This window comes from Halictus rubicundus, unplaced genomic scaffold, assembly GCF_050948215.1.
Source record: "Halictus rubicundus isolate RS-2024b unplaced genomic scaffold, iyHalRubi1_principal scaffold0084, whole genome shotgun sequence".
Lineage (NCBI taxonomy): Eukaryota > Metazoa > Arthropoda > Insecta > Hymenoptera > Halictidae > Halictus > Halictus rubicundus.
Window position 1 is genome coordinate 724,303 of NW_027488625.1, and position 144,179 is coordinate 868,481.

The 144,179-nt window shown below is 40.3% G+C and overlaps 1 protein-coding gene, 1 long non-coding RNA gene and 1 other non-coding gene across 3 annotated transcripts; 1 reads left to right on the forward strand and 2 right to left on the reverse strand.

The window, feature by feature from the left end:
- Positions 1-41,315: 41,315 nt before the first annotated feature.
- Positions 41,316-103,827, reverse strand: LOC143363657 (uncharacterized). The gene is made up of 3 exons (XR_013083863.1): positions 103,806-103,827; positions 94,267-94,382; positions 41,316-41,404 (listed from the first exon to the last, which is right to left on the reverse strand). It is a non-coding gene; the product is annotated as an uncharacterized LOC143363657 (long non-coding RNA).
- Positions 97,897-102,841, forward strand: LOC143363653 (uncharacterized). The gene is made up of 2 exons (XM_076804216.1): positions 97,897-98,982; positions 102,564-102,841. Exons 1-2 carry the CDS (start codon positions 97,947-97,949, stop codon positions 102,572-102,574), a joined length of 1,047 nt encoding a protein of 348 aa, XP_076660331.1. The 5' UTR covers positions 97,897-97,946; the 3' UTR covers positions 102,575-102,841.
- A 15,777-nt stretch (positions 103,828-119,604) lies between the features above and the next one.
- LOC143363661 (U6 spliceosomal RNA) lies at positions 119,605-119,707 on the reverse strand. Its single transcript, XR_013083866.1, has one exon. It is a non-coding gene; the product is annotated as a U6 spliceosomal RNA (small nuclear RNA).
- Between the last annotated feature and the right edge of the window lie 24,472 nt (positions 119,708-144,179).

Consider the following 144,179-nt stretch of genomic DNA (forward strand, 5'->3'; position numbering starts at 1 on the left):
ATTGCAAGGGGCCCTTCTTCTCTCGCGTCTCATGGAATTTGTCCAGTCGACCCTCGGCACGCGAAATCTCTCCTGCGTGTGCTGGACCGATTCGACCGTGGTCCTGAATTGGGTCCAACAGCATCCCTCGCGCTGGAAGACGTTTGTGGCCAACCGGGTTTCCAAGATTCAAGCCCGGCTCCCGCTCGCGGAATGGCGACACGTCTGTACAGAAGACAATCCTGCCGATTGCGCCTCTCGCGGTCTCCTAAGCGACGACCTTCTTCGGTCATCCCTCTGGTGGCAAGGTCCCGCCTGGTTGACCCGCGATCGCTCCGAATGGCCACCGCTTCAGATTCGGATCGACGACACCAATCCGTTAGAGGCAAAGGTCATACCGGCTCATTCCGCCGTCCTATCTCAACCTTGGGAACTGGAAACAAGGTTCTCTTCATGGCCAAAACTCATTCGCGTCACAGCGTACCTCTTCCGTTTCGTGTACGCGTGTCGACGCAGTAACCCGGAGACAGGTCGAGCTCCGTCTCGCGGTTATGGTCTCGCGCTTTCGGCTGACGAATGCAGTAACGCGAAGTTCTGGTGGATCCGCCGGATCCAATCCACTCTATTTACGTCGGAACGCAAGACTCTCCTACAGAACCAACCGCTGCCGTCGAAGAACCCTCTGAGTGCTCTTAATCCTTTCCTCGATAACCAAGGGATCCTACGCGTGGGAGGTCGGCTACACCGTGCTCCCTTACCGTATCATTCGAAACATCCGATCATTCTCGCGTCGCATCCCCTCGTTCGACTAATCATCGAACACGCGCATCTTCGTTCGCTGCACGGTGGGCTCCAGCTCACCTTGAGCACCCTCCGCCAGAATTTCTGGATTTTACGAGCGCGAACTCTTGCGAAATCGGTGATTCACACCTGCGTCACCTGCGTTCGAGAGCGAGCTGCAATTCCCGCACAAATCATGGGCCAGCTTCCGGAACCTCGGGTCTCTCCTCCCGCGAAATGCTTTGCTCACTGCGGTCTTGATTACGCTGGCCCCGTCCAGATTCGAGCATCCGCAGGTCGGGGCATCACCTCTCGCAAAGCTTACATCGCGTTGTTCATATGCCTAGCAACCAAGGCGATCCATCTCGAGCTGGTTGCGGATTATTCAACACCCGCGTTTCTCAACGCCTACTGTCGATTTTGCTCTCGCCGAGGAATTCCAGAAGCAATGTATTCAGATAACGGTACCACGTTCATCGGAGCTAATCGCGAACTCCATCTCGCGCATCGCGCAACTCTTAACGATCCCGAGTTTTTAAATAAAACTGCCACCGACGGTGTTTCATGGCACTTCATACCCCCTTCGGCCCCGCACTTCGGAGGCCTATGGGAGGCCGGCGTGAAAAGCATGAAGCATCATATGCGTCGTGTTTTAAAAGATCGCACTCTCACATTTGAAGAGTTTACCACCCTTCTCTGTGCAATCGAAGCCTGTCTCAATTCTCGTCCGATATCTCCGCTATCCGACTCCTACGATGATTTCGAGTCATTGACTCCCGGCCACCTTTTAATCGGTTCGGCGCTCACGGTGCCCCCTCAGCCATCGACGCTAACCCTTGCCGAAAATCGCCTCTCGCGCTGGCAACTTATTCGGCACATGACCGAGCGATTCTGGAAACTCTGGAGAGACGATTACGTCAACACTCTCCAGCAGCGCAGTAAATGGCGTCGCGAACGACCTTCACTAGCGATCGGGCAGCTCGTCCTTCTGCGCCTTCCGAATCTTCCTCCCTGTAAGTGGGAGCTCGGTCGAGTAACGCAACTACATCCGGGCGAAGACGGATCTACGCGCGTGGTGACCGTTAAAACAAGCACCGCCGAGCTCAAGCGGCCCATCGTTAAACTGTGCCCGCTGCCGGTTTCTTGTCAAAACCCAGCGGAATAATAAGGTACTTCCTCCGTGCGTTATAGATGGAAGTCGCGCTCCCTAGATGTAAGTTGCGTGCGTTAGATTAATTATGCGATCGTTAGACTAAGCTTTCTCTTGTTTAAAATTAAGGTTGCGTGTGCTTGCGTTAAATTCATTCCCCCGTCTCATCATGGCGGGCGGCTCGAGATTCTCGCGTCTTCCGATTCGGCATCTTCCGTCCACAGAGCAGTGTGCGTGCGTTTCGAAACTATCGTTTCAAGGCGGGCGGTATGTTCAGGATTAGCCTAAAATTGTGAGATTCAAACGAAGGGGGTTTCGACCGTTGGTGGCCGGTTCGTACTTGTTTTCGTGTTGTGAGCGCGAAACCGAGCAGCCGTTGTCTCGGTCGCGTAAACAGCCGTGTCACCGGCGACAAACACCTTTGTTTGAATTTCACCTCACGATCAAAGGTGAACCGAATTCACCTATGGAAAACCCTACGATCAACGGTTCTCCCGACGTCTCGTGCGTTACCGTGCGCGAACGCACGATCAGACGTCGTTCTAACTTCGCAGCGCTCGCTTGCTTTCTCTCTTCACTTAATATCAAATTATTAGTTGTCTATCTCGTGACTTCGTCACATACTCGAAACTCATAGTGTTTTATCGCGGCGTCGTCGCTTATCTCTTTATACATTTTCGACGGTTTGGCCTCGTGTGCCAAATAAAGTGTGTTGAAACAACAATCGGAGTTCCCGTTTATCGCCTCCTGTCTACACCACCTTCCTCAGCGTTCAATTCTGAGCGGTCCCGGCCTCAGGCAGCTCGAAGTCTCGTGCATGCCGAAACAGAGTCAATAAGTCCTACAAAAGATTTGTGTGAAGCTTGTGTATTAGGAAAACAAGCACGACTGCCTTTCTCAAAGGAAAGGGACAGGAGTCATATTATGAGACCTTTGTTCATCATACACTCTGATGTATGCGGTCCAATTAAGCCTCCGACTATTGACAATAAAAATTATTTTGTTACATTTATCGATGAGTTTACCCACTATACGACAGTTTATCTCATTACATATAAGTCTGACGTATTTAAAATGTTTCAAGACTTTGTCGCTAAAAGTGAAACCCACTTTAATTTAAAAATCGCAAATTTAAATTGTGATAATGGGAATGAGTATTTGTCAAATGAATTCAAAGCATTTTGTGTACAAAAGGGTATCCAATATAATTTAACAGTTCCATACACGCCACAGCAAAATTCCATAGCGGAGCGAATGAATAGAACACTGTTAGAAAAAGCTCGCGCTATGATTCACGGAGCTGAACTCAAAAAGGAATTTTGGGGTGAAGCTATTCTAACGGCTAATTATCTAGTTAATATAACCCCAAGTAAAGCCATTATAGAAAACAAAACTCCTTTTGAACTTTGGCACAATAGAAAACCAAAATTAAATCGTTTGAAAGTTTTCGGTAGCACCGTGTATATTCATGACAAAAATAGACAAAGTAAATTCGATAAAAAGTCTATTAAAGGGATTTTAGTTGGCTATGGAAAGAATGGATACAAAGTATTAAACGTGGAAACAAATCAATTTATTATAGCACGTGATGTGGTTGTTGACGAGATTAATTTTAAAAACTCGAGACCAACTTATGTAGGATCGATTTTATCGAGGGTGACGGAAATGAAGAGACGGTTAGGTTATAACAACTAACGATTAAATAAATAACATACGAAATACAACAAACGACGTGACAACGTGCTGCATTCGACCGTTACAACGTATATCCTAAAAAACAATCGCCACGCCACGCCGCGCCGCGCCTCCGCGATCGCTCATTCCCGCGTGAAACAAAACATCACGCCACCTTTCTCCCGCATTCGTTAAATTGCGAGCGGAACCACCGTGACGCCATCTTTCCCTTGATCTGGGAAATCACATTCGCGCCCGACCGTAGTCGCAGACTCCCGACTAACCTATCCCTCATTCGGCCATTCCTGCTTCATCCTCTTCGTTCCCCGAAGAGGTCCTTCCATACGGCTTCATGAAATCTGCTGACGTAGAAGTGAGACGAGGACCTTCTCCGTCTCCCATGCGAACAACTTCGTACCTGTCATTCCGCTTCGTTTTCGTTACTTTATAGGGCCCCAAGAATTTCGCCTTTATTTTAAGACCGGGCCCAAACTGTGTCCTTTTAATGGCAACCAAATCGCCCTCTCTGTACATTGTCGCTGCCTTGCTGTTTTTTCTGTGACTCCTTCGATTCTCCTCTTGTATTTTAGTTATATTTTCCTTCGCCATCTCCCGTAACTTGTCCCGCTCTTCATTGTATAGCTCTGTTGCTTCCTGTTGAATCAGCTCAAGAATTTTGAAGTCTTCCTGCTGTTTCATTTTTACTCCAAACATTACTTCGAACGGGGACATCCCTACGCTACGTTGGTAAGTGCTGTTAATACTGCGCTGCACCTTGTCTACATACCGATACCATCTGTCCGGATTATCCAATGACAATTTAGTCAATACCGGTATTATAATTCGGTTCATTCTCTCGACCTGTCCGTTTCCTCGCGGCACTCCTGCGGTGATGAGTATGTGCTCGATATTTTCCCCGGTGCAATACTCACGGAATTCATTCGATGTAAATGCAGTCCCTCTATCTGAAATTATCCGAGTTGGGTTTCCAAAGGTCTTCTGCTGCAGACCCAACTTGTCCAGTACTTCCGTTGTTCTTACCGTCTTGGTGGGATATATCCATACAAACTTGGAGAATGCATCTACGACTACGAAAATGTACTTATACGATTTACCTGTAGTCGTCATTGGTCCCATATGATCTACGTGGTACGTTGACAATGGTACATCTCCTTTAGGTATTGGTTTTAATTCTCCCTCTACCTTTCCTTTCTTCTTTTCTGCTAATATACAGGGTATGCAACACTTCACGTACCTCTCCAGTTTCTCCGTCAATTTCGGTATATAAAATTCTTCGATAATTTTCTCAGCCATCTTCTTTACTCCGAAATGCCCATTCTCGTGCTCCCTCCTGATGACCTCATTGTACATAGAAGCTGGTAGGACCATAACTCTCTTATCTCCAACTTGTTTCATGACGAGATTATTTTCCAGGACGTAGTCTTCATAGGGTTCGCTTTGTAGCACCTGCTTTATCGCTCGGATTCGGTCATCTTCCTCTTGCCTCGCACGCAACGTATTCATTAATCTGTCCTCGATCACGCGAACGGGGTACCTACTTAACGCATCGACGTGACGCAACTGAGATCCCGATCGGTGCTCGACTTCGTAATCGAACTCCTGTAATGTCAACGCCCATCTCGCGACCTTAGGTGCTATATCCTGTTTATACAACGTTTTTTTCAACGCCTCACAATCGGTAACTAATTTAAATTTTACTCCTAACAAATACACCCTAAACTTTTGCACCGCTCTTACAACCGCCAATAATTCGAGTTCGTACGAATGATAATTCTTTTCGGCATCGGAAGTTTTCCTACTCATGTAATGCACTGGATGCAACATTTTTTCTCCTACATCTTTCTGCAGCAGCACCGCGCCATATCCCTCTTTACTCGCGTCTGTATGCAATTCGGTCTCCGCCGTCGGACTGTAAATACGCAACACCGGCCCGCTCGATAACGCACTCTTTAACGTATCGAATGATCTTTGTTGATCCGTCCCAAACCGAAATTTTGCTTCATTCTTTAATAGTTCCGATAGCGGACGGGCCAGTTTAGCATAATCACGAATAAATTTTCTAAAATAACCCGTTAAGCCTAAGAAACTCTGCACTTGTTTTCTATTTCTCGGCGTCGGAAAATGTTGTACCGCTTTCGTCTTCAGAGGCGAGGGATATACGCATCCGCCCTCAAGTTCATGACCTAGGTATTCTACACGCGTCTGCATAAACTTAGATTTCGACCAGTTAATTTCTAACCCGTTTCTCGCCGCAATTTTTAACACTTCTACTAACTTCTCGTACGCGTCTTCTCCGGTTTTCCCTGGAATTATTATATCGTCGACGTATATAATAACGCTTTTATTCCGAATTAACTCCTTATAAATTTCGGTTATAAAACGCGTAAAACTAGCTGGGCTATTCGACAGACCAAACGGAGTCTTCGCGAACTCATACTGCCCACTCGGGGTCACAAACGCCGTGTATTTCCGACTATTTTTCTCTACCGGTACATGTAAAAACCCGCTCTTTAAATCTATCAACGAGAACACTCGCGCTTCGGCTAAGGAATCTATACTGTCTTCTATAAGAGGCATGGGAAATCTATCGCGCAGCATTTGTCTGTTTATTTTTCTATAATCTATACACACCCGGTATTCCCCATTCTTTTTCGGCACAATCACCACTGGACTCGAAAATTCGCTGGTGCTGGGGTATATTATGCCCTTCTCCAGCCACTCACCTATCTGTTTGTCTAACACCGCTTTCTCTCTTGGAGCCAGCCGCCTCGGACGATGACTAATCGGCTCCTCACTGCGCAACACGATCTTTGTCTCTACCGACGTATTCGTATTTCTCGCTGGCTGATAATTCGTAACTAACACGTTTATTCTCTCGCGGTATTTTTGAGACACGTCTAATTCACTCTCTTCCACGTAATTAATTTGCATCAGCTTCCCTACTTCGTTTCTTACGTCGTCCGATACGACATCATTCGTTCTGTCACACTCGCACGTCTCTTTCAATCCCGAAACCGCGATATTCACCGGTCTTATGGTAATCTCACCGCCGCGAATGTACACTTCTACCTGCGCTAAAAAATTTCGTCCCAAAATGACTTCGGACGTCATCGCTTCCGACGGTACTACTAAAATTTCGGTATTATATTCCGTTCCATCTACACTTAAATTCGCGTCGAACCGACCCACCGGTATTGTTTGCAAATTCCCGAAGCCCGTCAACACTCGACGCGTTGCACATAACTTCGCACTTGCAATCTTTTTAAAAACATCTTCTCGAATCAAATTTACGTCACTGCCCGTGTCTATTAACGCGTAGCACATAACGTTATTGATTGTTACGACCGCGAGTTTATCGTCCGCACTTCGCACACAATTCACTGACTTCCGCTGCTCTTCTTCACTCCTTTTCGGGCATGCCTTCGAGATATGTCCAAATTCATTGCAGCCGAAACACTTCGGGCCTTTGTCTTTATTCGGGCATTCCTTCACTGCATGTTCCGTCGATCCGCACGCGTAGCAGTGTGACTTTGTTTTGTCCTTCGACGCTGCCTTACTTGTTACCCTTCTTTCGTCTTTCTTCGACTCTTCTTTCCTCGTCACTCCCTTTTTCCGGTCGGTTCTTTCTCTCAACCGGTCATATACCTCCAGATTTTTCTTTAATGCTCGTAAACTTCTAGCACTATACAGAATTGCTTTATTTGACTCGTTGTTATCCGGTATACCGTCAACTATATGCTGTATAAGAGCATCTTCCTCGATGTCTCCTTGCTCCGCTATCTCTTGCATTTCATAAATGTATTGCCGACTGGTCTCACTGGGTAATTTCTTTCGCCGATACAGCTGGGCGTGCACTTCCGCGTTGTTTTTCCGAACATGGAATTCACGGATTAGACAACGTTTCAATTTTTCCCACGACGTGATTCCCTTTTCAAACGTCACGAATTTTTTTGCTGATCCTTGCAACATTTTTTTGCCATATATAAAACTCTGTATGCTATCCCAGCCTAATAACTCGCTTGTATCTTCGAAATCCGATATCCACTTTTTAACCTGTCGTTTATCGTCTCCAGTGAAATAGCAAAGACTACCCTCTACGTCTTTGATGGTAAATTTGCTTTCCTTTCGCTTCCGGTTCCTCTTCCTGTTCCTCTGTTCTCCGTCTTCCTCTTCCTCACTGCTTTCCTCGTCAACCTCCGTGGTCTCATCTTCATCTTCGGTTTCTTTTTTCGTATCATCTTGCATGGCTACTAACAATCGCGTACGCAATTCCCATTTCTTCCCCACCAATGACAAACCGCGGGCTTTCAATTCTCTTTTCAATTGGTCTACCTTCATTTCGTATATCGTTTCCTCGTCCAGCTTCTCACTCTGTTTTTCCTTCTTGTCAGCCTCATCTCCGCCTTTCGTATCGTTGTCTGTACTCTTTCCTGGTGTTGGATTCATGGTTCTTCCTCGTATATTGCTCGACCGTTCTTTCACGAGATTTACAACTTAAATAGGCACAACTTATCGGCACGTGGTCAACTTTCCACCGCACCGTACAACCGTAAAACCTGATCGTCTCACTCGCGAACCGAACGACCGCCGTGCGACGTTACGCCACGTTCTCTAACCCCCGTACAAACTTCGCGATCCGTCTCAATCTCTCGATCCCGGACGAGCCCCCAATTGTAGGATCGATTTTATCGAGGGTGACGGAAATGAAGAGACGGTTAGGTTATAACAACTAACGATTAAATAAATAACATACGAAATACAACAAACGACGTGACAACGTGCTGCATTCGACCGTTACAACGTATATCCTAAAAAACAATCGCCACGCCACGCCGCGCCGCGCCTCCGCGATCGCTCATTCCCGCGTGAAACAAAACATCACGCCACCTTTCTCCCGCATTCGTTAAATTGCGAGCGGAACCACCGTGACGCCATCTTTCCCTTGATCTGGGAAATCACATTCGCGCCCGACCGTAGTCGCAGACTCCCGACTAACCTATCCCTCACTTATGTACACAGAAATAATGACTTTGAAGACAATAACCTTCAAACAGAACGTTTTAAAACTGATGAAATAAAAATCAGTGAGAATCAAGAAAGCGAAGCAAACGATTCTAGTAAAAAGATCGAAGCTCGTAATGATTCTCATGAAGGTGAGTTGCGACGAAGTACAAGAATAAAGAATAAACCTCAAATAAATTATAATGAGGAATATGATTATCATATTTGTGCACTGTCGACAACTTCTGACATTCCTAGCTCGTATAATGAGATAAAATATCGTAGTGATAAATGCGAGTGGGAGAAAGCTATAAATAATGAACTTAGATCGTTGTCACAAAATAACACATGGACTTTGATTCCACGTCCTAATAATAAAAACATAGTTGATTGCAAATGGGTGTTTAATATAAAAATGGATAAAAATGGAAATTCATGTATATATAAAGCTAGACTTGTTGCAAAAGGTTTTAGTCAACAATATCTACAAGACTATAATGAAACCTTTGCACCAGTTGCACGAATAACAACCTTTAGAATGATCATTGCGTTTGCAAATCAACATAATTTATTGGTCCATCAGATGGACGTAAAAACCGCATTTTTAAACGGTTTATTGAAAGAGGAGATTTACATTCGTGTGCCGGATGGGATTTCAGCGCCTGAAGGACATGTATGTAAATTAAATAAAGCATTATACGGTCTGAAACAGTCTGCAAGATGCTGGTTTGAACTTTTCGAAGTTACACTGAAAAAGCATGGTTTCCAAAACTCCTTATCAGATCGCTGTCTATATCTTTTAAATAACAATCATATTTATAAGAATATCTATGTACTCTTGTATGTAGATGATGTTCTGATAGTAACGTATGATAGAAATACGATGCAAAATTTCAAAGAATACTTAAAGAAACAATTTTCTATGACAGATATGAACGAGATAAAGTTATTCTTGGGAATAAATGTCATACGAAAAGAAAATACAATCTCATTAGATCAAAATGTCTATTTAGAAAATATTTTGCGTAAATACAATATGATTGATTGTAAAAGTTTAGATACTCCTTTGCCTCCGAAAGTAGATTTAAATGCTCTGAATGCTGACGAGTATTATGATGCACCATGCAGAAATGTTATAGGCTGTTTAATGTATGCTATGCTATGCACACGGCCTGATTTATGCTTTGCAGTAAATCTGCTCAGCAGATATCAAAATAAAAATAACAAAGAGCTATGGCAAAACTTAAAGAAAATTTTAAAATATATAAAAGGATCGTTAAAACTTCGTTTAGTTTACAAACGAAATGATAATTATGAAAATTTATTAAATGGTTATGTAGATTCTGATTGGGCAGGTAACGAAATAGACCGGAAAAGTACAACTGGCTATATCTTTAAAATGTTTGACTGTAATACAATCTGTTGGAATACGAAAAGGCAAAATTCAGTTGCAACTTCCTCGACAGAAGCCGAATACATGGCATTATATGAAGCAACTAAAGAAGCTTGTTGGCTTAGATCTCTTTTGAAGAGCATAGAGATAAATATTAAAGAGCCGATAATTATCTTCGAAGATAATAATGGTTGCATTGCTATCGCAAGTAATCCAACAGATCATAAACGAACAAAACATATAGATGTAAAATATCATTTTACACGTGAAAAAGTGGAACAAAAGGTAATAACACTTAAATATATTCCCACAGATAAACAGTTAGCTGACTCATTCACAAAACCATCACCGAAAGTGCGGTTTTTGTACATCCGCAAGCAGATGGAACTAGTGGAACATGAATAAAAAAGGGGAAACAAAACTATTAAAATTAAATTCATGTAAAACTACAATTTCCAAATGTTTTAAATTTTTTTATTTTCATCTGTAATCGTCAGTATAGTGGTCTGATTGGGTTTTTCTGGGTTTTCCCCAATCCAGTGCAACAAATGTTGGACCATTTATGTACCACCCAGTATTAAAGCATTATTAAATAAATGAAGTGTTCTCTCTTGCGTTAATTGTTAACGAATTAATTTTTGAGTGGGAGTATAGATATATAGATATATATGTATACAAAAATCAATAATGAATGTTAGCCGACGTGACGGGCACGTCGTTTATTTGTTTATTTGTTTCCTAGGCGTTTTTGAACAGAAGCATCTCGGTGCGACGCATTTTTTTTTTCTTATAATGATTCACTCTCAGTTCGAATCCGGCAGCACACGGGAGAACACTGATAAAATAAAGTATTTGAATTTTATTCACGAGTATACCTGCTTCCCAAAACCAACAGAATATGTTAAGACCGATAAGCAGTTAGCTGACATTTTTACGAAAGCACTATGTAAACCGCGATTCATGCATTTAGTAAAGGAATTAGGACTGTTCGGTGCCGTCGCCGCAACAGACGCGGTCGTCAAGCGACACCACGACGACGATGAGCACCACTGCTCTCGCCGACTCCGCGGAACAATAGACCACGGGGACCTCCAGCGAAGACGACTGTTTAGGTCACGTTTTTTGGGAACCCCCACCAAAGGAGAATCGACGCTCGATACTCGTCGCGAGGTCGATCGCTCTCTCGCTTTCCGGATCGTGAATCGTTCACACCTTCGTTTTTCGTATCCCGAGCAATCGGTAGAGTGTCGGCCATTCGTGAAATTAACCGCTCGTTTAACAATATACCGGCGATCCTAAGATTATTGTTACGCGAGTGCTTGGTGCCCGCCAAGTCTCGCGATCAGACGATATCAAAATAAACCTGGTCATTTTTCGCACCACCCAGTGACTTTTTTCATATCCACGTGGCACCCATCTCGCTGTCTCCTCACTCAACTCCACCAGCCTTCACGAAACACATGTTAATTCGTCTTTCGAGGCCTCCCGAGAGGCCAAGGTGTTCCTACCGCAGGCGCGGAAAAACTAATAAAAAGACTACCGCAAAACCAACGGTGAGTCGTCTCATTTTCTGTTCCGACCAGGCCCAGCCCAAAACTCGGTTCACATATTCCAGTGTGAGTATTCCGGCGGTCACGTCCGGCGGTTCGCCGATAAACGCCTAAACAAAGACCATTAGTATTATCACACGGGAAAACAAAATAAAATCGAAATATACGTGACAAGCCGACGCGGTTAAAAATACGCCGACTTATCTTCCTGCAAGACACGCAGTTGAAGACCAGATTACAAATTAGACGAAAAAGAGGAAAATATCAAATTACGCCGAACCATAAGAAAAGACGACGACTTCATCTTGGCAATACACAGCTGACGAAGCAAGAAACATCGAGAAGATCGGGAAGCAGAAACGCCTAAATCAGCACTTCAAGAAAACAAAGGACCGCCCACACTATAAAAAGGAAACCAGCTCTTCAATTCGGATTCACTCAGTTCAAAATCAGTGCTACTGCTCAGTTCCGTTGACAGACCCTTGTACCGCACACGCGTCGCGCCGGCAGTAAGATAGTGTCGCCGAATTTCGAAACCCCGTTGCGTGAAGTGTCCGCGTGTGTCCCAGCGTCCAGCGGCCACAACCAGCGAGCGCCCAAAAACCCCACAACCACGACTTGCGAGCGCCTACCAACGACTCGGTAATTTAAACGTACTATTAAGCGAATTGTTTATAAGTGCTCTAGCTTATGCGCTATGAGAATTCATCCTTGTATAATCTGATTCAGAACTAGACTCTAAATAAACCAAACCTTTGCCGTTTTTATATAAAATTTAAGGTACAATTTATTTAACCAGCCCTCAATCTCCCGAACCAAAGCCGGTGAACGCAGGTAGGTTCAAAACTGCGCCTTATCCCCGGAAAACTATAAACAGCCCCATCTGGGACGTAACAATTAATTCATATTTAAAAACACGAAGGCAGAATTTGAAGTCTTCAAATAGGCTACTCTTCAAGTAGGGTAGGGAAAATGCCGTCCTAGTCTTGCGTAAGCCGTCGGAAAAAGAACTACTAATCTGCGAATTTAATTCAAAATTCAAGATTTTGGTCTACGGTCTGTAGCGGACGAAAGCGGAGCTATTCTACGCGATGAAGGTACGTAACTTTTTGGGTTTTATACAAACTTTTCATTTCGATAAGACTTTGGACCCCTCCCCTATCGGTCTTTTCGAAATGTGAGGGGTACAATTGAATTTACAGTAAAACGCCATAAAAACCATCATTTGTACCACCTTCGGAAATGCGTCTGCCGAAAAAACGGTTGGGCATTTTATGAACACGGAATAAACTTCGGGACGACCAAAATTGTTTTATTGCCGTAACCGTCAACTACCTGCGCTGACGAATCGGGCAATTCCCAGCGTTAGTCCACCCCCACAAGGAGCGTCTTCCAAAAAATATTCCGCCAATCGAATTTCGAGAAATCAACTCCCCGCCAACGCTCGGTTCACATGCCAACCAGGAAAGAAGAGACTCTCGAAAACCGGCAAAGCAACAACATCTAGCGTCTAACTCAACAACCTGTAGCATACTTTCTGACCAGTAATGCAGTAAAAATTAGCGATTTATCATCCTTATTTGATGAAATAATAGAAGCAATTTTCAGCACGGGATTAAAAGTACGTGCTGCTGTTTCCGATCAAAATGACAGTAATCGAAGTGCTATTAAATATAGAATTTCTGTAGACCGTCCATATTTCATGCCTGGAAATCAAAAAATGTACACGACCTTTGATATACCGCATATTTTTAAATCTATAAGATATCAACTTTTGAGATATGATATTATGTTTGACGATCATAAAATTGCATCGTGGAAAGACGTACGTTCGTTATGGAAATTGGAAGGTGATAAAGCAACGAGAGCTGCTTGCAAATTAACGGAGAAACACGTTTATCCAAATAACTTTGAAAAAATGAAATGTCGTTTAGCTCTGCAAGTATTTAGTCGCAGAGTTTCAGCAGCTCTTTTAACCGCGGGAACGGTGGGGGGAATTCAAAGTCAAACAGTAATGCATACTGCTGAATTTTTCAAAATTCTTAATGATAGTTTTGATTCCTTAAACAGCCGGAGTTGCAACGATTCGAATCCAGATAGATGTAAATTGTCGGAAATTCGATTAAATTCACAAAATAATTTAACTGCATTATTAGAAAGATGTCCCAAATGGTGCACCATTAAAACTAATGGTCAGAATATACCACCATGTTTCGAAGGCTTGGAAATTTCTGTGAAAGCAATTTTGCAATTATGGGAAGATCTCAAGTGCGATGGAATTAATTTTTTGTGTAACGTCTAGAGTGAATCAAGACCCATTGGAAAATTTATTTTGAATGATGCGCACTTATGGTGGAATTTATAATCAAAACCCGTCTGCAAAAGCTTTTCGCTTATCATTGCAAAAAAAAATATTGTATTAAATTTATCAAAACCGGCTCAATCTGCCAATTGTTTATATGATGAGGACGAAACATTACTTCCAAGCTCGAAATATGATGCTACATCTAATGTTGCACTAATATCGACAAATACAAGTCGTGAATGTGAAATTGATCAAGAAACGTTTATTGATGTCGAAGAAGTTGTCATTGATGCGTCATATATAATTGATAAAACATTAGAAGTCACTGCGGTTGAATATTTTGCAGGATTTGTGGCCATGAAATGGGTTACAAAATCTGGTTGCGAACAATGTTCGATCTCATTAATTAGCGAAAATCACGAATTCCTGGACGCTACAGATACATAAGGGACAACGCGCTGATCCCCACTCCAGTGCATACCAATCAGCATGCATTCTAGGTGTCCCCTTAGGCATCGAAGCTATGGTTCTGTAACAGTTATTTCTCGATTCTGTATTTTGGTTCTAGTTTCGGTTATATTTCGATTCTGTTATTTTGTTCGGCCATATATCAGAATATACAATGTATACAAGCAAATGAATCATCGACGATCGACAATCGTATTTATGTAAGTAATTGTTTAAGTAATAAATACTAATAAATAATTATTGAAATAAGACAGTTTTGTTCCGTTATAAGGCAACGGTGTTTGTTCCAAAATAAGGAAATCGTTATCCCCTCCCGCCGCTTAGTGTCGTTACACGAGGGTATGTTACATTTTATCGTTTTAAACGGAAGATACAGTCTTCCTTCCACGAGTGATAAAATTGTATCCCCACTACTATGGGGGAATTTCGATTATACTTACTTATTTAAGAAGCAACGAATGTTTAAAACGCAAAGAAGAACAGCGTGTGGAAAGAAGGAGATGCACAGAGTCGTAGCAGTCGACATAGATACAAAACTTTCTTTTTTTCCTTTTTTTTTTTTTCTAGAAATTTTAATAGCATATTTAGATGATTTTTCTGATTAAAATGTGTCTAAACACGGCATAATTTGGAATTTTTTTACTTTTGTACCAATTCATAGTAGCTCCTCTTTAATCTTTATCTCGGGGTTTTCATCGCTCAGCTGTCGTAGTGGTCGACTTCGTGTTCTTCAGTACTGATGAAAAACATGTATGATGGATTCTTGAAAAGAAGCAGAGAAGACACAAATTTCCTATTCACGAAACGAACATTGGTGCCGTTTCTCGAGACAGAATATATCAAAACATCTTTGCGGTCGATATTCTTCCGATACCGTTTACTGCCAGAAGGAGAAGGACAACTTTATGATCTTGCGCTACCTCTCCCCTCTTGCTGACTCTCCATCTTGCTCCTCTCCCGACTCACAGGAGAACAAAGTCAAGCCAAATACAAGATGTACATATGCAGCAGAATGAGAGGGCATGTTACACTTGTACCACTGCTCGGCCGACCACTTTATAGTTATAGTCGCTACATTCGAGCCTCTCGCAAAGTCAAGCCGTATAGGTAGTGTGATCCAAGAAACGGCAGAAGCCGTTCTGATCCATCTCCGTTTCTTCAACAAAACTGTATTATGTTTTTGTAAGTTTTGTTTATCAAGTAAAATATTTCCAAGGCCTCCAAATGTAATTGTAGAGAGCATGTCAACGCCCGTTCGTGTTCAAGCTGAACACGCTGTTTTTGAGTATATGTACATTTCCACTCGCACCAACATCTTTCTTCTTGATATCTTGCTGTACTGGTCTCCGCAATTCGTTAACTTCTCTCTAATCTTCATCTTAACTTCTCTGTAATCTTCATCTTCGTTTTCATTTTCCTTACAGTTGTTTTGTGACAACAGTAAAACTGTGCATTACAGGATGATCAATTAGTAATGCATCAGGTTCCATTAAACCATCAATTCAATCAATGTGATGAGGCTTCCACTGTTGCAGAAGTGGTCAATGTAAACATAATGTTTTAAAGGTCTAGTGAATGACCTACACCGCCGACAGCGGTCAAAATTCGCTACCACTATCCCGACAGTGATCACTGTTAGCATCCGAATCCCCTTCGACAATTCCAAGAGTGATCAATAAACAAGACATTGTAATTTCTTTTCAGATTTATGAGATTTATATGGTTGAAAAAAGACCAAGCTCGATAGAGTTTTAATGATATTTACTTGTATTCTAGCGAGCTATGGTCACTCATTAAATAAGTATACAACATCAAAATTATGCCGTGATTACACTCATTTTAATCAACTCCTCTTTGTAGTCACCGCGCTATCCTTCTCTATCGTCGGCAAACTTCAAATAACGTAGTAAATACCTACGACCTATACGATCATTGATACAGTTTTCTTTCGAAATAAGACGACGATGCTTTTTCGCAAGAAGAAAATGTTTATCCCCTCTCTTTCTTTTGAAGTTGTCTGCTCGACACCGGCCAGAACGAGAGGGTATGCCATATGCTATCGTTTTTGCAACGAAAGATACGACTGCTCGGCCAACCACTTTGTAGTTTGCCGCCACATTCAAACCTCTGGCACATTCTCCTTACTCACTCGCGGCCCGCTCAAGAACAAACCGAAGCGACATAGATACCGTTATTCATAATAGGTCAAAAGTCGTACCGAGCCATCGACTTATAGCAAAAGAAAACTGTACTCCAGAGCCCGGAGGTTTTATCACTTTCGGAGGGAATACTGTATTGCTACACGGCTGACAACTGTATGGTCTGCAACTACCTCTCGCCTCTCTCATTCTCCGTGTTCACTCTCGGGCGACTCCATAACAAAGTCAAGTCGCATAGGTAATCTGATCTGAAATACGGCGAAAGCAGATCCCGAGCTTTCGCCCTATATAGGAACAAAACGATAAATATACAAGTGAGTTTTTACAATTGTGTTCACGATGTTGACTTCTAGAACATATTAAAAAATCATCGAAATAGGTGAGGTGAGGTGGTACAGATATCAATAGTTGACCGATCTCGTCGAACAGTTTTGTGTTTTGTCAGCATACGCTAACCTTTCATCGTCGTATTTTAGGGTCGCACTGACGATGATTTAGTTGCTTGCACACATTGTATACTCTACGTTCTATCACAGAACCGAATTATAAATGAAACTGGAACCAAAAAATAACAGTTATAGGATCGATATAATATTGGTACTTAAGAACCATAACCGTAACCGATATAAGCCAGAACCGTTGTCCTCATAACAGATAGTATTGAAACTTCGCACACTTATAGATCTCGTTCTCCTGTTCACGAATATATACCATGTCACGTCCGGTGGTTCGACCGTCAATGAATAAACCCTCAGACAAAGAATTATTATGAACTATTATGCTGTGACGTGGCACATTTATTCACGTCCCTCCTGTAAGAGCGCGCGAGCGCACGATTTGCCACAAGGGGTAGCAGGGCAGCGACGACGTCGATGGAATTCGACGATCGCGACGCAATCTGACGATCAGCGGCCACGGTCCGCGGCGCAGTTCGCCTAGACAATCAATAACGTTAACATGTACGGGCGAGAATAAATAAAGTTTCGTTGAAATAAAGTTTCGCGATTACACTCCGATCAAAGATCGAAAGACCGGGCCGCCCTTTGACAGCACCGCCGCGATAACGGCTGTCGTGATCGCTCTCCCTGGGCACATCCGAGATCCCAGATTGGAGATTAAAGGTCAATGCATATCTGGCAGGCCCGGCCAGCCGGCTCAAAATTACAACCCTGGTTTTGGTCCTAGCGTTTACTAGCGGCAACCGTGTCAGACTTTGGAACCGAATTTCTTCTCTGGCCTCTCGGCCCTTTCCAGATGGCCTTTCGAGAGCGCGTTGACAGTTCCCTGCTGTGCGTGGCACAAAAAAAAATGTTTTTAGGGGCTCCACAGCTCCTTAGGTAAACTATCCGTATCTCTCCTTTATAACACCATGGAAATAGGTAACGTTCCTGGCATTTAGTGAAACATCATCGCACATCCTTATATGTATTTTATCATACGTAAATTATACATATAAAATTCTTCTTAAATAATTTATCATGTTATACGCAAATGTAATTTCTTAATGAAAATATATTAGAAACATCTTTGTTCTGGAAATTCTCCCACCGATTATAAAGTGTAAAAAATTTTTTTAAGATATGGTCGTATTCTACGATTCTTCCTGTTTGAAATTCCGTTTTTAAATTCGCGGAGCATCAAAAACTGCAAATATTTGGTACTTGAAACTGTTATAAAAATATATTAGATTGGAGGGAAAGTTCTGTCGTATTTTAAAGAAAACATTTGAATCAATTTATAAAAATACGTGTTTAATATTATTCAATGATATAATTTCCATTATTTGTAAGGACTTGTTGCCATCTTTCAGGTAACCTGTGCATTCTTGTTTCCCAATTGTTCCGTCGCAAGGAACAATTCAAGTGGTGCTTGCCTTCGGACAATTGTTTATGATACGCTCGTAACTAAGTGATCACCTTCAACGATTAGGCACGGCGCAACAGTGACGACCATCCAGGCTCGCATCACAGCCTGCCTTTCGTTTGTGGTCACTTCCTATGGTTGCGGGATGTCATAAATTAAGTCCTACGAAGGACCACCCAAAACAAAAGGGCACTGTTCAAAAGTGTCAAGGGTCAGCCTTGTTGAGAGACCGGCATCAGCTTATACTCTCCAGGGCAAGCCCATCCAGATTACCCAAACAGGGTGACAATCAGTCAATGATGCGCTGATTGGGTAACGCAACATTCAGCAGAACCAATCAGTGCACTCCCTCTTCCATGAGGACTACCCTTTCAATACATAAAGGAGTCTCACCTAAAAATCAAACGCTCACTAGTTTGATTCAAACGTGAAACATTCAGTTTTGCTTTGACGGGGTTCCGTCGTCGGGCTATGCGAGCCTGGCAAGCGATCAGCTTTTGTCAAAACAATTCTCGTGAGGACGAACGGTTTTTGTCAGAAACAATGCTCGTGAGGATCGCTCGATCTGAGCTCACTTCTGTTCGTGATAGCGTTGCAAGAACATCTTGCATCGCGCGTGCAACCAAGATCCGACGCGGAACGCTCTCGCGATCGAAACCAACAATCACACGAGACGAACCGACGCGTCTAAGGCAGGGCCTGCTAAGATCAGCCTTACTGACGAATCATCTAGCAGGTCTGGGATGAAACGCGCTTCCGACTAAATTCAGCAAATCAACATTTGAAACAGCTGTCCAAAATTGATTTGGCGGACAGTAAACCGCGGCGGTATCGGGAGTGACGCGTCCGCGACCACCGGGCCCAAGATTTACGACCTTGGGCGGAACAATCGTCCGCGTGTCATTTTCAAAAAATCCGCACCGAACACCAATGACTCAATAGATACTATTTTTACTAAGAAATTCCCGTGTGATTAACTCCATGATATTGGATGTAAGCTGTGTGTTGCGACGGCAACACCGAAGGTCGTACCGTACCGTTCCTCCAGGCGACAAAGGGACATACCTGAAGGGGATGTCCCATTAAAAACACGTGCGAACTAGGTATAAACGACCGAAAAAATAAGTTTACGACCACCGCAATTCGACAATCTTGACCCCGACAGATGGACAGCACATGCGACCAAACTAACGAAACGACGAACGAAACACAGTAATAAATCACGCCATTGACGAACGGAGACAAAACCAGGAATCCCTGACAGTCTCCCACTCCCATCAACTCAAAACTCCTCCCAATGCACCCACGTCCAATTACAAAACACTATATTTTCCCACCTAAATCCAAAATCATCCAATCACGAAAAAACCGAACTGACGATAGACAGGACACGACAAGACCGAGCAGATACAAATCGAACAGGCAGACGGACGAGACGAACTCTCCGAAATAAACATATATCGCGAACCACCAAGTACCATTTAAGAAATCTCGAAACGAACAGTTATAACGCGAACCATCGTACCTGTAGAGACTGGTTCGATAACACGCGGTAGGAAAGTCGCTTGGGATGTATACACGGTGTTTATTATTTCGGTGATGATACAACGTTTGACAGGAGTGGTCCTGAACGGCAGCGAGCAACCAACTGAACTCGGTAGGCTTTTTGGCGCTATTTATAACAGTCTAACCGCGCAGAGGAAGGTACCAGGTATGTCCATACCGAGGTCACGCCGGTGTCTCCCTGGAAAAACCCTGGTACCCTTCGGTATACAAGAGGGAGCGGTGTGGCGGCAGCCGGGCCGCTACATACCATAGAGGAATAAAGTTATTATACCAAACAGTGTACAACCTATTCCTCACCAAGGTGCCCAATATTATATACTACATATTGAGAGAAGGCATCGGGGAAACCATTCATCGCCGCCTTCGTATACAGTGTGGATTATAGGAGTGGACTAAGATATTAAACTGTTACCGCCCACTACTACACGATTGTAGAGGGTGTCAAGACGCCATTTCGTATGGGTTCGAAGTGATGACATTGTATTGATGCGAAGCTTAGAAGAAGGTTCCCCGGCAGGACTGCGGTGACGTATCTAGATACGAATGCGCGGCCGATTGGTTCAGAGTGGAAGAGACAGGCCTTGTTTCACACGCATTTTCGGCTGAATTCGAAATAATGGCTACAGCGGTCACACATACTGTGTAGCGTGACGGTCTTCGGCCTCAAAAATTGGGCCAACAGCCGCGGCAGAGATGGGGATAGGCATACCTACGATAGACTCGGTTTGTTTAGGTACCGTCCCCCGGCGCTGCTCTGTATGGAGCGGTTTATGACGGATTATTACTATTGAGCTGGAACGTGTAACGACTAGATGACTCAGGACCGATGACACATTGTATAACAAACAAGCAGCCACCGATCGCCCCTGTACCTTGCCCTTAGCAGATAGTACCCGATGACTGTATCCACCCACCCCCAAAAACCAGCGCATCCATAGCGATAAGAAATAGTACTTAAACCGGAGAACCCCCAATAAAGAACCAGAATATTCGTGTCAGTCTTAGACTAAATTCTGTGTCTCTTTTATTTTAAACCCCTATTCGACCGAGTATCTACGGAACGCGATCGCTAGGCGGTATCTTTGTTGAAGTTACGTTTTTCCCCGTAACATTTTGGCGATCCTGCCAGGATATACACAAGAGGACGACTGGAAAACTCGGGAGACAACCGGATCCACGGAACCTGTTGAAAGCTGAGGGACAAGTCCAGAAGGTCGTCACGATTTGTATAACGGACCAAAGAAGGGAAAAATCAGGATGTCCAATCCTCTCGAAGAAGCCATCGTGGCGTTCACGAAATCTATCCAAACCTTGACCACGCAACAGGAAAAAATTACGCAAAATATTGCGATACTGGCAACTAAAAACGACAAAAGAAGACAGGGAACACTGCCATTTCATAAAGTATTAAAACCACTGCTTGCGGACGACGAGACTACAGCTACGTATGGTGACATCGCTGCAGGCAACCCTACGGGACATCCCGCAGAGGAAAGGGAAATGGACGAAGGAGACGGATCATTTAAGAACCACTTCCGACTACCGTTAGCAACGGGTTAGCAACAATACGGAGCCCAGGTATGACGAGCATCGTTTTAAAAGGGCCAAAGACCTGGTCGACACCATAAAACCTCTCAAAGGACGGGATGACTCCGGGGTTGAGGATTTTATACGACTGGTTAAGCGCGCTAGATCTCGTTGCTACGAACCGGATGTTTTACTTGACATAATACTTACTACTAAAATCATCGATCAAGCGGAAAGAAGCATTCGGCATTTAGAAATTAATAGTTACGACAAATTATACGACGCGTTGCGAACATACGTGTTCCCAAGTGTTCCGCCAGACGCCGCGAGAGATAATTTGTATAATATAATTCAGGGAAAGACGGAAGGCGTGATGAATTATACTCTTCGCTTTAGACAGCAGTTAAATGAATATCGGTACGCGACACAAAACGAGCATTCGCAATACAACAATACCTGAGGTTCGGCCCTCTGTAGTACTAACCACGCGCACTTTCGAATCAGACATTATGAAAAGGTTTTCGTCATTTTCAAAATTAAAACGTGTCTTGGCATACATATTACGTTTTCGATATAACAGTTCACGCAAAGAAAGCAACAAAGGCACATTGTCAACAGTAGAACTTCACAGGGCAGAACAACTAATCGTTAAAATAATTCAAAGACAAGAATACTTGTTGGAGTTCCACGCGTTAGAAAAAGCTGAACCAGTAACCGGAAACCTCCGTCCTTTAAATCCATTCTGTAAGCTAAGATTTCGGTAAATCGGGACGATTTGTCGTCAGGACGGCCGAGTTGTAAGCTAAGATTTAATCCGTCACTGTATATATTGTTCATGCAAATACTCATATGTTCATATTATTGATAAAACGAACGTCGAAAAACGAAAAACGAACGAGACGATAAAAGGACGAGCAGTCTCGTCAGGTCGGACACCGGAGAAAGACGTGTTGTTAATAAATGATTTAATGCTTTCCGTCTGTTTAAATTCCTTACAATTCATAGATAGCGATGGCATATTGAGGGTCGGTGGGCGATTATCCAGATCAGAATTGCCCTATAACGCTCGACATCCAATGTTACTGCCCAAAGGGCATTCCGTTACAAGGCTAATTATCACAGACTATCACATAAAGAACTTTCATGCTGGAATTCAAAGCACACTTAATGCTCTACGACATAAATTCTGGATTCCGAACGGAAAGGGTATAATCCGAAAAATAATTCACGGATGCGTTACTTGTTTTAAGGCAAAACCCCCGGTTGTCGAGTACAAGATGGGAGACTTGCCCACCGACAGAGTCACGTTTACAAGACCGTTCAAGATATCCGGTGTTGATTTCTGCGGCCCAATTTTCATAAAAGAAAAAACACAGCGAAATCGGAATAGAGTTACGATATATTTAGCCATTTTTGTATGTTTTTGTACCAAAGCAATACACATTGAAATCGTCGGTGATTTGACCACAAACGCATTTTTAGCAACGTTACGGCGATTCTTTGCACGGCGAGGTATCAGTTCCGATATTTATTCGGATAACGCAACAAACTTCGCAGGCGCGAGCCGGGAACTCAAAGAAATATACGCATTTTTCAAATCTAAAACGACAAACGACACAATCTCGACCACGTTGGCCAACGAAGGCATAAATTGGCACTTTATTCCACCACGATCTCCGCATTTTGGCGGTTTGTGGGATGCAGCAGTTCGCCGAACAAAACATCATTTGGTAAGGACGATTGGTAATACGTTGCTTTCGTACGAGGGGTTACTAACATTCATAAACCAAATAGAAGCCATTCTGAATTCCCGTCCCATCACTCCATTGTCCACCGATCCCAACGACCTACAAGCATTGACTCCTGGCCACTTCATTGTCGGTGAACCTTTAACAAGTGTGCCAGACTACGACTTCACTGAAACACCAGTCGGCAGACTATCGTCTTGGCAGCATATTGTCAGATACTCTCACACTCCTACGATCATACCTACCCTAGCCTACGCCGTTTTAACCATAAGGGCCCCGAACCCAATAAATCACCTTCCGGAACTGAGTTTTCGTCGCCCATAGAAAAGTCAACCGTCCTCTCCGTCCTCTCACTCTTCCCCACCCTTTCCTTCTCTACTTTCTCTTCTTAGAACCAAATCGCAACAAGACTTTAGCCATCCTTGAAATAGACGAAAACCAGACATCCTCTCCAGCGACCATCCCTTGACTTGTTTCCGACTTTCACTTTTCCTCCCCCATAATTCTCCTACCCTAAAGTCATCCTTCTCCCCATTTTTCCTTGCATCACCAGCTCAGAATTCATTCGCACTTCGAACCGAACGCATCGTGACACTAATTGTATAAAATAAAGAAATCAACTAAGAACGAAAGACTTTCTCCTTCCGGTATCACGACACAAAATTTGGTGCAGTCGGTAGGACCTGTCAGTGGTGGAAGAATAATAAGACTTTATTAAAAGTGTTCTTCATCTGTGGATTTTTATCCTTTGTGACGGGAACTAATAGTGTCAACCGGAGAGTCTACGGATCTGATCAGCCCCTCAGAGAAGGAAGTCAATCGCTGTCACGCACAGGAACTACTTCGCTGGTAGACGACAGGTACATACACCTTTGAATTTTGTTGCTTGTTGATCATCTTTTGTACTCAGATCACGATGTCTTTACCATATCCAGATAATTCCCCTAATTCCTCTAATTCCCCTAATTCCTCTAATTCCTCTAATTCCTCTAATTCCTCTGATTATCCAATACAATTTCTATGTAACCTAATTCCAAAAGAATTTTCTGGTAACCGGTACGAACTCGGGCAATTTATAGCCAATTGCAATAATGCAGACGAGCTCGCTTCAGCGAGACAGAAAACGCCTCTTTTGTACTTCATTCTTTCAAAAATCTCGGGAAATGCTAAAGAACAGCTTGCCCTTCAGAATTTTAGTACTTGGACAGATTTAAAAGAACAGCTTAAAATATTATTTCAAGATAAGAAACATTATTGTCAAATAATGGAAGAACTAAACAATAGTAGACAACATCATTCCGAAAATATTACCGCTTTCTACCAAAGATTATTAACCTTGTCCTCAAGAGCACTTAGCGCAATACAACAATATTCAAATGATCCTCTAGAAATTCCAGGAAAAAAAAAATCCGTTGAAGAAACGACCTTAAATCGATTCGTTTATCATAGTTGTCCTCAGATTTCTCAAATGCTGAGATGGAAAGAATTTAGCTCCTTAAATTCCGCATATTCCGCCGCCGTCGCAGAAGAACGAGCCTTAAATATGCATAAATACGCTAGGCGAGAATCTTGTACCATTTGCGGTAGAACAAATCATGGATCATCACAATGTAGATCAAGATTACCTGGTCCTGATCGTAATAGAGTCATTAATAACGTACAAGTTTCTAAACCAAATCAAAGCTCTTATCGAAACCAACAGCAGTATCAATCTCCGAATGAATTTCGCCAACCTCAAATGCAAAATCGAATTCAACATCAAAATCCTATTCATTCAGACACGATTCAACATGCTAGCCAATTAAAGTTTTGCAATTATTGTAAAAAACAAGGTCACGTAATTATAGAATGTCGGAAAAGACAATATAATAATAATCGAAGGCAACAAATAACTAACAATACGACTCGACAGACCGAAAACGCCGCGGTACATTTAAACTCCCAGGAACCCCCAGCAACGAACACCGAGCTGGAGGGTCCGATCTCTCGCTTAACGGTGTTCGAGAATTAACCATGTCCATACCATGCGATAATTTAGATTATATTATAGTACCATCGTTACACTCGAAAAACGCAAATCAAGCCTTCACATTCTTGGTAGATACAGGCGCAAACATATCGTTAATTAAAGCGTGCAAATTAAATCCTAACACGTATTTCAATTCGAGAGATAAATTAGTACTACAAGGTCTTAGCGTGAATACCCCAGTCGAAACTGTAGGCAGTTGTTTGATTCCTGTACAAGTAGGTGATTCCACTATCGACATAAAATTCCATATCCTAAACCAAGCAACAAACGTCCCTTTCGACGGCTTATTAGGTAAAGATTTTTTACAGAAAGAATCTGCGATTATCGACTATCAATCACGCACTCTATCTCTTAAGTCATCAACGATACCAATTAACTTAAACCATCAAAAATTTGAAAACCAAAATATAAATTTAATCAAGCTTAAGGCGCGAACTGAAACCCTCATTGAAATCGAAATACAAAATCCCGAAATCCAAGAAGGTATTGTTCCGGAATTAGAATTACAAAAAGGAGTTTATTTGTCAAAAGCAATCATTAAAGTAAACGAAAATAATAGAGCTTATGCTACGATTTTAAACACGCGCATAATAGATTTACAAATAAAACCAATTTCGGTATACTTAGAGCGACTTCCGCACAGCTCCGCGATCCTTGTAACAAATAATTCAAACTGACCTATACTAAAGCGACAACAAGTATTAGAAAACAACATGCGGTTGGAACATCTAAATTCAGAGGAACGACGATCAATTTTAAATATTTGTAAAGAATATTACGATATATTTCATCTTTCCGACGATATATTAACTGTAACAAATACTATGGAACATGAAATTAACTTAACTAATCCTACTCCCATTTATACTAAATCATATAGATACCCGGAAATTCACAAACACGAAGTAAACAACCAAATAGATAAAATGTTAAAACAAGGAATAATACAACCATCTACTTCTCCATGGTCATCCCCCTTATGGATAGTACCAAAAAAATCGGATTCCTCCGGTGAACGAAAATGGAGAGTTGTAATTGACTATAGACGCCTAAACGACGTTACAATCGGTGACGCCTATCCCTTACCCAATATCGAGGATATTTTAGACCAACTAGGACATTCAAAATATTTTACAACCCTAGACCTGGCATCTGGGTTTCACCAAATTCCGATGCGAGAATCCGACAAACAGAAAACAGCCTTCACCACCCCTCTAGGACACTATGAATTCACGAGAATGCCCTTTGGGTTAAGAAACGCTCCTGCAACCTTTCAAAGGCTAATGAACTCAATCCTAACTGGTTTGCAAGGTCTCCAATGTTTCGTTTATCTTGACGATATCGTCATTTATGCATCATCGATCGAGGAACATTCAATAAAATTGAAATCCATTTTTGACCGTTTAAGAAAAAACAATTTAAAACTACAACCTGATAAATGTGAATTCATGCGACATGAAGTGGCATACTTAGGCCACATTATATCGGACAAGGGTGTCCAACCAAATCTCACTCCTCTGCCGGCAGCACTACGGCTAGCCTTGCAATCCGTCCCAGCTTCGGGATTCACTGGAAAGGAGCTTCAAAGCTGCCAATGCCCTTGGATCTGTGAGCCGGCCTGGGAGGATTCAAATATTGCCGAACCGAGTGCGAAACCAAATCTCCTATTACCCGGAATCACTCGCGTGAGCATTCAAACCAAAAAAGCAACTCAATTTTCAATTACGAACTATCGCATGAAGGACCCGAGACGACTCTCTCCTTCTGACAAGTAAATTCAACCTTTTTTCTCAACACACTCTTTCTTTGTTTTCGACCGTTTCCACAACAACGCCTGCTTGTCAATCGCGACCACCGTGAATCGCTCGCTAGACTCGCATATATATCTACATGACGCGATTATCGTCTTCCTTCGCGATGATACGATCGACATTACAAAATCGCCGCGAACACTCCGCCCGCCTTCGTCATCAGACGAACTACACACCATAATTTGAGAACATCGATCAACTCGGTTTGTTTCAACGAACTACAGTTTTATTCTACATGGTATATAATTTTAATACAATAATCAAATTAAAATGACGTACGCAATACAAATTATAACTAGCTCAACTGTCTTTTGTCCCCACAAGTCGATTCGTTCGACTTTTCGGAACTGTGTTGAATAAAAAGAGGACACAGGCGTGCGATATGTCGTCGCAAATTTGACGTAGCCGTTTTAACGGTGACGACTCTAACTAACCCGTCTGAACCGGGATGAACCTCTATCACACGTCCCAAAGGCCATTTCGAAGGCGGATAACGATCATCGCGTAATAAAACTAATTGTCCAATTGCAAAATTCTTAGTTTGACCTCGCCATTTTGAACGCTCTTGCAAATGTTGTATATATTCTGATGACCACCGCTTCCAAAAATCATTTCGAATGGCTTGAAGCAGATGAAAACGTTCTAAACAGTTTTCCGGTACATTGGAATAATCTTTATCAGGAATTAAACCAGGAATTTCGCCGATCAAAAAATGTGCAGGTGTCAAAACCCGTAAATCGTCAATATCAGAATTTAAAGGACATATTGGACGTGAGTTTAGACACAATTCTATTTCGGCGAGCACTGTAGAAAACTCTTCGAAAGTTAATATTCTATCACCGAGGACACGCTTGAGATGATACTTCACAGATCTTACTCCAGCCTCCCACCAACCTCCGTAATGAGGAGAATTCGCTGGAATAAATGTCCAAGATGTTCCATCATTCGCAAGAGACGCAGCAACGCTTTTATAAAATTCAGAACCTGATTTAAACATACTTCGCAACTCTTTATCAGCAGCTTGAAAAGTAGTTGCATTGTCAGAAAAAAGATTCGTACAAATTCCGCGTCTACTCGCAAAACGTTTATAAGCGGCGAGAAAAATCTTAGTTGTAAGATCGCTAACCGCTTCAAGATGTATCGCTCGCGACGCAAAACAGATAAAGAGCACTATATATCCCTTATAAGATTTGTGCCCTCGACCCTTAGAGCTTTTAATTTGAAAGGGACCGGCATAATCTAGACCTGACGTCGAAAATGGTCGAGCCGGAGTCACTCGTGAGACAGGCAAATTACCCATCATCTGATGAGCTAGACGTGGTTTGTTGCGTTGACAAACTATACAGTTCCTGATCGCAGTCTTAACTAAACGATTTCGACCCAAAATCCACGCATATTGCATCACAATATTAGAAGTAAGTGTTGGTCCCCCGTGAAAACATTTCCGATGCGCGTACCGTACTAATAAGCGACTAAGTGTCGAATCTCGCGGCAAAATCAGCGGATGTTTCTTTTCGTGAGGTAAACTTGAATTTCCAAGACGACCTCCTACCCGTAATAAACGATCCGTCTCATCATACATCGGATTTAAACTACATAAACCGTTGCGTTTAGGTAACGGCTTCCCATGTGATAAGAGTTCAATTTCTGATGCAAATGCGTGATTTTGAGCTAATCTAAACACAACATTTCGGGCCTCGTTCAATTCTATGGCTGTGAGATAAACAGGCAATGGAGTTAAACTACTTTTGCGTCTCTTAAGAACATTGAATGGACGTAAACAATATGCTACAACACGAATTAACAGAGAAAAGGAGGAAAATCTACAGAAAAGTTCTGGTTCGCTCACAATTTGATCAACATGTAATACTTGAGAAGACGATGCCATCTTGGGCCAATGCTCGTCAGTCTTCACTAACCAATCAGGCACGTTCCACCATAAATTACAATTGATCAAATTAGAGGGTTTACAACCTCGTGTCGCCAAATCTGCCGGATTCTCACGAGTCGGTACATGTGCCCAAATAACATTAGGTAATTCAGTCTGGATATAGGATACCCGATTCGCAACAAAGGTCTTCCAGCTACACGGATGTTTTCGAAGCCAAGTCAAAACAATTTGACTATCGGTCCACGCAAACATTGGGAAACCTTGCAAAAATTCCAAACCTTTTACATAACGCAAAAGTTTTACGAGCAACACTGCCCCGCACAACTCAAGATTCGGTATGCTCACAGTTTTGACAGGGGATACCTTGCATTTTGCAGTTAACAAAGAAACATGTACGCGATTGTTATCGTCAATCATTCGAATATAGACAACTGCAGCGAAAGCCCGCGATGAAGCGTCAGAAAATCCGTGAATCTGTGCATGTGAATTTAAAGATGCACCTAACCATCGGTTAATGGTTAACTTCGATAGCTCAGAAAGCGAACTGCAATACTGGAGCCATCGTTCTCGAAGGTCTATAGGTAACGTCTCGTCCCAATCGCATTTTACAATCCAAAGATCTTGCATTAAAATTTTAGCTGTAACCGTTATCGGCGCGAGCCACCCCAAAGGATCAAATAAACGCGCGATGTTTGATAAAACAGTTCGTTTCGTCATTGCTTTAATCAGCTCTTCGAAATTTACAGCGACAAAACTGAATTCATCAGACGTTGGATTCCAACGAATACCTAGAGCTTTCACTAATTCGTCATCTGCGATGCTTTTTTGGTCAATGTTCTCATATTGCGAAGATTTCGTAGGCAACAAATCATTATGATTCGCGGCCCACTTGTCGAGTTCAATTCCTGCTGTACGTAACATATCGACTAGTTCTTGACGCGTTTTCAACGCATCAGAGAGATCATCTGCTCCGGCAAATATATCGTCTACATACGTATTAGAATTTAGGCAAGCAGCACCGAGTGGAAATCGAGCACCCTCATCGATTGCTACTTGCTGAAGTGTGCGAATCGCAAGGTAAGGAGCACATGCTGTGCCATAAGTCACTGTTGTGAGACGATAATCAACAGGGGGATCCGAATGACTAGGAGACCATACGATTCGTTGAAAATCTCTCTGTTCCGACGCAACATAAATCTGACGAAACATCTTAACAACATCGGTCGTGAATACGAACTGGTATCGACGCCAATTCAATAAAATTAGACATAAATCGCGTTGAAGAGCAGGGCCTTTCATAAGGAAATCGTTTGGACAACGTCCTCCTTTATTCTTCCGAGATGCGTCAAAAACAACCCGGATCTTTGATCGCACCACCGCATGATGCGGAAAATACCACGCCTTCGAGTTGTTAATTTCATTAAACGAGACGCGTTCCATGTGACCAAGATCCTCATAAACGCTCATAAACTTCCGATAAGCGATTGCTAAGTCAGGATCACGATCAAAACGTCGATGAATCGAAGCTAAACATTTCAAAGCCATAAATCGAGTCTCGACTCCGACTTCTGGAGGATCTGAATTGAAAGGCAGACGTACAACATAACGTCCATTGGTATCTCGAAAGTGTGTATCCCTAAACAATCTTTCGCAAGCATCATCTTTAGAATCAAGAGTCGCAATTATTGGTGGTAACTCTTCGAGGATCCAAAAACGTTGTAACGATATATCTAAGTCGTCTTCCCAAACACTGTGATACGCCTGAAGATGCTCAGAAGTTTCCGCCCGCCGTGAAATATCCGCCGACACTGTACCGGAAATTATCCAGCCTAACGCTGTATCTTGGGCAACTAAAGATGAATCAGAAAATCTTTTCAACCCTGACTTCAATAGCTGTCCGTAAACATCTGCGCCTAAAATAATATCTACAGAATCAGGAACATAGAACAATGGATCTGCCAAAGATAAATCAGCAAACATTCCAATATCGATCTCCATTAACCTACGTGTTGGAAGCTGCGACGTTAATTTTGACAAAACAAAGGCATTGACTTCAAACTTAGTTGACGGATCGACAACAGACTGAAATATTAGCTGCGTTGCAGCCTTAGCTGTTCCTGCTGAACTGGCCAACGACATATTGACGCGACGTTTCTCTAATCCTAAAAGATTCGTGATAAAACTGGAAACATACGATCGACATTACAAAATCGCCGCGAACAATTTTCAAGGATACGAATATTACACCTATTATCTTAGATACTGAACGCGTCACTCCTAAAACAAAAGACGAAATCATACAAATCTTACAAGAAAATCATGATTCCAAGTTGGCTGGTCATTCAGGTTTCCTTAGAACATATAGAAGAATCAAGGAATTTTATAAGTGGGACTCAATGAAGAAAGACATAAAAAATTATATAAAGAAATGCCCCTCTTGCCAAATAAATAAAACCAATTTCCGACCCTCTAAGGCTCCAATGGAAATCACGTCTACGTCCAATAAACCCTTTGAGAAACTTGCAATCGATATTGTCGGACCTTTACCGCAAACCTTAAACAACAATCGTTTTATACTCACTGTTGAGATCGTCACGGGTTGGTCGATGCTCAACTGGTCAATTTCGAACTTAAACGAAAGTTGACCTCGTCGAAAGAATTAGATGCCGTTGTTCGGTAAAATGTAATTTATTAATAGAGAGCAACACAGAAATTAACAACTAACTAGACAGTGATTAAAAAAGCTCTTGAGAATATCGTGGTCGAAATATGGTTGTTCGCGTTTTCACGGTTGAGATGGTTCTGCTTGGTCAGTTTGTGCGCTGCCTCGAAGTCCACTCATTCCACCCCCGTTGACGGGGAAAACTTGCGGGGGATGCAAAAGTCTAGTGCCATTGGCTGAGGGGACTTGGAGAGATATTTTTTGGGACCGCCTCTTGTCGTGGAGGTGAGACCCCCCTCTCCAAGCCCCGGTGGGAAATTCGAATTAGTAGTTAACGGGACTTCGAGACTACGCGAGAGCAGGCCCAATTGGCCCGCATCTGTTTCGGCTTGCATGTATTGTCGCGTTGGCCTTGCTGACCATACCGTCGTTCGAACGCGGGACTGGGGCCTCGGACACGTCGTAAACGTTATTAGAGGGCCCCAAGCTGTAAAAGGCCATATTCCTCTAAAACATCCGAGGATGCGACAATTTTCGAAGGGTACGCGGGTCGGCTCGCGTGGGCCCCAGATGCCGCCGAGTTATGGCAAGGGTCCGTCTTTGTTCGCACGGTTGCCGTAGGCCTGCGAGGGATTACCGTTGAGGGTCACGCCTCAACACTCACTATGCAAGACGACTTAACAAAATTCTCATATGCTATTCCTATTCCGAATCATGAATCTGAAACCGTTGCCAGAGAATTGTCGAAATTTATAACCTTATTCGGAATTCCTAGATCTATACTCACCGACCAAGGAACTGATTTTATGTCACGTTTAATAAAAGATCTAACTAAACTATTCAGCACCAAACACATAGTATCTTCCCCTTATCACCCTCAGACTAATGGCGCTCTAGAGAGATCGCATTTAACTTTAAAAGATTACTTAAAACATTAGATTAATGACAAACAAACCGATTGGGACGAATACATAAGTTTTGCAATGCTAGCATACAATACGCATGTACATAAATCAACCGGATTTTCTCCATACGAAATACTCTTCGGAAACAAACCATATTTACCGAGTAATATAACTCAGGAACCTACACTCAACTATTCTTACGACGATTACGTAGTTAATTTGAAACAAAAATTAAATCATACACAAAAAATAGCAAGAGATAACTTAATACAGTCCAAAACAAAATCAAAAACTTATTATGATAACAGAATCATTTTACACAAATACAACATCGATGATTTAGTATATATTTTAAATAAACAAAATACCCCTGGATTAAACAAAAAACTTACGCCTAATTATAAAGGCCCCTACAAAATAACAAAGGTTAATCCTAATAATACAGTTCAAATTCTAAAGAATAGGAAACTAATCACATACCATACTAATTTACTGAAACCTTTTGTTTCAGGCAATGAGGATGATTAGGAACTATTATTCTCGATTCACGCTACCATTGCTAATACTCCTCTCACTAACTCCCACCTATCCTCGCACAATTAAACCCTATTATGAAATTTTTAAAATAAATAATAACGTAGGATTATATTACAACCATGTAGGCAGCATAAAACTATCAAACTCGCAATATACTTTATTGACTCATATCAATCTTACAATCGCAGAACGACGATACGACCAACTTTTTAGATTTTATACGAAATCTTTAAATATGTGTGCAAATAAACCCACACAAATACTTCATAATGATAATGAGTACTTTTGTCACCAATCTCTTCAAACTATACAATCGCGTATCTCAGTAATTAAGGATAAAATTGAAACTTTAAAGTACATGATAAACAACGAATCAATTAAAGGTAAAACGATAACAAAAAGAGGATTATTTGACAGCACTGCTTATATTCTACGTTGGCTATTCGGCACTCCTAGTATCGAGGACGTCGAATTTTATAAGAAAACAATAGACTCAACTACCTTTGAAAACAGAAATGTCCAGTTATTAATGAAACAACAAATCTCAATTATTAGCAACACCATCCAAAATTTCAACTCATCTATTCAAAACCTCCGTGCTGATGAGGATAAACTTAATGAAAACATCAAACTATTCAATAACTTTTCTAATTTGACCACTAATTACCTTAACGATATTTTTAAACGACATCTCATTCTCGAACAAATATTTTCTCTATCACAAATATCTTCGGAACTAGATGACTACTACAACACGATTATCTATTCTATCACATTAGGAATTCATAACATATTACACCCACAGATAATCACCCCTCAAAACCTACTCCATGAATTGAACAATATTACTCTCAGAGAAGGATTGAAATGGCCTATTGCATTAACATATTCCAACATATACAAGTACGAAAAATTGCATCAATTAAACATTGTCTGTATCAATAATATATTAATATTCAATATTAAAATTCCATTAATCGAGGAAACACATTACGAGCTCTACGAAATGTTACCGTTCCCTGCTCCTCTCAACCCTTCAAATACCTACTCATATATCCAACCGAGTTCTCCCTACATCTTACTGAGTACAAATAAGGTGTATTACACATTGCTTCAAAATCTCGAAGCATGTTTATCAGTCGATACCGGTGAACGCATTTGTTCTATCAAACACGTGACTCGAACATCTGGACAACCAACATGCGAGTCAACGCTACTCACCTCCACTGTCAAGAGAATACCATCATCGTGTCAGATTCATACAACCGAACCTGATTTCGAGATGTGGCACTACATCCAAAACAACGAATGGATCTTTACCGCCGTGCATCCTTTACAATTAACTCTGACATGCTCTCCGACACATATTGAAGACGTCGAACACTAACATCCGCCGGAATTATTCGACTTCAACCCCAATGCAAGGGTTATACAAAAACAATAGTTTTGGAACCGTCAGAAAAAGTCACTACAAATCGTAGTCATAATTCAACACCGCACAACATCGTTGAAGATGATTGCTGTCCCAAAACACACGGGAATTCCATAATTACGCCAGTACGTTTGACACCAATCAAAATCACAAATACGAGAACAGAAGAATTTAAATATCTAAATCACAAAGTTACTCAACTGGATACTCTCCTACAAGAACAACTAAAAAAAAACCGACAACCATCTACCATAACCAATGGCACACGGTTCTACTAAGTGTCACAATATCCATTGTCGGATTGATACTTATAATCAACCTTTTACGCTACTGTGGATTACTGCGGCCTACAATGAGACACCTGTGTTTCGCTAAGGAATCAAAATCAATAAAGGATACCTGCTGCTTCAAAGTAATCAACACGAACATCAACACTGCACCTGTGGCGAGGACACAGTTGTCACAAATTCTGGAAGAAGAATACAGGGCCAAGTCAGAAGAGAGGGAATTTGACCCTCGCTCAACCCATAATTTTGATGGTTACCGCCAAGCTGATCCCTCGATCCAGCCGACCTTACCACATGGACTAAGAAGATCATCATCCCGTACCCCTTCCGTAAATATGGATTAATCCCATTGCGATTCACGAATAATAATAAAAATATATATATATTATAGATAAGATTACATCATATCGCGATCCGTATTTATAGTTTAATATTGACATCATTGCGTTAATTTTATTATTCTTGCGTTATATCATCCGCATCCCTAATTTACAAACTCGTTAATAAAAAAAAAAAAAAAATTGTTTTCCGTTCTCTTTTGCTAGTATACGTAATTAAGATTAATTATAATTTTCGACCTACTAACAATATTTAGATTAGATCATTTACCTACTTAGCACATATAAACTTTTCCACGCATTAATATCTACACATTCATAATCTTTCACATGCGAACTACTTACTAATACTATCATTATGTAAACCAATATCATTAATGTAAAATTATTGCTAGATATTATTGTCATTCCGTATTACTAATTTTTACCGTACCACGTTTATAATGTCGACCGCAGCGATAGAATCTAATTAATTCACGTTTTGATATCCGTAAATTAATCTACAGGAGGGAGGTGTCAGATACTCTCACACTCCTACGATCATACCTACCCTAGCCTACGCCGTTTTAACCATAAGGGCCCCGAACCGCATTCGCACTTCGAACCGAACGCATCGTGACACTAATTGTATAAAATAAAGAAATCAACTAAGAACGAAAGACTTTCTCCTTCCGGGATCACGACAATATACAACTAATGCGGCAACATTTTTGGAAGCGGTGGGCCAAAGACTATTTGCAGGAGCAAATCACAAGGAAAAAGTGGTTTAAACAAAGAGCAACGAGTATTGCCGTGGGCGTGCTGGTAATCATAAGAGAAGACGATGCCCCCCCATTGTAGTGGCCACTCGGACGTATTACTGCAGTGCATCCTGGTCAGGACGGTGTCATTCGCGTAGTCACCGTAAAAACGATTCACGGAGAGTACAAACGTTGTGTAAAACGCGTAGCTCCACTTCCGTTATACGATCAATGTAAGATCTAATGTAATAAGACGTTTCTTTATATTCGAATAATCACTAACAAAGCGTAGATTAATACGAAGCTAACCCATAGGTTAAGAACATAAACAATATTCGCGTGTCTCCTTTTTTGGTTTTGTTTGTTCTCATAGACACTTTACATTATTCGTATCTTACTTATTCGTTTACATTTGTATAACTTTAGTTTAATCTAGTTATAACGAAATGTATCTATCGTATAGTCTTATTTTGAATCTTGTCGTAACAAATCATAACACATATCGTAGCATATCGTAAAATCACATTGTATATATTATTGAACTAAATAGTTCAAGGCGGGCGGCATGTTCGGTCCCACACAGACCGAAAGTGAGTTATAATAAACACGGTCGGCTGCGATAGCCAAAACACTTTAGGCGAAGCGACGGTCCCAAGATTTGGAGTGTCATCGGACACCACTTGGAGACCTCCGTGAACGAGCCCATTGAAGGGGCAATACACAAACATTTAATTTTCCAGACCATCTTTCCCATATCTCTCACACCTAATCCATTCAGATCATCTAAACACAATTCCACCAAATCGCATCCCCACTCCGACGACCAAATGCACCACCCATTAACCAATAGAAGAAGAGCCCGAGTTGACTTTATAGACGACACGACACCGAACCGCAGAAAGCTAAGATACCTCGAAGAAAACACAAATCGATCGCGTCTAGAAAACTCGTTGTACGCGTCATACCTCGCCAACTGACTTGTAAATGTTAAGTTAAAATATATTGAAGTGTTGTTCCAAAACGTCGAGTTTCATTTCAACTAGACGTAGCTAACCAGTAACTCCTTCAAGGCCCGAATATCGTCCGCGAGCAAGCGAAACGGGATTTACGACCCCGCGGAGTAGGACAGGCGGACTGACGACACTTTCGGACGCCTCAGTAGGAGTGTCGACACACTAGCCAGAAGACATCAAGAAGGTAAAAAGATGCAAGGTAGAGACTCCTGAGCCAGCATCTTTGAAAAACAAAGGACTGTCCATCTTATAAAAAGGGGGAACCAACTCCTCAAACTCAGTTCATTCCGTCATAAAAGTTTCATCCAGTGAGTTACGTTTTGTCAAAGTTCATTCAGTTCTCTCAAATATAAACAATAGCAGTCCAGTTCGGTTTTTAGTTTAAAGTTCCGCGAAGTGCTTGCAGTGCCCAACGACTCCTGTACTTGGCGAGTGAATACGAAGCGACTCCTAGCGACTACTATTTTTGCGAACAAATTCGAAGCGACTCCCACAGACTCGGTAATACTAATATTATTGTTATTATTGTCATAAACGAAGTACTAGTAAGCACTCTAGCATACGCGCTATACACTCGCCGAAATTTCTATAAAGTCATCGTCATTTTCATAGATATTTTTAAAATATTACAATTTCTGTTGCTTTATCGTATCTGGCCTTGTGCTTTGTTGACACTCGGATAGAAGGACCGCGCACTCAAGACCGCATTGTTTACTATTTACGTTTTTTTTAATTATTTCTGCGTGGTGCAGAACACAAGTGCGAAGTTTCTATAAAGTCACTTAGTGTTTCTCTGGATTCTGAGCAGAGAACTACGGGAAATTGCAAACATTCTAAAAGTATTAGTATTAGAACTCATAGAAATCCTGTTTTTTATAATTTGATTCGCGTGTAGTACAATGCCGAGAGGAAAAGTACTAACAATTGAAGAAAAAGCATTGATCGATGCTTATAAAAATATGGGCTGCTCTAATCGCGCAATTGCTAAGAAAATTAATCGGTCATATACTGTGATTAATAATTATATCAATTTACGTGAAAATTACGGAAAAAATCATTTTAAAGGTGGTAATAAAAAATTGTCAAAGAGACAACATTCATTATTAATGAGGTCTGCGGCTAAGGAAACGAAAAATGCAGCACAATTGCGAGCTGAATTGGAGCTCCCAGTAACAAGAAGACGTGTGCAACAACTTTTAAATTATTCTGGGCAATTTGTGTGGACAAAAATGCAACGTAAACCAGGCCTTAAAGAAACACATAAACAGGCCCGTCTTGATTTCGCACGGGCACACATGTCCTGGACGAAAGAGTGGGAGTCTGTCATTTTTTCAGATGAGAAAAAATTTAATTTGGATGGGCCTGATGGCTGTAAATATTATTGGCATGATCTGAGAAATGAGAAAAGTGTAACAATGAGTCGTAACTTTGGCGGTGGTTCCCTAATGATATGGGCTGCGTTCAATGCTGACAAAAGGACTCCAGTGTGTTTCATAAAACACAAAATGAATTCTGAAAATTATACGGGTTTGTTAGACATGGTTCTAATACCCTTTACAGAAAATATTGAAGATGACAATTTTATTTATCAGCATAATAATGCTGCAGTGCACGCGTCGAAGCACACAAAGCAGTGGCTTCTTGAAAGAAATATCAATGTTTTGCCATGGCCTGCTTGTTCTGCGGACATAAATCCTATTGAAAATGTTTGGGGTATCATTGCGCGACAAGTTTATAAAAACTGCAAACAATACAACTCCATTAGCGAACTAAGGGATGCGGTGATTGAAGCATGGGCGTCTGTTAAAACAGAAACGCTACAAAAGTTAGTTTCGTCAATGGCCAATCGCATTTTTAATGTAATTCAAAAAATGGAGGTTACACTAAATATTAAAATAGATATAATAAAAAAACAATTGTTAATTTCAACTTTATCCGTATAAAACGAAACTGACATTATAGAAATTTCGCAGTCTGTTCTGTGTAAAATTATATTTTTGTTTTCTTTTATCAATAAATGTTATACTTATGTTTTTAAATCGGCATGTATGCTTTCTTTATGTAATCCCGAAATGCTACCAAATACAAATTTTTCATTGGTAATGGTATAATTATAAGAATTCATTACAAAACACAGTGACTTTATAGAAATTTCGGCGAGTGTATAATCCCTATGTGTAAAATCAAATTTGCAATCTCTGATTCAGAACCTCACTTTGAATAAATCAATAATTTTGTTAGTTTCGAAATAAGGGTACAAATTTATTTAAACGATCCTCCATTTCCCGAACCGTAGCCAGTGTATGCAGGTAGGTTCGAAACTGCGTCCTATCCCCTAAAAATCATAATACGTCCCACTCGGGACGTAACACCATTATAGGGGCAGAAGTTTCAACGCAGTTTGAACAGGACAAAGTTTGCGTTTGTGTGCGTGTGAGGTCGTCTCCTACCGGTATGATCTTTGGGTTTCTCTGTTTAAGAACCCTCCCACGCCCTAAAGAACAAATTCGGTCATTCAAAATAGGCAGAATTTTTCATCAAAACAGACAGTTTTTTTCGAATATCTCGGAAAATAAAGAGACCGCAGCACAGTGCGGACAAATGGCCTGTTTTCGGGCACTTCTCGTAATTTGGTTATTAATGTATATATTAATATATATATAAGGCACTAAAACTCAAGGAACGTAAAGAATATATTTCGCAGAAGTTATAAGGGAATAGCAATCCCTAAGACCCCTATCCTATAAATTCCAAATTCAAGAAAACAAGATCTATTCAAATTAAAACATTGATAAAGAAATAATGAGAAAATACCTGTGAAATTTCTTCTTAACTGTTGAAAACAAAACACGAGGCCCTGGGGTGACCGAGGAACCAGTCAGTGAGGTGAACAGCGAACCCACATTGCATCCAATGGCCGGCCTCACACTTAAAACACTGAAAATAAATAATAACATGTATTCAACGGCAGAAGGTAAAGTTTTCAAGCTACTACACGCGGTAAGGAAAATAAATTGTAGGGACAACTTCAGAATAAATGAAGGGATCGTTTGCGGTGCAATTAGAAATCGTCTGTACCTGAAATACTTGCACTTGTGAAGACTTCATTTAACGTTTATGAACTCAATGGATACATATACAATAGTATATCATGAATAAATTACTTCTGTGAATTTGATTGCAAAGTTTAAGAACATTGACCCCTTCGACTCGATAATTTCATAGGGTGGATAATAAAAATCTCCTTGTGGATTTTAACCAAAGAACCCTCCCCCGCCCTAAAGATCAAATTCGGTCATTCGAAATAGGCAGAATTTTTCATCAAAATAGACAGTTTTTTGCGAATATCTCAGAAAATAAAGAGACAATTCATGTCAATTTTCATCCTAATATAAATTTTTTTGCAAAAGAAATATATTTTATATGGTGATATAGACTAACATTGAATTTTGCACAGTAAATTTTGAATCTAACTCAAGACTAACTCAAACCTACCTCGAAAACTAATCCAAATGTAGTCCAAACCAAACCCGATAATACGTACTTACACCCGGCACGTCGAGAAATGGCGTTCGTTAGTAGCGCGACCATTGCAAATGGCTGCTCTGAGGTGACTACGTGCCGGAAAGTTAAAAACGAGGTAGGTCGAAACAAAAAAACGCGAAGTCCGCGACGCGACTTTTAGGGGAAAACAACCGAAGAAATCGATCGCCGCGACGCACTTGGTTGTGACAACGGCCGCCGAAGGGCACAAACACCGTGATATATCTGTAGAAATAGTCGCGCGATCGTACCATGCTGACACATACGCACCCCTCGGACGTACACATACAGGCAAAATTCAATGTAGTAGTAACTCCAGTTTTTCGCGAATATTTCATAAATTAATGCTGAACAGCGGTTATATGTATAGGAGAAAGTTCAGAATATTGAGTTTTACAGTATATTTAAATTTTATCAAAATCGGTGCGGCGCGGGGGCATCTCCTGGGCACTCGGGTAACCGGGTAAATAAGATATATTAAATAAATAAGATGACATTTGCGCCAAAAACGACAACATTTGGTGTGCAGCATGTAAAAAAGGACTAGAATAATCTATGTCATATTTCGAAAAGAGCGGTTCGGGGTGGGGGTGTCCAAAAGTCTTATTAACCCTTAGCACTCGAATGATGACTGTAATGCACCACTAAAAATTGTTGTATCATTATTCAAAATATTTTTTACATTATCAAATTTGTTTGTATTTAATAAATTACTAAACATTCGGTATTGTACGAGTAAGTTGCACTATTTTCGTATATATAACATGAAAAAAAATATATAGGAGGGCAATATTCTAGGTCGGAAGAAATGTTTCATTTTGGAATTGAAATAGCTTCGAGTGCAAAGGGTTAAACAACATTTTTATATAAAACTTAAAAAGTTACATACCTTCATCGCGTAGATCTGGTTCGACGGTTCGACGGCTTCGGCAAGACTAACTCGCAAGCTCCGTCAGCCGGATGACCTGACTACTTCAGTGGGGGGATTTTCGTCGGGGTTTTTGCGCATGCGCGTCCGGCGCAGTAATGTATCTATATTGTGACGACAGTAGTGGGGTACTATTATTGGCAGGAAAAACCGGAAGTGTCCAGGACGAGACGACGAAACAAGCGTGTTACATATTTTTGATAAATTATTATTACCATTTGATTGGCATACACATGTTATAAATTCATTTTTCATAATCAAATCATTTTGCGAAATTATACGGGATGACTAAAGTACCCCATTTTAGCCAAAATTGTACTTTAATCATGCTACAATCGTCGCGCCTGCGCCAACAAATCCGATCAATATCCCATCACTAGACCAACAAGGAAGCGAATCTTCCACCAATATCTCCTTCTTTTTCCTGCATACGATCATGTCCCTGCGCAGACCAGGACCTTACAGAAGTGGCCCCTTACCTAGGCGGATTGCAATTTCCAGGAAGACCGTCATGGACCCAGATTTAATTGAATATTTGTGTTTTAATGTTTTGATTCGAAAGTCGATCAGCTCGAAGTCGCTGATTACGAAATTGAACGCAAAATTTAAAAAAACAAAATGGCAGATCCAATATGGCGAACGTGTACGTTACGAAATTGTTCGTTCTGTTAAAAAATTAGTATTCTAAGGTTTTCGGGATCGCCGGTTACAGATCTGCACTCAAAATTAAAAAAAATGGCGGTCGTGTATTTGCAAAAATTATTTGATTTCCGCAGAAATTTGAAATATAATGTTTTGAGGTCTCTGATTGTGGACGTAAATTTTGAAATTAAAAAATATCACTGATTCAAATTTTTTTAATCACAAGGAAAACTTTCCTTGTAAAACGAATTTCGGTATCGCACGATGCTGAAAAATTACATTAAAAAAACATAAGTCGTGTCTCTGAGAGTAAAACTGTCGCGATTTACTCTCGAGAGAAAAATTCGTCAGTGTTTTATTTTGCAAGATAGGAATAGCACTCTCCGATAGCATTGGAGATCTCAAACGGCCACGCACCCTTAAGGGGGGCGGCATGGTTTGAAATCCATATACGTATGCAAGGGTCAAAATCTAGACAAACTGCCGCTTCAATATTGCAATGAGCAGTTTAGAAGTGGTCAATTGTGTTTCCTAAAAGTCCAATCTACGTCTGTATAGAGTCCAAATTGCGAATTTCTACCTCATCGTGGAGTAATTTGTAATATTCGGCAGAAAATTCGAATTCTGAAGCAAGTATGACGTCACAAGATGGCTGCCGCTAAGAGATTCTCTTAATTTCGAGAGATTTAGTGTTCGTATCGAAAAAAAGGCTCTATACAGACGTAGCAAAGACATGTACAAACACGGTGGTATGCATTTTTAATTGATTACTTACTTATTGAAGACGTAAAATGTTTAGAAAAAAAGGCACAGCGTAACACAGCGTGACAGTCAAGGCCAAATGCCTGCCGGCCCCCGAATTAAAAATGTCTTGTAACTATGCGAATCCCCTTTCTGATGCAGCTGTGAATCCCCTGTCTCGTTCCCTTTATTGTTACCCCTATACGATACCCCTATTACCTTTGTATGAAGCAGATTATGTACAGGGTGTATAAATAGTAACGGTCATCCGTCCTAGGGATGAATCTACATCTCTGGATCGGTGGACGTTTATAAGAGAAACTTGCCGTAAAATTGTTTATAACGAAGAAACTTGTTGTTACAGTTTCTTTTTTACATTGACACCTTCTGCTGATCGAGAAGAGAAAAAGCTTGAAAGGAACAATATGTCGCAAACAAATAGTTATTGAGATAGAAGCTGTTAAAGTTTTTGCAAAATTGGATTGTGTGGAGTTTACACATATAGGAAATATGAAAGTGATTACTAGGTGACAATCTAACAAAATATCAGAATTTAAAATTACTTTGGAAATTATTGCGATATTTATAAAATAATGATTCTTAAACAAAAAATATTCTGTAATAATTATAGAATAAAAAAAAAACAGAATAAATACAATCTACAAGTACTGACAAAATTCAATCGTTCTTATGGAGATCCTTAGTAGAAAACGCTGTTTTTTTCTTCGTCAACCGATTTCGATGAAATTTTCAGTATGCGTATCAGTAACATTGATGTACTTGAATAATGATGCAGAATAAAACAATTACGCTGCACAAGAATGTGCTGTGAAAACATGGAATGGCACGGTAGGAGCCGCTTGCTTCCCCTACCAAATCTCTTTCGCGCAGCTCGCATCTTTACCGGGCTGCGGTGCCCCTTCGTCTTTTCCCTCGTACGACTCAGCTTAGCCGACCACGTTGGTGGGAAAAGCGTTTTGCCAGGGGCAGGCATCTGTTCCCATAGATGACCTACATGGCGTTGATCGAAATAAAACATCGAAGTACCTCGAAACGATCAAGTAACAAGACATACAACCCAGATATTTTCTTTGTAGAAATGTTCTAGCGAGAAATGAAAAATTCCGTCTTCAGGACAAATATTTACCAAATGCAGTTTTTAAATATTCAAGACAGGCCCGAATAAAAAACGGTAATAAAAAGTAACCCTCAAATTTTTCTCTACGATTGTGACCAATTGCAATTTTTTGAAAAAAATTCTGTTGGTTTGTGACACTAATTTTTCTAATATCTCGAAAAGATTAAAGTCTTTTGGTCCAATTATTAAAAAATTGTCTTATTACAGTTGTGGACATTACACGACGCTGTAATACTGGTATAACACTATCATCGAATAGGGGGTAGAAACGCAATTATCAGGTAGCATCCTCGTAACAGGCTCTGCTCTAAAGACAGAGGAAAATATTATTTCAGTAAATGGTTCAATTTATTCCAAATCGTTTGCATACTTGGAGAATTACGCGTTTGATTTTAGTGACTTTTTTGTTATTTCGATAAGTCCTCGTTTGCGAAAAGTCAGAGTATTTTATTTGAACAATAAAACGATTCACTCGTTCGATTCTCACTCTCCTTCAAAATACTATTTCATCGGAACTGTGTAATAACGATCGCGTTACGAACGCTGCAAACAATCTTGTTTTATCTGCATTTCGTTTTTCTTATTTGATTTTCCTCAAATGAATTCACAGAGTCGGTCGTTGAAATTGTCGCGCGTGTATGGCAATCGCGATTTCATTCGTGCAAGAAAAATCAAATTAATTTTCCCCACGTAGACATTCAATATTACATATGAAGCATAGAACGATTCAGAGAGAAACTCTTCGCGTTTTTGTAATCATATATTGTTCACATTTCGTAAGAGGATGTGTTGCGTTTGATAAAATGTTACACCTTAAAGAAATATTGCCGAAACAAACGCTGGTAGCGAACGCGTTAATTATTTCTATCGGTGTGTTGTCTCACCACTGTATTAATACGAAAATGTGTGCAAAATCGAGGGTGCGCAACAAGATCCAGCAACTCGTAACAGCGTCCCTGGCAACGGACATAGTCGCCAGATCAATACTTGTCGCCGCTCGAATTTCCTCTTCTTTTTTTTTTTAAGGGTGAGGGGGAAAATGCCGTACGCACACCCCAGAATGGGGTAGTGTGGGGCTCAGGTCGCAGACGTTCGGCGTACCCATACCCACTAAAAACCTAACCTCACTAGGGATGGTCAATAGACCGCCCCTCTACTTCCACGCTCCTAGCCCGTGGTATGAGAGAGAATGAGGCCCCACTGTCCGCATTTCTCTCCTTCACTCTTCTCACGGAACTCTTCCCCACATGTTCTTGGCTCTTTTGAATTTCCTCTTCTACAAGTCTTCTGCAAACAGAGGGTAACTTTGTCCCCTCAATTCGTGCTCTCCCTCCTCATCTAGGGACACTGAACGTGGAACGAACGAGGAGTTCATGCAATAAATGAGGTTGCAACAGGCGAGGTTATACTGTAATTATTAATATTTCCATCGATATTTTACCGATCGTATATGACACCACATTTTAAAAGAGGACGTTTTGAAGAATATCATATGATGAAGCTTGTTGCCAAAACAACCGCTAGTAGAAAACACTAGTAGCAAACGCGTTAATTATTTCTCTCTCCGTCGTCATGTTTTCTATAATCGTATCAATTGGTCACAGATTAAATCTGTGATTAAATCATCTGATTAAATCTGGATGAATTCAAAAACTGTAAGCAATTCTCCCTCTAAATTCTCCTCCCTCGGCCTGGGTTCGGCCTGAAAGAGTATGCTTCTGTTTCAACTGAAGAAAAGAGTGGTATTTGCTGAGAACACGTGGGTGGTGCCCACCGCGACACACATTTTGTGCAAAAGACTTATGTTGCGCAAAAAAATTGCCCTTTCTATGGGCGATGCTTTATTTCTAGAGAAACTGTTTGTCCCTGAGCCTCGTGGCTGGAAGAATTATGGCAGTGGAACTAACAAAAGTGAGAACACCTCTCCTCACCGGAACAATGTTTCTCTTTCCTGGCGTCGCACAGTGTGTCGTCCAATGGAAAAAAGTCCGAAAATCAAAGTGTAAGATCTGCAAATTTATGTATCCTAAAATGTTCGTAACAAAACGTAGTTTCTAAAACTGCCTTAAATTTTAACTGAATAAATCAATTTGTTATTAAAATTGAGGCTGAAACTTCACTGTCAAATTCCGCGCATTTTTTAAAACATGCGTCCCTCGCAAGCTATTTGGTTTTTTAATTTGATTTTTACAGGGTGTGTTTAGCATTATTAGACCTTCAATCTCCCAAAAAGTTTTTTTAAATTATCGCAGTTTGTCCTAATTTTTTATGTTTAACATTTATCAACTTTGATTAGAGTTTTAAAAAAAGTACATCAAAGTACACCCGTGAATTTTTTACAGTAATTGGTGGCACATTAAACTTTAATTTGGCATTGGTTTAAATCTGCTCACATTTGCTCAAGCGGAGAAAATATAAATATAATTAAATTCCAAGAAATAATTCAAGAAGCTAGAGAATTATATTTAAAACATTATAATTGGTATGTGATGCCGGTAACTACGCATAAATTACTTTTCCATGCAGTTGAAATTATTAAAAATACAATTGTTCCTATTGGCAAATTATCCGAAGAAGCTCTAGAGGCTCAACATAAAAATATAAAATATTTTCGGGAACATAATACCCGCAAGACATCAAGAGAAAATTCAAATAAAGACCTATTAAATCGTCTTCTACTGGAGTTGGATCCAATTATTGCCCATTATAAAAAAAAACGTACGAAAAAAGAAAAAAAGGATTTTGCAGATATAAGAGACTATTTATTATTAAATGAAACATCCTACTTATCAGATTCCAACTCAAACACTTGTTCTGATGATAGTGAAGCTGAAGTAGTATAGTACGTACACATATTATTTAATAACATATTATCTATGTTAATTTATTAATTAATTAATTTATTCATTTTATTTATTTCTAGGTAAAATAAAGGAATTCTCTTAAGGATTCCTAAGTTTTAATTCCTCCTTGTGAAGATTTGAATAAGTAATGTATACAGTATTGTACTTTTTTTTTAAATTTTCGTTAAAATTGTAAACTACGTTTTATGCAGTAAAAAAAACATAAGAATTTATTAAAACATAAGAGTTATCGCAATTAAAAAAGAAATTTTTTTTTAATAATTAAAAAAAAAATTTTTTTATATACCAATCGATTCGCCTTTGCATTTTATTTCAAAAAGTATTAAGATACTTTACTCGAAAATTTCATAATTTAAGAGTTATGACTTTTTTCCCGAATTCCCATATACTCGACACACTGTGCGTCGCTGAAAACGTACCAATGCAATTATTGGCCACGCCTGACACCGATTCCTACGGAAACATTAAACTCTTATTCGTTATGTTCCGTCGAAATTCCTTGATCGGGAGATTAAATATCTTCACATTCAAATTCGCGGAATTTAAAAGCTTTGCATCAGCCGAATGAGAGCATCGTATTTAACAATTATATTTTGAAGAATTATTCATCCCAGGCTAAACGAACAATAATTAACAAGACTGTTAATTAAAAATGGATGGATCAAACGCAAAACAGTATAGAAGCATTTAGAAAATCTAGAAACGCTTAAATGATTTAAAAGGGAAATAAATTTGATCTCTTTTTTGGTGTGTCTTTGGTTTATTTCGCATTAGAATTCTATCGCCCGAGCTACTCGATGACTTTTCTCTCTACTTCAACGTGCAATCTCGATAATTGATCCCGGATACTCGAAAATTGATCCCTTAGAGTCTTGAAACTCAATGCTGGAAGCGGATACCATATTTTAATTTTGCATCGAATTGAAATGTATAAATTCTATGGACGCATACAAACCCGCAGTCTACTTATACTATTTTTAATGACTCAACTATCTCTTTAACGATCGTATATAAATCTCCATGAGCTGCGAAAAGCATCGATTTCATCAAAGCTGCTGCAATGGAAAAATCGTGTCCCGCCATTGTACAACAGGATATTTTCGTACCAACCCACACGAATCTATCCGTGTTTGTATATTTCAAAAAAGTGTTGAGCATGTCGAAAAATTATTAGTTTTGCAGATATTTTAATTTACATAATGATAAACGATCCCAACAAGCTTCGCAATTGTTGATCCAACTAATTTTCCGAGAACAGGACATCAACGAATGAATTTCTTAGATTAATGGCCGTCCAGAAGGCGATTTCATACCCTTCATCCTACACGGAAGCCAAACAAGTGGCTCGGTTGTCGAAGCAGGAGATAAGCTCGTTGATGAATAATATCGCAGCTAAATGGGCACTGGAGAGAAACAATTTGTCAAACATGCGAAACCCTGGTCTGAGATATTTGATCTCGGACGGATGAATCTCTGGAGCAATTGGACGCCATTCGACAGTCGGCGATTGTGTTCCGGTAAATTGGAACATTCTGTTGGAACTACGCTCGGGGATTCCATGAATTCCAGCGAGAGAGAGAGAGAGAGAGAGAGAGAGAGAGAGAGAGAGAGAGAGAGAGAGAGAGAGTGGGATGGCGGGAGGGTGTAAGAGAAAGTGGAAGAAACCGATACACCAAATCGAACGTATCGACATGACGCGCCGGGAATCCTTGGTAGATTCTCCCGTGTAATCTTGGCACCATTGGAGCAGTCTATCTGGCGGCTTGTACCTTCTGACCGGCTTAAAGTGCTTGTATCGATAGCGAAAATTCCATTTAATCGGAGCGACATTGATCGACGAAATCAAACGAGCGAATTACAACTCGCAGGCTCGCCAGCCCTGTCTCTTGAACCTTCTCGTTTCTCTCAAATTTTCTAATTAAACAAGATAATTTATCATTCGTTTCCTTCCTTTTATTTGAGCCTTGCTACGGGCAAAACATGGGGCAAAGTATTGATATAGTCTCCGCACAGTCATAATTCAGTTTCGAACCTTACTCCTCCGTTATTGTGAAAGAGGACATTTTTGAGAATTTATTCGAGAAAAATCGATGAATCGATTTAAGGTTTGTTCTATTAGAAACGGACTACCTTGTGGTGACTGGTTAGAAAGATTCTCGTGGTTCTACGGAAATAAATATGGCTGATAAATTAATCGACTTAATTCTGGTCTTATTGCAAAGAGTACGCTTCGTCGCATATTTAAAAAAATTGTGGCAATTTTATGAAATCAAATATGCCCGAAAAACTAATTTCCGTATTACGTAGGTACATCTTTCCTCCCCTTTATTGTGAGCTCTTAAAAAATTGATTTTAACGGTACACAAATTTTAACAAAATCGTCGCAATCGTACAAAAACATATAAAGTCTAAAAATTTATTTCCGTTCTACATCCGCCGCCGGTTTGCCTATTTCTTTCTAATCGATACCTGCTTCATCAGACGTGGCGTACCTACCAGAGTTGGGCATTATTTAGATAAAAAATTATATAAATAACGATTCGAATAAAAGATACTTTATCTTTATTCGTTATTCGAAGGTTGTAACCGTACTTTCCTTTCTTTTCACTCTACCCGAATACGTTGCTACCTGTATCCCTATTTCGCTTCTCGAAATTATCTTTAATCGTTTCGCAGGGCGTGCTACTACCCTATTCTTCGAAAACCCGCGAGTTCGCGAGATAGAATGGATTCGTGCCTCCAGGCACTGGAAAGCGGCGAGGTTTGGACGAGTTAAATGAGATGTTATAGACCCAGATATGGTAACAAAGGATATCTATATTCTGGCAAGAACTGTATACAAAACAAATACCACCGCGGTGACGAGTAAAACAAAACGCGTCGGGCTCCTGCGTCGAAGGTTCGCGACGCGTAAATAAATCGTTTCAACGCGTGTCGATCGCTCGCGGTACGCTCGCTCGACTCTACGTCCGGTTTTCGGAATCAATTTAGAATAATGACCCAGCGTGGATCACGCCCCGCGAAAAGCAGTTCGTGACCCGTCTGACCACCCTTACACTCGGCCGGACAATCGTACGAGTGATCAGGATGGAGACACACACAAAATCGCCTTCACTCTACGCTTCCAATGAGCCTGCCCTTCAGCACGTAACGTGGCCTCTGAGCAGTCTGAGACAAGGCGGCGGCAGAGTGCCCGTGATCGTGCAAAGTCCGATTGCTCCAATCTGACCCGAATTCCGCGATCGAACGACATCGTACCCGTCAAACCATCCAGGCACCTGCCCGCTGTTCGTACAAGTGGCCTGGGTGGAGACGCACACTAAACCTTGGTCACTCCACGGGACGCACGAGTCTACTCTCTGGCATGATACATGGCCTCGGAGTGTTCTCGGGTACCGGTCACGGCAGAGTGCCCACGATCGTGCAAGGCTCGATCGTCTCGATTCAGTAGAGACGCACACTAGACCTCGGTTATTCCACGGGACCAATAGGTTCACCCTTTGGCACGATACGTGGCCTCGGAGTGATCTCTGACAAAGGTCAAGACGGAATACTCGGGATCGTGCGATGCTCTATCGTACGGATTCGGGGGAGACTCGCACTAAACCTCGGTCGCTCTACGGGACCCAGGAGTCTACCCTTTGTCACGATACGTGGCCTTGGAGTAATCTCTGATTAGGTCACGACAGAGTAGCCGCGATCGTACGAAGTAGGAGAGTAGGCTCGATTAAGGTCACGACAGAAAAACCGCGATTGCGTGAAAAGAAATAGTCCCGATCCGGACGAGACTCGCAGAAAACCACGGCAGTTCCTCGGGACCCAGCAGTCCACTCTTTGGCACGATTCGTGGCCTCAGAGTACGCTCTGTCGAGGTTTCGAAGGAACAACCGCGATCATGCGATGATCGACTGTCTCGCTTCGACCCGTGCGGTACACACAGTATCCCTCAAACGATACTTCTACCATAGACGAGGTATAGGAGTAGACCAATCACCCAATGTATTTTTCTGTCTCACGCTCGGGGGGCTCTAGAGCCCCCTTACCATTCCGTGTCAGATCCTACCGTATCAGCCAGAACTAGTATTGTATAAATGATGAATGAAACAAAAGAATGTTGTGTCCTTTTAATTTCGTTACGCCTGTTACGCGAGTGCATCGAAGGAGACGTTTCTACATGGGGAAGCTTATATTCAGGTAAATCATATACATACATATATATTATTTTATATTGCATGCGCTTAGGAAATATCGCATTTACTATTATAGAAAGCTAGTGTTCCGTAATCTGCTTATTTTCTCTCTAATCACTTTGCTATCCTATTTCTCGCATACAATGAAGCGGAATGAACGGAAAACTCACTATAAAAAGTGCGCCTATCCCTTTTGTGGTTTAACAAACCGTACTACAACGAACAATATTTCTTTTCATTCATTTCCAACGAGAGATAGTGATAGGTGCATAACGTGGCTGATTAACTGTGGCGTAGATGATTGGGTGGAAATGTCTGATAAAAAATTACAAAATCAATATGTGTGCAGTCAACATTTTTCTAATAATTCTTTTTACGCGTCGGGTAGACTGCGCAAAGATGCCGTACCGGAAATTTTTCATTCGTCCAATATGAATAATAATAGTTTTAGCACTGAGTCAGACACTATGTCTATACAGGATGACATGTCATCAATACAAAGTTGTAATGGTTTGGAACAGCAGCTAATGGAAACCTAGGTGCAATTAGAGGAAGAGAAGAAAAAATATAAGGCTCTTCGCTTGCAATTGCGGGCAAAGTGTAAGGCAATAAATCGGTTGCAAGATAAGCTTTCTTCAGGCAATATCGATGATACATGTTTGAAGAACGCAATTTCTAAAAGAATTTCCGGGTACTTATTGACATTTGTCATCCTCATATTGCTTAAACTCAAATCGTGGAGAATTTTTTCGAAAAAGGAGCAACAATTATGCCTTACAATGCACTACACTTCTCCCGTTTTGTACCATAAAATGCGTGAAATTTTTGGTTTTCATTTGCCAAGTCCATCCACAATTAGTCGATGGTTCGGGAAAATCGACATTTGGCCAGGAATTTGTCCAAAGGGCCTAGCCGAATAAGATGGTCAAAACTGCCCTTAGACGTTTTTCAATAATTAATGAACCATTCGAAAGCTGACCAAGAAAAACCCCTCTGAGCCAAATTTCAACCCCCTATCTTGCTCGTGAGGGTAGTTACAGGGTAAATTAGATTTTGAGCTTTTCCGTGCATTTTCCGCACTCTGATGATTCCCAAAATTCTGAAAAAAATGTGACATATTTTGGACCCTAAGGCGGATTTTTGAGAATTTTTTCAGATTTTTTGGATGCAAACTGTGGTCGTAAAAAATGAAAAACCTCAAAAAAATCGGAAAAATGCAGGTTTCTCAAAAATATGAAAACATGCTATTGAGCTGTTTAGTGCCCCAATAAAGTACCATAACAGGCAGTGTCCTCAATTTTTTTTAGATTTTTTCTTGTGGGCACTTTTTGTCCAGACAAGAAAAACCGAATTTTTTCGACGTTTCTGCTATTAGGAGGAAAGTTACACTTGTTGATTTTATCGCAAGTATATATTAAGGCATTTTTAACGTTATTACATTGAAACAAGTAAGTGTTTGACCTCAGAAATATGTTTTAAGAGAAAAATAAATTCTATTTCGTGCGATATATACCAGAATGTTCGCAACGTTTACAACATCGCCGGTTGGCCGAGCAGTCAAGGTGTCGGACTACGGAGCGTAAACGCTGGGTTCGAATCCCGTCGAGGGTAAAGTTTTTTTTTCCATACATCATCTTTATATTTTCAATTTTTTATTACATGGTTTATTCATGTGATTTTTAAAATATTTTTTTAATGTTTTAAAAATATTTAAGAAACATTTTTGAATAAAATATATGTAAATATAGTTTTAGAGTATCTATCACTTCCTTGATTCTCTAATTGTATATGATCTTCATTACGGTCCTCTCTAACATTCTTAATATTAAAATTCATTAATCTGGTTTCTAAGCCTTGCGTCTTCATAAATTAGGGAGGAAATGAGAAGAATTCTAAATAAATAACACGCAGCAAAGTATTGGTTTTTGTCCAATTGAAAGAAAAGGGCTACATACTACCACTATTTTTAAAGTGAGGTATCAGGTACAAATAAGCCTTAGCCATTCCTCTTTATTGTAACGTACATGAGGATGTATTTCCGTTTATAGTTACTTGATTGAAAACCATCATGAAGAGGGGAGACTTTTGTATTGTCGACAGAGGTTTTCGAGATGTTACATCTCATTTAACAGGTCTTGGATTCAGAGTTCTCATGCCTGCTTTAAAAGGTAATCGTTCTCAACTTTCGACGAAAGTGTCGAATTATTCCCGAAAAGTCACGAAAATTCATTGGGTTGTAGAGGCAATGTATAGTATACAAGGTCAAAAGTACCAGCTTCTACACAAACAAGTAGACAACGAAACCTTTCCAAAAATTGGACATAATTGGAACTGCAAAACGACTCCTTTTCAAACAGTATCCTCGGTAGATACTCTGGATTTTCCGGAAATGACAGAAGTAGATTTAAAAATTCTTTTCACGGAATCTTACCAATTTTCGCAAGCAATTTCTATATCTGGCGGAAGTCGTGGACGAACACAATAATATAAATATTAATTTATTGCCTAATCCAAGAAAATAATATCATTAAATTCGAAGTCAAATCGGAGTAATATAAATAAAAGTTAGTTAAAAATGTTACCTCAATATTTCTTAAAAACATTTAAAAAATATTGTTAAAATCACATGAATAAACTATATAAGAAATTGAAAAAATAAAGATGATGTATGGAAAAAAAAACTTTACCCTCGACGGGATTCGAACCCAGCGTTTACGCTCCGTAGTCCGACACCTTGACTGCTCGGCCAACCGGCGATGTTGTAAACGTTGCGAACATTCTGGTATATATCGCACGAAATAGAATTTATTTTCCTCTTAAAACATATTTCTGAGGTCAAACACTTACTTGTTTCAATGTAATAACGTTAAAAATGACTTAATATATACTTGCGATAAAATCAACAAGTGTAACTTTCCTCCTAATAGCAGAAACGTCGAAAAAATTCGGTTTTTCTTGTCGGGACAAAAAGTGCCCACAAGAAAAAATCTAAAAAAAATTGAGGACACTGCCTGTTATGGTACTTTATTGGGGCACTAAACAGCTCAATAGCATGTTTTCATATTTTTGAGAAACCTGCATTTTTCCGATTTTTTTGAGGTTTTTCATTTTTTACGACCACAGTTTGCATCCAAAAAATCTGAAAAAATTCTCAAAAATCCGCCTTAGGGTCCAAAATATGTCACATTTTTTTCAGAATTTTGGGAATCATCAGAGTGCGGAAAATGCACGGAAAAGCTCAAAATCTAATTTACCCTGTAACTACCCTCACGAGCAAGATAGGGGGTTGAAATTTGGCTCAGAGGGGTTTTTCTTGGTCAGCTTTCGAATGGTTCATTAATTATTGAAAAACGTCTAAGGGCAGTTTTGACCATCTTATTCGGCTAGGCCCTTTATTTAACGCGATAAAAGGGCCTAGCCGATTAAGATGGTCAAAACTGCCCTTAGAGGTTTTTCAATGATTAATGAACCATTCGAAAGCTGACCCAGAAAAACCCCTCTGAGCAAAATTTCAACCCCCTATCTTGCCCGTGAGGGTAGTTACAGGGTAAATTAGATTTCGCGCTTTTCCGCGCATTTCCCACACTCTGATGCTTCCTAAAATTCTGAAAAAAATGTGGCATATTTTGGATCCTAAGACAGATTTTTGAGAATTTTTTCAGATTTTTTTCTTGTAAACTGTGGTCGTAAAAAATGAAAAACCTCAAAAAAATCGGAAAAATGTACATTTCTCAAAAATATGAAAACATGCTATTTTGCTGTTTAGTGCCCCGATAAAGTACCATAACAGGCAGTGTCCTCAATTTTTTTTAGATTTTTTCTTGTGGGCACTTTTTGTCCAGACAAGAAAAACCGAATTTTTTCGCCGTTTCTGCTATTAGGAGGAAAGTTACACTTGTTGGTTTTATCGCAGGTATATATTAAGTCATTTTAAACATTATTACATTGAAACAAGTAAGTGTTTGACCTAAGAAATGTTTTAAGAGAAAAAATGGATTGTATTTTGTGCGGTATATACCAGAATGTTCGGAACGTTTACAACATCGCCGGTTGGCACAGCGGTTAGGGCGTCGGGCTACGGAGCGGATACGCTGGGGTTCGAATCCCGTCGGTGGGAAAGTTTTTTTTCCATACGTCATCTTTATTTTTTCAATTTCTTATATGGTTTATTCATCTGATTTTAACAATATTTTTTTAATGTTTTAAAAATATTGAGGTAACATTTTTAACTAACTTTTATTTATATCACTCCGATTTTACTTCGAATTTAATGATATTATTTTCTTGGATTAGGCAATAAATTAATATTTATATTATTGTGTTCGTCCACGATTTCTGCCTGATATGAAATTGCTTGTGAAAATTGGTAAGATTCCGTGAAAAGAATTTTTAAATCTACTTCTGTCATTTTCGGAAAATGAAGAGTATCTACCGAGGATACTGTTTGAAATGGAGTCTTTTTGCAGTTCCAATTGTTTCCAATTTTTGGAAAGGTTTTGTTGTCTACTCGTTTGTGTAGAAGCTGGTACTTTTGACCTAGTATACTATGAATTGCCTCTGCATCCCACCGAATATAATGAACTTCCTGATCCGTATCATAAATGTCCACAGAACAAGTCTTTCATTCAAGTAACTATAAACGGGAATTACTTCCTCATGTACCTTACAATAAAGAGGAATGGCTTAGGCTTATTTGTACCTGATACCTCACTTTCAAAATAGTGGTAGTATGTAGCCCTTTTCTCTCAATTTGACAAAAACCAATACTTTGCTGCGTGTTATTTATTCAGAGTTCTTCTTATTTCCTCCCTAATTTCTGAAGACGCTAGGCTTAGAAACTAGATTAATGAATTTTAATATTCACAATGTTAAACAGGACCGCACTGATGAACATATACAATTAGAGAATCGAGGAAATAATAGATACTGCAAAACTATTTTTGTATGTATTTTAGTTAAAAATGTTACCTCAATATTTTTAAAACATTAAAAAAATATTGTTAAAATCAGATGAATAAACCATATAAGAAATTGAAAAAATAAAGATGACGTATGGAAAAAAAACTTTCCCACCGACGGGATTCGAACCCCAGCGTATCCGCTCCGTAGCCCGACGCCCTAACCGCTGTGCCAACCGGCGATGTTGTAAACGTTCCGAACATTCTGGTATATACCGCACAAAATACAATCCATTTTTTCTCTTAAAACATTTCTTAGGTCAAACACTTACTTGTTTCAATGTAATAATGTTTAAAATGACTTAATATATACCTGCGATAAAACCAACAAGTGTAACTTTCCTCCTAATAGCAGAAACGGCGAAAAAATTCGGTTTTTCTTGTCTGGACAAAAAGTGCCCACAAGAAAAAATCTAAAAAAAATTGAGGACACTGCCTGTTATGGTACTTTATCGGGGCACTAAACAGCAAAATAGCATGTTTTCATATTTTTGAGAAATGTACATTTTTCCGATTTTTTTGAGGTTTTTCATTTTTTACGACCACAGTTTACAAGAAAAAAATCTGAAAAAATTCTCAAAAATCTGTCTTAGGATCCAAAATATGCCACATTTTTTTCAGAATTTTAGGAAGCATCAGAGTGTGGGAAATGCGCGGAAAAGCGCGAAATCTAATTTACCCTGTAACTACCCTCACGGGCAAGATAGGGGGTTGAAATTTTGCTCAGAGGGGTTTTTCTGGGTTAGCTTTCGAATGGTTCATTAATCATTGAAAAACCTCTAAGGGCAGTTTTGACCATCTTAATCGGCTAGGCCCTTTAAATCTTCTTACATGGAAATTGCAGATCGTAATTCCACCCTTGTATTTGATGAAATGGCCATCAAAAAGTGTCTCGATTTCCACCCAAAACGGCAGGTCATTGAAGGTTTCGAAGATTTAGGATTTTTGGGTAGAAATGTAGCTGTGGGTACACAGGTTCTTGTATTTATGATACGCGGGCTGTTCACTAATTGGAAACAACCTTTGGCTTTCTTTGTATCAAAAACTGGTGTTAAAAAACATGATTTATCAATTACTTTAGATGAAATATTAGATGCACTGCATGAGACAGGTTTGAAAGTCAGAGCAGTTGTTTCCGATCAGGGAAGTAGTTATCAAAGCGTAGCAGATGAACGTGTTTCTGTTGAGAAGCCATTTTTTATATGAAATGGTCAAAAAATTTATTACATTTTTGATTATTTACATTTATTCAAGAGCATTAGGAATAATTTATTAAATTATGATTTTTCTATTAATGACTGTATAGTTTCGTGGCGCGATGTAGTACTTCTCTGGAATTTGGAGAAAGATAAAAGTACGCGAGCAGCTTACAAATTATCCGATAAACATTTTTTTCCAAATTCTTTAGATAAAATGAAGTGTAAGCTTGCTCTTCAAGTTATTAGCAAAAGAGTGTCAGCTGCTATGTTTACCGCTTCACTCACTGGTAGCATTAATACAAATACTGTACAACACACAGCTAGTTTCTTTGAAACGCTTAATGATTTGTTTGGTAATTTAAACAGTCGATCTACCAGTGATCCAAATCCCATGAAGCGTGCTATTTCGTGTTTTAATAACATTGATCAACATTTAATTGCGCATGTTACCAACATGAGCAATTGGTTTGTACTTTCTTCTAACGGTCGTAAAACACATCCATGTCTTTTGGGATTACGGCAATCTATAAATGCCACCTTGCAGTTGTGGAACGATTTAAAAGAAGAAGGCAGTATGTTCCTTATAACATCACGCTTAAACAGCGATTGCATTGAAAATTTTTTTTCCGTTCTTCGAATGCACGGTGGCACCTATGATCGCAATCCTTCGGTAAAAGCGGTGCGTCTTGCAATTCAAAAAAATATATTATTGAATTTGAATCGTAGTATACATAGTGGTAACTGCATGCCTGATGACGATGCACCGTTAATGCCGGGGGATATGATAGCACAATGTGAATCAGCCACGTTGGAATCAGATGCTTCATTGTCTGCTATCCAAGAGAACACAGATGATGATAGTTTTGATGACAATATTGAAATCGATAATATTGAAGAACTGTCAACATCGGTGTGCTAGCTAGAATCGTGTGCGCTTGAATACTTTGCAGGGTATATCGCTAAAAAATGTATTGAAAAATCGGGATGTCGTAGGTGTTACGATATGTTTTTGGAGAATAATGCAACGTTCACACGAGACGAGCAACTACTGTTATCCTTTAGAGCATATATTGTACACGATAACATTGAATTTGGGCATCTTTGTGTCCCGAGTGTACATTTTTCGGCCATTTTTAAAATTATAAATAAAACTTTTGACATGGTTTACCCATCCATACGCAGCGAGGCATTCATATTAGATAAACTATCGATATTTTCGATAATTTCACGTTCTGTGGAACAGAAATATCCAAACTGCTTTAACCAAGACGAATGCGCTGAACATAAGAAAGACATTGTATATTTTACATTAACAGTAAAAATTCATAAGGATACAGTGTGGCTCGGCAAGAAATGTAGATGTATAAAAAATTCCGCGAAAACATTTTCCAAATTATCGCATTTCAGACATGTTTAAATTTTTTCATTTTTATCGATAATCCTGTTGGTATTTCAATATACTTTTTAAGTGTGTCTATAATAAATTCATTAAAATCAGTTATTAATCATATTTTCGGAATTTCATGCATAGAGATTTGCGTATACGTCGTGTATATGAAATTCTGGAAACTAGGTTAATAAACATTTTGTAAATGATTTTTTTATAGAAGCAATTAAGAAATATATACAGCTGCATTGTAATATTTGGAATACATTTGTAGTTGCTTTGGCTCGAGGAATATGGTGATTGTAGCAGTTTTGTTTTGTATGTTTTATTATCATGCAAAGACTTTGTATTATATTCTTAACGATTTTTTTGCTTGATTTATTCTTTTTTTCACGATTCGGAGTACACTCAATGTTCTTTTACTTAATAAAATGTGTAAATATATAACTTCGTATATTTTATTGTGGTGTATACGTTTGTACACGTATGCTGATGTTGGTAAACATTTAATGTACTCTGGGATGGATAAGACCTTCTTTCACGCCTTCACGTGACCCATCCTGTTAATTTTATTACTTTGACCACTGCATGTACTACATCACTGCATTGGGAAGTAATAGAAGAACTAAGATGAAAGAGTGGCATGCTATTACAATTGCATTATACGTATAATGGTATATCTGGTTTTAATAGTAACGTGGCTTGATTTTTGAAGCCCAATAACTAGTAGAATTTATTACATATGTAAAAGTATGTTTTTATGTCTAATTGTAATGTATTCTTTCTAGGAGATCATCTGCGCATATACATATATAATGTACATGTATGTATATGTAGGGAGCATCAAAAAGCACAAATTCACCCACATGCGGAGGAATTCGTATTAAAAACATTATTATGTATTTTTGCTAGTATTTAAATATATCATTATTAATGTTACTTTTTTGGTAAATATTCCGCGTAATTATGTATATTTATTTACACTTTATTCCTACACACTTCCTTAACATCCTTTTCATTCTATTTATGGCGTGTTTGGACTCATTTTTACCAGAAAAATATTTACAATTTATTGTTCATATTTTCATAACATGACAATAAATTATTGCAAAAATTAGATTTTTATTAGTAAGCAATGCTTATGAGCTTGCATTGTTGTGTCCGGTAGCTGCTTGCCTGACTGACAATGAGCCACTGAAATTCTCAAGACCACGATCGGAAGAAATTACGAAAGGAAACATTGTAACACATTGCCTATTAATAATGAACAACCAGAACCCAACTGTCTTATTATTAAAAATATCGTAATGAAAATATTATGAGCCGATTGGAGATGTTTTTCTGATAAAAACGAATCTAAATTCGCTATAAATCGGAGAATAACGAAGACTAAATTAATATTCAAAACTCTTATGGAAAACGGTTTCGGTAACGAATCTTGCCTACGCGGCCGAGCCGTCCCACGGCAGGGGAGGGGTCTATCCCCTCCGCCGACTCGTAACGTCGTCTGAGCTGCCTGCTCGACTATTCGACGCGTTCCACCGATTAGCGCAATCGATTCCCGGTTCGGCGAAGCGCACATTTTGCTACAACATTTAAACTAAAAAAAAATATCAATGCGAAATTAGGACTAATTCTTTTTAAAAATCGGGTTTAATGGTGTGTACAGAAATAAGTTCTATAATTTTTAAGTAATTTGTTTTTGTCCATTTTTAAGATATAGCCAGAAAAGATGATGAAAAGTGCTCCCAAACCAAATTTATTTTTAGTCGCACCATGCTCAACAAAAAATTATAAAAAAAATTCATCAATATTCTACCTAATATCATACACGACTAAGATTTTTTTCATAATTTTTGGTTGCAAAATCGATTTTTAAACAAATCCGAAAGCATAAAATTGACGATTTTATATCGAACTTTTCAGTTGACCACGTTTATGTTATTATGTTATTTGTGTCTCATCGTGATTATTAATATGAATTTTTTTCGAAAAATCGATTTTGCAAACCAAAAATTATGAAAAAAATCTCAGTCGTGTATGATATTAGATAGAATATTCATGAATTTTTTCGTAATTTTTTGTTGAGCATGGTGCGACTAAAAATTAATTTGGTTTGGAGGCACTTTTGACCATCTTATCCGGCTTTATCTTAAAAATCAACAAAAACAATTATTTCAGAAATATAGAACATATTTCAGTATACGACATCAAACCCGATTTAAAAAAAATTTCTAGTCCAAATATCGCATTGATATCTTTATTAGTTTAAAATTTGTAGCAAAATGTGCGTCTCGCCGAACCGGGAATCGATTGCGGTTCAGGCGCTCGATATTTTGGTAATGTGACGACGATACGTCTGAGTGGGGCCAAGCCGGCGAAAGGGTTTGCCCCCACCCCCGCCACGTGGGACGGCGCGCCGCGCCGCGGCGTCCCATGATTCTGGCATCACGACTGGACGAGTCTGATCGAGCTCGATGAATGCAGTTGTGTTCGTACGTGTCGTACAACATATTGCGTTCGTCGTTTATTTTCTCACTACAAACGTGAAAGAAAATAACACAACTACATTCTGAGTCATATAGATTGACATCTCGCAAAAAACGATCAACTACATAATTATTGATTAATTAATTCTTAACTCTTTCGAATTTCACAATTAATATTAATTGATATTTTACATGATTCTTTGAAGCTAAAATTTATGTTGTTTAAATGAAATATACATGAAAATATATAGTAAATTTCAATTTAATTTCTTTTTCAAATTCAGTTACAAAATATATTCAAAATGGATGCGCATCAATAGTGTTAAAAAATTATAGAAATGCGAATAATAATTATACGTATGGAGAAATGTATAAATAAAATGTATAAAATGAATGTATGAAAATTGTATTTCTATAATTTGAAAATGTGGTATCTATATTTATTTAATGTTATATTTGTAATAATTAATATTATATTTTTTATGACATCTAATAAAAAAATATAATTTGAACATATAGTCATCCCGTACATAACTCGTCAATCATTTGTATTTGACCAGATTTTATCATTCTTGTGGATCTAGTTCCAGCAGTTATCGTTCGTCAGCGTAGAGGGCGTAAGAAAACCAGTTGTTTACATATGAGACACGAAGCCCCATATGGTGATTGGTCTACTCCTATACCTCGTCTGTGCTTCTACGTACCCAGTAACTATGCTTTAACCTTGAATTAGGATTTGTATCGCGAGACGAATGTATTGTGTCTGTTCGACGCTTCGATCGCGACTCCTCGGTTTGAGGCGCGTACACGTTGAGAGCAGGAAGGACGGTTTGCCTTGCCCTGCTAAGTCAGTTTGACTTCTCGAACGCGTACCGGTTTTCGTCGATCAGACACAATTTACTATTAGGTGTTTCCCGGGCCGCTTCCAGACGTAGAGTGCCGGATCTACGGCTCGCATCGACCTCCTTCGTTCGTTATCGAGTGGGGATCGATGCGTGCGCAACTCGAACGGTATCGCGATATCTCGCGGTCCTTCTCTACGTTCGGACTCGCGAGCACCGTAATAGAATGTTGTGGTGGGGTCGGTATCGCTGTCGGATACACGCGATACATCGATATGTAACCGACACGGTTACAAGGTTCGAATAAAAAAAGTATCTTTATTCGACGAGTATCGGATAAATAATTTTATTCTACGAGAATTTATCCGACGAATAAAGATAATTTTTTTTATTCGAAGCGGATTTATTCGAACTTCGAATAATTTTTTCATCTTTTATCTGTATCTCTTATTCGAAGGCTTCGAATAAATCTTCGAATAACTTTTGCCGAGCGCCGAGCTTCAAAGACCCAGCGACGACAGACGATATACAATGTAAGCGGATGTAGAATCGCGCACGAATGAAAGTTTAAACTTTTAGATTTTCCAATATATCCTCATAAAATTGTGACAAGCAAATGGAGGGGATTTTCCTGATGAAAATGAGGTCAAATTCAAGTGTAATCGAACAAGTTTCACTGATACGTAATGTTACGATAAAAATTACAATCTCGTTAAAGACAGTCCAAATGATGTCGTGTTTGGGCTCATTTTGATCGGGATAAGCTCTACAACTCATTCGTATTAACAATATTGTTCTGATTAAAAACATAAAATCATAAATTGCCAATAATGCTCGATTCTCCATCTGCTTACATTGTAGGCTGTTGGTCGGTCTTTAAAAAAAAAATCTTTATTCGTCGAATAAAGTCATTACGTGTGGAATAGAGATAACATAATTATTTTTATTTGACGCGTAACAAATTATTTTTTTATCTTTTATTCGCTGTTTGAAATGACTATTTCAATAAAAATTTGCTCATCCTTGCTCCTACAATTATATTATTTTATACATATTAATTCATCCACGTGATTCTCTCTCAAAACTCTATATTATTCGGAATAGTACGTTAAATAAACGCTACTCTGGTTTTCAACATATTTCTGTTCCCACAGATCGATCCTTGGAACAATTATCTATAAAAAAGTGTAAGGAAATAATGCTTGTTCATGAAACATTTTTAAATTACAAATTAAGGTATCTCATATGAAAGAAGTAGAAATTGATTTTCCTAAAATTATGCTTTAATAATTTCTTACGTAAAATATTTTTACGAATTTTTTGTCCTTGATGTTAGTTTTACTTTCAATATTTTAAACCTTAAAAAGCAACACTAAAAAAAATATCTGTTTAATTCGAATACATTCGTCGGATATGGTTCCGTGATGATTCAACTTCTCACGGACGAGAATTTCCTTAGTGGTCTTCTGCACCGACGAGATACCGTCGTTGGCGTCGTTGGCATTCTGTTACTTACTCCAGCCAAAATTTATCCTAGAGGGCGGTAGAAAACACCGTATTTTTCGAGCGACACATTCTCCCGTAAGGCTGGCAGCACCAACGAGATATATATATATTTTTTTTATTGATAAAGCTTTAGGCCTAATATGGCCCATGACCTGGTTTGTATAAGGAACATAATAAATTCATCTTGTACTTAAACCTATATGCCTATATACTATATATATATATCTATCTATCTATAAATCTATCTATATATATATATATATATATACATATCTATAAATCTATATATATCTATATCTATCTATATCTATCTATATATATTTCCTCTCTGTCTATATGTAAGTCTATGTATATCTCTTATTTCCTATACAGTATTTGTTTACAGTTTTCTCGGGTTGGTACTTAGCTATGTGGTTTCTATCACATTTTCTTTACGAGGTCACTTCTACTTGTCTTATTGTCTATATACCTTAAGTTTACGCTCTTACATTTACTTAGTCTTTATATTCTTATATCTGGTATCTGGATACTAGATTAACCTATTTGATTTGGTTCTTGTATTGCACATATATTGCCTTATATCTATTCTTATTTGTAATGGTAATTATCGGACTTATCTTACTATTCTTATACTATTTAATACTGATTAATTGAGCAGTGTGAGGAGTGCTTGTAGATTTGGGGTGTTATAAGAATATGTTATTTGCAGCGCAGAAGGTATTGATGGGGTTTAAGACCGTAGCGTTGAGGTTCTTTAGGAAGGTGTCTATTTTAAACAGGGGTTTCCAGTTATTTTTCAGTAATTTGGAGACCATTAGATTTCTGTTCTTACGACGATGAGGACAGTACCATATTAGATGGTCTACGTCTTGGGTGGGGTGCGAACACTCACAAGTGGCATGCTGTATTATTTTGAGTTTGGCCAGGGATTCATGTGTGTTAACATGATTGGTCCTCATTCTTCCGAATCATACTATCAGTTCTCTGGGAAGGTCAAGATCTCTATACCAGGGTTTCTTATGCGGATTGAAGAATTGTTGAAAATATTTAACTCCTTTGCTATGAAACCTATCCCTGAGGAGGGATTGGAACTCGTTCCACATTTCGTTTTTGAAAAACTCTTTGTAATCTGTGTAAGGGATTTTGTGTTGTAAGGACGGTGCTTTTTTTGTGGCTTCTTTTGCAAGATTATCTGCTACTTCGTTCCCATGTATTCCACTATGGGCTGGGATCCATATATATGAAACGTGTTTGTGGTTGTTAAATTTGGTTGTTAGATTGTATGTTTTTTGTTTGATAACAATGATATGATAGTTGGTTCTAGTATTTGGGGAGGCGTTATTTAGTGAGGTAAGGGCACTGAGAGAGTCGGAGCAGATTAGCAGAGGTTTGTCAGAGTTGTTAAAGAGATCTAGGGCTATTGATATAGCTGCACATTCAGCTGTGTATACTGAAGCTGTGGGGTTAATATGGATAGGGAGTGAGAACTTTCCTTCAAGGCAGACGATACCTGCACCTGTTGAGAGTCCGCCTTGAACTTTAGAGCCGTCAGTGAAAATACAAAGATGGTTTGGATAGTGGGTTTTAATGTGGTCTATAAATTCTGTGTTTGGAAATGGGGATCCTTGTAATTGAAATCCTGTTTTGAGGTCGCAGGAAATTTGGAAATTCATGGCATTGTAAGATGCGGCTATGCAGGGGAAGTTATCGTCTTTATGGCAAGTATGGGAGATCTTTTGAATATTGCTGATGCAGTGCATGAGAACATTGGAGGCTTTATGGAGTAAACTGCCAGGGTTCGAGGAGGTTATTTGATCAAATTCTTTTATGTACCTGTTGGAAATGTGGTTTACGTTGGAAGTAATCTTGATGAGATGGGTTTTACCTAAAAAGGATGCTCTGTTTTCGAAATATGGTAACCCTGCTTCTGCCAAAACTACATTAGTAGGAGCAGATGTTCTAAGTCCGAGGGCCAGTTTGAGGGCACGCACTTGAATGGACTCGAGTTTGGTTATGAGAGATTGTTGGCTTGGAAAGTATATGTGGGAGGCATAATCCAGCCTGGATCTGATCAGGGCTTTACATAGTACAATTAATGTGTCTGGGTGGGCTCCCCACCAGACGCCTCTAAGGAATTTAATTATGTTCATGGTGCGTAAGCAGCGGTTGTGGAGAGAAAGTATGTGAGCTTTGAAGTTTAGTCTGTTGTCAAAGTGAATTCCCAGAAATTTTGCAGAGTCTAGATCCGTCTTTTCTGTAGTGCCTAATCGAAATTGGGTGCGTCCGGCTAGTAGTCTTCCGTTGTTAAAGACCACTATATTGGTCTTTTCTGATGAAAGATCGAGGCCTATTGCAGAGAGATTGGTTCGTACCTTTTCAAAAGACTTTTCAATGGTTGTTTTGGCTTCTTCCAGGCTTGAGCTTCTTGTGTATATGGCTATGTCGTCTGCGTACTGGGAGATGTGCACTTTCTTGGGAATATCTTGGAAGATGTTGGCGACGTAAAGATTGTAGAGAAGTGGGCTGAGGACTCCTCCTTGTGGCAGGCCCTTATAGATTACCCTCATGCCGTGGAAGCTGGGGGGCCAAGCGAAGCGGCAGTATGACCAGTTGGCTATAAAGTGAAAGATGTTGCGTGAGATTCCCATCTTGGCTAGAGTATTCAGCAGAATGTGGCATTGGACGTTATCAAAGGCAGCGCTGTCATCAAGAAAAGCTGCAGTTGTAAGTTGGTAAGAGCGAAGCCTGACCGTATGTAGGTTGCTAGGTTGAGGAAGTTGTCGGTAGATGAGCGGCCCTTTCTGAAGCCTGCCTGAGTTGGGGGTATGAGGTCTACGATCTCACACCACCACAGTAATCTGTTGTTTATTAATCTTTCCATGATTTTACTCATGCAAGACGTGAGTGAGATGGGTCTAAAGTTTTGATTGTCCGGTTTTTTAATGAATAGTACCTGGGTTTTGTTCCAGTCTTCTGGTGTGCGATGATTTGTGAATAATTCGTTGTAAATGTCAAGTAGATCAAGTCTAGCTTTGGTTGATAATTTTTGTATCATCCTATAATCTACTCCATCGAGTCCAGGGGATGATTTGGGGTTGGATCGGTCTATGGCATTGTTGAATTCGGTGAAGTCGAACGGGGAGTCTAGGAATGGGTTTGGAGTAACTTTTACGTTTATGATGAGATTTATTGGAACCCAAGGAGGGGAGAGTTTGTCTGAGGCTTTGTTAATATTTTCCTTGAGTAGCTCAGAGTTTGTACTTTCTTTGTTCTTCGTGGATGTCCACTTACTTTTTAAGTACCCTGATGTGGTTCCAGATGTAGGTGAGTGAAGTTTTGTGGGAGAGGTTGGCAGCAAATTGTCGGAAGTTTTCCCTTTTTTTCTTTTTTATAAGTTTTTTGGTCAGAGCTACTTGTTTTTTGTAAAAGAACCAGATGTTGATGGTTGACTGATGCTGCTGTTACGAGCCAGGACTGCGAGCAACGCGAGAGGCCGGCGAGGGGTTGTTACCCCAGGAATATGGTTTCAATTTGTTAGTTAGGTATTCGGACACACCCAATGCGAGATCGGGAAGCCGCTAGGATAGTTGACGTCGAGGACGCACCTGATGCGAAATCAGGGAACCTCTGGGAGGTTGGAGTCAAACGCAGACGCACCCAATGCGGAACCGGGGAGCTACTAGGAGGATGAAACTTCGTGAACGCACCCAATGCGTTATCGGGGAGTCACTAGGAGAGACACGCGGCGAACCCGATTTAAAAGGAAGGTGGATCACACGCAGACGCACTTGATGCGAGACCAGAGAGCTGCTAGGATACGGAAGAACCCAATACGGAATCAGGGATCTGCTAGGATGGTATAGTTTTCGTGGACGCACACAATGCGAAACCGGGGAGCCACTAGGTTGGAGAAATCTTCGTTGAATTGAATCTAAGATTAGTAAGCCTCGTAACTTATATATAATTTAATTGATACAATCCGAGCGGTAAGATTGTATCATGTGGGAACGTTCAATTATTAGATTAGGATATCAGGCAATAATTAAAGGTTGTAGATTACGCGAGTTTAACAAACAAGACAAATATATTCTGATTTCAGATAATTACAAATGTTGTTGTTTGTGTCGGGATTGGATGTAGTAAGTGTACAATTAGAGAAATTGTTACCTAATGTTGCACGGTGTTGACGCACTGGCAATGCGAGGTTAGATAGCGATTGTTGAATGCCAAATAGAATATATACAGAACTAACGGAATCTATAAGGTTACGAATTGATTCGAAAGGGACTTTAACCCAATCTCACTAGACTTGACGCGACGTGACTGCACGAGTACTGAACCGCGTCTGAATCTCGACTGAATCGCTTCTCGACTAACCGAAGAGGATGAAAATGCATGGGTTTATATACCCTAAAAATGAGAGGGGAATGTATCTGCTTTATTTTACGGTCGCATACTCGTATTTGTCGTTTCCAGTGAGTTTAAGGTTTGCAGCTGGATCTTGTATTGAGGTATTGTTTGCTGGGTTTGCTTGAGACCATGCTTTGGAAGAGGAAGAGGTCGAAGCCGAACCAGGAACCTCTTGTCCTCCAAACTCTTTGAGTTGAAGGATGCGTTGTTGGGATGGTTGGCGTAGGTGAGGAAAGTTCTCCTTGTTGTCCTGTATATTTCTGGAATTGTTCTTGAGCGAATGTCTCGTGACCAACTGCTTGGCTTCGTAGAAGCTTACGTTTAGTAGGGACATCTGTCTATTTATTTCCTTGTTGGTTTGGAGTGACGAGCAGCTTGGATGTAGAGTAGGATGTGCTTCTTTGCAGTGAGCACAGGTAGGTGTATCTATTGTAGGGCAATCAGTGATATTGTGTCCTGGATTTCCACAATTTTTGCACAGTTTTTCGCTGCGGCAGAATTTGGCAGTGTGTCCTGTTTTAAAGCAGTTATAACATATTTTTAACGGATCTATGTATAGTTCTACCGGTGTTTGGATTAGTTTGTATAGTTTAATGTAATCTGGAAGAGTCGTGCCCTCAAAGGTGATAACTATGGATTCGCTAGGAATCCACTCCCATGTGTTTGTTTGTGGGTTTCTTATTTTCCTATTGAATCTCCTGGCGTCTAGTATGGAAACTGGGGAGTCTGTGAATTCCTTTATATCTTCCAAATCGCAATCAGTGGAGAAGCCCTTGATGAGGCCTCTCCTTGTGATTCGGAATTTGGGGATATATACATTGATTCCCTGTAGGTCTTTATTGTCGGATTTCACGAAGTTGTTTGCCTAGGTGCCTGTTCTGAACTTTATATTAAATTTTCCAAATCCTTCGTTTTTGATTTGGTCTACGCCTTCATGGTTTTTACTCAAGGCTTTGGCTAACATGAGGGCGTTTTGGGAGTTCCTGGGTTTGGCATGGGTCCTACTGAATGTGGCCGAGACATATGCTGGGCCCTTGTGAGAGGCTGGGTATTGGTTGATGACATATTCGCGTCTTCTTTTGAATAAGTATTCATTCTCTATTATATTCTTTGTGTCTGTTACCTTTGTTTCCGAGTGCGCTGAGTTGGATGGTTCAAGTGATTTTCTCTTGTTATTGTTTGTTTTGGTCACTGTTTGGTTCTTGGATGACGACATGGGGTGTCCTGCCATGCCTTTGTCATTGGCGTTGTTTTTGGACGCCATTATGGCTTCACCGTTGCCTGGGACTTCTAATTCTTCTAAATCCTGGAACAGTATGAAGGGATTCAGAGATTTTGATAACAAAGATGTCTGTACAGGTAGATTGGGCAGCGTCCGTGGGAGTTGGTACACCGGTTTTCTTGTATTTTCACTTGGGTATTCTCGCGATAAAAAAAAAATTTTGTCTTGCGTCTGCGGAGCTCTCCAAGAACCACGAGATATGTATAAAGACTGCCAGCCCCCGTGTTAAACTGCGAGTCTCAAAGTGGGTGCCAGGTGGGTGCTGGGAGCGGTCGGTAACGGCCCCAATGTCGAAATACTCTCGTCGGTTGTGGAACTAAGAACGTGGAACTATCACTGATCTCAAATACCAACATCACTAAACATGCCGCGCTCGCTACCTAAATAGAACATTTGCTCGTGAATTACGGAAAAAACGTCAGTGACAGAGGCAATAAATAAACGTATAATACGTAGAATGAAAATAATTATCTTTTATTGTATAATTTCATTACACTCTTATTGCCTTCTTATTTTCCATATTGTTCACCATTGTAATCATTATTTTATAATCGATAATTTATAGGTGTAATTAATTAATTTGGAAATTATTGCGATATTTATAAAATAATGATTATTCAATAAAATATATTCTGTAATAGTTATAGAATTTAAAAAAAGAATAAATATATAAATAGAAAAGTTTTTTACTTATTTATCCGATAATACCACTTCTAATGCTCGACTGCATTGACTGCAATTATTCAAGTAGAGGTAGTAACGAAATAAAAGTGTTAAGTAATGAAACTATCTTTCGACGGCTCTTATCCATATAATGCTATTTGGAGGCAGTATTATTGCTATTTGTACAGACACACTTTTTTAAATGGAACCACCCTTTTTTAAACACCTACAATGATAGTCCCTTTCCTTAGGAATGCAGTGACTATATTATTCCTAGGTCATTCAAGCGTCAAAGACAGAAAAAACGTATGAAACAAAAATATGGAAGCAGAATACCTGTATTTTATAAATGTATAATTGGGCCATGATTAGTGAATGTTGCTTCGTCCGTAAACAAGACACTAGAAAAAAATGAATGATTTTGAAGCAATCCCCATTGACAAAAGTTAATTCTATTTTGAAAATCATTCCCGTGCAATTCTTGATGGAGCGATATGTGGAACTAATGAAATTTATGTCGGGCCAGAATTCGTATTACGCTACTTTGACTTATGCCTGCTTTCCGAGAAATTTTTCTCGTACTCACGCAAGGATCGACAGCTGTAGCTGCTGAAATATTAATTTCATTGTCTTCATTAGTCGTGGGATTCTTCCGTTTGTGCTGTCTTGCATGTACACTTCCAGTACTTCGAAACTAGCTGTACGTATTAATGAAAGTCGGTCTAGAAGGAGTGTTTCGATCGGGGTGCCTCTCTTCATACAGTAATCGGTCCTGCACTGCATTTTGTTTACATTCACAGTAAATCGTTATCATATCACACTTTTCAGTCATTGAATAAGACGGAATCGCATTTGGAAACATAATGATAGTAAATAAGAATGCTGAACAACAATAACACTGAAGGACCTTAGTATGTTTACTTTAACTACGACCATACTATGTTTACTATTTACTACAAGTCTCAACCGTGATAAACGTATTCTGCTTTCATATTTTAAATCTTATACGTTTTCTCTGTCTGTGACCTTGAATGACCTTGGACTAATTATAGTCACTGAATTCCTAATGAAAGGGACTATCATTGTAGGTGTTTAAAAAAGGGTGGTTCCATTTTAAAAAGTCAAGGTGACCTTGATATCTCAAAAAAAATGACATAAAAACAAAATTTTTTTTGCATCGTGTCAGCCCCATTGTACCATTCAACTTTGTCCTTACCATATTTTACGTATCTTTAGAAACAACAAAGATATTTGAGGTGCTAACGTTTGGTGACTCACCCCGTATAGTGTTGAGTGCATTTAAAGATGGAAAACATGAGAATGAAGGTAATTAAAAGCAGAAAGTATTCTCACAAGCACGAAAGTTCTTCAAGCACAAAGTATAAACAATTCTAAAAGAAATAGTATAGGAGTAAAAAGAGTTTCTCAAGACCATAAAAAGTTCAATAAAATAAATTCACCGAATCAACTCGAAGGAGGGCTATCGCCCCCCTCCTGCCAAAGTGAAAGCCATAGAGGATTTTCCCAAACCAGAAACCAACACTCAACTCCGGCGTTTTCTGGGAATGTTAAATTATTACAGGCATTGTATCGCGGATGCTGCCCGTATACAGGCACCGCTAAATGATCTCCTTATTGGAACCTCTAAGTCCTCCAAAAAGCTGCTGGCCGCACTCCAGCTGGTACTCCAGTTGGTCAGTGGCGATAACCATCAAGGTAATACAGGCCGAAACCGTTGCCAGGGCTTCCTTTGGATCCCCGCTCACCATCTCCACAGACCAGGGAACCCAGTTCAAGTCAGCCCTCTTCGCTGCATTGGTTAGAGTCTGCTAGGCTCGGAATGAATCCATACCACTCCTTACCATCCTCAGACCAATGGAATGGTGGAGAGGTTTCATGGCTCCCTCAAGGCTACCTTGATGTGCAGAGTCCTTGATGTGCGTGCCATCGTGGCGCTTCGAGCGCCTCGAGAAGGAGAAAGCAAATCTTGAGGCCGCAACCGCTCTTTTCCATTGGTCACACCTCAGGATGCTTTCCATTGATTGTGTCACGTCCGGTGGTTCGACCGTCAATGAATAAACCCTGAGATAAAGAATTATTACGAATTATTATAGAAATCCGATGATGTCACGCGAAGAAAAATAAAATAGGATATACGCTAAGAATTCTACGCAGTTAGGTAGCGCGGAAAAAGACCGACTTATCTTCCTGCAAGATACGCAGATGAAGATCAGTTTACACCTTGGGAACAAACAGGAGGGGTATCCAATTATGCCGAATTATAAGAAAAGACGTCGATTTCATAAGTAAAAGAATCCTGGCGACATACAGCTGACTAGTCAAGAAACATCGGGCATATTAAAAGATGCAAACTCCTGAGCCAGCACTTTTGGGAAACAAAGGACTGGCCACCTTATAAAAGGCAATCATCATAATGGGTGAATTTAAGAAATTTTTTGATGTATATACCTCAATGCAGAACGAACAAGTAACCTTTATTGGAGAAAAGACCATTAAACTTCTTATACAATTATATAGCGTTCCTGGATTCACAGACTATATCCCCACTGAACAAATACTACAAGAAAGGGCCAATGAATGGTTAAAAAGAGGGAAGGATTTTTCATCGCTTAAAAACCATGTAACATATGCAAAATTATGTTTGTTAGCTACAGGAAATCCCCAATATCTGGAAGCCAATCCTTATCTATGGTTCAGGGAACATATGACTGGCGGGGATATTTTGAAAGAAGCATGTATGATACTAACTGAGCAGCCTTACATATCTGAGGAGGATGCCATTAATACAGCAAAATTCAAGGTGACAGGGTCATCAATTGATGAACAAAACCAGGATGGGACTAAACCTCTAGTCACAAATCAAGGGGGAATTGGTGAAAGAATAAATGATGTAGAATTGCCTGATGAAATGGTGATAACACCAACATCTCTTCTCGGCAATAAATCATTCATTTATCCTGAAATGGGGAAACACCCCCTGGCACTGTCATTCGCTGAGACCACTATAATAGATATTGTGGGAAGTTTACCTTCAGGTGATTAATTTCTCACACACTACGTCCAGAGTATCTAATGCCTATTGTAACTAGCATTCCAAAAGCTAGTCTGGATGAGATTAAACGCTTACAGGACCCATAGAAGCCGTGCCACCTCGAATACTACACCACTCAAGGAACCAGCATGGCACTACGTTAACCCATCGAATCTGGCTACCAGTGGAATCTATACTCAAGGTGATCTCAATAACTTGAGAGACCATATCATGTTCCCAGCCGAAAAATCAGCCGTACTAAACTCTGTAGCTCGAGGCATAACTGGTAAAGCTATACCAGATGGATCACTTTCCATAATGAACATGATGAATGAGGAAACACTCAACAAGATAGCGGAAAACGCAGCCGAAAAATTCTGGCACGGCTTCATCGCACTTGGATCCCTCAGTGTACGAATACTAGCAGTCTTTATAATCCTCAAATTTATAAAAGCAATTGCTGACGCAATAATACACGGCTATCAGCTGCACTCGCTATACGGGTGCAGTTTCACCTTGTGTGGAGCCGCATGGAATTCGCTGACGCACCTCCTAATTCAACGAGCTGACAAGCGAAGACACACGACCCAACCACCTGACGACGCGACCTCTAAGAATCAACCTCGGACCAATGACCCGGATACGTCTGAACTCGGAAAAGTTGTTGGAAGTTTAAGACTAAGATGAAGTTACGAATCACGTGTTTTAGCAAGAGACTCGAAGATGGCCGTGTTCGTTCGTTGACGTGCCTCTGCTGCTATGCTCTCCTGGGTCTGCTCGTAAATGGATTCAACCTGCTTGTGATGCTCTGCCTGCACAAAGAGGTAAATATTAAAAGTATTCGCTAATCCGTGTAGCTAGTACAGTTACGACGTCTGTCGCAATAACAAAGTTGCCCACGCGTTAATCGGATCACCGCGAAATTCGATGGTCCTCGTGGATGATGTTAACACGTTGAGGCACCACACAGTGCGGACAAATCGCCTGTTTTCGGCACTTCTCGTAGTTCGGTTATTAATGCATATATAGAGAAAATTTTTTACAGACAATTATATTTGCCAATATAGTTCATAATTTTAACAAAAAAAAATTTTTTTAGAAAAAAAAATTTATTAAAAATTAACAAATTTATTAAAAATTAACAAATTTATTTTTAAAAACTAACAAGTTTAGAACAAAATTATTAATAAATGAACCATATGTAAAATTAACAATAATAAACTTAAACAAATTATAATACTAGTGAATAAAATGAATAAACTCAACAAAATGCTATCAGAGCATGCTGCTGCTGCTTCGCTATCCGAGTCATTCTCAGTACTTTCATTGCGACTCAAAATCATTGACTCTCGTGATCTTGCACATTTCGATCTATCCCTACATTCTTATTACTTTTTCAATAGTTATAAAACATATATTAAAAACAAATTAAAAATGCATAAAAATGATTGATACATAATTATTGCAAAATTGTATTATGCATAAATATGGTCATTATATGATTATTATTAACAATTTCCATCCTAATACGCATGTTTTGCAAAAGAAATGTATTTCATATCGTGATATACACGAATATTGAAATTTTCCAGTAAATTCCCCACTGTAACTGTGGCGAACAAATGGCAAAATTTTTTACAAAAATCCAAATTTGTTTACAAATGTATACTTATTGTTAATTGTTCACAAAAAATGAAATTTAACAATATAACTAATACATTTAAAAATAAAATAACAAATTTTCCACGATAGATCCTAAAGCAAAGGTATGGACACTTCTTAAAAAGTTTATAAAATTGAGAGTCGCAAAAAGTGGCAGACAAAACTATGAAATTCTTAAACTATAATAAGTATTGTATCCGAATATGCATGCATGTCAGGATATACTTTGCCGTTTTTGTTTTATGTTAATTTGAAGTTTTATATGCAATTAACAAATAAAACCACCGTTGAAAATTTGTACAAAAAATAAATCCACTTTATTAAATGTATAAAGAATGCATATTCCTTGGTAAGAACTTTCCATTACACAGAATTATTATTGCACACTCATTTACAGTTAATATAACATTTTTCGATTTTTGGCACTTTAGAGAGTGCCTCCATGGCCAAATTTTTTCACAAAAATCTAAATTTAGTTACTAATGCATATGCAATGGTAATTAGTCACAAAAAATTAAATTTAACAATAAAATTAATAAGTTGAAAAAAAAGAAAACAATTTTTATGCATAAAAAAATTGTTAATTGATTTTTAAATGAATAATAATATGCATTTTCTGCTAATAAGGAGTTCTGCCAAAGGAAATTTTTGTGCATCGTCAAATAAAAATGTAGTGAGATGTGCCGACTTGTCCGCACTGTGCACCGTGCGAATTACACTTATACTCGTGTCGTGTTTGATCAAGAAATTGCGTCACCTGAAAACAGTGTTCTAGTCTTTCATTTTGCGTCTCTACACACGATCCTACTTTTAAACAATTCAAACATCTTTGGATTCATTCCATTGCCCCAGTCAGGCAATTCAAGCAACCATTGACTAAACCAGGGATCTTGTACGCCACTATAACCCTCAGATCGATGAAAGGATAGACATCCACACCTAACACCACCAAATCCCCAAATCTCGAGTCAATCCGAAGACAACACGAAAATCTCCTTTTTAAAGTCCCGGACAAAGAGCCTTCAAAACACAATTACTGATCTCACAAATAAGTTTGAGCTTTTTAGCGCACAACTGAACCATATTATATCAGCACTCAGAAACGACCCTTAACCCATATGCACGAAATATAATGGTTACCTCCTGAAACACAAACTCGCTCATAAGCAATTTTAAAAAAGTAGCACTTCTAAAAAAAAACTAATAGAGGATAATAATTCCGATATCCTGCTTCTATATGAAACTCACCTTAAACGAAAGCTCACATTCTACCTTAAAGACTACCACATAATCAGAAATGACAGACGGACTGTGAAGGGCGAAGGCACAGCAATAATAATAAGAAAAAAAGTTTCAAAATAGTAGAATTTAATAAATAGTTTGAAGTAATAGAGAGAAATGCTATCCAACTAAACCTAACCCCAGTGATATGAAGGATGGACCAAGTTCCTCTCGCCTATCAAAGTTGTGATATGAAGGATGGACCAAGTTCCTCTTGCCTATAAGGGCTGTGATATCGGGAAGGACCAATTCCCAGAGGCCAATGATTGTTGCACTTACCTAATTCAAACTTTACAACCTAGGGAACTTGGCGTCGGCGCTGGCACTAGTATTTTGACTTGCATGAGAAAAATTTATATCCGGATAGATAGTATTACTAAAATAACAAATAATTTGCAAACATATAAATGCATTAGCACTTTTAAAATTAATAAAATGAATTATACACAATCTCTGTGACTGTTTTACACGTCGCCATCTTGAAATTTCAAATGTCAGTGTTGCACGATGAAACGAAAAGGTTAGAAATACATGATTATGACAGGACGTGCAGATATGCAAGTAATGAAATATGTAATTGTACGTAAATTGTACGTGAATAGACTGCCGGTCGCGCACGTGCTCATGGTTCGGCGGTCGAGAGCAGAGAGAGAGCTCGGCGATCAGGCGGCAGCGGTCAACGCGTTACAAAACAAAAAAATACCGCACGCGGTTCAGGTGTCTTACGTGCGGGCACTTTGAAAATCTTAACACGTACCTTCCGCCGAGCATTTCGCCGTCCGTTGGAACCGAAACCACACCACGACAGTCGCATTGTAATTGCGCCGACCATCCGCGCGCCGCGAAGTTCTCGTCTCGGCGAGAACATTAATCCGTGCCAATCTACCGCACGCGAGTGGGAGATTTTATCGAACGACTCCCACGCGCTGCGATCCCTCCATCGATTCGCCAATCTTGTACAAAGAGCGCGGGTGCGGCCACGTGGCCGCGTACCTTGTAACATGTGACAGGGAATAAATCTTTTAGAGCCCATTTCGTATTGCGATTCTTTCAACCTGCGCGACCTGCCCTGCCGTGAGGGCTGTCCCCGCTATTTCCGTGTCCGAACCCCAGGCAGGTGGATGGTAGATTATGCGCGTATCCGAGACTTTAATGATCGCAAAAATTAATCTGCCGGTTTTAGCTGGGCAGATGAGGTCGATGTAAGAGATCGTTATGAGGCTGCGGTCGGTGCAGGCAAAAGAGTAACTCCTAGCCGCCAGCAACATAACAAATCTCGTTCCGACCGTTGGAAGGAGGGAGATAGAACACCAGCAAATAAACAACCCTCTTCTAGAGATGCCGAGTCCGTTGTGAAGCCAATCTTATCACCTATCCGACGCATAGAGTAAACTGCTCCTTGGCTCACCGTCATCTCCTCCTAATGCATACAACAATTACTAAGATGCCCTTTGGATTTCAAGACTCATCATCGAAGATAACGTGTCCTTTCGGACCCCCAAAACTGTATATAAAGCCCACGCCAGTTCAATAAACCAGTCCAGTTGTGAATACCTTACGCCACGCACTGTTATTCTACCCCGCCGACTCCGTATCTCGTACTACGGTTCAGAATACGTAATTTCGAAGTACTAATACGCGAAATCGCGAAGTAATCATTGTCGTTTCCCGGATTACGACAATTGTCTCGTGACACCGTGGTGGACTTGAAGATGTTCCGGGCACAGAAACAAACGCCTGAAGTAGTCGAGGACTTGTACTCCGTGGGGTCAATGGTGCCACTGACGCCCATCGCCCAGCAGTAGGGTCACAATCTTGACTATTCGACATTTCCGCTCCTTGTTGAGCGGACATTTCGAGACTTACTCACCGTTGACGAACGGTTGTCACACAAGATGCCGTTTTGTGCATTCTTGCATTATTGCAACACGTTGCTTAATGCAACTATTATTGACGTCTCCCAAAACGAATATCTTGAACACGAAAACCGATATCTTGACTACATGGTACCTAGTCAGATTGGAGAATACTTCTCCCTTATATCACATGTCACCACGATTGCTGGTGACCACGTCCGAGTTAACATTCCGGACGTTGCTATTCCGCGGAGGGGGAACCATGCTGGCGCGTTTGTACCAGTGACTGCACAAAACCATAATGCATATGAGTGCTATGTCGCCCCGATGGTTACGCGAAGAAGAGTGGAAGCCATTCTTGATAGGAATAGGAACTGGCGTCCATTGCCCGAAGACCTGATGGGCTTGGAAATGGTTCCAACATCAAACTTCCTAGGATACGGACCAATTGAAGATCTTAGTCCGGAAGGAAGGAATGTTCTTACGGTATATATTCTTCTTACGGGGTATATTTTCCGCCCGCAACCGCCGACACTTTGGAGGGACGCATCCAATTCTCCCGGGAATGGATGACCCGAGTTAGCCATGTTATGAGTAACATGGAAGAAAAATATAAGATGACGTCGGCCATGACGAAAAAGAAGGTTGTACCAGGCCTTGTTGGCTAACTGGAGGTGACACAACCTACTGAGAGCACTGAAGACTTGGCGAATGTTAATGCCGCCGTACAGATAATGCAGAACCATGGAATAAAGAGGAAGCGATCAAGAGTCGCTCCTGGACCATGCGCATTGAGTGTGGAGCACACGCCTCTTGATGGTTGGATGACCACCATCAATGCTAACTTTGTTTGTAGTGGAGATTTCTCCTGCACGCGATATCGCGATGATCCAGGACTACGTTCAGCCCGATTCATCGCCATCGCACCAGATGGAAACCGGTCATACGAAATTGACCGATAGATCATTCGTAACTTCAGAAAGGCAGGTGGATGGTGTTGTAGCGCGTTTGAATCCGGGGTGGATTCTATGGGATTGGAAACATTTGGAAACACTTGGAATCATTGGAAACAAGAGTAGTAAAACTAACGTAATACTACGCATCGATAGCTCAGATTCAGAGCCAACGTGTAGTGCTTACTTCAAGGGGGTAAGAATGTAAGTAACAAAGGACATCTTTTCAATTATAATCCAGAAATCATTTAAATAAACCCTTATTATACCCCGATGGAATTTTACGAATCACTTTTTTAATATCTTTTTGTATCTTTTTTTGATTCCAGAACTCTAACGCAGCTTTCTCATACCTCCAACAAGTAGTGAGTGCACAAACAAATGTCTTTTTTATTGTAATATTTGATTAGTAATAGATGATTTTGACGAGTACAGCGACCGAGGAAACGCCAGGCGTTTCCGCGGGTAGTAATTTGTTTCCTAGCTAGGTAGGGTCTTTTTGTACGTCGCGTTGTTTTTTTGTTTTTTTTTTTTTATAAATTAAATAATTTCAATAATGTAATCACCAATTTTCGATTTTTATCATCAAGATAATTATTTATTTTTAAGAACGTGTTTTAATATTAGTTTGAATTGCTCGGAAGCAGTACATCTTACGTACAAAAAGACGATTCGCGACGGATATATCCTCGAGACAAAGCAAATACGCACATAAATTTAAACCGTATTATTTTCACGAGTACTTTACACTTAGTAGAGTACTGTTTCCATTTTTTCGAAACTTTGCTTTGTCGAAAGGATCATCCGAGGGTTTTTTAATATTTCCTTAAAGTTTCCTTAAATCAAATAAATTTAAATGTCTCAGTCAGTTTTTCAATAATTAAATATTTAATTCATACATTGAGATTATACTTTCAATTTCAAGTAGAGTCTTTTTGCAAAAAATGCATGAAAATCAGCTCGTACACAATCTAACAAATTCTTTTAGTTAGGATTTTCAGGATATTAAGATTCCTTGTTCGTTGCTCGAATCCTCTCGCGTGCCCAGGCGCTACTCGGAAGGGTGAAAGCAACGGGCACATGGAATATTGTTTCAATAATATATATATTGTGACGTTGCAAATTTTGATCCTGCCCGTTACGAGATAGCGCAGGGACCGGACCGCCGAATTTCGCGTTAAACGACTGCTCGTGAGGTTAGGAAGCGCTCCCCGAGGAGCTAATACATTTCGCGCGCCGAGCACAGCCGAGTTTTCAGGGACGTGCACGACGAACCAACCAGATTCCGGGCGACCTGAGAAGGGCGCCTCGCTTCGCGGGACTCTCCCACGACAAATCATGGCCGATTACGGGGAAACACAAGTCCTGTGCACAGGCTCAATGGAAATGGGAACGCGACACCCGGGCGTCATCGACGTTACGTCATAAACAGTTGAACGAAAACCTGGTCACGGTGTGGGGAGGGCCGTGCCGAAGTTAGTTACTCCAGAACCTTCTAGACTGTCGTATTGCGAATTAGCATTCTGTAAATCTCTGTATAACTTCATCGCAGCGATAAATCAGTTAATAAACACCACGCAATTTCAAGAGCGTTCTTTCTTCCACTACGAAGCGAAACCACGGAGCGTGCAAGATCGTTCCGACGTGTAAGAGTTCCTATACACAACATTCTATTATGTTACATGAAATGAACAAATATATGAAACGTCCCATCATTTTGTCCAACACTCTACACCACCAGGTCACCAGCAATACCTGCCCGTGCCCGTTCATGAACCCTCCCCGCCCCTACCTTTGCATTTTGCTATAAAAGCGTCGGCATTCGGGTACGATTTCCACAGTACGACTCCTACAACGCTGCTCGACAGTCCTCGAGGAACACTCAGCGAACGTAAGTATAATGCATTACAAGAATATCACATTAGGCAAAATTATTTTGTTCACTAATAACCATGTATTGTTTTTTCACAGATTTAAAAAAAATGAACCAATCGGAGGTGGCAGCGACGGCGACGGCGGCGTCGTCCAAGGCCGTTGTTGAAACCAAGGAGGCTTTGGTTAAAGCGAAAGCGGCGGAGGCGGCCGCAAAAGCGGCGCACAGTGGTCTGAGAACGCGATTTTACTGGCCAAAAATCAATTTTCGGTTCAAGATTTTGAAAAACTTTTTTCCTATACAGTAACAAAACACTTCAAACCTTAAAAATCCAAAATATTATTCATTTCAGATAATTGTGGAATCGAGGGTAACGTTTTGAATACAAAATTCTGAAATTCAAAGTGCAACTAATTATTCTAAGAACTCACTATAGAACATGATATAACAGGTTTGAATGAATGAATGGTTTGAATGGTTTGTTTGATCCCGATCAAAACGAGTCCAAAGACGACATCATTTGGACTATCTTTAATGAAATTGTAATTTTTATCGTAACATTACGTATCAGTGAAACTTGTTCGATTACACTCGAATTTGACCTCATTTTCATCAGGAAAATCCCCTCCTTTCGCTCGTCACAATTTTATGAAGATATATGGATAAATCTAAAAGTTTAAACTTTCATTCGTGCGCGATTCTCCATCCGCTTACATTGTATGTCGTCTGTCGTCGCTGGGTCTTTGAAGCTCGGCGCTCGGCAAAAGTTATTCGAAGCTTTATTCGAAGCCTTCGAATAAAAGATACAGATAAAAGATGAAAAAATTATTCGAAGTTCGAATAAATCCGCTTCGAATAAAAAGAATTATCTTTTTTCGTCGGATATGTTGCGAGCCAGGGCTGCGAGCAACGCGAGAGGCTGGCGAGGGGTTGTTACCCCAGGAATATGGTTTCCATTTGTTAGTTAGGTACGCGGACGCACCCAATGCGAAATCGGGGAACCTCTGGGAGGTTGGAGTCAAACGCAGACGCACCCGATGCAAAACCGGGGAGCTACTAGGAGGATGAAACTTCGTGAACGCACCCAATGCGTTATCGGGGAGTCACTAGGAGAGACACGCGGCGAACCCGATTTAAAGGAAGGTGGATAACACGCAGACGCACCCGATGCGAGACCAAGGAGCTGCTAGGATACGGAAGAACCCAATACGGAATCAGGGATCTGCTAGGATGGTATAGTTTTCGTGGACGCACACAATGCGAAACCGGGGAGCCACTAGATTGGAGAAATCTTCGTTGAATTGAATCTAAGATTAGTAAGCCTCGTAACTTATATATAATTTAATTGATACAATCCGAGCGGTAAGATTGTATCATGTGGGAACGTTCAATTATTAGATCAGGATATCAGGCAATAATTAAAGGTTGTAGATTACGCGAGTTTAACAAACAAGACAAATATATTCTGATTTCAGATAATTACAAATGTTGTTGTTTGTGTCGGGATTGGATGTAGTAAGTGTACAATTAGAGAAATTGTTAACCCAATCTCACTAGACTTGACGCGACGTGACTGCACGAGTACTGAACCGCGTCTGAATCTCGACTGAATCGCTTCTCGACTAACCGAAGAGGATGAAAATGCATGGGTTTATATACCCTAAAAATGAGAGGGGAATGTATCTGTTTTATTTTACGGTCGCATACTCGTATTTGTCGTTTCAAGTGAATTTAAGGTTTGCAGCTGGATCTTTTGTTTATAGGGGTAAAACGAAGGGTTAGCCAGGATGTTTCCTATCAAAGACTATCTTGACAAAACATTCCAGAAGGGGATGTTTTGAAGATTTCCATATTGGGAAATCGTACGGTGCTGTTACTGAATCATGCTTCGTGCTAGCTGCGTCCAGCCGGAGTACAATCATTAGACAAGGGGCCTGTTGGGACGCTTTTCGTTCTCAGAAAAGAGATTAGAACTTCTAATCGAAATGAACGTGGAGACACGTCTCCATACGTAACATAAGTCATTTTAAACATTATTACATTGAAACAAGTAAGTGTTTGACCTAAGAAATGTTTTAAGAGAAAAAATGGATTGTATTTTGTGCGATATATACCAGAATGTTCGGAACGTTTACAACATCGCCGGTTGGCACAGCGGTTAGGGCGTCGGGCTACGGAGCGGATACGCTGGTGTTCGAATCCCGTCGGTGGGAAAGTTTTTTTTCCATACGTCATCTTTATTTTTTCAATTTCTTATATGGTTTATTTATGTGATTTTAACAATCCGCTCCGTAGTCCGACGCCCTAACCGCTGTGCCAACCGGCGATGTTGTAAGCGTTACGAACATTCTGGTATATACCGCACAAAATACAATCCATTTTTTCTCTTAAAACATTTCTTAGGTCAAACACTTACTTGTTTCAATGTAATAATGTTTAAAATGACTTAATATATACCTGCGATAAAACCAACAAGTGTAACTTTCCTCCTAACAGCAGAAACGGCGAAAAAATTCGGTTTTTCTTGTCTGGACAAAAAGTCCCCACAAGAAAAAATCTAAAAAAATTGAGGACACTGCCTGTTATGGTACTTTATCAGGGCACTAAACAGCAAAATAGCATGTTTTCATATTTTTGAGAAATGTACATTTTTCCGATTTTTTTTTAGGTTTTTCATTTTTTACGACCACAGTTTGCAAGAAAAAAATCTGAAAAAATTCTCAAAAATCTGTCTTAGGATCCAAAATATGCCACATTTTTTTCAGAATTTTAGGAAGCATCAGAGTGTGGGAAATGCGCGGAAAAGCGCGAAATCTAATTTACACTGTAACTACCCTCACGGGCAAGATAAGGGGTTGAAATTTTGCTCAGAGGGGTTTTTCTTGGTCAGCTTTCGAATGGTTCATTAATCATTGAAAAACCTCTAAGGGCAGTTTTGACCATCTTAATCGGCTAGGCCCTTTAATTAAAGAGATAATTGTGTGCGAGATCGTAATTCTGTTACTTAACAAGAAGCTTTCCTACGCGTATCAAGCAGAGATTGGTGCGTGTCACAAGCACATTCGAAGCGAGATCACCGTCACAACGCTAAACTGGTGCGGATACCTGCACAGACTAAGCCTAATCAAGATGCATGGGGTACTAAGTATCAAAAAGTGGGATCCGATAATCTCTGGGGATTGAAATGTACAGAAGTGAATGTGTGGCGTACCCATGTTGTCGGCGCTAGTATGCATGAAATACATCCTGACATAGAAGCAAATAATAACCCCAGCGTTAGGTGTTATGGAGCGACTGATACATATTGGATGATCTCGACAACTGTTGCTGGGGCTAAGGAGCAGTTTATAATTAGGCCGAAACAGCCGTTTATATTTTTCTGCAAAGGACTTGTTAGAGTTGTTTTAGCTCATGTAATTGTTAGCAAAAACAAACTTCCTTCAGGACAGTGCATTTATGCGTTGTCACGTCCGGTGGTTCGACCGTAAATGAATAAACGCTTAGATAAAGAATTAGTATTAATTATTATAGAAAAACCCGATGATGTCGGGCGAGAGGAAATAAAATAAGATTAAAATATATGTTAGCAATTCTACGCAGTTAGGTAGCGCGGAAAAAGACTCCAACTTATCTTCCTGCAAGACACGCAGACGAAGATCAGTTTACACCTTGGAAACAAACAAGAAGAATATTATGCCGAATTACAAGAAAAGACGTCGACTTCATAAGTAAAAGAACCCTGGCAACACACAGCAGACTAATCAGGAGACATTGAGAAGATCAACTCCTCAAAATGAGTTCAGTCAGTTAGTAAAAGATCCGTACAGTAGACGCGTCGCGCAATTATTAACAGTTCCTTTTAAAATCTATGAGTTTCGGCGTATAAGTCCCGCGAAGTGCTCGTGAAAGTTCAGCAACTTCGACCTACGAGCCACTGCGGAAAACCAGCGACTACAACCTGCGAGCGCCCTTCCGAAATCAGCGACTACAAACTTGCGAGCGATCTCCACAAATCAGCGACTCGATAAATTAATATTATTATAAAGCGAAACACTTGTAAGCCCTCTAGCTTATGCGCTATACAAAATCCCTGCTTGTAAAGTAAAGTCAAACTTCGAATATCTGATTCAGCACCTAATTCTGAATAAATCGATAATTTTGTTGTTTTTTTTTTAAATACGGGTACAACATATTTAACCAATCCTCAATTTTCCGAACCGTAGCCGATGAATGCAAGTAGGTTCAAAACTGCGACTTATCCCCAAAAAATTATAATCCGCTCCAACTGGGACATAACAAAAATTGGTGACAGCGGTGGGATAAAGCGCAGTGACAAAGACCTTTGATCAACAAAATATTGGAAAGTTTTGGAAAGAACCTTCAATATATGAGTATGTATATCGGAAAATTAGTCCAGGGAAGCTGCTGTCAATCCTCAGCACATCAACTTGTATGGGTAAACCAGTGATAAATGACATCAGAAACCCTGATATCCCAGAGACCAACTATATAAAATAGATGAAGGTAATAGCGGGACAAAGGATCAATTCAGAAAGACAACAATGCCTATACCAAGGCCGAATTATCGCCCAGAGGAAGAGGTGTTACAAGAATTCTACGGGCCTATAGATGGGTTAGTACCGACCCACTATCCAGAAACATACCGGAACCTCCGGAATCTGTACTGTGTCGTCGCACCACGACAAGAGACGTCCTACATACATCACTGAAATAGGATATGTCGTGCGTGTTATGGCCGCCTGATCAGAAGGGAACAATGGTATTGTGAAGAAGGAGGCTGGCACATCTTGTGTCAGCTAGATCTAGCCCAAACCTACTCCAAATATGGACTGCCCGCCGGGAATTTTCCGGACCAAGACGTACGGAGGAGACGTATGGACTACCGCCCCGAAGAGGAGGTATTGGAGGAATTTTATGGGCCGATAGATGGGGTAATACCACCCCATTACCCTGAAACGTACCGAAATCTTCTAAATTTATACTGCGTGGGTACATCACAGCAAGAAGCATCGTACGTGTACCACCAAAATAGGATATGCCGGACATGTTATGGCCGCCTAACCCCAAGAGAGCACTGGTACTACGAGCAACGGGGCTGGCACATCATGTGTCAGCTGAACCCGGCCCAGACCTACTCCAAATGCCAAGACTGCGGTCGGCAACTAGAAAGGGTCCGTCAGGCATGGGAGTGCACGGAATGCATCGAAGAGCACTTCGAAATGAACGTGGACGAGTGGTGGCTGATCCACACTGGCTACGCCCAAGAAGTAGTGACCCGATGGTGACAAGCGCACCCACACCATGTACACAGTTTTTTTCTTCTCTTCTCATTACATTTGGATCCTTCAGTACAGGAATATTAGCAGTCCTTATAATCCTCAAATTTATAAAGGTGTCACGTCCGGTGGTTCGACCGCCAACGAATAAACCCTCAGATGAAGAATTATTATGAATTATTATGGACAGCCGATGATGTTGCGCGAGGAGAAGTAAAAATAGGATTAAGATATATGTTAAAAATTCTACGCAGTAAGTTAGCAAGACACGCAGATGAAGATCAGTTCTCACCCCGAGAACAAACAGGAAAGGTGTCTAATTATGCCAAATTATAAGAAAAGACGCCGACTTCATGGTAAAAAGATCCTGTCGGCATACAGCTGACTAGTCAGGAGACATCAAGAAGATAAAAAGATATAAGGTAGAGAATCCTGTGCCAGCATCTTTGAAAAACAAAGGACTGTCCATATTATAAAAAGGGGGACCAACTCCTCAAATTCAGTTATAAACAGTCAGTCAGTCAGTCAGGCAATCGTGAACAATCAGTTATTCAGTCATAGTCAATAGTCCAGTGGTCTCTTTCGAAGTTAAAATAGTTCATTCAGTTGTTTCGCGACAAACCGTTTCAAAGACCAGTGTCAGCAGTAGGAGTATATTGTAACCGAATCCGAACCCGTGATCACGGTAATATTAATATTATTATTATTATTATTATAATCAAACTATTTGTAAGCACTCCAGTATATGCGCTATATAAACCATATTTGTAAAATCAAATTTGTAATCTCTGATTCAGAACCACACTTTAAATAAATCAATAATTTTGTTGTTTTCAAAATAAGGGTACAAAGATATTTAAACGATCCACAATTTCCCGAACCATAGCCGGTGTATGCAGGTAGGTTTGAAACTGCGTCCTATCCTCTTAAAATCGTAATTCATACCACCTGGGACGTAACACTATCAAAGCTTGCAAAGGAGTATCTTTGTGTTATGGCAACATCTGTTCCTTCCGAAAGAGTATTCTCAAAGACTGGCGAAATAATTAGTAAAAAAAAGGGAATAGATTAAAAGACAATATAGTGAATAAAATATTGCTTCTTAATATGTACAAAATAAATCGTTTATTATGTCTATTTCGTATATTTTCATTTTATCTACGTTTTTTTCTTGCCGAAATGTTCCAGTATTTCCACTCGCGGCATTTCTATACTCATGTCAGGTCGGAACTCACAGTCAAATTTAAAGCATCGAGATATTTGAAGGAATCATTTGGCAATCGATACATATAGTATAGAAACAGCTTATAGTGATCATGAATAAATTACTTCTGTGAATTTGATTGCAAAGTTCAAGAACATTGACACCTTCGACTCGATAATTTCATAGGATGGATAATAAAAATGCCCTTGCAGGTATTAACGAAACAACCCTCCCCCTCCCTAAAGAACAAATTCGGTCATTCAAAATAGGCAGAATTTTTCATCAAAACAGACAGTTTTTTCGAATATCACGGAAAATAAGGAGACCGCCGCACAGTGCGGACAAATGGCCTGTTTTCCGGCACTTCTCGTAATTTGGTTATTAATGTACATATTAATATATACAGGGTGAGTCACCAAACGTTAGCACCTCAAATATCTTTGTTGTTTCTAAAGATACGTAAAATATGGTAAGGACAAAGTTGAATGGTACAATGGGGCTGACACGATGCAAAAAAAAATTTTGTTTTTATGTCATTTTTTTGGAGATATCAAGGTCACCTTGACTTTTTTTAAATGGAACCACCCTTTTTGAAACACCTACAATGATAGTCTCTTTCATTAGGAATTCAGTGACTATAATTAGTCCAAGGTCATTCATGGTCAAGGACAGAAAAAACGTATAAAACTAAAATATGGGAGCAGAATACGTTTATCACGGTTGAGACTTGTAGGAAATAGTAAACATACTATGGTCGTAGTTAAAGTAAACATACTAAGGTTCTTCAATGTTATTCAGCATTCTTATTTACTATCAGTATGTTTCCAAACGCGATTCCGCTATGTTATATTTGATGACTGAAAAGTGTGATATGATCACGATTTACTGTGAATGTAGAAAAAATGCAGTGCAGGCCCGACTACTTCATGAAGAAAGGTACCCCGAGCGAAACACTCCTTCTAGACATACTTTCACTAATACGTACAGGTTGTTTCGAAGTACTGGAAGTGTACATGCAAGACAGTACAAACGGAAGAAACCCACGACTAATGAAGACAATGGAATTAATATTTTAGCAGCTATAGCTGTCAATCCTTACGTGAGTACGAGAAAAATTGCCCGGGAAGCAGGCATAAGTCAAAGTAGCGTAATACGAATTCTGGCCCGACATAAATTTCATCCGTTCCACATATCGCTCCATCAAGAATTGCACGGGAATGATTTTCAAAATAGAATTAACTTTTGTCAATGGGGATTGCTTCAAAATCATTCATTTTTTTCTAATGTCTTGTTTACGGACGAAGCAACATTTACTAATCATGGCTCAATTAATCTACGGAACGCCCATTATTGGTCTGTGGATAATCCGCACTGACTGCGAGAAATTGATCATCAAAGACAATGGAGCGTAAACGTGTGGTGTGGTATTTTGAACAACAAAGTAATTGGACCATATTTCGTTAACGGAATGATGACGGGACAGAAATACGCTCAATTTTTGCAAGAAGATCTGCCAATTTTGTTAGAAGATGTCCCTTTACAAAATCGCTACGATATGTGGTACTGTAGGGATACGCACGTGTGCGATCGGCAAAGCGCGGCGGCAACGTGCGACATTGTAGTTGCCGGCCAAAACAACCGACGATCTCGGCGGAACGCGGCGGCCGCCAAAGACGCCCTTTGGTGATCTGCCGACTTCGTCATATAATGTATGTGCGATCAAGTATAAAAGGACTGCATCGACCGAGAAGAATCAATCAAAATCTCGCCGTCGAACACGCGCCGTCGACATAAATAAAGTATACGCCCCTACAAAATTCAGAAGTGGGATCTAGTGTACCAAGTGAATCGCGTGTCGAGATAGACCTCAAGTTCGAATTTTTTTCTCTTCCTCTTCTTACGGTGCGTTGTAGTGCAATATGAATTCGTATACCGTCGCCGAATTAAAAGACATGCTACGCGAAAGAGAGTTGCCGACGACCGGGACGAAAATCGAGCTAATCCGCAGATTGCGTGAAGCCGACGTTCCGGAACCAACTCCCCGAGAGTACGCAGATGCCCTCGACACTGATCTCGAGGAGCAGGAGACAATGCAGACACTGAAACAACCGGAAAACAGTGCCCTAATGTCCGAAGTGGACCTGTTACGACGAGAAAGAGTTTTAGCCGAGCGCGAAATACAGTTGTTAAGAAGGGAACTGGAAATCACACGTTTAGAAACGCCGCGAACGAGCAGTACAGTGTCAACCCGCACCCGTGAATTAAAATGGACCGAGATCAAAGACATGATCGGCGACTACGATGGAAGCAGTTATGCATTCAGAGGCTGGGATAATCAAATGCGTAAGCTGATCCGGAATTATCAATTGGACGACCAGGCGGCGAAGGCCCTAATCTGTCAGAAGCTAAAAGGAAAGGCGCTCCGATGGTTCCACTCGCGAGAAGATTGCATAGATCTGACATGGGAGGAACTGCTGCAGGAGTTATTCGCTATGTACGGTCAGCGAATTAACACCGTAGTATTGCGGAATGAATTCGAACGACGAACGTGGAAGGTCAACGAATCGTTCGCCGATTACGCCCACGAAAAAATAATTTTGGGTAACAGGGTACCTATAGCCGCCCATGAAACCATCGATTACATAGTGGACGGGATTCCAAGCGAAGCGTTACGTGCAGTGGCACGCGCACAACGGTTCAGGGAAACCAAGGACTTGATGGAAGCATTCGCGGAAATATCGCTGTCACCAGAACCACGACGAACGGGACAGACGCGGCATCGCGCAGAATGGACACCGATGGGCAGAACCGGGGAGTCACTCAGGCCGCAACACGTCAGGCAGGCCCGCTGCTACAATTGCAACGGCATGGGGCATTTTTCGGCAGAATGCAGACAGCCAAGGAGGGAACGAGACATCACTCGCAGAGACGGCAGCATTAGGAAAGCAGACGACGAGCGACGAGTATCACCACAAGGGCAGGTGAACTTCGTAAGCCGAACAGCGGAGGAGGAGGATGATTTCTACCCGACGGTACAGATGACGGTGGGGGACGAAGACAAAACAACAATCGAAGTAAGAGCGTTAATTGATACCGGTAGTCCAATCAGTTTTGTAAAACAAGGTCAGGTTCCGCGACATCTAGTTACAAAAACCGTGAAAAGTAGTAGATTTTCCGGGATAAACGATAGCACTCTGACGATTATTGGCGACATCAAAGCGAAAATAAATTTCCAGCGACGCGAACTCGATATATCACTGCGGGTTGTGACGGATGAGACAATGCGAAGTGCGTTAGTTTTAGGCCGGGATTTTATAAAATTGGCTAAGCTCTCGTTCACGGTAGACAAAGAGATCTCGGAGATAATGAATATCGAGATAGCATCGGATACCCTTAAATCAGCGTCGCGTCCCACGATCAATAGAACGTTACCGTACGAAACGAAAGAAAAATTCTACCGGCTATTCGAGGAAGAGTACGTTAATCCAACTCGCCCGAAACATCCGCAAACGGAAAACGTGCTAGAACTTAGACTGTCCGACAGCAAACCATTCCATTTCACGCCACGTAGATTGTCGTTTGTAGAAAAAGACAAATTAAGGGAAATCCTGGACGACTGGTTGGCAAAAGGCGCGATTAGAGAAAGTACATCCGAATACGCGTCACCGATTGTCTTAACGAAAAAGAAAAACGGGGAAACCCGAATGTGTATAGATTTTCGAGTACTAAACAAAGTAACGGTACGCGATAATTTTCCGTTGCCCTTAATTGAAGATCAGCTAGACCTATTACAAGGTAAAAAATACTTCTCATCGCTAGATCTGAGAGACGGATTCTTTCATATCAGAATGCACGAGGATTCGGTCAAATATACCTCGTTTGTTACGCCGTTCGGACAATATGAATGCACCAAAATGCCGTTCGGTTTAAAAGGGGGTCCCCTAAGATTCCAAAGATACGTGACAGGGATATTCAAAAATCTAATTAACAGCGGGGACGTGTCGGTATATCTAGACGATTTTTTAATTGCATCGGTAACGATCGAACACCACCTAGAAATCTTACGAAAGGTTTTCCAACTATGCGTCGCAAATAAGTTGGAACTACGCATGGACAAATGTAAATTTTTGGAAACAGAAATTGAATACTTGGGATATAGGGTAACGAACGACGGCATCAGACCCACCGAACGCGGTATCGAGAATGTACAAAAATTCCCAGTTCCGCGTAACGTACGCGAAGTGCAAAGTTTTCTAGGCCTCTCTTCGTATTTCAGAAAGTTTATAGAAGGCTTTTCAATCATTGCCAAGCCTCTATATGACCTAATCAAGGAAAAATGTAAATTTAAATTTGGTCCCAAAGAAAAGGAAGCGTTTGACGCGTTAAAAGAATGCCTAATACAGGCACCCATTCTGGGAATTTACTGTCCGCGTGACGAAACAGAATTACATTGCGATGCCAGTGCGATGGGTTTCGGTGCTATTCTGTTACAGAAGAAGGCCGACCAAAAGTTCCACCCGATTTTCTATTTCTCAAAGCGCACCACGGACACCGAATCCAAATACCATAGTTTCGAGCTAGAGACACTCGCTATAATCTACGCACTGCGCCGATTTCGCCCGTACCTATGCGGAGTGCCGTTCAAAGTAGTCACGGATTGTCAGGCGCTTAGCCTAACGCTTAAGAAAAAAGAAACAAACCCTAAAATCGCACGGTGGGCATTAGAATTACAAGACTACGATTACAAACTTGAACATAGAGCGGGTACAAGAATGAGACACGTCGATGCGTTAAGTAGGCAGGTTCTAGTACTGCAGGATAACACTTTAGACAGAAATTTAGCCTTATGCCAACAACAGGACGAGCAAATTCAGAAAATACGTCAGAAGTTAGAAAAATCGGAAGACAAACTTTTCGAAATGATAAATGGGTCGGTTTACCGCAAAATGGACGATCGCGCTTTGTTTTTTGTTCCGGCAACGTTAGAAGGCAGTATAATGCATCAATACCATAATGAGCTAGGGCATGTCGGACCAGAGAAAACAATAACAAGTATTATGAATAGCTACTGGTTCCCTAACATGAGGGAAAAAGTTATGAAGCATGTTAAGAATTGTTTAAAGTGCATAGCATTTTCACCGAAATCCGGACGGCAAGAGGGCATGTTACACGAAATACCGGAAGATAATAAACCGTTTTCTACACTGCACATTGATCACCTAGGACCTATGTCGAAGAAACAGTCTGTAAAGTACCGCTACATTCTCTTAGTAGTAGATGGCTTTACAAAATATACAAAAATATACCCCACAAAAAGTACGAGTACCGCCGAGGTAATTAAGTGCTTAAAACACCATTTCGCGACCTACAGTAGACCATTGCGCATTGTATCAGATAGAGGCAGCTGTTTTACCGCGCACGAGTTCGAACATTTCTTAAAAGATCACGATGTACAACACATTAAAATCGCAACCGCAATGCCGCAGGCAAATGGCCAAGCGGAAAGAATGAACCGTACTATCATCCCAATGATATCAAAATTAGTCGACGAACGTAACGCGCATTGGTACGAAGTACTCGAAGAAGTAGAGTTCGCCATAAATAATTCTGTCAACAAGTCGACCGGTGAAACTCCCAGCGTATTATTGTACGGAGTGCCCCAACGCGGAAAAGCGATCGACGCCGTCAGAAATATACTCGAGTCTTCCGGAGCTTTAAAAACTGAGCGAAATCTAAATAAGACACGTGAGAAGGCGGCTTTACGAATACACCAAAGTTTTAACGCCAATAAAAAGTTGTACGATAAAAAGCGTAAACCAGCCTTACAGTACCAAGTCGGGGATAAGGTAATGATAGCAAATTTTGTAAATTCCAGTGACTGCACCAAGCTGGTACCGAAATTTAAGGGGCCGTACGAGGTGGCACGCGTTTTGCGAAACGACCGATATATTGTCAAAGATATCGAGGGATTCCAGATCACCCAAGTACCGTATCAGGGGACGTGGGCTGCGTGCAATATGCGTCCCTGGCTATCCAGTTAAACATCCGTGCCAAAGATCCATCATTTTATACGATTATTGTAAGATTTATGCGTTACTAGCATTAGGTATATAGTATAAATAGCGCCGGTATTCATAAGTAGTTTAAGACGTATTAGTTTAATCGGGACGATTAAAAGGTCAGGATGGCCGAATTGTAGGGATACGCACGTGTGCGATCGGCAAAGCGCGGCGGCAACGTGCGACATTGTAGTTGCCGGCCAAAACAACCGACGATCTCGGCGGAACGCGGCGGCCGCCAAAGACGCCCTTTGGTGATCTGCCGACTTCGTCATATAATGTATGTGCGATCAAGTATAAAAGGACTGCATCGACCGAGAAGAATCAATCAAAATCTCGCCGTCGAACACGCGCCGTCGACATAAATAAAGTATACGCCCCTACAGTACCAACATGACGGTTGTCCTGCTCATTATGCACGAGTAGCAAGAGAAACGTTGGATTCTCGATATCCAAACCGATGGATTGGACGAGGCGGAACAGTTTCATGGCCGCACGTTCGCCTGGTTTACATTCACGGGATTTCTTTTTATGGGGTCTGCTAAAAGAGACCATGTACACGGATGCTCCAACAACAGTTGAAGATATGCGTCAGCGTATCATCACAGCATGTACGAATTTCAATTCGGATACACTTATCAGAGTTCAACATTCCTTCAGAGCTCGTTTACAACAATGTATCGACGCAGACGGCCATCATTTCGAACATTTATAAAATACAGGTATTCTGCTTTCATATTTTAGTTTTATACGTTTTTTCTGTCCTTGACCATGAATGACCTTGGACTAATTATAGTCACTGAATTCCTAATGAAAGAGACTATCATTGTAGGTGTTTAAAAAAGGGTGGTTCCATTTAAAAAAGTCAAGGTGACCTTGATATCTCCAAAAATATGACATAAAAACAAAATTTTTTTTGCATCGTGTCAGCCCCATTGTACCATTCAACTTTGTCCTTACCATATTTTACGTATCTTTAGAAACAACAAAGATATTTGAGGTGCTAACGTTTGGTGACTCACCCTGTATATATAAGGTACTAAAACTCGAGGAACGTAAAGAATATATTTCGCAGAAGTTATAAGGGAATAGCAATCCCTAAGACCCGTAACCTATAAATTCCAAATTCAAGAAAACAAGATCTATTCAAATTAAAACATTGATAAAGAAATAATGAGAAAATACCTGCGAAATGACTTCTTAACGACTTCGAATACATTTTAACAATGTTATAACTCCGGAAACCACTACTATGGACCACCCGTTAAATATATTTAAAGACTTTAACTATGCAGTAAATTAGCGCGGAAAACGATCAACAGATAAGGAGAATACTCCAACTTATCTTCCTGCAAGACACGCAGATGAAGATCGGTTTACACCCTGACAACCAACAGGAAAAATGTAATGTTACTTACATTGAAGATCCATTCCACATCAGATGGAAACCGAGATGGTGACCGCGGAAACAGTCCGCGAGATAAGGAGTGAATCCGCACTGCATACGTTGGCGAGCCTCACCCACTTGAAAACACTGAAAATAAATAATAACATGTATTCAACGGCAGAAGGTAAAGTTTTCAAGCTACTACACGCTGTAAGGAAAATAAATTGTAGAGACAACCTGAGAATAAATGAAGAAAACGTTTGCGGTGCAATTAGAAATTGTCTCTACCTGTAATACTTCCACTTGTGAAGACTTCATTCAACGTTTATGAACTCAATAATTACATATATAGAAACAACTTATAGTGATCATGAAAAAATTACTTCTGTGAATTTGATTGCAAAGTGAAAAAACATTGACCACTTCGACTCGATAATTTCATAGGGTGGATAATAAAAATGCCCTTGTGGATTTTAAGAAAGAACCCTCCCCTGCCCTAAAGAACAAATTCGATCATTCAAAATAGGCAGAATTTTTCATCAAAATAGAGTTTTTTGTGAATATCTCGGAAAATAAAGAGACCGCCGCACAGTGCGGACAAATGGCCTGTTTTCGGGCACTTCTCGTAATTTGGTTATTACTGTTTATATTAATGTACACTAACGAGCAAAACTGAGTCTACACTATTTGAAGCAACATAACTTTTTAAAAATTAGATCAAATGACTTGAATTTTATTGAGAAGTTAGAAGGATTAGTTTATTAGACGAGGTGTAGGAAGGAATGGGAAGGGATGGAAAGGTTGCTGGAGAGGTTTCTGAGGTGGGTCCTAGGGGTAGAGAGGTACACACCCGGGAATATGGTGAGGGAAGAGCTGCAGAGGGAGTTGTTGAGAGGGAGGGCGGGGTTGAGGGCATAGCGGTACGAGAAGAAGTTGCGGGAGGGAAAAGGGGGGTAGCTAGCTAGGTTGTGCTGGGAGCAGGTATGAGGAAGGGCACAAGGGGTGGGGTGGCAGTAGGTGGGGTGAAGGAGAGACGGCGTTTTTGGGAAGAGAGGGGCTGGACACCGGAGAAGGCGGAGGAGATTATGGAGGAGAGGATAGAGGCAGTGAGTGAGGAGATAGTGAAAAGGCAAACGAAGAAGCAACAGGGGGAGAGATGGGAAAAGATAGGAAGAGCAAGGTACAACATGCAGTACTGGAGGGTGAAGGGAGAGGGGATACCAGGGTATCTGAAGAAAGGGTGGGCAGAGAGCAGTTGGCAAAGGGTGGCCAGGTACAGGTTGGGAAACGAGATGAGAGGTGGAAAGGATTGGTTGGAGAAGGAGAAGAAAGTATGTAGGGTCTGTGGCAGAGTTGGGCAAAATATTTATCTACATAAAAATTTCGAATAACGAATAAAAGATAAAAATATTTTTATTCGTTATTCGAAGGTTCGAATAAAAAAAGTATCTTTATCCGACGAGTATCGGATAAATACTTTTATCCGACGAGAATTTATCCGACGAATAAAGATAATTTTTTTTATTCGAAGCGGATTTATTCGAACTTCGAATAATTTTTTCATCTTTTATCTGTATCTTTTATTCGAAGGCTTCGAATAAATCTTCGAATAACTTTTGCCGAGCGCCGAGCATCAAAGACCCAGCGACGACAGACGACATACAATGTAAGCGGATGGAGAATCGCGCACGAATGAAAGTTTAAACTTTCAGATTTTTCAACATATCCTCATCAAATTGTGACGAGCGAATGGAGGGAATTTTCCTGATGAAAATGAGGTCAAATTCGAGTGTAATCGAACAAGTTTCACTGATACCTAATTTTACGATAAAAATTACAGTCTCATTAAAGACAGTCCAAATGATGTCGTGTTTGGACTCATTTCGATCGGAATAAGCTCTACAACTCGAAGGCTTCGAATAAATCTACGGATAAAAATGCTAAATACAGTCCAATCTGTACCGTGTTTAGTGTCATTTTAATCAGAAGAATGCCACGAATTAGTTGGCGCAAGACCCACAAAAAAATCATGAAAAACAATGAAGTTTTGCAATTGGATTGGTAGTTGTTTGACACCGATATCGCGCGCTCTGCGAGCTCGGAACTTCAAAGACCAGCGTCCGACCAACAGTCTACAATGTAAGCAGACGGAGAATCGTGCATTATTGGCAATTTATGCTTGTATGTTTTTAATCAGAACAATATTGTTAAGACGAACGAGTTGTAGAGCTTGTTCTGATCGAAATGAGTCCAAACACGACATCATTTGGACTGCCTTTAATGAGACTGTAATTTTTATCGTAACATTACGTATCAGTGAAACTTGTTCGATTACACTCGAATTTGACCTCATTTTCATCAGGAAAATCCCCTCCATTCGCTCGTCACAATTTGATGACGATATGTTGAAAAATCTAAAAGTTTAAACTTTCATTCGTGCGCGATTCTCCATCCGCTTACATTGTATGTCGTCTGTCGTCGCTGGGTCTTTGATGCTCGGCGCTCGGCAAAAGTTATTCGAAGATTTATTCGAAGCCTTCGAATAAAAGATACAGATAAAAGATGAAAAAATTATTCGAAGTTCGAATAAATCCGCTTCGAATAAAAAAAATTATCTTTATTCGTCGGATAAATTCTCGTCGGATAAAAGTATTTATCTGATACTCGTCGGATAAAGATACTTTTTTTATTCGAACCTTCGAATAAAGATAAAGTATCTTTTATTCGAATCGTTATTTAAATAATTTTTTATCTAAATAATGCCCAACTCTGGTCTGTGGGTGGGAGGAGGAAACGTGAGAGCATGTGTTGGAAATGTGTAAGGGAGGGTTGAGGGGAGTGGTTGGCAGGGGATGGTGGGGGAAGTATTAGGGGATGAAGGAGGAGAGGCATGGATGAGGAATGTGGACGAATGGAGGAAGAGCAGGAATGGAAGAGGTATGGGAGATGAAGTAAATGGAGAGAATGCATTGGAATGGAGTGAAAGAGAGAGCAGCCGGAAGAGGAGGTCCAGGAGGCGGGGGAAGGATGTGTGAGGTTTAAGGAGGGGGGAGAGCAGAGAAGCATGTGTGTGTGGGAGAGGGAAAAATAAGAACGCGGCGGACATTAGTGTAAGATCGTTCTCTCTCGCTATGGCGTGTTTTTAGGATACGTTTAATTAAGTTAGGGTAAGTTAGGATAAGTTTAAGGTTAAGATTAGGGTAAGAGCGAGCGAAAGCGGGAGATGTAATTAAAATTTTAACCCGAGGGGAATCAATAATTGATATATATATATGTCGGGGCGTGATGGCAGCGATGCACCCCGTCGGCAACAACGCGTAACGCCTATAGGACTTAGTTTAATTGTAAAATAACGATTTACCGTACCCTGATAATTGCCCTGCGAAGGGGCAATAAAACAGTCCCTGCGTACCTGCGCTACCCCTCTTCGCGCGCGGGGCAAAGGGAGATGCGAGACAGGGTACCTGGAATGATGGGCTGGGACCCTGTTGAACGTGACCACGGGCGACAGAATAGTTTCCGGGACGGTAGAGCGAAGACTAGCTTTGAGGAAAGCGACTTCTCGAGAGTAAAAGAACAGAAAGACGTACGCGAACATTCTGTGCGGCCCGTGTGCTCGTTGACGTGTCTCTCGTTGCGCTACGCGATCCGGCATCGCGTGTACGTGTAGAGTCCATACGACGTTCGCGTAAGCGCGAAAGGAGCGAAACGATGGAGAACGACGACGGACAATCTCCGACGGGTCCGAGGACGGAAGAGTCCGCCCAGCCTCCGACATCAGAAGTGGGATTCTCGCGGGAAAACTCAGCTCCGCGAGTCTCCTCGCCCGAGAACGATGGAACAAATTGGAAGCTAATGTTCGAGATGCTATTAGGACGGATGCAAGGTCCAATAGTGAATCAACCAACACACGCCACCACCCGGATATTCCTGCCAGAGTTCGACCCGGATAAGGAGGACTACAGTGCGAAAGCTTGGTGTAGAACGGTGGATGTGTGTCTCGCAGAGCGACCGATACAGGGCAGCGAATTGGTCATGGCTCTAAGCAGGGCATTGAAAGGTGGCGCGTCCGCGTGGATGTCGCAAGTGAATTACGCTGGCATGAACTGGAGTGAGTTCAGAAAAATGTTTCTAGCCCAATATGATACGTTCGAAACCCCTGTGGGTGCAATGATGAGGATCAACGGGGGAAAACCAAGAGAAGGCGAGTCTATGCCTTCATACTCAAACCGTGTGCTGGCCTCATTTACTAATTTATACGCATCGATGTCGACGGAACAAATCGCAATAGCATCAACATTGGCACATTGCGTGCAGATAGATCCTCGACTGCAGCGCGTTGCGTTCACAACAAATATCGATACGCGGGCTTCATTACAAAAGGAGCTGATGGCCTTCGGGTTCCGTAAACGGCCAGTTACCACCGATGGAAGAGAACCGAAGTCAACGGACAGCAAGAAGCCGAAAAGTGTTGTTACGTGTTTAACATGCGGCAAGGAAGGACATAAAGCCACGGACTGTCATCGACGCCAAGGAGCTACCAGGTTGCCGGGACCCAAGCCTGGCACGAGCGGAAGCAACCGGGGACCACCGAAAAAGCCGGTTACCTGCTTCAAGTGCGGAGAGGACGGCCATATTGCTCCACAGTGCAAGAAGGAGGATGGAAGACCACATCCGAGGATACCCATGGAACGGCAGATCAACTTGTGCAGTATCGCCCCGGTAACAGCGGAACTAGCGGAATCGGGTGAGGTCTACGAATTTTGTTTTGATACGGGTGCGGAATGCTCTCTGATAAAAGAGTCGGTGGGAAATAAATTTTCCGGTAAGCGATCTAGAAATCTGACAAGGTTAATTGGTCTTGGCAACGCTAACGTGATGAGTAACTTACAGATCCTGTCCCGAGTGGTAATACACGATCACCGCGTTGAAATTCTCTTTCATGTCGTGCCGGACGAACATTTGAGTTATAGTATTTTGATTGGACGCGATTTGATAACGCAAGGGTTTTCTGTTGAAATTTCGGCGAATAGCTTCAGTCTAAGACGGGATAAGATAATAAAAATTTGCGAAGTTGGCAAAAAGATCGATAACTTTAATAGTGTTGACACAGATGTAGTTGGTCCCCATAGAGAAGAACTAATCGATCTGTTAAAAGGATTTTCTGAATCGTTTGTCCTCGGTACACCTACGGGTAGGATAAGTTCGGGAGAGTTACAAATAAAATTAATAGACCCTAATCGTACTGTTCAACGACGACCATATAGACTTAGCCCTGATGAGAAGCAAACTGTAAAGGACAAAATCAACGAACTCTTGTCTGCCGGGATAATTAGACCTAGTTGTTCCCCGTTTGCCAGTCCCGTAATCCTCGTTAACAAAAAGGACGGTTCTGACCGTTTATGCGTTGATTACCGGGAACTAAATAGTAACACAGTCCCCGATAGGTACCCCTTACCGCTCATAAACGACCAAATCCAGCGACTAAGCGACGCACAATACTTTACGACACTAGACATGGCGTCGGGTTTCCATCAAATCCCTGTCCATAAAGACTCGATAGAAAAGACTGCATTTGTTACTCCAGATGGTCAATACGAGTATTTGTCCATGCCATTCGGGCTTCGTAATGCTCCTTCGGTATTTCAGAGGGCCATAAACCAAGCCCTTTCTGGACTCGTAAACACATTTGTAGTTTGTTACCTGGACGACGTTATGATTCCGGCCAACTCTATACAAGAGTCCTTAGAGAGGCTACAAATAGTACTAGAAAAATTAAAGTCAGCGGGATTCTCACTCAATTTGAATAAATGTGCGTTTCTAAAATCACGTGTAGATTATTTGGGCTTTGAAGTGACCGTGGGGGAAATCAGGCCAAACCCGCGGAAAGTAAAAGCATTAACCGAATCTTCTCCTCCATCAACGGTGACTCAGCTTAGGCAATTCATAGGCCTTGCTTCCTATTTCAGACAGTTTATACCTAAGTTTTCTCAGATCACTTCCCCACTATACAAATTGACTACGGGAAAAGGAAAGATAGAATGGAAACAGCAACACGAAAAGATCCGACAAGACATTATTGCAAATTTAATAAACGAACCCACACTAATGCTATTCAATCCGTCATACCCAATCGAATTACATACTGACGCCAGCTCGGATGGTTACGGTGCTGTCCTAATACAAAAAGTAGATAGTAAATCTCACGCGGTCGCGTATTATAGTAAGACAACCACTGACGCCGAATCGCGATATCACTCATACGAGTTGGAGACGTTAGCGGTAGTCAATGCCATAAAACATTTCCGCCATTTCTTGCAAGGAAGACAATTCCTAGTCGTCACTGATTGCAACTCGCTTAAAGCCTCGCGTACAAAAATGGACCTTACCCCGCGAGTACACAGATGGTGGGCATTCCTACAGGCATACGATTTTGACATTGTATACCGAGAAGGAAAACGCATGAGCCACGCGGATTTCTTCTCGCGAAACCCTTTACCGATCAAAGACAGTCATAAACGGATTGAACAGAAACGGGTTAATTTGGCCGAGATATCGGAGAACTGGTTACAAACTGAGCAACTACGAGATGATGAACTGAACAAGATCATTTCCCAATTGGAAAACAATGAAATGGATCCTGATACCGCCAAAACATATTCGTTGAAATCAGGAGTTTTGCATAGAAAAATACAACGTAAAAATCGCAGTCAACAATTACCCATAGTCCCCGTACATTTTCGATGGTCCGTAATTAATAATGTTCACGAGTCTATTATGCATCTTGGTTGGAACAAAACCTTAGAGAAGGCCTATCAACATTACTGGTTTCCTAACGTGTCGAAGTACATTCGTAAATTTGTCGAAAATTGTATCACGTGCAAATTATCAAAGTCTCACTCAGGTAAAGCGCAAGCCGAACTGCATCCTATCCCAAAGGTAAGCGTACCGTGGCATACGATTCATGTTGACGCTACGGGAAAACTTAGCGGCAAAAATAACATAAAAGAATACGTGTTTGTGTTCGTCGACGCGTTCACCAAATTTGTAATTTTACGACATTCCATAAACATAGACGCGGCCAGTGCCATCACAGCACTGAATTACTGCGTGAATTTATTTGGGGCCCCCTCCAGAATTATTGCCGATCAGGGTAGATGTTTCGCAAACAGCAATTTTCGTGAATTCTGCAAGACCCATAATATTGACCTGCATCTAATCGCTACAGGTACGTGTCGTGCCAATGGTCAGGTAGAAAGAACAATGAGTACGCTTAGAAATATGCTTACCGCGGTAGAACTAAATAATAGCAAGTCCTGGCAAGAGTCCCTTGAAAATGTCCAACTAGCGTTAAATTGTACAGCGAATCGTACCACTAAGCATAGCCCTTTGGAATTGCTGATAGGCAAAGTTGCCAGACCAATATCATTGTCAGTTGCTAATGATAACGGCGAAGAACTCGACCTTTCGGACATCAGAGAACAAGCGACCCAAGCGATCGACCAAAACGCCGCGTACGACAAAACACGATTCGATAGTAACAAAGCAAAAATTGTTAGATTTTCGGTCGGAAATTACGTTCTTATAGAAAATCACGAACGAAATCAAACGAAATTAGATGCTAAATTTCGCGGTCCGTATAAGATAATAGAAGTTTTGCCCAACGACAGATATCGTTTGAAGCCTGTAAGTGGCAATAGAGTACTTAAATATGCTCACGAGCGACTGAGATTGATGCCTGATAGTTCTGTTCCCATAGAGTTTGATATCCGTAGTAATTGGAGCGACACCGAATTAACAGAATGTGCCAGTGTCGGGGATGACAACAGTGAGGAAAGAAACAAGTGAAAATCCATGCGTCGTGCTTATTAGTCGTAAGCCATTATTCCCAAACCCAGTTTAGCTGGTAAAGGAGGCGGGGCGATGTAACGGCAGACGATGGATGTATTGGGTCATGTTGATGACTGCGAAATGTGTGACCACGTGATTGGTCAGGAGTCGTATGAGTCGACTGAAAAAGGTGTGACCACGTGGTTGGTCGGGTGCCACATGGGTGGCTTTGTTCTGTTGTGTCCAGTAGTGGACTAAAAGTTCATGTTGTTGTCTTGAGCTCACGGTGTGTCAGAACCGCTTGGCCGAACTGTTTATTCCGTGGCACCGAATTATCTGAATATGTTTTTATCCAGAATTGGTTATGATTGCCCGCATGACATCGAACGCGTGTATAGTGCTTCGACATAGAGTACATGGCAAACATGGCATTCAGAGCTCAATCGATATTTTGTCAGAATGGACGAACGGGAAACATAGATGGTATTTCTTTTCCAGACGATGTATAAAGTCGTTGCAATTCCACACGAGGACGTGTGACAGTCAGGAGGGCCGTGTCGGGGCGTGATGGCAGCGATGCACCCCGTCGGCAACAACGCGTAACGCCTATAGGACTTAGTTTAATTGTAAAATAACGATTTACCGTACCCTGATAATTGCCCTGCGAAGGGGCAATAAAACAGTCCCTGCGTACCTGCGCTACCCCTCTTCGCGCGCGGGGCAAAGGGAGATGCGAGACAGGGTACCTGGAATGATGGGCTGGGACCCTGTTGAACGTGACCACGGGCGACAGAATAGTTTCCGGGACGGTAGAGCGAAGACTAGCTTTGAGGAAAGCGACTTCTCGAGAGTAAAAGAACAGAAAGACGTATGCGAACATTCTGTGCGGCCCGTGTGCTCGTTGACGTGTCTCTCGTTGCGCTACGCGATCCGGCATCGCGTGTACGTGTAGAGTCCATACGACGTTCGCGTAAGCGCGAAAGGAGCGAAACGATGGAGAACGACGACGGACAATCTCCGACGGGTCCGAGGACGGAAGAGTCCGCCCAGCCTCCGACATATATATATTAGACGAAGTGTAAAAAATTTTTTTCTTAAATTTGAATTGGTCGGAATCGCAAAAGAAATAGTAAATGTTGGTTTTTCAGCTTTTTTATCTGAGCCTGTATTGAAAATTTAAAGAATGTATTTGATTCGCTGGAATAAATTATATCCATGCTGAAAATTTCACAGATATTGGTTAATTCGTTTACGAGTTATAAACGATTAAAAGTGCGATTTTAAGTCGAAAATCGTGAAAAACGGCAATTTTCCACTTTTAAGCGTTTATAACTCGTAAACGAATAAACCAATATCGGTAAAATTTTCAGCATGGATGTAATTTATTCAAACGAATCAAACACATTTTTTAAATTTTCAATACAGGCTCAGATAAAAAAGCTAGAAAAACCAACTTTTACTATTTCTTTTGCGATTCCGACCAATTCAAACTTTTTTCAAAAATTTTTTACACCTCGTCTAATAAACTAAACCTTTTATGTTGCTTCAAATAGTGTAGACTCAGTTTTGCTCATTAGTGTATGTATATATAACGCTAAAACTCAAGGAACATAAAGAATATATTTCGCAGAAGTTATAAGGGAATAGCAATCTCTAAGACCCATATCCTATAAATTCCAAATTCAAGGTAACAAGATCTATTCAAATTAAAACATTAATAAAGAAATAATGAGAAAATACCTGTGAAATTTCTTCTTAACTGTTGAAAACAAAACGCGAGGCCCTGGGGTGACCGAGGGACCAGTCAGTGAGGTGAACAGCGAACCCACATTGCATCCAATAGCCAGCCTCACACACTTGAAAACACTGAAAATAAATAATAACATGTATTCAACGGCATAAGGTAAAGTTTTCAAGCTACTACACGCGGTAAGGAAAATAAATTATAGGGACAACCTGAGAATAAATGAAGGGATCGTTTGCGGTGCGATTAGAAATTGTCTCTACCTGAAATACTTCGACTTTTGCACTTCATTTAATGTTTATAAACTCAATGAATACATATATAGAAACAACTTATAGTGATCATGAATAAATAACTTCTGTGAATATGATTGCAAAGTGAAAAAACATTGACCACTTCGACTCGATAATTTCATACCTCGCTTCACGTAATAATGTATATATATATAAGGCGCTAAAACTCAAGGAACTTAAAGAATATATTTCACAGAAGTCATAAGAAAATACCAATCCCTACGACCCATATCCCATAAATTCCAAGTTCAAGAAAACAAAATCTATTCAAATTAAAACATTGATAAAGAAATAATGAGGAAATACCTGCAAAATTACTTCTTAAGGTCGATGCACATCTCACCGGCCCGGCCGGCCGGCTCAAAATTATAACCCTGGTTTTGGCCCTAGCGTTTACTGGCGGCAACCGTGTCAGGCTTTGGAACCGAATTTCTTCTCTGGCCTCTCGACCCTTTCCAGATGGCCTTTCGAGAGCGCGTTGACAGTTCCCTGCTGTGCGTGGCACAAAAAAAAATGTTTTTAGGGGCTCCACAGCTCCTTAGGTAATCTATCCGTACCTCTCCTTTACAACACCATGGAAATAGGAAACGTTCCTGGCACTTACAATTAGTGAAACAGCATCGCACATCCTTATACAGGGTGATCCACACAATTGTTTCAAGTCATAACTCCGTTATTATTGCATTTACGAAAAAATGATAAAGGAGAAAGATAAATGGTTCGAAGAGCACTACATCTGTAGGCCTTTAAATTTTTTTTAGATGCTGCAGTGCATGTGCAATTAACAATTGCATCATTTCTTTAAATAGAATAGATTCTTCCTTTCATTCTACGTAAAAAATGATTAGGGTACCATGGCAAAAAAATTATTAGATCTCGAGATATTTTCAAAAAATGTCTTTATTGAAGAAGATACTCAAACACTTCATAACTATGTTGTAAAGGTAAACACCCTTTCGACATTGTTATCATAACAGAAACCGATTTGTACGAGTGAGCATTTTATAATTCAGTAGCAAGTCACGTATCGTAACTCGAGTACGAAAACTAAGATTTTGAAAAAGTGTAGCTGTATTTCACTAAATACAAGAAAATGTATGACATTTTTTGAAAATATCTCGAGATCTAATAATTTTTCACATTCAACATGTGTTTTTGATTCACAAGAAAAATTACCTGCCTATTTAAAATACGACAGATGTTCCCCTCAAACCCAACAAATGGTAGCTCGAACCTATAGCTCCGAAAGGGAGTACCGTATTATTAATTATTCTGGTAGCTTTTTCCTAATAACGCTCAAATTCCTTAACAAAGTATTCCCCATCTATTACCACGAGGGACTCTGAAATGTTCTAGTTAACAGCTTTTGAAATAAATAATGACGAATTGTTTCACCGCACAGATTGTCAGATGATATTCTTTCTTTTTCGTTAGCGTGGTAATAAATTGTTATTTCGTTTGTTACAACGTTCAAATTCCTTAACAAGATCTATTACCACGAGGAACTCAGAAAAGTTCTGGTTGATAGTTTTTTAAATAAATACAGCATGTTCATTCTGTCTTCGTACTGCCACGCTACGAGCCGGCCGGCTAGCCTGCGAACATTCTCGTCGAGAATGCTAGCCGGCTAGCCGGCCGGCTCTAGCATTGGGCAGCGAACCCCTGGGGTTCTGGTAGCAGAGGACACGCTGTGCCTTTGTTCCGAGCCTCTCGAACCCTCTCTAATAGCTGTCCCGGACCCCAAAATGCTTATAAACGGGGAAAAAACGGCCGGTCGGCCGGCCGGTGAGATGTGCATCGACCTTTAACCGTTGAAAAGGAAACATGAGACCCCTGGGGTGACGGAGGAACCAGTGCGTGAGGTAAAGTGCGAACCAGCATTGCATCCGTTGGCCAACCTCACCCATTTGAAAACACTGGAAATAAATAATAACATGTATCACTCAATGAATACATATATAGAAACAACTTATAGTGATCATGAATAAATAACTTCTGTGAATTTGATTGCAAAATGGGAGAACATCGACTCGATAATTGCATAGGGTGGATAATAAAAATCTCCTTGTACATTTTAACCAAAGAACCCTCCCGCGCCCTAAAGAACAAATTCGGTCATTCAAAATAGGCAGAAGTTTACATCAAAATAGACAGTTTTTGCAAATATCTCGGAAAATAAAGAGACCGCCGTACTGTGCGGACAAATGGCCTGTTTTCGGGAAAACTAATCAAAATGTGTACTCCAAAGCTAATCGCCATAATACGTACTTACAACACACGGCACTGACACGAATGGCTGCTCTGAAGTGAATACTGGCCGACGCTCGCGAGCGAATGTTCGATGGCATTCCTTCGACCGCCTTCGGAACCGATCTTCGCTTCTTTCTCTGCAGCTTCCCGTGGACCATCGCCGCGCCGCCGCGTATACAATGTATGTTGGCGGTTCGTCGGCGTGCTCGTCGCTGCGCGATGCCCAGGCTGCCACATGTCCATTTTCATCTGTCTTTTTCGGCGGTTTATTTGACTTCGAATAATTTCCGGAGACGCGTTCGAATGCTGTAACGAGGACGAGCAGTCAAAGACTAGCGCGCGCGTTGCAATGTATGTGGTTGTATCGCCCAATGACAAAGCAAGGATCAAATAAAACTATAGTCTATATATAGACACTTATGAATCGTAGTTCTTTTTAGACCTTTGAAATTTTGAATCATTTCATTTTTGGTTTAATTTAGCTTTACACATGAATTTATTGACTCTGTTGTAAACATTTATTTCATAATAAAAAAAGAGAGACCGAGGTGTGTGCATGAATAATAGTGGTAAAGTATTTTTAAGTTATAACATTCACAAAACATCGTATCCGGACCTAATCTAATCATACATTATCATTATTAGGATCATACTCTTATGCAAATGTACGTAGACTTTTTGACAGTGATACTGAAATAAATGTAATGTAACAATTACAATTTTTATTCTGTTATAACGTCTGACACCTGATCGTTCCATACTCCGGGTAAAAAAAAAAACATGTCCACTTAGGACCCTCCTCCCTATAAATATCCAACATTTAATAAAATTGAAAGATTCCCTTTTCAGTTCCTTTCTTATTCATTATCTAACACGCCGGTGTTTCCATCTCGTATTCATCAGTCAGCTACACATCTGTAGGTAATACCATACCTCGTCTATGGCACAGAAGAGGTATAAGAGTAGACCAATCACCATATGCGGTTTCGTGTCTCACATGTAAACAACTGCTTTTCTTACGCCCTCTACGCTGACGAACGATAAATGTTGGAACTAGATCTACAAAAATTATCAAATGTGGTCAAATACAAATGATTGACGAGTTATGTACATATCTGATGTTATGATCAGAGTTATGACTATATGTTCAAATTATATTTTTTAATTTGATGTCATTATGTTATATATCTACAATTATCTTTATCAATACAATATTAATAAATATAGATACCATGTTTCCAAATTATAGAAATACAATTTTCATAAATCTTGAACGTAAATAACATTTCTCCATACGTATAATTATTCGCATTTCTACAATTTTTTAACACTATTAATACGCATTCATTTTGAATATCTTTTGTAACTGAACTTGAAAAAGAAATTAAATTGAAATTTACTATATATTTCCATGTATATTTCATTTAAACAACATAAATTTTAGCTTTAAAGAATCATGTAAAATATCAATTAATATTAATTGTGAAATTCGAAAGAGTCAAGAATTAATTAATCAATAATTATGTAGTTGATCGTTTTTTGCGAGATGTCAATCTATTTCACTATTCACTCAGAACGTAGTTGTATTATTTTTTTGCACGTTTCTAATGAGAAAATAAACGACGAACGCAACGTACGACACGTACAAACACTACCGCATTCATCGAGCTCGATCACACTTGTTCAGTCGTGATGCCAGAATCGCGTGACGCCGCACAGTGGTGCCAAATGGCCAAAAAGCGGCAAAAAATCTGTAAAATGAAACTGTCCAACGAATTTGTTTGAAAATCTGTGGAAAGATTGCCACAGTTACAACGCTTATTTGGCAAAAAATTTTTGCACAAAGTTGTTAATATTAAGTAATATGGGCTAATCGAAAATCTCTGTTTTCTGCCCATTTTTTATTTATGGAAGCATAAAACAAATCCTTTAATAGATTTTGGTCTGGAACTAATCGTTTTGGCAAGGTGTAATATTGATCTAACTTTGTGCAAAAATTCATGAGACCCTTTCGTCACAATTTAAGTTTAAATATCAACTTTCAGAATTTCCAAGGGTGAATCGTGCGGAAGCTACGATTATTTGATTTTCCAGGTGAAATTTTTTAGGAATATTTCTAATTAATAAAGAAAAATGTGAAGTGCATATGATTTATTAATTTTTCATGTATACAAAAATATTTAATAACAATTTTTTTTATCTTACATAAATTATTTTTATAGCGTTCATTGGAGCACTACCAAAAAATACCTGTTGCATTTTTGCGACAGTGGTCCAGTGAACGAAAACTTTGTTTATTTAACATAAAAAATTGTTATTAAATATTTTTTAATATGTATGAATGTAATTTTTTTTATTATCTGATATGTATCCCTTAAAAATTCCACCTGAAACGTCAAATAATCGTGACTTCCGCGCGATTCATTTTTGGAAATTCCGAAAGTTGATATTTGAACTTAAATTGCAACGAAAGCATCTCGAAGTATCTCATGATTTTTTGCACAAAGCTAGATCAATATTATAACTTGTCAAAACGATTAGTTCCAAATCGAAGCTATTCAAAGGATTTTTTGTATTCCTCCATAAATAAAAAATGAGCGTAACGCAAAGGGGCTTCAGGTTAGTCCATATTACTTAATGTTAAACAACTTTTTTTGGAAAATTTTTTTTTGCCAGTTAATAGTTGAAGCCATTTGCAATAACCCATATGATTTGTAGATCCCTAAGTATTCAATTATAGGCGGAGTAATTACATAACTATCGCACTGAAAACTGATGAATTCTCAGGAACGAGGAAATGGTTATTTACCATGCGTATATCTCCATAAAACAAATTTTTTCAAAAATCTGACTGGCACATCATGCACGTACTATTAGGCTATACAAAAATAATTTCTTTTTATAAAAATCAAAAATTTATAAAAAGGATTTTTTGCCGCCTTGGCACCACTGTGCGCCATCCCACGTGAAGGGTTGGGGGGGGGGGGGCACTCTCTCGTACCGTCGTCTCCTTAAGGCTCGTACAGACCTGAACATTTCGACGAACATTGCGCCGAACAGCGAACGAAACGCAAGATCGCGCCCTTCGGTTCGCCGAAATGAATGTTGATTTTTGAGGTTCGGCGCGCCGTTCGGCGCAATGTTCGTCGAAATGTTCAGGTCTGTACGAGCCTTTACGTTGCTTCTACTATGCACGCGCTACACACAAGCGTACCCCTATTCTGTCCGTGTGAGCTGCCTGCTCGACTGTTCGAGGCGTTCCACCGAATTCACGTTACCAAAGTTTCGAGCGCCTGAGCCGCAATCGATTCCCGGTTCGGCGAGGCGCACATTTTGCTACAACTTTTAAACTAAAAAAGATATCAATGCGAAATTTGGACTAGAAATCTTTTTTAAAGATCGGGTTTAATGGCGCATACTAAAATATGTTCTATATTTTTTACATAATTTTTTTTTGTTGATTTTTAAGACAGAGCCGGATAAGATGGTCAAAAGTGCCTCCAAACCAAATTAATTTTTAGTCGTACCATGCTCAACAAAAAATTACGAAAGTGTTCACGAGTATTCTACCTAATATCATACACGACTGAGATTTTTTCAGAATTTTTGGCTGCAAAATCAATTTTTAAACAAATCCGAATGCATAAAATTGCCGATTTTATATCGAAGTTTTCAGTTGAGCACGTTTATTGGTCTTATTTTTTATGGGTCGTATTTTTTACAGATTTTCCAGATTATGCAAACGCGTTTAAGAAAATTGGATAGTTGGATTTCCAATCATTTGGACAAAGTGCACATTTCGAATTGAAGTTTCAGAGATACCAGTTTTATAAAAATTCAGTAGTTAGATATTATTGAAACAATTTTTCCGAATTTTTTCAGAATTTTGTATAAATTGCATCGTCGTTAAAAAAAAAACAAAATCAATTATTTCGATGCCTTCTGATCGTTTTGTAGGTGTATTATGTAATATTGAACATTTTTATATTCAGGAAAACAGTGTAGAACCTGCAATATAAAATATTTTTTTTTGCGTTACATTTCAATATATGACTGTGACTCTCAACAGTTTCGGTTGGCGCTGGTCGTAACATCTCCGGCTGAGAATCTGTTGGTCCGGGATCGAATCCCGCATCGAATGAAAGTTTCAATTTTTAGATATTTTCAATACACCTTCAGAAAATTGTGGCGAATGAATTGATGAGGGACTTTTCCTGGTGAAAATGTGTCCAAACTGGAGTGTAATCGAACAATTTTTATTGATACTTAATGTTGATAGGGAATCGAGGATTATTGGCAATTTAAGCTTTTATATTTTTAATGGGAATAATAATTTTAATTCTAATAAGTTGTAGAGCTTATCCCGATGAAAACGAGTCCAAACACGACATCATTTGGACTATCTTTAATGAGATTGTAATTTTTATCGTAACATTACGTATCAGTGAAACTTGTTCGATTATACTGGAGTTTGACCTCATTTTCATCAGGAAAATCCCCTCCATTCGCTCGTCACAATTTTATGAGGATATGTTGAAAAATATAAAAGTTTAAACTTTCATTCGTGCGCGATTCTCCACCCGGTTACATTGTATGTCGTTTGTCGTCGCTGGGTCTTTGAAGCTCCGCGCTCGGCAAAAGTTATTCGAAGATTTATTCGAAGCCTTTGAATAAAAGATACAGATAAAAGATGAAAAAATTATTCGAAGTTCGAATAAATCCGCTTCGAATAAAAAAAATTATCTTTATTCGTCGGATAAATTCTCGTCGGATAAAAGTATTTATCTGATACTCGTCGGATAAAGATACTTTTTTTATTCGAACCTTCGAATAAAGATAAAGTATCTTTTATTCGAATCGTTATTTAAATAATTTTTCGGCGGAACGCGTCGAACAGTCGAGCTGGCAGCTCACACGGACAGAATAGAGGTACGCTTGTGTGTAGCGCGTGCGTAGTAGAAGCAACGTAAGGAGACGTACTGTTGCCTTCGTCGTTTATTTTCTCGATACAAACGTGAAAGAAAATAATGCAACTACGTTCTCAGTCAGTATTGAAATAGATTGACATCTTGCAAAAAAGATCAACTACATAATTATTGATTAATTAATTCTTAACTCTTTCGAATTTTACAACTAATATTAATTGATATTTTGGATGATTCTTTAAAGCTAAAGTTTATGTTTTTTAAATGAAATATACATGAAAATATATAGTAAATTTCAATTTAATTTCTTTTTCAAGTTCAGTTACAAAATATATTCAAAATGGTTTCGTATTAATAGTGTTAAAAAATTGTAGAAATGAGAATAATAATTATACGTACGGAGAATTGTTATTTACGTTCAAGGTTTATGAAAATTGTATTTCTATAATTTGGAAACGTAGTATCTATATTTATTAATATTGTATTGATAAAGATAACTGTAGATATATAACATAATGACATCAAATAAAAAAATATAATTTGAACCTATAGTCATAACATCAGATATGTACATAACCACCGACGAGATATATATAAAGACTGCCAGCCTTACGGGAGAATGTGTCGCTCGAAAAATGCGGTGTTTTCTACCGCCCTCTAGGATAGATTTTGGCTGTAGTAAGAAACAGAAGGCCAACGACGGTATTTCGTCGGTACAGAAGACCACTAAGGAAATTCTCGTCGTTGAGAAGGTGAATCATCACGGACTAGGCCTGCAGCCAAGCTCGTAAATGCGCGCCGAGCTCAGGTCGAGTCGAGCCGGGACTCGCTTTTCGAGTCGAGTCGAGTACTCGCACGATGCGAGCTGCTCGCAACGAAGCGAACGGCTCGAAATAAAATCAGGCGTAAAATGACATGATGCGAGTTACAGCGGGAAGATCAGCACATCGATATTATCAAGCATTTTAGTATATTGACAATGCTAAATGTTTGCGATGTTTTATTATGTATTTTGATAGTGAAATGTAGATTCAGAATTTGTATAACCCTTATTGAAAATAATTATGCAATAACAACTATTTCCTAGATTTATGTAAATAACTAGCTGTGATCTGTAAAGAACGGTATTTTATATATTCCTTTATATTATACTCCGGTTCACTGTACAGTCGTAAAAATGTGTTGTCGCAAAATTGTTTATAATGTTGAAAATTAACGTTAAACCAAGTTGGAAGTTGGAAGTTCCAACAGCCTGTCATTCGGTACTGTACAAGTATAGGTGATAAGATTTAAAAGGGCATAGCCGATTAAGATGGTCAAAACAATTGGAACCGCAAAAAGATTCCATTTCAAACAGTATTGATTTCTTGATTTTCTGGAAATGACAGAAGTAGATTTCAAAATTCTTTTCACGGAATCTTACCAATTTTCACAGGCAATTTCATATCTGGCGGAAATCGTAGACGAACACAATAATATAAATATTCATTGCCTAATCAATGTTACTTCAATATTTTTAAAACATTAAAAAAATATTGTTAAAATCACATGAATAAATAATATAAGAAATTGAAAAAATAAAGATGATGTATGGGAAAAAACATTTACCACCGACGGGATAAGAACCCCAGCGTATCCGCTCCTTAGTTCGACGTCCGGCGATGTTACAAAACTTTACAACACAAACATTCTGGCATTCTGGTATATATCACACAAAATACAATTTATTCTTTCTCTTAAATCACATTTCTTAGGTCAAAGAATTACCTGTTTCAATTTAATAATGCTAAAAATTACTTAATATATAGCTGCGATAAAACCAACAAGTGTAACTTTCCTCCTAATAGCAAAAACGTCGAAAAAATTCGGTTTTTATTGTTTTTTTTTGACGATGATGTCCCACAACAAAACATCTAAAAAAAATTGACGACACTGCCTGTTATAGTACTTTAACAAGGAACTAAACAGTAGAATAGCATGTTTTCAAATTTTTTGAGAAATTTGCATTTTTCCGATTTTTTTGGAGGTTTTCATTTTTTTTACGACCACAGTTTGTAACAAAAAAAAATCTGAAAAAATTATCAAAAATCAGCCTTAGAATCCAAAATATGTCACATTTTTTTCAGAATTTTAGAAAGCATCAGAGTGCGGGAAATACGCGGAGAAGCGCGAAATCTAATTTACCCTGTAACTAACCTCATGGGCAAGATAGGGGGTTGAAATTTTACTCAGAGGGGTTTTTCCTCTAAGGGCAGTTTTGACCATAAATCGGCTAGGCCCTTTTAAAAGGATCTTATCTTTTGCGAGCGCCGAGCTTCAAAGACCCGGCGACTGCCAAACGGCATACAATGTAAGCGGATGGAGAATCGCGCACGAATGAAAGTTTAAATTTTTAGATTTTTCAACATATCCTCATAAAATTTTGACGAGCGATTGGAGGGGGTTTTCCTGATGAAAATGAGGTCAAATTCGAGTGTAATCGAACATGTTTTACTGGTACGTAATGTTACGATAAAAATTACAAAGACAATCCAAATGATGTCGTGTTTGGACTCATTTTGATCGGGATAAGCTCTACAACTCATTCGTATTAACAATATTGTCCTGATGAAAAACATAAAAGCGTAAATTGCCAATAATGCACGATTCTCCATCCGCTTACATTGTATGCCGTTTGGGAGTCGCAAAATACTAAATGCAGTCCAATTTGTACCGCGTTTAGTGTCATTTTAATCAGAAGAATGCCACGAATTAGTTGGCGCAAGTCCCATAAAAAAATAATGAAAAATAAAGAAGTTTTGCAATTGGATTGGTAGTTGTTTCACACCGATATCTCGTGACTCTACGAGCTCGGAACTTCAAATACCAGCGACCGACCAACAGCCTACAATGTAAGCAGATGGAGAATCGTGCATTATTGGCAATTTATGCTTGTATGTTTTTAATCAGAACAATATTGTTAAGACGAACGAGTTGTAGAGCTTGTTCCGAACCGTGTACACGGTTGCTCCAACAACAGTTGAAGATATGCGTCAGCGTATCATCACAGCATGTACGAATATCACGTCGGATATACTTATCAGAGTGCAACATTCCTTCAGAGCTCGTTTACAACAATGTATCGACGCAGACGGACATCATTTCGAACATTTATAAAATACAGGTATTCTGCTTCCATATTTCAGTTTTATACGTTTTTTCTGTCCTTGACCTTGAATGACCTTGGACTAATTATAGTCACTGAATTCCTAATGAAAGGGACTATCATTGTAGGTGTTTAAAAAAGGGTGGTTCCATTTAAAAAAAGTCAAGGTGACCTTGATATCTCCAAAAAAATGACATAAAAACAAAATTTTTTTTGCATCGTGTCACCCCCATTGTACCATTCAACTTTGTCCTTATCATATTTTACGTATCTTTAGAAACAACAAAGATATTTGAGGTGCTAACGTTTGGTGACTCACCCTGTATACATGCTATTTACATTGGTCTTAATATTATTCGCCTATTTACCTAGTTCCTTGATCTGATTGTTAACTATATACAGCGTCCGTATTTTACAATGTTGTTCTTTATAACGGTAGCGGCGCGAGACATTTTACCGACCGTTTGTATTCGCCTTTCGCGGTTCTTATTGTGACTACCCTAACTATGTCGTCTTGTCCGGAATGAAGTTTGGTTACCCGTGCGAGGGTCCATTGCATTGCAGGTAAATTGTCGTCCCGCACTCTTACGATACTGCCTATTTCTATTTTTTCGGGTTTATGTTTATGCCATTTTTTACGTGTGGTCAACTCGTGGAGGTATTCCTTCCTCCATCGTTGCCAGAAATGATGTCGCATTTTTTGCACATGCTGCCAGGACGACAATCGACCGGATGGAATGTTTGATATTTCGTAATCGGGTATGCCATTTAACGTATCACCAATCAAGAAGTGTGCTGGTGTCAAAACGGATAAATCGTTTGGGTCGGAGGACAGAGGTGTTAACGGCCGTGAGTTGAGAATCGCTTCAATTTGATTGATATATGTTAATAACGTTTCGTACGATAACAAGGTGTCGCCTATTACTCGTGTTAAATGAAACTTTAGTGATTTTACGGCAGCTTCCCAAAGTCCGCCGAAATGCGGGGATCGCGGTGGGATGACGTGCCATTTTATGGATTCGTTGGCCAATATGTTCCCTGATTATCCGCAATCTTAATCAACGCGGTCGATAACAATACTTTCGAAGGAATATTAATAGAGTTTAATGAGGTTTTTGGAGTTTGTGTGGCCTGATTCGAATTCTGCGTGTCTTTTTTGAAAATATCTCGAGATCTAATAATTTTTTTGCCATGGTACCCTAATCATTTTTTACGTAGAATGAACGGAAGAATCGATATGTGCAAAAAAATATGCATTTCTATTTAAAGAAATGATGCAATTGTTAATTGCACATGCACTGCTGCATCTAAAAAAATTTAAAGGCCCACAGATGTAGTGCTCTTCGAACCATTTATCTTTCTCCTTTATCATTTTTTCGTAAATGCAATAATAACGGAGTTATGACTTAAAACAATTGCGTGGATCACCTTGTATATACAGTGAGTGTAAAAAGTATTCGCACACCTCTTGTAGGCGTTGTAAAAAACCATGTATTTCTCTATGTAATTGCACACATGTTTATAAAACAAAACATAATTGTAATTTTTATATATTTTAACTACATACTGTCACATAAATACACTTGAAAAAGTTTAACGTTAACGAGAAAAATTAGAAACTATGAGACGTGTCTCTAAATTGGCGCGCAAAAAGTATTCGTACAGGTACTAGAATGTACTCGAAAGGCGTCCGATTGTTTATATTATGGTTTAGCGGGACCCGACAAATAATCAGACAGGGTCTTTGATGAACAGTCTAGTGGCAACCTTCTGCAAAACCAGTCAATTTTTATAACATTCGGTAAAATGGGTCATAAAGATAAGGAAACAAGTGAGACTGAAAGAAAAATTATTATACAACTGCATAATCAGTGTAAATCATTGCGAGAAATAGCAAAAACAATTAATAGGCCACACAGCACTATACAAGGAATTATAGATCGATATGGTGAACGAAAAACCAATAAAAATAAAGCGAAATCTGGTCGCCCTCGAAAACTTAGTTTACGCGATGAACGTTTTATAGTGCGTGAAATAAAAACAAATCCTAAAATTAGTGCCCCTAAGATCGCTACTGAGCTTGCAAACAACGCTGGAGTAAGTGTATGTTTCAGCACTATTCGTAATTGTTTACGAAATAATGAATACCACGGCCGAGTTGCTCGCGAGAATTATTTCGTAAATGCCGCAAATAGAAAAAAGAGACTTGATTTCGCGAAAAATAATATTAATAAGCCTATCGAGTTTTGGCGAAGAGTCATATTTACTGATGAAAGTAAATTTAATGTTTTTAGCTCTGATGGCAAGTGTACGGTCTGGAGGAAGAAAAATACAGAGCTACAAAAAGAAAATCTACGTCCCACAGTAAAACACGGCGGAGGTTTGGTTTATGATTTGGGATTGTATGAGTGCTGCTGGAGTGGGGTCATTACACTTCATCGAGGGAATCATGGACCACAAAATATACCTAAACATACTAAAAACCCATATTGTAAGTAGTGCAGAAAAAATGGGTATAAAAGACAAGTTTATCTTCACTCAAGGCAATGACCTCAAACATACAGCACGCAACACAAGAAAGTGGTTGCTTTATAACACACCGCAATATTTGAAAACACCTCCACAATCACCGGATATTAATCCGATCGAAAATTTATGGGATCTGTGTGATAAAAAAACTCCGAACCCGGCATATTTCAAGTAAAGAACAATTAAAACTTTCTGTTCAAGAGGAATGGTGCATTATTACAGACGAAATCCCATCCAATTTAGTGGATTCAATGCCAAGAAGACTGGACGCAATTATACAGTCGAAAGGCTATCCAACGAAATATTAATTTAATTTATTTTCGCAAATTATAACACGTTTATTGCTAAATTTGTTACGTGTACGAATACTTTTTGCATGCTAATTTTTAGAGACTTCAGACTGTTTTTAATATATCTCATTAACGTTAACTTTTCGTTAATTTATTTATGTCACATTTTGCAGTTGAAACATATAATAATCGTAATTGTGTTTTTGTTTTATAAAAGAATGTACAATTACATAAAGAAATATATGGTTTTCTAAATCTATAAGAGGTGTACGAATACTTTTTACACTCACTGTATATATATAATTGCGAGAAGTGCCCGAAAACAGGCCATTTGTCCGCACTGTGCGGCGGTCTGTTTATTTTCCGAGATATTCGCAAAAAACTGTCTATTTTGATGAAAAATTCTGCCTATTTTGAATTACCGAATTTGTTGTTTAGGGCAGGGGAGGGTTCTTTCGGTAAAATCCACAAGGGCATTTTTATTATCCCCCCTATGAAATTATCGTGTCGAAAGGGTTAATGTTCTTCCACTTTGCAATCAAATTCGCAGAAGTAATCTATTCATGATCACTATAAGCTGTTTCTATACTATATGTATCGATTGCCAAATGATTCCTTCAAATATCTCGATGCTTTAAATTTGACTGTGATTTCGGACCTGACATGAGTATAGAAATGCTGCGAGTGGAAATACTGGAACATTTCGGCAAGAAAAAAACGTAGATAAAGCGAATATATACGAAATAGACATAATAAAGGATTTATTTTGTACATATTAAGAAGCAATATTTTATTCACTATATTGTCTTTTAATCTATTTCTTTTTTTTACTAATTATTTCGCCAGTCTTTGAGAATACTCCTTCGGAAGGAACAGATGTTGCCATAACACAAAGATACTCCTTTGCAAGCTTTGATAGTGTTACGTCCCAAGTGGTATGAATTACGATCTTAAGAGGATAGGACGCAGTTTCGAACCTACCTGCATACACCGGCTATGGTTCGGGAAATTGAGGATCGTTTAAGTAACTTTGTACCCTTATTTTGAAAACAACAAAATTATTGATTTATTCAAAGTGTGGTTCTGAATCAGAGATTACAAATTTGATTTTACAAATATGGTTTATATAGCGCATATACTGGAGTGCTTACAAATAGTTTGATTATAATAATAATAATAATAATATTAATATTACCGTGATCACGGGTTCGGATTCGGTTACAATATACTCCGACTGCTGACACTGGTCTTTGAAACGGTTTGTCGCGAAACAACTGAACGAACTATTTTAACTTCACAAGAGACTACTGTACTATTGACTATGACTGAATAACTGATTGTTCACGATTGCCTGACTGACTGACTGACTGTTTATAACTGAATTTTAGGAGTTGGTCCCCCTTTTTATAAGATGCACAATCCTTTGTTTTTCAAAGATGCTGGCACAGGAGTCTCTACCTTGCATCTTTTTATCTTCTTGATGTCTCCTGACTAGTCAGCTGTATGCCGACAGGATCTTTTTACCATGAAGTCGGCGTCTTTTCTTATAATTTGGCATAATTGGACACCTTTCCTGTTTGTTCTCAGCGTGTAAACTGAGAACGCTTATCTGCGAGTCTTGCAGGAAGAAAAGTTGGAGTCGTTTCACGTGCTACCTTACTGCGTAGAATTTTTAACATATATCCTAATCCTATTTTTACTTCTCCTCGTGCGACATCATCGGTTGTCCATGATAATTCATAATAATTCTTCATCTGAGGGTTTATTCGTTGGCGGTCGAACCACCGGACGTTCACTGCCTCTGTCTGCTGGGACTGTGATTGACTGCAATTCTGTTCCCCGCGGGGAAAAAAAAAAACAGTAATAATCTATCTATCTATTATAATGTATCTATCTATTATAACGTATCTATCTATTATAATCTATCTATCCATCTATCTGTGCATTGTGCGGCCACTTCTTACTTACAGTAACGAGCAAAACTGAGTCAACACTATTTCAAGCAACATAACTTTCTAAAAATTAGATCAAATGACTTGAATTTTATTGAGAAGTTAGAAGGATTAGTTTATTAGACGAGGTGTAAAAAATTTTTGAAAAAAATTTGAATTGGTCGGAATCGCAAACAAATAGTAAAAGTTGGTTTTTTCAGGCTCTTTTATCTGAGCCTGTATTGAAAATTTAAAGAATGTATTTGATTCGCTCGAATAAATTATGTCCATGCTGAAAATTTCACCGGTATTGACTTATTCGTTTACGAGTTATAAACGATTAAAAATGCGATTTTAAGTCGGAAATCGTGAAAAATGGCAATTTTTCCACTTTTTGTCTAAAGGGTGTGTGCCTGGATCACGCGAGTACTCAACAGCACAGAACGCTTCACGATTTTGCGTGTTATCCTTGCGCAGGGACCATGCTAATCTTCTCTGTATCGTTTCAAATTTAGTATATGTGCTGTCGAAGCAATTACATGTCAGACACAACCTCCATAATTTCCAACCAGGGCGTTTGATATGTCCCACCGGATATCTGGTGCAGCGAACGGACGATTATCGTCTGTGAGTTATGCACGATCTAACCACGAAATTATACTAAAGGCATAGAACATGTCAAGACACAACACAATCGTCCTACATATTTCATCGTCCATTACACAAGTATATATCATCGGAATTATATCATATTTGGTTTAGTTTAAATCAGAAGCATGTTGGTAAATATGTTGGTAAAAGTTTCATAAAAAAAATAATGACAAATAAAGAAGTTTTGTAACTGGATTCGATTAGTCTTCTGGTCTCACACCGATATAGCCGACAATGTGTGGCACACTTCTCGGCGACGACGGCTCTTGACCTTTGCTGTTTTCGCCGTTTTCACGTCAGTAGCGTTTTCAAGTTATAGGTTTCTTATGACTTGAAGACGGTACGACGGTTTCCAGCGTTCCCTGTGTAGTTCAAATGGGACGCTCGGCGAGAACCTCCGATTTCGTATCTTGTCAGTAAAAACGGCGGACTGACAAACAACGAGATTTCACTGTAATAGGCAGTCCTTATAGTAATAGGTATATATTATCTGTAGGGAGTTTTCTATTTTTTAAATATTTACCTCTTTGTGTATGCACAGGATCACGAGCAGGTTGAGCCCATTTACGAGCAGACCCAGGAGGGAGCACAGCAGGATGGGCACGTCAACAAAAGAAGCCGCCATGTTCGAGTCTCTTGCTGAAACACGCCATTCGTAGCTTTATCTTAGTATTAAATAACGAATTTGTACGGTGTCACGTTGCCCTGATTTTCGGCCCGTCCGACGGGAGAAAAACCCGGGCAACGGCGGGTTTTTACAGACCGTGAAGCCGGGCCACGTTCTGCCGCGCGAAACGTGGTCCACCCGGGACAAACGGCGCACAGTGGTGCCAAGGCGGCAAAAAGTCCATTTTATAAATTTTCGATTTTTATAAAAAAAAATTATTTCTGTATAGCCTAATAGTGCGTGCATGATGTGCCAAAGTCAGATTTTTGAAAAAAAATTTCTTACGGAGATGTACGCATGGTAAATAACCATTTCCTCGCTCCTGGGAATCCATCAGTTTTCAGTGCGAAAGTTATGTAATTACTCCGCCTATAATTGAATACTAAGGGGTCTACAAATCATATGGGTCATTGCAAATGGTTTTAACTATTGACTGGAAAAAAGAGTTTTCCAAAAAAAGTTGTTTAACATTAAGTAATATGGACTAACCTGAAGCCCCTTTGCGTTACGCTCATTTTTTATTTATGCGGAATACAAAAAATCCTTTGAAAAGCTTCGATCTGGAACTAATCGTTTTGGCAAGTTATAATATTGATCTAGCTTTTTGCAAAAAATCACGAGATACTTCGAGATGCTTTCGCGGCAATTTAAGTTCAAATATCAACTTTCGGAATTTCCAAGAATGAATCGCACGGAAGTCATGATTATTTGATGTTTCAGGTGAAATTTTTAAGGGTTACATATCGGATAAGAAAAAAAAAGTGACATTCATACATATAAAAAGATATTTAATAACAATTTTTTATGTTAAATAAACGAAGTTTTCGTTCACTGGACTACTGTCGCAAAAATGCAACAGGTATTTTGTGGTAATGCTCCAATGAACGCTGTAAAAATAATTTATGTCAGATAAAAAAAATTGTTATTAAATATTTTCTTATACATAAAAAATTAATAAATCGTATGCACTTCTCATTTTTCTTTATTATTTAGAAATATTCCTAAAAAATTTCACCTGGAACATCAAATAATCGTAACGTCCGGAAAATTCACTCTTGGAAATTCTGAAAGTTGATATTTAAACTTAAATTGCGTCGAAAGCATCTCGAAGTATCTCTTAAAATTTTACACAAAGCTAGATCAATATTACACCTTGCCAAAACGATTAGTTCCAGACCAAAATCTATTAAAGGATTTGTTGGATGCTTCCATAAATAAAAAATGGGCAGAAAACAGAGATTTTCGATTAGCACATATTACTTAATGTTGACAACTTTTTACAAAAATTTTTTTGCCAAATAAGCGTCGTACCTGTGGCAATCTCTCCACAAATTTTCAAACAAATTCGTTGGATAGTTTCGTTTTTACAGATTTTTTGCCGCTTTTTGGCCATTTGGCACCACTGTGCGGCGTCTCGTCGACTCGATTTTCGCGACGGTTCTCTCAAGTTCGGTACTCAGAACGGGCGCCAGGCACGAGGACGGTGCCACACGAAAAATTACGCTAAGACGCGAATCGGCCGCCGCGATCTCGATTCGACGAGCACCGCGCGATATCCTGGAAAGCCCCTACACGGGTCAGGGTTCTACGTGAAAGAAGGACGGGGCATTCCCCGCGGCGGGAAAGTTGCTCAGAATTACGCCACACGAAAGTGGGCTTCTACTTTACATTTATTGTCGTTCGGGTGTTACAAAAAGCTGCCGGCAAAACCCGGCAGCGGTGGTCCGAGAAGCCCGCACGATTGTACAAAATACACGACGGATGGACGGTCGCTCGCGCTTATCGTACCCGAAACACAGCTTCTCGCAGGTGTATTCGGCAGCTGCCCTCAAATCGTTATCATACTCCGCAAACTGTTACTTATTATAGGCAACCGTTAAGGTCCAGCTTTCCCAGGTGGCCTTGATCCGCCACAGTGTGCGTGCCTGCCGTGTGCGTGTGCCATGGTGTGCCGCACACAACGCTAGATCGTACAAGATTGCAAGGGTTCGGGAGGCGTCAATTTATGGCTCGATAATGTAAAGATGGGGCATGTCAGTGGTCAAAAGCGGTAGATGAAGTGTACTTGCTCGTGCATGGACGGGAAAGACCAGTGATTTCGGCTTTCCTCACGTCGATCACTCCGTCGCGATTAATTAAAGCCGCGCTCGGTTATTTGTAAGAGGTGAGGTGTTTTGAGTGTTACTTCAACAACTTGTTAATAACAATAACTTTAATAACGGTAACGTGTACAAAACATGTAGCGGAAACGAGGAGTGTATGTTTAAAGTGCCGGAAGATTTGCTGAAGACTGGCGACGCGCTCGCAAAGATGGATATTTAAGGGCTGTAATTCTATGGTGGGGGTGGTAAAATGAGAGGAGAGAATGGGTGTGAGGATGGTGAGATTTTCCAGACGCGCTGTCCTAAAATGCGTGGAAAACTCGGACGAGTCCCGTCGCTTCGGGTTCACGACTCTTCGACCCTTAGACTAATTTATGGTCGGGGTTCGAAGTGCTTGGCGTTGCGTGTGCTGAATGTTATTGGGAGGAAGTTGGTTTTTAGGATTCGACATTGACCAGGCGCAGTCTTTGATTGTTTCTGTTCTGGCATTCGAGAGTCTAGGAAGAGTCCCGTCGCGTCGGGCATAAGGGTTTTCGCTCCTTGAGGTAATTTATTGCGGATGGTCGCAGTGATTGTATTTCTGTCTGACATTCGAGAACTCTTTTATGGGTCTCGCATTTCGTTGCGTCCCAACATGAAGGATAAATCTAGAGCGTTTGCCACCAGGCAGGTCCTACTTTTGCGTTGTCGAGCAACATTTTGCATTATTCGGTCGCATGATGCCGAATGCCCGAAATCTGCTATGCAGATGACACCCTGATTTATGCCGTGGGGGAGGACTGGAGGAGGACCAGGCACCACGGTGAGGCCGTCCTGGACTGCATGGTCGGGCGAATTCGGAGGATGGGGCTGACCGTGGCCGCCGCAAAGACCGAGGCGATCTGGTGGTATGGATCGCCTCGGCCGTGGCGGCTACCCCGTGGTCAAGACCTCCGGATTCGCGTCGCTAAAACCTCCGTCGAGATCGGGCCCAGGATGAGGTACCTGGGCCTGGTCATAGACGGCCGCTGGCGATTCGAAGGACACTTCGGGCTCCTCGCCCCCCGACTGGAGAGGAACGGCAGCCGCCTCGGGAAGCTCAATCCGAAGGCTCCAGGGATGGGGACACCGGGTGGGCCCCTCCGCCCGGGGTCTTATAGCGTAGGCAGTGGGGGAGGTTAAAACCTCCCCCGGGGTATGATGATAGCTGGGAGGTGTCCTGTTGAGTACACGCGCGATCCAGGCACCTTCCATTTAGCTTAGGTGGGCGTGGGTTTTTTAGTGGGTAGCCCCTTGGGGATCTTTCCCCAAGGGGTAGTCCCACATAACCCCGACTCCCCCCAGGGGGTCGGGGTATGCCTAATGTCATTTTCCCCACGGAAAAAAAGGGGGGGACGTGGGCAAATTTTGAAGCATAAACCTCGTTTTCATAATATCCCTAATAATATTTTTACTTCACAGAAACATACCTCCCGACCCCAATATAACACTAGATTTATTATTAACAATAAGTAATGTGCCGACTAAAGATAAAAGATTTAATAGACAAGTCGATGCACTTAATCCATGTAAAAAAAATGTTAAGGAGATAAGTAATACAGCCCGTAGATGACTAAAGGCCGAAAGTACTCCAAAAATATTTTTCCGGAAAATTATTAAAAAATAGTTTAAACATAGTTAAAAAATGTTTTTACAACAGCGTAACAACAATCATACGGTTAGAAATCGAAAAAACATCTAATTAAAGAAAAAAAAAATTGGACCCGGGCGAGATCCGAACCTGGTCCATAGCTACAGCACCAACCGGCGCCGTTGAAAATACCTTCGAAATATTGGGATATATCCTGCGTAGTATAATTGTTGTTTTTTGTATTACGCAATTTTTAAAGTCTGGACGATGTTTCCCTGAACTTAGAGATGTTTAATATTACATAATATATTTTTACGATAATCATAACTTAGTGTTTCACGGAAAAAACGCCGAAAAAAGTGGTTTTTATTTTTTCCTACTATGACGCACCAATCGCAGGAATTTGAAAAAAATTGAGCATAATACTTAGGGCAATATCTAATTGCCAAATTAATTCTGTTCTAGTGTCTCTTCGATTTCCATATGAAATCTGCATTTTTTCGATTTTTACAGCCAGAGTTTGCAACCGAAAAATCTGAAAACGACTCAAAGTATGTGGTTTGGTGTCCGAAACGTGTCAGATTTTTTTCAGAATTTTAAATGGGGAAAATGGGCCAAAAACTGGATTTTCGTTTTTCCTCTATAACTACCCTTACAGATGTGCTATAGATGTGGTAGGCTATCGAATGACGCAAATTGGAATAAAATCCCTTCCAGGGCACATTTGACCCCCAAAACCGGCTATAGCCTTACTAAACATTTCAGTATTGCACCAGTAAATTCTACCATTTTCGTATGTATAGCATGAAAAAATATATATAGAAGGGAAATATTCTAGAAGAAATTTTTCGTTTTGCAGTTAAAATGGCTTCGTGTGCAAAGGGTTAAAAGGTACCTGGCTCTTCTCCAGTGTTTATTTTTACGATATTCACGTTCGAACTGTGTGTACATTGCTACGCAACTGGTTATCATGGCGTCCATTGGTGAAAAATATTCTATGTCAGTGTGAGACCTTGTGCGCTCTTAGCGTCTGTTTTAAAATTTGTTCTGCTCGAATTAATAATTTGAGATTCAAGTGAACTGAACAGCACCACTGAACAAACGAAGAGCAGCACTCTTGCTCTTACAAATATTGCAGTTCTGCCAGCAAAAAATGTTAGCCGGATTTTCTGCCGCACCTGGCTCACGGTCGTATGAATTAAACGCTTCGTTGTATTTAATGTGTTCACCGGGATTACGTTCCCCCGACAGGCAGACCTTGCCACGGTCGAAGATTAACCTTTTGCGAACGAGTGTCGGCAAATAGCCGCCCAAGTCTTTTTACCGTTGCGGACGAGTGTCGGCATATAGTCTTTGCATTGATAAGATCTTATCTTCCGTATAGTGTAAACTTACGATGCGAGACCATGGTAGGTTCAGAACGAATTCAGTCTGCCGCGTCAGTCTTTCAGTGTCACTACCAGAGAAACCAGCAAAGTTTTCATACATTTTATACATTTTCACATATTTTTTCACATATTTTACATCTTATAACATCTGAAGCCAGACGTGGTTATAAATTATAATAAATATATGTAGGAGGCAGACGCGGAAAGGAGAGTTCGCGACCGCGGAGGAACACCTAAACAGGCATAAAAACGCCCAAACGAGGCCGTCGAACTCTCCTGCGATCGAAGGACGCGCGCGAGCATGTGTGTGCGCGTCTGCGTGAGCGTCGACGATGTTGTGACCGCGGCGTAACACAACAAACGGTAGCGACCGCGGGAACGAGCGGCGGGCGTTAGGCCGTTACCCTAACGTCCAAATCATATAAGAAAAGATCGCGAATGTTCGATGAAGGCGCGGATAAAAGGACGCGTCCGCGCCGGGACGGGGGATTCGCGAAAGAACGATTATACGGTAAAGGCGAACGTCACGATACGATACGATCCGATACGATAATTACGATTACGACAAACGGCTACGAACACGGATTACGAACACGGATTACGAATACGGCTTACGGACTAGGTTTTCTTTTATATTCTTTCGGCGCGCGAAGTAATTGTGTAATTGTCTCGTTGTACTGTGATTATCGTCTAACTATCTGTTAATAAAGTGGTTACTTAAAAATACTGCTCTTACATATATGGGTGGGGTAGATAAAGCAGATCAGTACACAGGCACGTACTGTTTCATGAGAAAGTCTCAAAAATGGTGGCGAAAATTATTTTTTTGGGGATTGGAAGTTTCAGTGATAAATTCCTATCTATTACATGAAGAACATCACAAGACATACAACATAAAAAAAGTTATCCCATTTACAATTTGTACGTCACTTGGTAGGTCAATTGATTGGCGATTTTCGAGACGCTAGTCGCAAGGCTCCTGCGACTTCTGGAACAGCAGAAAGGCTCAACGGCCTTCTACATATTATTAGGCGAGATGAGACAGGAAGAAGTAACGATTGCGTCGTCTGCTCTAATCGAAAAATAAAACACGGAAGGAGAGAGTCGAGGTACTATTGTGCTACTTGTTCGGCTAAGCCGGCCTTGCACATAGGTGATTGTTTCGAACTATATCACACAAAGCACGAATATAAAACATCGCCTATGTAAAGACGACTAAATTTGTTTCTTTGTGATTTTATAAAAATGTTATTTGAATAAAGCTTTAGATTTTATAACACAAACGTGCGACCTGAACACTTTATTTACTGCGCGCTCCAATACCTATCGTCCACAGCGACGCTCGCCCGTCGAGCGCCCCCGTCCGCAAAGGGTTAAAGTGAATAGAATGAAAATCTTCCTTTCTCCGAAAAGGATTAGTTGACCGTAGCAAAAGCTAGCAAAACGGTGCACTTCTTAGGACAATTTGCGGATTATGGAGGTGGATCTGAGGTTAAGACTCCGTAGATTCGCGATAAGATAGAGCGACCACGTTACCGACAAGAATAAGCGAAAAATCGTTTTTCCTGGCTCCGAGTTTTCTGACTCCGCAAAAGTCACGAGACTACCCTTAGCTCCTAGATCGGATGACGCACATCGTCCCGTTCCACCGCTTCGATGAATAGTCGAATCGATTTCTCGATTGTTTGCGGAAGGGGAATCATACGGCGAATGATCAATTAAGCGGAGCCCGAGGCGTGCCAGGTTTTTAATTAACCGACCGTTATCACTTCAAGAATTAAAATATACGTGCTCGCAGCTGTGCGCGCGCTTTTGTTCTCTTTGCAAATGTCCCCGGTACGAAACAAATGAAACAATGAGATTTCCATAAAATTACTCGTGTGCACGGTGTACGCAAAGTGCTCGTAATCCGGCCGCGGCGCTTCTCTTCCGCAGTATTGACAAACGTGATAATAATGTGCTCGCTGATGCGGGACAGACACGTGCACCCTTCCTCCGAAACGAAGTTTATTCTTCCATTCTATTATGTTTTTTTACATTTTCATTACAGGCTGAAATGCGTTTTGTTTGAAATAACAACTGATAAAATTGTTTCTGTGCCTTTGAAAGGCAAAGGTTCTACTGCAATCGTACCGCACTTCTGCAATAATATCCATCGAGTTGAGGATTGATGGAGTAGTTTGCGAACAATGCATCAACCGGGGAAGCATAAAAACAATGACCGTGGTTACAGTTCTACGTAGCCAGAGAGAAATTTCATTGTCCGGATAACGGTGCAAAAGCCCTTTGATGGTTAGCAAAACCACGAACATGCAAAGCTGGTATTTATATTTGGATGTTTACGGTCGGATAATATTGCCTGGGCTAACAGATCTCTCTGTGAAACGAACGTTGCAGGGGCTATTACATGAAGCTGCAACGTTTCCGAACGCACTGTATCCAGTTTTATCATCCATTTCTGCTTATTTTTCGTTGATTGATTAACTACAACTGAACCGAAAAATATACAATTTTTCCGATTTTAAATAACTACAACGACTTACAGTCATATTCGGGCACTTTCAAAATCAATTTCCTTAAAGTCAGTTGATTTTTACAGAAAAAGTAAACGAATACTCGATCGATGTCAATTATGAATTATTTACTATTCCTCGTATCGAATAGGGCTGTTACTTTTCCGAAGCTTCGACACTTCGAAGCTTCGAAGGATTCGAAGGAACGAAGGGACCTTCGAAGGTGATGAAAATCGAAGGTTCGACACTTCGAAACTTCGAACCTTCGATTCGTTTCCAGTTAACGGATAAAAGGAATAAATTTTCATAATTTGTTTCTATATTCATTATTTGAATTGTTATTTCAATTATTTATTGTTAAAATAATGGTTTAAATGAATAAATTTTCAAATTTTGTTTCTACATACATTATGTGAATTATTTCAATATTTCATTGTTAAAATAATTATTTAAAGAATGTACAAGTATTTACATAATGAATATAGAAACACATTTCTATATTAATTATGTAAATACGTGTACATTGTCTAAACAGTTATTTGAACAATAAATTATTGAAATAATTCAAATAATGAATATAGAAACATATTGTGAAAATTTATTTATTCAATAAGTTATTTTAACAATAAATAATTGAAATAACAATTCAAATAATGAATATAGAAACAAATTGTAAAAATTTATTTATTTAAACAATTATTTTATCAGTGAACTATCGAAATGATAATTCTGTTACGTATGGAGACGTTTCTCCACGTTCATTTCGATTAGAAGTTCTAATCTCTTTTCTGAGAACGAAAAGCGTCCCAACAGGCCCCTTGTTTAATGATTGTACTCCGGCTGGACGCAACTGGCACGAAGCATGATTCAGTAACAGCACCGTACGATTTCCTAAATTGGAAATCTTCAAAACATCCCCTTCTGGAATGTTTTGTCAAGATAGTCTTTGATAGGAAACATCCTGGCTAACCCTTCGTTTTACCCCTATAAACAAAAGATCCAGCTGCAAACCTTAAATTCACTTGAAACGACAAATACGAGTATGCGACCGTAAAATAAAACAGATACATTCCCCTCTCATTTTTAGGGTATATAAACCCATGCATTTTCATCCTCTTCGGTTAGTCGAGAAGCGGTTCAGTCAAGATTCAGACGCGGTTCAGTACTCGTGCAGTCACGTCGCGTCAAGTCTAGTGAGATCGGGTTAAAGTCCCTTTCGAATCAAACGTAACCTTATAGATTCCGTTAGTTCGGTATATATTCTATTTGGCATTCAACAATCGCTATCTAACCCCGCATTGCCAGTGCGTCAACATATTTGTCTTGTTTGTTAACTCGCGTAATCTACAACCTTTAATTATTGCCTGATATCCTGATCTAATAATTGAACGTTCCCACATGATACAATCTTACCGCTCGGATTGTATCAATTAAATTATATATAAGTTACGAGGCTTACTAATCTTAGATTCAATTCAACGAAGATTTCTCCAACCCAGTGGCTCCCCGGTTTCGCATTGGGTGCGTCCACGAAAATTATACCATCCTAGCGGAACCCTTGAAGGAACAGGGTTATATAAGGCGGGTGCCTTAGAACAAGTGTTCAAAATCAGGTTACGTGACTGAGTCCTTTATTTACAATAAAGAGTGATGTCGCGAGAGCGTCCGGGGTGGTTCAACTAAAACCGGCGATTCGCTTAGACTCGCGGTTGAACTGTATTGCAACTTAGCAACGACCGGACTAGACTCTAAGTCACTCGGCGGATACGCGGCTGTGTCTCGACTTCGTGACTTCATTCTCGCGTCGGTAGTCTCTGCCTTATATCTTCAAAAATGCTTGTCGGCTGATTGGTGGAAGTCCTTGCGGGGAACTTCCACCAATCCGTGCATTTTGCATAACACGCCCACGTTCCACGCCTCTCGTGCGTGAGAAGGGTGAGCGTGTCGTTCTGTTAAAAATCTAATTTTGGTGATGCAGCGGGGTGTCTTCCGGGCCCCGTGCTAAGTGCGGTACGTGACTGCTGGCTTACGTCAACGGGCCCAGCTTTCCCGGGTGATAGAAACCAGGCACGCGTCGCTGGGACACTCTAGGCTGGAGACCCTTAGACTACCCAAAATTTATGGCGTCCACTTGCGCTATTGAGTTCGTCGCTAGGAACTACAAGGACACATCTGTCCGCTAAGTGGCCAAAAACGTTAAAGACGTTTTCTCACAAATAGCGTCTTATGCTGTGCAAACCATAAATCTTTCTTGGTGCTGGTGCGCTGAAGATTTCTCTTCCGGCGCCCCGCTAGCCGCTACACCCTGATTTCGCATTGGGTTCTTCCGTATCCTAGCAGCTCCCTGGTCTCGCATCAGGCGCGTCTGTGAGTTATCCACCTTCCTTTTAAATCGGGTTCGCCGCGTGTCTCTCCTAGTGACTCCCCGATCTCGCATTGGGTGCGTTCACGAAGTTTCATCCTCCTAGTAGCTCCTCGGTTTCGCATCGGGTGCGTCTGCGTTTGACTCCAACCTCCCAGAGGTTCCCTGGTTTCGCATCAGGTGCGTCCTCGACGTCAACTATCCTAGCGGCTCCCCGATCTCGCATTGGGTGCGTCCGCGTACTTAACTAACAAATTGAAACCATATTCCTGGGGTAACAACCCCTCGCCGGCCTCTCGCGTTGCTCGCAGCCCTGGCTCGTAACAAAACTGGTGACAGCGGTGGGATACATTCAATTATTTTAGGATCGCTTTAATTTTTGGTTTTTACAAGTTAAATTACTCGTAACTGAGTATCGACAATATACTAGTTTTCGCTAGTCACGTCGTAATATTATAGGCAATATACTAGTTTTCGCTAGTTACGCTTTTATTAAAAAAAAATTATATACTAGTTTTCGCTAGTTACGTTTTAAAAAATGCTGAACGGAATAGCAAATACTTCTAACGCTGACATAATGAACTTGACGGTATCACTTGCAAATTCTATGTCGCTGTTGACGCAAAGGACATGTTTACAAAACGTTACTTCGACAATTCCGACTTTTAATGGGGAAGACCCACCCTTGTCTCGTTTTGCGCAGACTATAGAGGACGGGTTAACGTTGATTCCTGAGGGTACGGAAACCGAGTATCTAGCAATTGTTCTTACTAAACTCGTCGGGCCAGCACGTAGGAGTACTTTAGAACACAAGTTTACGACCGTAAAGGCATTAATTCAGCACTTAAAGAAAAGATTCGCGCCTGGCAAAAGTTTGTCATATTCCCAAGTGGAAATCGCGAAGTTACGCATCCGCGAAGGTGAGAGCCTACGACAATACATCGATAGGACAAGCCACCTAGTCTATCGTACGCGCGGAGCCATTAAGGAAAAATACGAGTTCCACGCTGAAGAATTCATCAAAGAAATGGAGAAGTACGTTCTGGAAAACTTCATCGATGGATTGAAGGTGTCGGCTCTCCTAAAAGATACAGAAAATCTGGAGGAAGCTTACGACGCTGTGCTGCAAATAGATAAAAAACTAAGAAATCGAAGACAATCGCCTCGGAATGAATCACCATCAAGGTGGTCCCGCCGAGAATCTTTCGACCAAGATCCTCGTTCTCGCGAACGTGAAGTGTCGTATCCTCTATCTCCGAGCAGATATGATCGACACAGAGATCGACGCACGAGACCATCTGGTTTTGAGGAGGAAAGAGAAGAACGCGCTTCTGCCTGGACCTTGCGTCACAGGAGCCCCTCACACTCCCCCTCTAATCGCTCCGATTCATCAATGGGAGATGACGGAGAAAAACGGTATACGATTCTAAAGGGTACCGATAAAAATCGCATGTCAAACATGTATTGTTGGCATTGCGGAACTTCCGGGCACGACGGGAAATTCTGCAGGAATCGTCCCCGTAGTCCGCGATTCCGACGAGATTCGCGAGATTCGCGAGATTCGTCTGTGGAATCAAAGAAATTTTTAAACTACGATCGCGCTCACCGTACAGGCGACACGATGAGCGAAAAGAAAGAAGATCGCCCAAGATCCGTCCGCTTCGAAGAGAAACCCTCATCAAGGAAGCACCTGCACCACGGATAAAAATTACGATCCCAGAACTGGAATCAGGAACGGGAGAATTTTTAATTGACGGTGGAGCGTCCGTAAATTTGGTAGTCCTCGACGCTCTAGAAAGAACAGCAGAGATTTCACGAGAGGAAATCGAAATAACTGGACTCACCACAACCCCGATTTTCACCGTAGGGACGACAATTCTCCATATCCATGAAGCCCCAGCAATATTTTACGTAGTAAAACACCTTGCCATAGAAGCAGATGGACTAATCGGAAGCCCATTCCTAAAACAAGAACAGGCTGAGATTTCCTATTACCATGGAACACTGGTATTAAAGAACAAACCTATCAGGCCTATTCGATTTTCAAATTATTTAGAAGCACCAGAAAAACCAACTAAACACCGCATTCCAGCAAGAACCTCACAACAAATCGCTATTCACATAGCTAACCCGAAGATCAAGGAAGGCTACTTGCCTCGCATAAGAACACATGCCCAATTGTACATAGGAGAAGCAGCTGTCATAAACGATCAAGGAAGGTGTCATGTTATGGCAACCAACACCAGCGAAGAAGACCTGGACATAGAAATAGAACCACAAATTTTGGAACCCTATGACATTGTAAGCACTTCGGACGAAGACATCTACTCAGAGGTACAAGGTCATGCTAATTTCAACAACAGAGAAGATAGGGCACAGGGAATCTCCCAAATGTTAAATCTCAAGCACTTGAACAAAGAGGAACTGTGCAGCATCACTGCTCTGTTAAAGGAGTTTCCCGACCGATTTTATCTCCCCGGAGATAAGCTAGGGAAGGCCTCCGATTTCAAACATTCCATACACACGACCGACGAAATTCCAATAAACACAAGACAATATCGCTATCCTCCGATACATCAACATGAGATAAAAAAGCAGATAGACGCATTACTATCCGAAGGAATAATAACTCCGTCGAAATCCCCATATAATTCACCTTTGTGGATTGTACCTAAGAAACCGGATGCACAGGGAAACAAACGTTGGCGTATGGTCATAGACTTCCGTGCGCTCAAGGATAAAACAATTTCTGATAAATACCCGCTACCACAGATTACAGAAATATTAGATCGTCTCGGTGGAGCTAAGTACTTCTCCGTTTTCGATCTCGCAAATGGTTTTCACCAAATAGAGATGGACCCGAAAGATAGGCAGAAAACAGCCTTTACCACACCTAACGGACATTATGAATTTTCACGAATGCCGTTTGGTTTAAAAAATGCACCACCCACCTTCCAACGCCTCATGGATCAAGTACTAACTGGACTTCAGGGAACGGACGTGTTCGTTTACCTGGACGACATTGTGGTTTACGCATCATCACTACATGAACACAACGTTAAAGTCAGGAAATTATTCAATCGTTTACGAGAACATGGCTTAACCCTTCAGACCAATAAATGTGAATTTTTACGGAAAGAAGTTACTTACCTTGGACACATTATTTCAAGACAAGGAGTAAAACCTGACCCCAGAAAATTAAAAGCCGTCAAGGATTTTCCAACACCCACCAATCAGAAGAATATACAACAATTTTTGGGATTAGTAGGATACTACAGACGATTCATATCAGATTTCACCACTAAGGCAAAACCATTGATTAGCCTCTTGGGAAAAGGAATAAAATTCAAATGGACAGAAGAACAGGAAAACAGCTTTAAACAATTACGTGAAGAACTTTGCCAAGAACCTATTTTACAATACCCCGACTTCAGCAAACCATTCATCGTTACAACGGATGCATCAGAACATGCCATTGGAGCCGTGCTTAGTCAAGGCGAGATTGGAAATGATCTGCCGATTGCTTACGCATCGCGCAGCCTCAATAAAGCAGAGAAAAATTACTCGGCTACAGAAAAGGAATGTTTAGCCATGGTTTACGCTGTTCAATATTTCAGACCGTATGTTTACGGAACCAAATTCACTCTTGTGACAGATCACAGACCTCTAGTTTGGCTACATTCTGTAAAAGATCCGACATCAAGACTCATGAAGTGGAAATTGAGACTTCTGGAGTACGATTATCAGGTTATCCATAAATCCGGAAAAACGAATATGAACGCAGATGCTCTTTCACGCAACCCTACCATTTCTTGTTTACCACTTATTTCACGTGAACTTCGAGATCCCGATTTCAAGACCCAACTACCGAAGACACATGAAGACAGACCGGATTCAATTGGACAACGTATCAGACAATTACGTCGAGACCGAGAAAAACGACCGAAATATCAAGAAACAAGCAGTTCAGATGAAAGAGAAGAGCCCGCTCTTGGAAAAGTGCGACACTCTCCCATAATAAACAAAAACCGGTCCCTTCCGAGCCTATCTAGAGAAGTGTTGATGCCAGACGAAGGCCAGGATACCACACACCAGTTTTTACCCGCAGCAAACTCCACAGAAATTTTTTCTACAGATAAGAACCAAAGCTTATCTGATGATTTAATTTCGTTTGAGGAACCGCTCGAAAATACAGTTATTGAAAATACAAACAATTTGCAAGTGGATCCACCTAATATACTGCAGGAACAATCAGACAGAACAGATGGAATTTTACAACCCACCATAATCCGGCTACCCACAAGCGAAACATGTGCAAGGCACTTACCTGACCGTACAGCAGACCCTTACCCATTCTTTGACACCGCTACCGACAGTTCTCCTACCGAAACTGACCTGGAAGCGCCGCCAGAACCAAAACAAAAGATTATCGTTTCTTCAAACACCCTCACAGCAAAAGAAGACAATTACGTGCATTTTATATCAGCCGACTGCAATTTAATAACTCCCATCGGAAAATTACTCTTGGACACCGAATTAATAAACAAACAGGAATTTCTAGCTGCAGGACCAAAGAAGGGACAAGTTGTAATTTCAAACAACGGATTATTTAAAACATTCAGCATAATAATTTCCGACAATTTTTATGATAAACCAAATAGAATGGACATAGTCAACGGATTGAAAACTCTCCAACCAGCTTTAAAAGAACACAGGATCGAATCTTTTCGAATATCAGCCACCGGAGATTTGCATAAATTGCCACTCAACGAATTTTTCAATACATTGGAAGAGACCTTCACAGAGCAAATTCCTCAAATCACAATATGCAATTGCATTATCACCACACCTTCTGCGGAAAATAGACAAGAGATTATTCACGAAGCACACGATAGTTTAATCGGAGGACATAAAGGAGTCACAAAAACCTACAATCGTATTCGAGCAAGATTTCATTGGCCACACATGCGCAATGAAATTCAAGATTACATCCGAAAATGCAAAAGTTGTCAGGAACAAAAATTAGTCCGTGTAAAAACTCGTCAGCCTATGTTGATCACCGACACAACTTTGGACGCATTTGATAAAATTTCTCTGGATACCGTTGGACCATTACCAGTCACACCAGGAGGCAATCGATACATTCTTACTATGCAGGATAATTTAACCAAATACTGTATTGCAGTAGCAATACCCAACATCCGAGCGACTACCATTGCCGATGCTTTCGCAAGGCATTTCATCGCAGTTTACGGAACACCTCGAGCCATATTAACAGACAAAGGAACCAGTTTTATCGGAAGCCTCATGAAAAACTTATCTGAAATTTTCAAAATCAAACAGATCACTACTTCAGGATACCGACCGCAAACCAATGGATCATTAGAACGAAGTCACATCGTACTCACGGAATATCTCAAGCATTACATGGATAATTACGAGGACTGGGATTTGCTAATTCCTTTTGCAATGTTCTCTTACAATACCTCAGTTCATGAAGCCACCAATTTTACACCATACGAATTAATTTTTGGTAAACAAGCTCGGGAACCAACCTCATTTCCAACTGGTACGAACTTGAAAACGTATGGAGACTATTTAACAGAGTTAATAACCAATATAGTCCGAATACGTAATTTGGCTGCAAACGATCTTAATAAAGCAAAAGCTCGCTCAAAAAGCTACTACGATTGCAAGGCAAACCCTGCCACATTTAAAGTAGATGATTTCGTTTACGTACTCTTGGAACCTCGTACTAGCAAATTCGACCCCCATTACATTGGACCGTACAAAATACTAGACGTGACAGACTTGAATAATGTTGTATTACAAACACCAAACAAAACAATAACTAAACATCAAAATAAATTAAAACATGCTTATTTTGAACCAACAGCCGGGAATGACCATGATTCTCTTTTGCGTACTCCTGCTGCCACTGACAATGGGTCAACACCCGGGAGATAAAGACTCAACAATAGAGATATTACAACAAGACACCGGCTTATTCTTTGAGAAATTGTCGGACATCCGGATCTATCAAACACAATGGCGCGTAGTAACTTCGCTCGACGTCAACAAATATCTACAACACGCACCACCTGTACAATTGATTTCCATAATCGACCAGCTCTGCAAAAGGCACGAAGCCACCAAATGTCTCAACGAAGACCTCGGACCTCGATTGATAAAGAAGGAAGAAAACACTCGTTATTATCGGAATTTGATAAAATCTGCAATGGGCGACCACCCATACCTCAATACAAAATCACCCCCACGTAATGCACCATTTGGATTCATCGGAACAGTCAGCAACATCCTCTTTGGAAACGGAAAAGATTAGTATTTCTTAATTTCTTCATTTCTAATTTCTTTTATTAGTATTAGTATTTGTATCTAGAAAACCTAGATACACATACTGTAATTAATTCAGATTTTTAGGTAGAACATTCTATTGTAAGAAATTAAAATCCTCAAAAAAGAACAGAAAATATGCAGATTACCTAAACCAGACTTTCATATGTTCTAAATCTAATATATTTAATAAGATATTATCGAAATAATTTTTTACAACAAAACGGTCAGGAATCGATTTTGTCCAGTTAATAAACGTCTACTCTGAATCAAGGGCCGGATTAAAAAGATGAGACACGAAGTACGCCGACAAATGATAGGCAAAAACATGCCAGCGGGCGCTGGTCAAAAATCGAAGGGCGACACGTGTCCTCGGAGGCTGAATTGATACGATCAATAGGGAGAGGACAAACAAAGGGGTCCGCACCCCTGTATTTTCCGACGCGAATTAAATTCTCAATTTGATTCACCGTGTAGTCGTCCGGAAACAAGCCGGGCAAAATTAACAACAATCGAACGAACAAGATGGTGGCGAAAATGAACAGAAGACAGCCCTCGGGTGTATGAACGACGAGAAGAAAGAAGCAACGTACATACACGCTGCTCGCGTGATCACCAACGGGGGTGGGTTGGCGTAAGGAATCCTGACTATTTCGAAGAAACGGGGAATGGACACATCGAATAATTTTAATCGATCAGCGGGAAACATGCCACGGTAAATGCGAAATTCGGAATGCATCACCTGTGACCCAGAAATCGTAATCGAGATGGATCGACAGGCAATTTTAACTTCCTGCAAAATTTTTGCATTCTTGAAATGGGAACCTGGGCTCCCGTGTGCTACTTCATTTCAAGAGTTAGTGGAAGCAATTCGTTCTACACGAAAATTGTCAAGAAGAATATTTTTTAATGGTCAATTTAATCCCTTAAACGTTCCCAAATATCGATCTGTTTAAAAATTACGTAAAATAACACTAAAACGGCGGGACCCGTTGAAATGAGTCTAAACAATGTTCTCAAATCTTCATTTGTCTAAAAAGCGCGTGAATAGACACTGGAACTAGAGGCCTAAAGATTAAAAATTGTATAATTCACGAGCGTCGACAGACTGCGCAAACGCATTCACGGAAGATCGTTCAATAAATATATTTCAATATGTTTCACTCAGCAGCTACACGGTGTTGACGGGAATAACACGATTTTCTCTCTGTAGAAATGTTCCAGCGTGGAATGACAATTTCGTGTTCGTTCGTGCGTCACTGCATTCTCTTGAAAGCCACTCGAGAGCCATTCAGACCCGGTCACATTTTCGCCGACAAAATAAAATGCAACAATAACCACAGTAAAAGCAAACGTTTCAGGCGATGCACCTAAAAATTTCGAAAGTCCCGACCAATCGTCTTACATCGAAAGAAAATTATAGGTGGTAATAAAAATTGATTTTGAAGTTCGATAAAGAAATATTACGTCACTAGCATGTGACCGACGTGTTAGTCCAAGTTAACGACAGAGATAAAATCGTAATACAGTGAATTCTCGATTTTCGTCACAGGTCTTGCCAGCGTCAAGTATCGTCCAGGAGACATGTTTACACTCCTCGGCGTCCGAGGCCTCTCGAGCTCCGCGGTCCCTCACGGGGTATACCCCGTAGTGGGGATAGTTCCGCGACGTTTATCATGCAGGCCTTGGCGACATATATAGAGAAATCACTTTGTATTACAAAATACTAGAAAGAGAAAAGGGAAGATGAACAGAGATAAAATGATGTTCATTCAAAGTTAACAGACATGGATTCACCCAGCGGCGAGCGAAATTGACAAAGCCCGCCCGGGAAACAATAATTATGAAACTGCGAAACCGAGAGGGGCGAGTCTCGTCCACTGCGAAATTGAATGATCGATGAGTATTTGGAAGCAATTGCGGTGCTGGCAAAGAGCGTCTCAAACGGGAGAAGTAATACGCTCGTTATGCACTTTATACAAGCAACAGAGGCTGATGAGACAATTAGTCGATTCGACCGAGATCGGATTAATTGATTTGTAAGTTTGCGGACCGGCGAGAACTCTGCACAAGAAAAATTGTATCTGCATTCTATCGATGCGACTTGTCAATAAACGGACATTTTAGTTTTATTCAAGTATATAAAATCGTGATTTTACAACACTCTGGTCATTTGTTGTCCAATTTTTTCGCTGACTTGTAACTAGACTTGTAGATGACTAAAATACAGTAGTGTGCGAATTAATGCGAACATACCAATATTTTTAATGTCTTATTAGTTTTCTAAATTTGGCAACATGACTATGTCAGTGGTTGCTGTGATGACCTGTTAGGTATTGACGTGTCGTTAGTGGATAAGTCTGTTACAAATTACATAATTACATAATTATTTCATTTCCGCTAACGACGCGTCAATACCGCTCGACCGGTCAGCGCAGACTAATTCATCAAACGTACAACAAAATGGCCGCAAGCGCTGACAAAGTCATGATGCCAACTTCATGTTGCAAGGTCCAATCAATTTACTCTGAATTTTAGAAATTTTCGAAGATCTTCTCACACTATAAATGTGTAAAGGTTCGTAATTTAATTACAGTAAATTCAATACGGTCCCAAGGAACAGCAATCTCTTAATTGCGCTCGTACACAAGCTTGTAAGTACTGGCTGCTAAGGGATGAAAAGCATCGTTCATGGTCTCGCATTTTAATATCCGCGAATCGATCGGCAAGACCCTCTGTCCGGCTCTGCACGGATGGTCTGCGAGTGAAATTAGCCAGCAGGCCATCAACGTGTAATAAAGTTTGTTTAATCAGTCACGATTACAGAGAAAGAGGCATTGCGAACGGTAGTCGAACCGGAAACGCGCTTCAATATCCGAGGATCGAATTTTCCACATACCAGGGATGCTGAACGCACTTCATTCCGTTTCTTAATTTCCATTTCTACAAACCGATTGTAACCTCGTAATGACTATTGCCTGGGCCCGCTTGGGGGGGGGGGGGGGGGGGGGACAACCCGGGCACTTGCCCGGGGCGCCAAAATTTAGGGGCGCAATTTTGGCTGTAAGTTTGCAATTTGTTTTTTTGCCCGGGGCTTCGTAACCGCTGGAGCGGGCCCTGCTATTGATCATCCCAAGCTGTCACACGGAGAAATGCTAACAAATCGTTCGAATGCATGACGAACATGTAATTAATATACCGTCGATGTTTATTGGCAAATACAATTAGCTAGAACGAAATGTGCGCTCACGTCGTTGCTCGTTATACTGATATTCCAGATAAGCCGTAGGCTATGGATTGACGATTCGCATTAATTTAACGGGATTAAATTCCTGTTGCAGTAAAAATCTTCCAAAAGGAGTTCGGGTTGGAACAAAATGGCGCGTGTTCTATTTAAAATCGATGGACAAAAAATGTAATAACGACTGCCTGAGAACCTCGCTGGTTCTAAATTTTAATAAATTTTATTTTATTATTTGACTACTAGGAATATCGCCATTTTCGTTATCCCGAGGTAACAACTTTCTCTTCCACAACCAGCTATGAAACCACACTGTCAAGCAATCGCAGTTAAATTACATCCCCGCGAACCCTCGGGAAATGGAAAACTTTCGACATCGAAGACGCGAGAAGTTCGCACAGGACACGGGCTCGGACACGAGAGATCCTAGGAGCGTGATTGGGGGCTCGTTCAGCTGGAAAAGATCCTAACCACGTGCTTATGCTCCCTAACACGGCTATCTAAAGTCGCGCATAAACGCCTCCAAGATCAAGACGGATTTATTCGTCCGTTTGTCAACCGCTTACCCGACTTTTCCTTCGAACCGTGTTGCACAACGTTCCCGTGAAAATTGAGTTGTTGCGACGAGTGCCATTTCGCTTTGTTCTATGCAGTTTTTCCGTTCTTAACGCAACGACCTCGTTCTCGAACCCTTCAACGAAATAGCTGATGCCCTTTGTCCCGGAAATGTACCTTCGATTTCCTCTGTGCGCGCAGACCGTCGCCAGTATAATGGCTCAAAGATAAATTGTAACAGATACGCCAATTTGGTCTTACCATCTCGTAATTGAAATAGTGGAATGACATTTCTCCCTTTCCTTGTGTTTTATTCGAATTACACTTTCTCTTTCTCTCTTTCTCCCTCTCTCCTTCGTTAAGGGAATTCAAGTACCTCTGCTTGCTCGCCAAACTACATTGCATTTAAGAGCCAAGACTCCGCAGATTCGCGATAAGGTACAGTGACCACATTACCGACAAAAATAGGCGAAAAATGGTTTTACGTGCCCCAACTTTTCGTCCTTATATGAGAATATTTTTCGCTGGGAAAGCGCTTCTTTGAAAGAGGAAGGTTCAGTCTAGCGCGCGTTGATCATGAGCTGACGAGATTATGCAGATATTTGGTAATATTAATATAAGCATTAGAAGTAGGCCAAAAAGTCGAGAGTAGCGCGCGCTAGAAAATATCACCGGCTACAAATTGAGCTATATTTTGTCCTGATTCTCTGCGAAATAAACCGAAAAACTTGAAGCACGTTTCCGCCGTCAGAATTCATGATATCGATAATACAGAGCAAAAAATGTGACAAGTTTAGTCACAGACTTAAGACCCGTCGGATCAATACCAAGACGGATCTGAAGTCAGTGCCTGAAGGCTGTGAACAGAAATTATACAACAGTTACCGATCTGATGACTCTGAAAAAGTCACGTGACTACCCTCGGCTCTTAATTACAATTTAATTCGCGGTAATTCGTAACCCAGTGGTGAACTGTACTGAATCCATCAGTTTGTCGAAGCTGAAGTTAGTCTAGTCAACTTTACCAGTCTGGAATTGCAGATTGATGCGAAAGGAGCTCTGCAAATTTGTTTATAACATCCCAAAAAGAGAGATTCGTATATATTCAAGTTTTCCATACGAGCAGTTGACCCTGCAATATTTTCTGCCATTACCATCTTAAAAAACCTCAAAAAGCGTTCCAGTCTGGTTCGACCAGTGACCCGCAAAATGGTTGTTCTCAAGATTAATCTTGATCGCGCATCGCGGTCAAATTAACGACAAGGATCGATCAGTTTCGGGCTTCGTTGCAAGGATGCGCGACAGGTATTGTGTTTGATGCATCGGCTACCTCGTACTGGGAGTCGTTAATGGATTTTAATTAATGCGTCTTCCTCAGCCAGGTGCTGGTCCCCATTAGCACGTTTAATTACAAGATGTTCTCCGGACGCTGCTCAAGCGTCATCAGCGCAAATAACAGAACGGTCGATCGGAAGGAAAAAGCCCGACTGCGACAAATAATTCAGCCATCCTGATGCGCCCGAGCACTATAAATATTCGCCGAACTACGCGCTTCGGGAAGAAGACGCGGGAAATACGGCAATTTCCGTCGACGTATCTTCAGCGAACAAAGACCACCTAAACTAACCTAAAGTCCACCAAACTGCACCGGACCAATACACCGATTCGTTCCCATCAAAAAGAGGAGAAACGAAGAAGAGAATTATCGAATTATTATTATCAGTGCTGTTGCAGATACGTAGGTGCACGCATTCACAATTTGAACCACGCGTGAAGGGCTCGAAAGTCTTTCAGTGTAAATCCAATTTTCTTATTTTAATTTTTATATTTCTGGAATTGTTAATATTACATATAGTCTTCCGAACGTTTATGCACACATCTTTTGACATCGTCGATTTAGAAAAATTAAAGGAACTGTTGCTCAGTGATTTTTATGCAAAATAAAAATTTTCAAGCCTTGGAAGCTACATTGACATTTATTTCTTTTCTCAGTGTTCGAGCAATCAGCTGTTCGGTGCCGCTGTGCGTCCGCACGCACACACAGCAAATTAGCGACTGTCGAACTTTGCTTGTACTGAGGACTCGGCCGTCGTCGCGGTTCGTCTCCCTCTCACGACGCACACTTTGGGTGGCTCGGGTAGTTCCGGGTGCGCGGCGAGGGGAGAGAGCCGCGTCAATATGCACTGCAATCCGTCGAGCCCTCGCTCTCTTTTCCGAGAATCGCAGTGGTAACAATAATAAATCAGTTAGCTCTCCCACAAATCACATTTTATTTCTCAAATCATTCGGATCGTAAGTTAAAGGTTCCTCGTTACGGAACCCAACGAAGATCCAAAACACTCCGTAACAATGAGAAGCTGAAAATAATTTTCAAAAAGTTATCTATTCGATCGATTCATTTTCGTTATAAATGCGTAAAATCCCATAATGCAAACGCGTTGACGTTGGTGTGGTGTCGTCCATGCGCGGTGCTTTTAATTGAGCCTGAATTCGATTACTCGGCTGTGGCGTTTACAACCGATATTTATGTAATTAGAACCGCGGTTTAATTCTGACACGGCCTTATTGCGGAAAGAGCCCTCAGTAAATATCGATTTGCCAATAATAACTTCAACAGTGTTCGTTCGTTGGTCGGGTCACCCTAACCCCTTCGTGGAATCGAACGATCGCAGTAAAGCGACCGACAACAATCGAAAAGAATTCCGACGCGAGTTGGTCGCGACAAACGGGAAGACATAGCGGTCGGAGCCGTAGCTGGTAGGCCGACTTGTGCCTCGGAAAGTTCGCAATCATGTTCGTTTAAGATGGCTTTCGTTACAAATCGCCGACTCGAATGCCCGGCGGCAACGCGCTCCGAGGAAATACGAAACTCCGAAGAAATAGAGGAACTGCCGGCGACAGTTTACCGTGTACGTAGCTAATCGGAACGGTGCTCACCCCATTATAACTGAAAATATGGCTGACAGCGAACCTCCGGTGCCGTTACCCAACCGAGACAAGGATAACAGCGGTCTTGAGCCCTTTTCCTCACTCTACCGAATTACCCCCTCCTCGCCGGGTCGTCGACACCCCTCAATGCCACCCTTCGGCTGACATTGAGGGCCATAGTACCTTCTTTGGGTTCAGCTTCACCCATGATGTGCAAAATTAAAAAATGTGACAACAAATTTTCTCCGCGGTTGACGTAAAGTTCTCAAAAAAATTGTTTACATCAGCTAAGAAACTAATTTTAAAATCTCGAAAAAATTGAAGCCCAATGAGTGTTATCGTCTTTTCGAAAGTGTCCGATTACTGCCGTTTCCTGCCCAATTCGAACAACCTAGTGTCCGTAAATATAAAATAACACAGTTTTCGTAAGCTAATGATTTTACCATTGGTACTCATTCCCAAATTTTGGGATCACTGTACCAAAGCCCTTGGGAAACAGAAATTCTCGAATCAAGACACTTCCATTTTTCCACATCTGCCATAAGCTAATGATTTTTCTTTTCACTGTTATTCGTCCCGAAACTTTGAGCTCACTATACTGATCCTTAGGCAGACCTGGAAAAATTTTAGTTAAAAG

Bases quoted from the DNA above. Each gene is read 5' to 3' on its own strand.
- LOC143363653 (XM_076804216.1), top strand. From the start codon at position 97,947: ATGGAGAACGACGACGGACAATCTCCGACGGGTCCGAGGACGGAAGAG.